Source organism: Pan paniscus, chromosome 12, assembly GCF_029289425.2.
Source record: "Pan paniscus chromosome 12, NHGRI_mPanPan1-v2.0_pri, whole genome shotgun sequence".
Taxonomy (NCBI): Eukaryota; Metazoa; Chordata; class Mammalia; order Primates; family Hominidae; genus Pan; species Pan paniscus.
The window spans coordinates 38,554,618-38,663,443 of record NC_073261.2 but is presented as its reverse complement, the minus strand read 5'-3'; the positions used below and the strand labels follow the sequence as shown (position 1 = coordinate 38,663,443).

Here is a 108,826-nt window from a genome sequence, read left to right as displayed (position 1 = left end):
AAGATACAGGGAACATTGTGAAAAGGTTTACATATGTGTAATTGGAGTCTTCAAGAAAGAGAGATGGCAGAAGAAGTATTTAAAGAAATACTAACAATTTACAAAAAATTGGTTTAAAAAAACCACAGATTCAAAAATTTCTTTGAACACCAGGCAATTTAAATACAAAACAAAACCACATGTTGATCCATCTAGCGAAACTGCTGACAAACAAAGATCAAAGAGACACTCTTAAAAGAAGCTCTAGGGAAAAAATACACATTGCCTTCAAAGGAGCAATAGAAGGATTGACAGATGCCTTTCTACTAGACAAAGAAGTGACATTGTAAAGTGCAGAAAAAAATAAACTGACAACTTATAATACTATACTCAGTGAAAATGTCTTTCAAAAATGAAAGCAAGAAAAAGACATTAAAAAATAAACCAAAGGAACTTGTTTCCAATCGGCTTACAGTAAAATAAATACTAAAGGGAGCTTTTTAAATGGAGGGAAAATGGCCCAAGATGGAAATTTGAAAATAAAGGGGAGGAGAACTGAAGATTATTATGGGAAAGAGTCAATTTATGAGTAAAGTGGGGGAGGGAAGATGGTCCACTAGACACAGCCAGGTAGAACAGCTCCCACCAAGGGACTGAGTCAACTGGCATGCTCCTAACAGATCTTCAGAGGGAAGGCACTGAGAGTGGATGGAGGGAAGACACAGAAGCTGGGCTGAAGCGGGAGAAAGCTGGGAATCCTGTATAGGGCCAGGAACACCGGGACTTGTTCCTGGCGCCCAATGGCTCTGGGGAAATGAGTGAGTTGAACTGGCAAGGAGGAACCTGTTCTTGCCGTGGGCCTCTGGAACCCTGGCAGGAGAAGATACCTTGACCACCACTGACACTCGAGTTGGCAGGGAGAGCTGCTTAGAGAAGTGGTAGAGGCAGCACACCAGCTGATGTGGAGCCCAGAGGGTTTGATGTGGGAGTGTCTGTAGTGGAGTACAGCTAGGGACGGCCATCCCCCTAGGCTCTCCTTGCTCCCATAGGAGACGTTAGTTCTAGGGGAGCTGTAGAAACTGAACTCTGCAGGGTGGTCTTGCCGATCAGATGGAGCCAGTCCAACTTGAGCACTCCTTGGTATGCTGGCCTCTCCCGGGGCCCCAGCCTGTTCACGCCTGCTTGCAGGGCAGTCTAGGGTGCCCTGGGGGGTATCATACCTTCTGCACTTGTGGACCATGCTTGACCAGTGGAGAGCTACGATGGGGTGGCCTGTATGGCCACACACCAGCCCACACGCTCCCTCCCCATACTGTAGCTTCCCGTGGGCCCACCACATCTCCCAACATAGCTTTGCTGGTGCATGACTGCACAGGCAGATTTTGCTTTCCTTGCCCCACCAGCATGGGGGAGTGCAGTCTCTCACCCCCCGCCCCCGCCGTCACCAACCATCATTGCAGATGGAGCCTTGGTGGGCACAAAGCCAGCCAGCCCCACCTCTGTTAGTGCACCACCCTTACGCTAGCATTGCATAGAGAACAGCGGGTCCTCCCCAGCCCTGAGCAACCACTCCTAATTGTGGAGCATAGAGAAGGCACCCAGACCTGCGCCCACCAGCGTCCCACCCCCAGCGAACACCACCTCCAGTGCGACTGCCCACACAGTCACCAGCACAACCACCCCCCTACCCTGCCCTCCTGCCCTAGCTGCATTGCCTCTGCCACTGTGTGAACACCCACAGAGGGGCAGGCAACCTGGCACCTGCTAGCACTCTGACACAGCTGCCACTATGAGGTCAAATCTCACTGTCACCCCGCTACGAAACACTTTGGCTGACACCACCTATTGCAGTGTAGCGACCAGTGGTCCAGGGCCACCATGGCCCCTTAGCACAGTGAATTCTTAACCCCAAGGAGTCAGAGAACAAAGCCAGGGCCCAATACAAGTCCTCCAGAGTTAGAGCACGCAGTCCAGGAGCTGGGAGCTGAGCATTGACCCTCTAAAATCTTCTGAAAATGAAGCCAGGCCGAGTGTGGTGGCTCATGCCAGTAATCCCAACACTTTGGGAGGCCGAGGCGGGCGGATCACTTGAGGAGAGGAATTTGAAACCAGCCTGGCCCACATGGTGAAACCTGTCTCTACTAAAAAATACAAAAAAAAAAAAAAACCCAAAAAACAGTTAGCTGGGCGTGGTAGCGGGGCGCACTTTAATCCCAGCTACTTGGGAGGCTGAGGCAGGAGAACTGCTTGAACCCGGGAGGTGGAGGTTGCAGTGAGCCAAGATCACACCACTGCACTCCAACCTGGCTGACACAGCAAGACTCCATCTCAAAAACAAAAACAAAAACAAAAACAAAAACAAAAACGAAGCCGGTCAGCTGAATCTACCTTATACAACAATCAAACCCTCAAGGTCATCAAATAGGATAAAAGAAAAAAAATTTAAAGGTCAGCAAACTCAAAGATTGAAGGTAGATAAGCCCACAAAGAAGAGGAAGAACCAGTGCAAAAACCCTGACAACTCAAAAAGCCAGAGTGCTTTCTTTCCTCCAAACAACCACATTGTCTCTTTAGCAAGGGTTCTGAACCAGGCTGAGATGGCTGAAATGTCGGAATATGGATAGGAATGAAGGTCATTGAGCTACAGGAGTTGAAACTCAACTTGAAACCCGATACAAGGAAGCTAAAAATCATGATAAAACAATGCAGGAGCTGACAGAGAAAAGAGCCAGTATAGAAAAGAATGTAATCGACCTAATAAAGATGAAAAACTCACTATGAGAATTTCACAATGCAATCACAAGTATTAATAGCAAGAAGAGACCAAGTGGAGGAAAGCATCTCAGAGTTTGATGACTGGCTTTCTGAAATATGACAGTCAGATAAGAATGAAGAAAAAAGAATAAAAAGAAATGAACAAAACCACCAAAAAATATGAGATTATGTAAATAGACTAAATCTGTGACTCATTGGTGTACCTGAAAGAGATAGGGAGAATGGAACCAACTTAGAAAACATATTTCAGAATGTCATCCATGAGAACTTCCCCAACCTTGCTAGAGAGGCCAGCATTCCAATTAAAAAAATCCAGAGAACCCCAGTAAGACACTTCATAAGAAGATCATCCCCAAGACACTTGATCATCAGATTCTCTAAGGTCAAAATGAAAGAAAAAATTTTAAAGGCAGCTAGAGAGAAAGGTCAGGTCACCTACAAAGGGAATCCTATCAGCCTAACAGCGATCCTCTCAGCAAAAACCCTACAAGCCAGAAGAGATTGGAGGCCAATATTACATTCTTGAAGAAAAGAAATTCCAACTCAGAATTTCATATCTGGCCCAACTACACTTCATAAGTGAAGGAGAAATAAAATCCTTTTCAGACAAGCAAATGCTGACAGAATTTGTTACCATGAGACTTGCCTGAAGAAAGCACTACATACGGAAAGGAAAGACCATTACTGACCACTACAAAAACACACTGAAGTACACAGACCAGTTACACTATAAAGCAACCACATAAACAAGTCTGCAAAATACCCCACTTACATCATGATGACAGGATCAAATTCACACATATCAATACTAACCTTCAATGTAAATGTGCTAAATGCCCCAATTAAAAGACACAGAGGTCAGATGCAGTGGCTCACCCTATAATCCCAGAACTTTGGGAGGCCAAGGCAGGCAGATCACTTAAGGCCAGGAGTGTGAGACCAGCCTGGCCAACATGGTGAAATCCCGTGTCTACTAAAATTACAAAAATTAGCTGGGTGTGGTGGTGCACACCTGTAATCCCAGCTACTTGGGAGGCTGAGGCATAAGAATTGCTTGAAGCCAGGAGGTGGAGGTAACAGTGAACCATGATCACACCACTGTACTCCAGCCTGGGTGGCAAAGCAAGACTCTGTCTCAGAAAAATAAAAAAAGACACAGAGTGGCAAGGTGGATAAAGAACTAAACCTGACTGGGCATGGTGGCTCACACCTGTAATCCCAGCAATTTGGGAGGCTGAGGCGGGCAGATCACTTGAGGTCAAGAGTTTGAGACCAGCCTGGCCAACATGGTGAAACCCTGTCTCTACTAAAAATACAAAAGTTGGCTAGGCGTAGTGGCATGCACCTGTAGTCCCAGCTACTCGGGAGGCTGAGGCAGGAGAATGGCTTGAACCCAGGAGGTAGAGGTTGCAGTGAGCTGAGATTGTGCCACTGCACTCCAGCTTGGGCCACAGAGTGAGACTCTGTATAAAAAAAAAAAACCACAAAACTTTGGGAGGCCGAGGCAGGTGGATCATGAGGTCAGGAGATCGAGACTATCCTGGCTAACACGGTGAAACCCCGTCTCTACTAAAAATACAAAAAATTAGCCGGGCATGGTGGCGGGTGCCTGTAGTCCCAGCTACTCAGGAGGCTAAGGCAGGAGAATGGCATGAACCCGGGAGGTGGAGCTGGCAGTGAGCCAAGATCATGCCACTGCACTCTAGCCTGGGCGACAGAGAGAAACTCCGTCTCAAAAAAAAAAAAAAAAAAGTAAGAAACAAGACCCTTTGAGATGCTGTCTTCAAGAGACCCATCTCACATGCAGCAACACACATAGGCTTAAAATAAAGGGATGGAGAAAAATTTACCAAGCAAATGGAAAACAGAAAAAAGCAGAGGTTGCAATCCTAGTTTCAGACAAAACAGATTTTAAACCAACAAAGACTGAAAAAGACAAAGAAGGGCATTATATAATGGTAAAGGGTTCAATTCAACAAGAAGATCTAACTACCCTAAATATATATGCACCCAACACAGGAGCACCCAGACTCATAAAGCAAGTTCTTAGAGATCTTCAAAGAGACTTTAACACCTTACTGACAATATTAGACAGATCAAGACAGAAAATTAACAAAGATATTCAGGACATGAACTAAGCATGGGATCAAATGGACCTGATAAATATCTACAGGACTCTTCACTGAGAAACAAGAGAATATACATTTTTCTCTTTGTCACGTGGCACATCTTCTAAAATTGATCACACAATCAGAAGTAAAACACTCCTCAGCAAATGCAAAATAATTGAAATCATAACAATTCTCAGACCATAGTGCAATCAAATTAGAAATCAAGATTAAGAAATTTACTCAAAACTATACAATTACATGGAAATTGAATACCCTGCTCCTGAATGACATTTGGGTAAGTAATGAAATTAAGGCAAAAATCAGAAGTTCTTTGAAACTAATGAGAACTAAAATACAACATACCAGAATCTCTGGGACACAGCTAAGTCAGGGTTAAAAGGAAAATTTATAGCATTAAATGTCCACATCAAAAAGTTAGAAAGCTCTCAAGTCAACAGCCTCACATCACAACTAAAAGAACTAGAGAACCAAGAGCAAACAAATTCCAAAGCTAGCAGAAGACAGGAAATAACCAAAACCATAGCTGAACTAAAGGAAACTGAGACAAAAAAAAACCATTCAAAAGATCAGTGAATCCAGGAGCTGGTTTTCTGAAAAGATTTATGACATAGATAGACCACTAGCAAGATTAATGCAGAAGAAAAGAGAGAAGATTCAAATAAACAGAATCAGAAACGACAAGAGGGATATTACCACAGACCCCACAGAAATACAAACAACCATCAGAGAGTATTATGAACACCCGTATGCACATAAACTAGAAAAACAAGAAGAAAGGATAAATTCCTATGAACATACACCCTCCCAAGACTGAACCAGGAAGAAATTGAATCCCCAAACAGACCAATAACAAGCTCTGAAACTGAGTCAGGAATAAATAGCCTAACAACAACAAAAAAGCCAAGGACAAGATAGATTCACAGCTGAATTCTACCAGATATACAAAAGGAGCTGGTACCATCCCTGCTTACACTATTCTAAGAAATTGAGGAGGAGAAACTCCTCCCTAACTCATTCTATGAGGCTTAGATCATCCTCATACCAAAACCTGGCAGAGACACAACAAAAAAAGAAAACTTCAGGTCAATATGCTTGATGAACATCAATGCAAAAATTCTCAACAAAATACTGGCAAACTGAATCCAGCAGCACATCAAAAAGCTTATCCACCATGATCAAGTAGGCTTTATTCCTGGGATGCAAGGTTAGTTCAACATATGCAAATCAGTAAATGTGATTTATCACATAAACAGAACTAAAGACAAAAACCACATGATTATCTCAATAGATGCTGTAAAGACTTTTGATAAAATTCAATCATCCTTCATATTAAAAAATCTCAATAAACTAGGTATTGAGGGAGCGTACCTCAAAATAATAAGAGCCATCTATGACAAACCCACAGACAACATGATACTGAATGGGCAAAAGCTGGAAGCATTCCCCTTGAAAACTGGCACAAGACAAGGATGCCCTCTCCCACCACTCCTATTCAACATAGTATTGGAAGTTCTGGCCAGGACAATCAGGCAAGAGAAAGAAATAAAGGGCATCCAGATAGGAAAAGAGGAAGTCAAACTATCCCTGTTTGCAGATGACATGATTCTACATCTAGAATATAGTCTCAACTCAAAACCTGTTTTTTTTTATAGACAGAGTCTCACTCTGTTGCCCAGGCTGGAGTGCAGTGGCACAATCTCGGCTCACTGCAAGCTCCGCCTCCCAGGTTCACACCATTCTCCTGCCCCAGCCTCCCGAGTAGCTGGGGCTACAGGTGCCCACCAACACGCCCGGATAATTTTTTGTATTTTTAGTAGAGATGGGGTTTTACCATGTTAGCCAGGATGGTCTCGATCTCCTGACCTCGTGATCCACCCGCCTTGGCCTCCCGAAGTGCTGGGATTACAGGCATGAGCCACTGCGCCCGGCCCAAAACATTCTTAAGCTGATGAACAACTTTAGCAAAGTCTCAGAACACAAAATCAACGTACGAAAATCACTAACATTTCTGTACACCAACAACAGTCAAGCCAAGAGTCAAATCAGGAATGCAATCCCATTCACAATTCCCACCACAAAAATAAAATACATAAGAATACAGCTAACCGGGAAGGTGAAAGATCTCTACAAGGAGAGCTACAAAACCTTGCTCAAAGAAATCAGAGATGACACAAACAATTGGAAAAACATTCCATGCTCATGGATAGGAAGAACCAATATTGTTAAAATGGCCATACTGCCCAAAACAATATATAGATTCAATGCTGTTCCTATCATTTTTCACAGAACTAGAAAAAAACTATTTAAAAATTCATATTAAACCAAAAAATAGCCCAAATAACCAAAGCAATCCTAAGCAAAAGGAACAAAGCTGGAGGCATCACAATACATGACTTCAAACTATACTACGGTAACCAAAATAGCATGGTACTGGTACAAAAACAGACACAGAGACAAATGGAACAGAATAGAGAACCCAGAAATAAATAGAAAACCCATTCCATACATAGGAACAGGCAAAGATTTCATGAGGAAGACACCAACAGCAATTGCAACAAAAGCAGAAATCGACAAATTGGATCCAATTAAACTAAAGAGCTTCTGCACAGCAAAGGAAGCTATCAACAGAGTAAACAGACAACCTATAGAATGGGAGAAAACTTTTGCAAACTATGCATCTGACAAAGGTCAAATATCCAGCATCTATAAGGAACTTAAGCAAATTTATAAGAAAAATACAAACAACCCCATTACAAAGTGGGCAAAGGACATGAACAGACACTATTTTAGAAAGGACATACATGTGGCCAACAAGCATATGAAAAAAAGCTCAACATCACTGATCATTAGATAAATGCAAATCAAAGCCACAATGAGATACTATTTCACACCAGTCAGCTTGGCTACTATTAAAAAATCAAAAAATAACAGATGGGGGTGAGGTTGGGGAGGAAAGGAACGCTTATATACTGTTGGTGGGAGTGTAAATTAGTTCAACCATGTGGAAGACAGTGTGGTGATTCCTAAACACAGGTTTAGCTATAGAACAAACCTGCACATGTACCCCTTAACCTAAAATAAAAGTTAAATTAAAAAAAATTTAGGAGTAAATATAAGGAAAACTTATTGTTTTGTAGAGTACTAATATCTTTGGGAATTTTAAATATGCATAATATTGAATGTATGTAATCTTAAAATATATAACTATATGCCTGTAATCCCAGCACTTTGGGACACCAAAGTGAGTGGTTCACTGGATCACCGGAGATCGAGATCAGTTTGGCCAACATGGCAAATCCCTATCTGTACTAAAAATACAAAAATTAGCCGGGCGTGGTGGCGTGCGGTTGTAGTCCTAGCTACTTTGGGAGACTGAGGTGAGAGGATCGCTTGAACTTGGGAAGTGGAGGTTGCAGTGAGCTGAGATCTCACCATTGCACTTCAGCCTGGGGGACAGAGTGAGACTGTATCTCAAAAAAAAAAAAAAAAAAGGAATATATATATAATTACAACACAAAAGGTGGCAGTAGTTAAAGTAGCGAAGATCTTTGTGTTGTCTGGCAAAGTAGAGTACTAATTTATATTATACTGTAACCAGTCAGGAATAGGAATGCATGTTGTAATTCTAGGGTAATCACTTAAAGAATTATAAAGATTGACTGGATACGGTGGCTCACTCCTGTAATCCCAGCACTTTCGGAGGTGGAGGTGGGAGGATCACTTGAGTCCCCAAGTTGAAGACCAGCCTGAACCACATAGTGAGACCCCTGTCTCTATATTTTTAATAAATAAAATTAAGGAAAAAAATTATAAAGATTGTATAACTACCAAGCTAGTAGTAGAGTGGAACAATGGAATAATAAAAAAATGTAATTTTACCAAAGCAGGCAAGAAAGGAGAAAAAAAAGGACAAAAGAGCAGGTGGGATAAGACAAAAAGAATAGTTAGCTGTAGTTTTGCTGTTGTTGTTGTTTGAGATAGGGTCTCACTGTGTCACCCAGGCTGGAGTGTAGTGGCATGATCACGGTTCACTGTAGCCTCAACCTCCCAATGCTCAGGTGATCTTCCTGCCTCAGCACCCCCCGCCCCAAGTAGCTGTAACTACAGGCATGCATCAACATGCCCAGCTAATTTTTGTATTTTTACTAGAGACGTGGTTTCACCATGTTGCCCAGGCTGTTCTCGAACTCCTGGGCTCAAGCAATCCATCTGCCATGGCCTCCCAAAGTTTTAGGATTACAGATGTGAGCCATTGCACCCAGCCATATGTAGATTTAAAACCCTAATGTATCACTAATTACATTAAACATACATGGAGTAAGTACTCCTCTTAAAAGTCAAAACTTGTCAGACTGGATAAAAGACAAGACATATCTTAATGGTAAGGTGTATTTGCAAAAAGATGTACATGTAAACAACAGCAAAAAGAAAGCTGATGCAAGCCAGACATGGTGGCTCATGCCTGTAATCCCAGCACTTTGGGAGGCTGAGGTGGGTGGATCACCTGAGGTCAGGAGTTCAAGACCAGCCTGGCCCACATGGTGAAACTCCATCTTTACCAAAAATACAAAAATTACCCGAGCATTGTGGCACACACCCTGTAATCCCAGCTACTCGGGAGGGTAAGGCAGGAGAATGGCTTGAATCCAGGAGGTGGAGGTTGCAGTGAGCTGAGACCACACCACTGCACTCCAGCCTGGGCAACAGAGGGAGACCCTGTCTCAAAAAAAAAAAAAAAAAAAAAAAAAAAGAAAGAAAAGAAAGAAAGCTGATACAATCATAATAATATCTGTCAAAGTTTTGTGTGTTTTTTTTTTCTTTTTAGGTAACAAAGTCTCACTCTGTCTCCTAGGCTGCAGTGCAGTGGCCCAGTCATAGTTCTCTGCAGCCTTGAATTCCTGGGCTCAAGCCATCCTCCCGCCTCGGCCTCTTGAGTAGCTGGGACTACAGGTGTGCACCACCATGCTCGGCTAATTTTTTTTTATCTTTCGTAGAGACGGGGTCTTGCTATGTTGCCCAGGCTGGTCTTCAACTCCTGGACTCAAGCTGATTTTCCCACCTTGGCCTCCCAAAGTGCTGGGAATACAGGCGTGAGCCACTGCACCTGGCCCAAAGTCGATGTTCTAAATGACTCTTCAAAATTTTTTAAATAGACTTTATTTTTAGAGCAGTTTTAGGTTTATAGTAAAATAGAGTTGAAAGTGCAAAGATTTTCCACAGACTTCTTTTCTCCAGCAACCTCCACTATCAACATCCCACACCAGAGTGGTATATTTGTTGCAATTGTTGAACCTACATTGACACATAATTATTATCCAAAGCCCATAGTTTACATGAGTTCACCCTTGGTGTTATACATTTTATGGGTCTGGACAAATGTATAATGACATGTATCTACCATTATAGTATCTATCATACAGAATAGTTTCACTCTCCTATTCATCCCTCCCTTTCCCCTAATCCCTGGGATTCACTGATCTTTTTAGTGTCTCCATGGCTTTGTCTTTCCCAGCATGCCCTACAGTTGGAATTATATACTATGTTGCCTTTTCAGACTGGGTTCTTTCACTTAATAGTATACATTAAAGTTTGCTCCATGTCTCTTCATGGCTTGATAGCTAATTCCCTTTTTTTTTTTTTTTTTTTTTCTGAGACAGGATCTCACTCCTGTTGCCCAGGCTAGAGCACAGTGGTGCAATCATAGCCCAATGAAGCCTGGACTTCCTGGGCTCAGGTGATTCTCCCACCTCAGCCTCCTGAGTAGCTGGGACTTCAGGCATGTGCCACCATTCCTGGCGAATTTTTTGTATTTTTATTAGAGATGAGGTTTTGCCTTGTTCCTCAGGCTGGTCTCAAACTCCCGGGCTCAAACAATGTGCTTGCCTTGGCCTCCTAAAGTCCTAGGATTACAGGTGTGATCCACTGTGCCTGGCTCATTTCCTCTTAATGGTGGGTAATATTCCATTATTCGGATATACCATAGTTTATCTATTCACCTACTAAAGTACATCTTGGTCTCTTCCAAGTCTGGGGAATTATTAATACAGCACACTGCTCTGGCAGCATCTTTAGGCACTCATTACCAAGCGTGATGTTCCAGAAGAGGATCGTGTACAAGGGAGCGATTACATGTTTAGTCTCATAACTCCCTCCAACTTGGCACAAGTCAGAACATTAAAAAAACTAGAGATGGGGTCTTACTGTGTTGCCCAGGTTGGTCTCAGACTCCTGAGCTCAAGCGATCCTCCTGCCTCCACTTCCCAAAGTGCTGGGATTACAGATGTGAGCCACCATGCCTGGCCTTTAGAACATTTAAAAAATGTGTTTATGTTCATCTTCAGTGTCTCTTTTTAATTCACTCTAATTTTCTACAATGAACATACATTACCTGTGTATTTTTAAGTTAAAAATGGGCTGGGCGAGGTAGCTCACGCCTGTAATTCCAGCACTTTGGGAGGCCGAGGTGGGAGGATCATTTGAGGTTAGGAGTTCGAGACCAGCCTAACCAACATGGTGAAACCCCATCTCTGCTAAAAATACAAAAATTAGCCAGGCATGGTGGCACATGCCTGTAGCCCCAGCTACTTGGGAGGCTGAGGCACAAGAATCGCTTTTACCCGGGAGGCAGAGGTTGCAGTGAGCCGAGATCACTCCAGCCTGGGTGACAGAGCGAGACTCCATCTCAAATAAATAAAAAAACAAAAACACAGTATTTGTGGCACCTCCTACAAGAAGTCTTCCTTGACCCTCTCCCTACCTTTCCATGGTAGCTTTGTTCTCTTCTCTTAGTTTCTGTCAAATGCATGCTCACCACTAGCAGAGCACTTACCATAAGGTATTTTATTCACCTACTTAAATACCTGCCTTCTTCTTAGGCTGTGATTTCCTTAGGGCAGGTGCTATGTCTTTCAAAATTGGGTACCTAAGGGCCTAAAGGGGGCCTCGGGCAGGAGCTTTGATCTTTTCATCTCCTTTAAGTTTTCTGACTTTGACACCCAATTTGGTCAACAACCAAGCCCGTAAGACCTATTCTCAGAGAACACAAAGAAAGCTTCTTCTCTTCAGTTAACTTACATGCCTTAATAAGCCCTGAATACACAACACCATGAATATGAGAAAACCAGGGCTCCAAAGGGACTTGATTGGCACAGTCATCTCAGGAATGCTGTAGGTCAAGGCAGGTCTTCAGGCAGGTCTACTTAGGTAGGAGGTATATTTCTCTGAAATGAAATGTAAAGAGGGTTGGCAGGGATTAGGACTGGAACTAGACCTCGAGACTAGGAGGCAGGAAGGCTATGAAGGCATGAATGCTTCAGAAGACAGATGGATAGAGGCGGGACAGAGCATCACACAAGTGCTGAACTTACACAAATTCAACTAGATATGTTTGGCAGAGAGGAAGGGTGGATGAGGGGAAAAGCAAAAGTGGGAAGGGTGGAGAAATGAGATCTAAGAGAAATAACCATTTAATGGGCAAGTGGCTCATGCCTGTAGTCCCAGCACCTTGGGAGGCTTAGGCGGATGGATCACTTGAGTCCAGGAGTTCAAGACCAGCCTGGGCAAAATGGCAAAACTCCATCTCTATGAATAATACAAAAAATTAGCTGGGCATAGTGGTGTGCACCTGTAGTTCCAGCTGCTCAGGAGGCTGAGGTGGGAGGAGCACTTGAGCCCAGGAAGTGGAGGTGGCAATGAGCTGAGATTGCACTACTGCACTCCAGCCTGAATGACAGAGTGAGACTCTGTCTCAAAAAGTAAGTAAATAGGCCAGGCATAGTGGCTCATGCCTGTAATCCCTGCACTTTGGGAGGCTGAGGCGGGCGGATCACGAGGTCAGGAGATCAAGACCATCCTGGCTAACATGGTGAAACTCTGTCTCTACTAAAAATACAAAAAATAAAAAAATAGCCGGGTGTAGTGGCGGGCGCCTGTAGTCCCAGCTACTCAGGAGGCTGGGGCAGGAGAACGGCGTGAACCTGGGAGGCGGAGCTTGCAGTGAGCCGAGATCGCGCCACTGCACTCTAGCCTGGGCGACAGAGCGAGACTCCGTCTCAAACCAAACCAAACCAAACCAAACCAAAACAAAACAAAAAAATTAGCCAGGAGTGGTGGCACACATCCGTGATCCCAGCTACTCGGGAGGGTGAGGCAGGAGAATCATTTGAACCCGAGAAGCGGAGGTTGCAGTGAGCCGATATCGTGTCACTGCACTCAGGCTGGGTGACAGAGCAAGACTCTGTCTCAAAAAAAAAAAAAAAAAAAAAAAGCAAAAAAGTAAGTAAATAAAATAGATTTTTTTAAAAAAGAAATAAGTATGTAAATAATGCAGGTTTCTATATCCTTATTAATGTACAGGTTATTCTACTCAACATTCCACTCAGGGTTGCCTCTGATAAGCTTGAGAAGGAAGAATTAACATCAATTTTACCTTTAGTGTGGTGGGGATTCAGCCTTGACTGCACTGGGATGAACAGGTGGGCTTTAAAAAAAAAAATGCAGGTGCCTAGAACCCACTGCCAGAAATTCTGATATAATCAGTTAGTTAGAGGTATGGCGTGAGCACCAGGATTGTAAAGGCTTCCCAGGTAATTCTGATATGCAGCTAGAGTTGGGAATCTCTGCAGCTGGTCTTGGGTTCTAACTCACTGTTCCTAGTGTGACTTCATACTGTGCTGAGTGTGATTCTAGTGTTTAAAGATACATATTTGTCACTCAAAATGACCCCCAAACTTAAGCCTGTAACTTCATCTGGTGTTCATCTGAGGAAACAGCAATCTGTTTCAACATGGACCATGTTTGACTTATTAAGAGCTTATATATCTGTATACTGTTTTTGTGGTATTTGAGGGATTTTTCAAAGGTGATTTTTAAATCCATTTATTACTCCTTAGCCCTTCCTCCTACCTCCATATAGATACTACTTTTATTAGAGTCTTGTGACATCTCCCAGAACTTCTTTTTTGGGGGAGGCGGGTGTGGAGATGGCATCTCAGTCTGTTGCCCAGACTGGAATGCAGTGGTGTGATCTTGGCTCACTGTGATCTCCGCCTCCCGGGTTCCAGCGATTCTCCTGTTTCAGCCTCTCGAGTAGCTGGGATTACAAGTGTGTGCCACCACAATCAGCTAATTTTTGTATTTTTAGTAGAGACAGGATGTCACCATGTTGGGCCCAGCTGGTCTTGAACTCATGACCTTAAGTCATCCACCTTCCTTGGCCTCCCAAAGTGCTTGGATTACAGGCATGAGCCACCATGCCCAGCCCCCAGAACGTCTTTATACAAGTCCAGCTAATGAAAATATTTTTTATTTTTTCTGCCTCTTTGCACAAATATTAACATATTTTTGCACCTTTTTTTTTTAAATGTAAGAATATTTAGGCATCTTAGCACCCAGATTGTAAACATTAAATACCAGTTTTCACTTAAAGGAACCATGAATTCTTGGAGAAACTGCTCATTCCAGATTTGGATAGGAAATACACAAGATGATTCAGGAATAACTTGTCTCCTAAGAAAGGAAGAAAGCTCTCAAAGACCGGTAGAATCATATGTAAAGATTTCAGGTTTCAAACTGTAGAGGCTCATCATGGGCAGCAACAGCATAACATGGACACTGACAGATTGAAAACCATCAATTATGTTTAGTTTTTAATTTTTTGTTTGTTTGTTTTGAGACAGAGTCTCACTCTGTTGCCCAGGCTGGAGTGCAATGGGGTGATCTTTGTTCACTGCAGCCTCTACCTCCTGGGTTCAGTTCAAGCGATACTCGTGCCTCAGCCTCCTGAGTAGATAGGACTATAGGCGCATGCCACCATGCTTGGCTAATTTTTGTATTTTTTGTAGAGACGAGGTTTCACCATGTTGCCCAGGTTGGTCTTGAACTCCTGAGCTCAAGAGATCTGCTGGCATGGGCCTCCCAAAGTGCTGGGATTACAGGCGTGAGCCACTGCGTCCGGCACTCATCAAATATGTCTAAGTCCTTAATTTCGTAATGATATTCAAAAATATGTCATCTTTGGAGGGGTCTAGAGGACATCATTAGTTTCAAAACTGGAAAATAAGAGGGTGAATCAAGCATTTCTATACAAACTATAGCACTGAGTCATCAAGTATTATGTGGTGAGTTTCTCTTTATAGAAATACTCCAGCTAATGAAGAAGGAATGACAGAATATCACTGCTCTGGACCCTCATGAATTAATGGACAAAGGGCTGAGCCAGTGGCATCGCAACAGAGAGGCAGCATGATGCAATAGACCTCTTGAAGTACACAACACCACTTATGAAGTCATCTTACTACCCCCCAAAAAGGAAAAACAGAGAACCCACGTTGGATTACATCTGTAGATACAACTACCAGTTCACGGGAAAGATAGAGAACAGAGGAATATTTTAAATGACTCTACAAAAATGCGTAAACAAAATCCAGACTATGAGAAACAAATAATTACAAAGAGGAAAAAAGCAACGGAGAAGAATCCCATAGATTAAAAGAGATTTAAGAGATACTAACCTGTTGCAGTGTATGCACCTGTGAAGAAAAAAAGTTGACACAGCAGGCCTGAGACTGCTATTCTTGGAAAGGTCCCCTTGTAAGGTTAGCCATTGGCTGGCATATGGAAACTTGGAGTTCATGAAGTTTCCTACCAACCCCTACATGATAAGAGTGGCTCATTGTGCCTAAACCGTTGTGCAATATGGTTTATGGTGAATACCTGCTTTCCTTCTGGACACTAAATCATTAACGAGATTCCCTGGTAGACAATACTTCACACGCTTGTCATGATTTGATGCTAAAGGAATTAAGTAAATCTACTGTGACTCCTCTGGGAGAGGACTCTTGGAAGCTTAAGTCTGGCTTACTCTGGGCTTTACCCCATGCACCTTTTCTCTTTGCTGATTTTGTTTTGTATCCTTTCCTTGTAATAAATCATAGTCATGAGTATAGGTCCTGTGAGTGCTTTTAATGACCACCTGAAACTAGGGGTGATCTTGGGGACCCTGGACACAGCACCTTAGCTGGAATTTGAGTCAAACAAATGAAATCATGGAAATTTGAACTAAATATTAATGATACCAAGGAATTGTAATTAATTTTCAAGTGTGATAACAGTATTATGATTGTGTTTAAGAGATATGTATATTGAAATTATTGTGGGTAAAATAATATGGCTGAGGGGCCAGGTGTTGTGGCTTATGCCTGTAATCCCAGTACTTTGGGAGGCCAAGGTGGGCATATTGCTTGAGATCAGGAATTTGAGAACAGCCTTGGAAACATGGCAAAACACTGTCTCTACAAAAAATACAAAAATGAGCCAAGCATGGTGGCCTGTGCCTGTGGTCCCAACTACTTGGGAGGCTGAGTTGGGAGGATCAGTCGAGTCCAGGTGGCCAAGGCTGCAGTGAGTCATAACTGCACCACTGCCCTAGGTGGTCCAGCCTAGGCAACAGAATGAGACCCTCTCTCTCTCTCTCTCAAAAAAAAAAAAAAAAAAAGAAAATATATATATATATATATTTGCATCATATATATCAAAACACATCATATATATTACATATAGATGATGTTAGAGGTTTGCTTCAAAATAATCTGAAGAGAAGGGTTGGATGTGGGTAAGGTTATAGATGGAAAAAGATTGGCCATGAGTTAATGGCAGTTGAAGCTGGGAGGTGTGTCTATGGGGCTTCATTGTGCTATTTTGGGTTCTTTTGTACATGTTTGGAATTTTCCATAATAAAAAATTTTAAAAAGATAATGTATCTTGGAAATCTTTCAGTTCCAGCTCACAGAAAGCCTCCTCATTTTTTTCACTGCCATAGAGCATTCCATTGCATAGGGTGGTTTCAGTCCTTCAGTCCTATGTGGGTTTGCCTTAGTTCTGTCTTTAGAATCTTACTCTCATTTCACGTGCGACTCCAGTTGGAACTGATTTTCAGCTGAGCTCCTGGAGGCTTGGCCTAAATTGCTAAAATAAACATTAATCTAAAAGGCCTATAGTGTCAGCCATTCCTGACCAGGTAGAAAATATGGTGATTCCTAGATGGCATCCTACTTGAGGCAAAATGAGCTGGGACAAGCTGTGGTGTAGAGGGAGATTGTTGTTGTCACAAGAGACCCGAGAGAGTCAGAGCCGTCCAGAAGCATTGGTCTGGAGTGGACTGAATGTGAATGTGAGTCAGCAGCACTATCCTGCCAGGGGCTCCAGGCCTTTGAGAAACTGGAGGAGGTGAATTGCCCAGCCAGGGGACAACAAGGCTGTCTTTCCATGGTGTTCTGATTCTGTGGCTGGTCATACTTTGTTCTATCTTAGGATAATTGTCCCTAAGGCTTTGAGGAATATGTCAGTCCAGACTCTTCTGTGGCAAGCCACAGAAACCAACTCTAACCATTTTAAAGAAAAATTTTAGGGATATATTGTTGTTGGAAGGATATGGGATAGCTCACAAAATTAAAGAAAAAGCTAAACAACCAAGCCTCCAAAAGTACAAGAACCAGAGCAGCTTTGGAATATAGGAAGATAAATCTCTCAAGAGTGAATCACCTCAATTTTCTTTCCTGGGGCTACACTATCAAAGTTTACATTCCCTGGAGAGATGGACTGTTGACCTAGCTTGGATTGTGAGTCTATTTCTAGCTAGTGGAGGGCAGGGCCCTTGGTCAATAGTCCCCTCATGACTACACAGAGTGGGTGGGGAGGGGAGTGTTCCTAAGGGAAATTGGGGTTCCTTTATCAGCTAAATAGGGAGATGGATGCTAGGCAGAAAGAAACAACAGATGTCTACTACTGAGAAGAGGAAGAATTCTGGGGCGGGGCCTTAGCATGGGCAGCTATGGAGCTGGGGTTCCAGAAAGACTAGGTGGGCCTTGGAGGGTAACCTGGGCCCTTGACTTTTTTTGGTTGGTGAAGCCTGAGAAGCAAAGGCTACATTAGAGAAATAGAGGACATTTGACTGGCCGGCCTTTTCTGTTCAACAGAGATAAAACTCCTCAGACATTAAAAAATATACTTGAAACTAATAAGACAGAACAACATGAAAGGTTTCTGGACAGGAGGATGTGCAGTAACTCACAATACCTCAAGGCAAGAGAAGAGCTCTGCTACCTGCTCCTGCCAAAGAAGGTTCCATACCTTGTCCTAGTTACAAAGGACTATGTTTTTTGCTTTGTTTTATTTTTTTGTCCTTCCCATTTCACCTGCACCACCAACTCACTATTTCAGAGGCTTGTGTTGCCCATTGATAATTACTGCATTGTGATGCTGAATTGTGAAAATACAGCATAGTACCACTTCTGATCATAAAACCAGATATATTAGAGAAACATTCGGTGAATGTTAAGGAAGTTACTAAATATTGGAGTAATTTATCCAGAAAGCCACAGAATTTTCTTCTTGGATATCTTTAAATACACAATAAAATAAATTCTAGCTAAATAGCAAATTCAAGATGACTTTTCTGGGTGCCTCCTGTATATTTTTATAATATATACAGGAAAATATACTTATATTTTATTATATTTTTATTTATTTTATATATATAATATGAAATATATTATATTTTCCTAAGGTCCTTTATTCTCTTAAGAGCCAAAATGTAAAAATAGAAAGTATAATGTGCCTTTCATTTATAATTTTGATGCCACTTTGGGCACTTTGCATAATTTCTTGTTTTTGCATTCTGAAGCTTGGTTGCCAAGATCTGGAGAATGGATGGCTGTTATTATTAGTCATCAGTTTTCAGAAAGATCGAAAATCTTTGGCAGAGTGGTTATGAGAAGGCAAGGAGACAGCATTTTAAAATTCCAATCTTGCTTTATTTGCAATCATCCTGAGTCACTGTGGCAAGATCTTGGCTTTTTTAGAAAGCTCAACTTCTTTATCCGTTTCCTCCTTATCTCTTCTCTTCCTATGACATCTACATTTATTTTAATAAGGTCAGAGCACTAATGTTATCAAGAACATGTGTTTAATCCTTAGCTTTGAATGTTTATAGGAACGTTTAACCCCCCTTCACCAGTCTACAGTTACAGAATTTCCATTTAGTGAATCAAAAAGTAATGCAGTTGGTAAAAATAGTTTAAATCAGTGCTGATATAGAGCTAGAAAAATTATTCAAAGTGGATATGTTATTGCTTATGAGCCAGTCGTGTCATGTTCATGAGTATAACAGAAGGAATACAGGGCTGGGAATCAGAAAATGGAGAAGTTGAGAGATAATCTTGACAGTCCTTTCTGACACAAAGGTCACATGGCTCTACATTTCCACCTATTTGCATTCCTAAGACCTGCATATCCATTCTTTGTTGGCAGCATGGTGAATCTGGGAATCAGAAAATGGAGAAGTTGAGAGATAATCTTGACAGTCCTTTCTGACACAAAGGTCACATGGCTCTACATTTCCACCTATTTGCATTCCTAAGACCTGCATATCCATTCTTTGTTGGCAGCATGGTGACTGGTTAATACTGCCAATTCTAAAGCCCAGTAAGTCAGGGCTGCACCCTGCCAGGGTATGGCCCACATTCCATTCAGGAAGATAAGGGACTTGATGACTTGGGAGTTCCAGGCTTTCTGAGTCACTGCTGTGTCCTCAGTCCTTATGCACCATCTGGCATATGGTAGGTACTCCTTAAATATTTGACAATATAAATGACAAATGAAGAAATGAATGACTGGAACGAAGAGTTTTTGCCTGGACTTGTTCTGGAATTGAGAATATGGGGCCTCCACTCTTCTCCTAGTGCTGAGCTAAAGGATTTCCAGGAAAAAAAGGAGTTCAGTAAAGGCCAGTACTATCCCACGCTTTAATGCCTTCCTCTACCAACCACATTCTGAGTGAGACGATCAATAAAGGGCCCAGCTGCAGTGGATGGTGGTCGGCTTGCTAAGTTTGCCCCTTATGTCTATCTACAGGAACAAGGGCTTCCCCTCTTGCTGCTGTACTTTAGGTAAGATGTTTATATTCTATCCTTTCCCAGCCGTCTGCAGCTTCCTGAAATCCTTCTTTCACTTTGAAAGCAGCTTCCTTGCAGCTCCTGAATCCCAAAAGCAGGAAACGTGTGCTTATAATAAGCTCTTCTTGATTGGCTTGGAAATTGTGTTTTCAGTAGAGTGACAGTAACCTGACCCTTGAGAGAGGCCAGTAGTGACTCTGATGTGTTTTTCTGAAATGCCTAAGGCAGCTGCGGCTGTGGCCTGCTGCTCATGGGTGGGGTTCAGAGGATCAGATGACTTTATTTACCAGTTTATTCCGGGAGAACTGGCAGAAGCTGGAAAAGTGAGGTCAGAGAGAGGCTGTAAAGTGGAGCCTCCCCCACCTTCTTCCCTTGCTACCTCTCTCTTTGGGGTTGGGGGTAGGGAGAACTGCCATTTGATAGGAAAAATTCTTTGTTCCGAAAAGAAGGCAGAAAGAAAGGCAGTTTCTATACACAGTTCTGGCCTCCCACATTCCTCAGAATTGTTTTTTGTTTGTTTGTTTGTTTGTTTTTTGAGGCAGAGTTTCACTCTTATTGCCCAAGCCGGAGTGCAATGGCATGATCTCGGCTCACGGCGACTTCCACCTCCTGGGTTCAAGCGATTCTCCTGTCTCAGCCTCCCGAGTAGCTGGGATTACAGGTGCATGCCACCATGCCTGGCTAATTTTTGTATTTTTAGTAGAGATGGGGTTTCATCTTATTGGTCAGGCTGGTCTCAAACTCCTGACCTCAGGTGATCCACCGCTTGGCCTCCCAAAGTGCTGGGATTACAGGCGTGAGCCACCATGCCTGGCCAGAATTAAGTCAAAAGGCGACACACATCATGCACTTGAATGAGCTGTGGAGCTATAAGCAGCTCAGCAAGGAAGACAGACATAAATCCCAACTAAGACTCTTTGAGGATGGGAGAATAGAAGAATCTTCTCTCTGAAATGAAACTTTTGAAGCACAGCAACACACTGGCATGCCAGATGTGAGTGATGGAGGAGAACTGGACCTGGAGGAGGGTCTCCTCTGGAATTAGGGTTCTCCAGATAAATGGAACAGAATGTGCATGTATGTGTGTATGCAGGTGGGGGAGGGTGTGTGTGTCAGAGAGAAGGATAGGTTTTAAGGGATTGTCACACATAATTGTTGGGGCTGGTAAGACTGAAATCTGGAGGGCAGGCTGGAAATTTAAGGAATGGTTGATGTTGCAGTGTCAAGTCCAAAGGCAGTGTGGAGGCAGAATTCCATCTTCCTAGGGGGGGCCTCAGTGTTTTCCCTTAAGGCCTTCAACTGATTGGATGAGGCCCACCCCGTAATGGAGGGTAATCTCATTTACTCAACCTCTAATGTTAATCTCATCTAAAATATATGTACCTTCACAGTAACACATAGACTGGTGCTTGACAAAAAGCTGGGTACAGTGGCCTAGCTGAGTGGACATATAAAATTAACCCTCATACCTCCTCAGATGTACTGTAGAGTTGGACCCAATCTGCCAGGCTCCGGGTCACTCAGAGTGACTTTCTTCTCAGGCTGCTTGCCCTTCTCTGTCATCTGACTTCCGTGGAGGTAAGGCCCTAACTAAACACTTAACTCAGGCACAGCCAAGGTGGTATGTAAAGTAGACCAACCTTAGTTGTCATGACATTTTGTAGTTTTGTCTCTAAAGTCCTTGTTTCCAAAGTGTTTCTTCATGCTTGAAACAATACAAGTTTTAATTCTTAAAATCTCAATAGAAAGCCAACATGGAACTGGAGAATAAGTTACTGGCTGCCAGTCAATAGCACAGAGGCAACCACACCGTCTAATCACTCCAGACTCTAACGAGTGAATGAAAAGACTCATGGAAGGTTTGGGGATGTCAATGTATGCTGGGAAAGGCAGGTGGGACAAAAGGCGAGGGGCAACCTGTATCAAACTCTGGGTCCATATAGGGGCACAGAATATTTTCACCATAGTGATTTGGTTAGACCTACCTTTAGGCTCTCAACCTCAGGTTCATAAAGACTGTCATTTGGTATCTCATAATTTGATCTACCAAATATTCTCCAAATTTTATTTCTTTCTCCTCTTCCCATTCTGAAATCCTAACCTTTCCAGGCCCCTGTCACTAAACGGTGCTTGGTGACTGACGCCCAAACTAATTTTGATACTACTTGTTCACTTTACAAGATAAACTAGCTCAGGCATCTTAGTCCATTGTGAAATGTTAACCTTTCTAATTCTGCCTATTAAACACTATATAAAGAAGATTAGAGCAGTGAGCCACCTAATTCTACTGTCTGATCAAAAATGACCTCATTATGAACTGTGGAAGGCCACGGTGATGTAAATGCCAGAGAGGTGGAGGGGACATGTCTGTACACTTTGGGAAATGGACAATATTCATCACCTATGTAGCTGCACCTTTCGGTCTTTGTAGATGCAATCTTACCAGCTTTGAATGAAAAACCAGTCATATCCAAAGCCAGCAAATATTTCTGAGCATCTACACTAGAAAAGACATTGTATAGACGAAGATCCTGTAAAACACATAACACCACATGTTCAATTCAATGAATGTTTCTTGGATGTCATTTTGTTAAAAAATTTTGTTATAATATGGGTCTGTCTTGGAACTAAACCAAGAGTTGAACTGCTGAATGCAATGAACCACACATTTACTGTGCCCCATGACATGGAGCCCAAGAGTCTCATCACAATGAAAGTTTGTTCTAATCCAACTTGTAATTGTACAGTAAATACTCTTATGAATCTGACCAGTGTGGAAGTATTTGTACCAATTAAGAAACATAGTACATTGTCAGTATCCAAAATCACTTCTGTGGCATTTATTTTATTTTATTTTTTTGAGACAGAATCTTGCTCTGTCACCCAGGCTGGAGTGCAGTGGCACGATTCCAGTTCACTGCAACCTCCACCTCCAGGGTTCAAGCGATTCTCCTACCTCAGCCTCCCAAGTAGGTGGGACTACAGGTGCCTGCCACCACACCCAACTAATTTTTGTATTTTTAGTGAAATACGGGGTTTCACCATATCGGCCAGGCTGGTCTCAAACTCTTGGCCACAAGTGATCCTCCCACCTTGACCTCCCAAAGTGCTGGGATTATAGGCGTGAGCCACTGTGCCCAGTCTTTTGTGGCATTTAAATGGACATATGTAATGTGCTAGGTGTTGTGTTAAATATCCAAGGAGGAGCCTTTAAGAAAAGGGTGTAGTCTTGTTTGCAACTCCTTCGTCTTGGAATTTATTTTTCATGGTAATTTGGAAATTTTAGTTTTCAGCACCTTTCTGATTTCCGTGGTCTCTTAAACTAAATAGAAAATTCTGCGAAGAGTAACATAACTCTGTGATTGCTTGAGACCCTTAGCAGGCTGACAGGGTCCTGGCATTCAAACTCCATGAGACAGTGAAGTGCAAGCACGGTGAACACTCAGCACCGAGGTTAGTGTGCAAAGCCCAAAGCGAGGGTTTCTGTTTTCTTAGGCTAGTAGTTCTCTAACTTTGAGCATATCATATTTTAAAAAGCTGATGCTCAGACTACCCCAGACCAATAAAATTAGATGCTCTGAAGATGGGAAACAGGCATTGGTAGTTTTTAAACTTTCCCCAGTGATTCCAATGTGAAGTCAAGTTTGAGAACCAAACTGTTACTTCTCAAGCTTTAATATCATAAAAATCACCTGAAGATCTTACTAAAATGCAGATTCTAATGAAGTAGGGATGGGGCCCGGGTGTCTGCATTTCTAAAAGCTCCCAAGAGGTGTTTAACTTACTAGTCCACAGATCACACTGGATTAGCAAAGTCCCAGAAAATCTGGGTAGGATTCCAAGACCTCCAATCAGGGGTAAAGTCAGGATGAAGGGTGTCTACATGCAGGAGATTCTGTGCTTTTGCTCCCCGACTTCTGTTTCGGCCTCTTCCTGTGTGCTTTCCTGTATTGCAGAGGCAAGGAGCCTAAAAACATTTCCCCTTGCATGTAGGGCTCTGAATCTCATTCTCATTCCACTAATCCTAAGCACGTATGTGACATTTGAATTCAGAACTGAGTTAAGTGGGAAAGGCTGCAAAATTAGAAGTGCTAGCACTGGCTGGAATGGGAGGAGGGCTGTGTGACAGCCTCCCAATGGAGCAGAGCCCCTGGCCACCTATTTGATTAATTCAAATTTGGGAGTTGTTTCTGAATGCTCCATCTAGACTCTATGTCTTTAAACCTTCCAACAATGCTGTAAGCTTTTAAATACCCTGAATTAAATACTTTCTGCATAAGCTAGTGATACGGTTTGGATGTTTCCTCCAAATCTCATGTCGAAATGTAATCTCCCAGTGTTGGAGGTGGGCCTAGTGGGAGTTGTTTGGGTCATGTGGATGGATCCCTCATCCCTTTAGTGATGAGTTAGCTCTCATTCTATTAGTTCACATGACAGCTGGTTGTTTAAAAGAGCCTGGCACCTCCCTGCTCTCTTGCTCCCTCTTGCCATGTGATGTGCTGGCTCCCCTTTTGTTTTCCACCATGATTGTAAGCTTCCTGAGGCCTCAGCAGAAGCTGAGTAGATAGATGCTGGCACCATGCTCGTATGGCCTGCAGAACCGTGAGTCAAATAAACTTCTTTTCTTTATAAATTACCCAGTCTCGAATATTCATTTATACAGCTAGTTAATACAGGACTAATATAGCTAGTTAGAGTGGATTCTGTTTTCTGAAGCTTCTTGACCAATACACCAGGTGTCATAACAAGAGATAGCAAACCAGTAACATTGAATAAGTCAAAAGTAACATCTGGAATAAAGGTAAAACTGAGGTCAAAATAGAAGTAGCTTACAAGGAGAAAAGTAGTAGAGGAATTCTTATGGACATGCATGACAATATCTAGGGGTTGTTTGTTTGTTTGTTTGTTTTCAGATGGAGTTTCACTCTTGTTGACCAGGTTGGAGTGCAATGGCACGATCTCAGCTCACCGCAAACCACCTGCTGGGTTCAAGTGATTCTCCTGCCTCAGCCTCCTGAGTAGCTAGGATTACAGGCATGTGCCACCATGCTCGGCTAATTTTGTATTTTTAGTAGAGATGGGGTTTCTCCATGTTGGTCAGGCTGGTCTCGAACTCCTGACCTCAGGTGATCTGCCCGGCTTGGCCTCCCAAAGTGCTGGGATTACAGGTGTGAGCCACTGTGGCTAGAGTTTTTTAAAGAATGTGGAACTCTCCCTATATGAGAAAGTCCTCATCTTTTATTTTGCTTAGTTTTATTTTATATTAGACTGTCTTTTACTAAGACCTTGGGGCTGGCATCCAACCCCTAAGAACTACTGAAGTTATTAAATATGTCTTTGGGGGATCCTGAAAGAACACCTTTCTGGAAGGGTTGGGAGACCCAGGGCTGATACTGAAGAATGAAGAGTTGAGAGGTGAAGAAGGGAAGCTTCCTGAGTGGTATTATTTTCCTAGAATCTCATATAAATGGGGGTCTCCTGAGTTTGGAGTCAAGCCTTATCTTTTAGGCAAGCTACCTTCTTTTTTATAACTCTGTGGTCCCTTAGGTTGGGATTCAAGGGACCAGAGTTATCAGGATATGAAGTTTGGAGAGGGAAAAGGCTTTGGAAAACCCACAGGATCACCAAGCTTTTGGCTATGGGCTGAATAAACAATATATCTCACACATACATATGACAATCAATCTAATGAATCTAGAAATAGCATGATTAATAAAATGCAAATATGTTTTAAATCATTGGGGGAACTTATTAATTTTTCATTATGAGTTTTATTAGTCAACAAATACTAGAAGAACAATTACTAGGCCGGGTGCAGTGGCTTACGCCTGTAATCCCAGCAAAGGTGGGTGGATCACTTGAGGTCAGGAGTCTGAGACCAGCCTGGCCAATATGGTGAAACCCCATGTCTACTAAAAATACAAAAATTAGCTGAGCATGGTGGTGCATACCTGTAATCCCAGCTACTCAGGAGCCTGAGGCAGGAGAATCGCTTGAACCCAGGAGGTAGAGGTTGCAGTGAGCCAAGATCGCGCCATTGCACTCCAGTCTGGATGACAGAGTGAGACAACAACAACAACAAACCAATTACTAACAAGTAGATATTGGCAAGTTTTTTTTTTTACATAAATGAATAAAGCGTCCTCATAACAAAGTATTGGGTATGATTGTCCAGTCCTTCTTGAAGTTGGGTTTGCATGTTTCAGCTGTGATATAAGGTGTAGGAAGGAGAGCTTGTTCACAGCTGGGCAAGCAGGAACTAGACCAAAGGGTCTGAGCAAAGGTGCAACCTCATGGCCCACATGCCCCCACGTCACATGGAGATCCTTTGGTCTAGTGTCCAGTTTGGAGGACCTGGGCTTTGTTCTTATTAAGAAGGCTCCATTGAGTCTCTGACTCAGGATTATGAGAGGAGAAAATAAATTCTCACTTGGAAGCAGTCCATGGTAGCAGCATAAAGGTAAAAAACAGAAAGTCCTGGACTAGGATATAGTCATTGACTTATACAACAATCATTTGGTATTTATTATGTGCCAAGCAGAGTGCTAGGTTCCAGAGATGTTTGACATCATCCTTTGGCCCTCAAAAAGCTCACAGGTGAGTGGGAAGGGAGACATATAAATATATTGGTGATCAAATTTAATGGCAGAAATATCATGATGGGGTGTTATCAATTGGGACCATGTTGGAAGTGACAGTGGCCTATAAATCAAAAGGAAGATTCAATAATTTATCCACTATCTTTTACACAAACTTTATGTCAGGCTAACCTCCACCTCCCAGGTTCAAATGATTCTCGTGCCTCAGCTACTCAAGTAGCTGGGATTACAGGTGTGTGCCACCATGCCCTGCTAATTTTTGTATTTTTAGTAGAGACAGGGTTCACTATGTTGGCCAGACTGGTCTCAAACTCCTGGCCTCAAGTGACCCGCCTAACTCGGCCTCCCAAAGTGCTGGTATTACAGGCATGAGCCATGGTGCCTGGCCAGAAGTCTTATCTTTATAGACCTAAGTATCACAGGTAAGATAACCTTACCCCAGTGAGGATGGAGGAAAGAATGACTGTGTCCAACAATACCTTGTGATTAGTCCAGTCCAGATCTAGGTTCTCCAAAGGTGGTTGGGTGGCAGCCCTCCTGCCCTCCCCAGCTGCTGCTCCTCTCAGGGGCCCTCATTCTCAGGTGCTGTCAATAGCAGAGGTATGAGTCATGCTCATGGGATGCCTGTGTCTGTTCCCACCCTGGTCCCTGCCAGATCAAACATACTAGCCACAGATGCAGTTGGCCATGAGTCTTGCTTACCTTGGAACCTTGGCCCAGTCTCCGCAGCAAATCCATTGTTAAGGTACAGGCTGTGCGTGGACACACTCGCTGGACCCCATGCTGAGGGCTTATTCCCTCCTCGGCCTCACTGTCCCTGAATTCCCACACTCCTAGCACTCCTACCAGACATCACCCAGGAGAGCCTCTTGGCGCAGGTGAATCACTTTTCCTCAATCACCCTAACTCATTCCAAGCATTTATTTGGTGGCAGCTCTTAACCAAGCTTAACTCAGCACTCTTTATAGCAGAAAGCAGAGCTGTGTGGTTCACAAACTTCTTGGCCTTGGAGGGGTGGAGTATTGAAGACCAACAATGTGTATAGTTGAGTGTTTTTATTAACACGAGCTGACCAGTTCATCTCCTCTTTCCTCTCACCCACAAGTTTCATTCCTGAATCAATGACTATGTCCAATCCAAGGGTAAAATGGGGTGCCCAGAAGAGCAGGTGGTATGATCATTTGAGGACCTGCTGAAGATCTCTCTCTATTTATCTATCTATCTACCTCTCTCTCTCAGAGATCTTGCCTTTGCCACCAGAATTCTCACTAATGCCCCCTACCTGGGGCAGCCGGTGTCACCATTTTTACTCTTCTTTAAAACTTGACACCCCAATAGCCTGGCATGTCAGGATGTGCCCATGCTGCTGCTAGAGGAGGCTGGCTGATCTCGCATTCACATTCCTATTCATTTCAAGAATGATAGTAGATGCATTCTGAGATCCTGTAAGACACTTCCAATAGTCTTCTACTCAGCTCCAGCATCAGATGGATGGAAGAGGAAAACTAGTGGGATGAGGCAGTGAGTGTGTATTGTAGGGCATTTCAGGATGAAGAGCACTAAAGAGTGCTCATGCTTTTACAGTTTCTCTCATTTTTTGACCACATCTCCTTACTACTCTCTCATCTCTCCCTCTTCTGCATGCTTTCAGGGTAAAGACATATAGACAGTAGTGTCCAAGGAGCTTCGTGGCTGTCTCTGGGGAGTCATCCCTTGCTCTTGGTGAGGCCTAATGCTGGGTGACTGAGCTGCTTCTTGGCTCTAAAGCAGGGTGTGGGAAACTGGGGTGAGATTCTGGTTGGGTAGCTGTTCTTAGTGGCAGCCTTCTTTTCTTGTTGATACTTATAAGGTTCAGGACACGCTACTACAAAATGTGGCACCTTGGCATTTGAGAAAACAGTAAAAGCAAGAAGCCCACTCTTACTTTCCCCTCGCCTCTTATCCTCTGAAGCAGATCAGGAAACTAAGCTGAGCTTCTCCTGAAGCAGGTCCTAACATCCCCATGTGAGAGGTGCCCATCCTACACTTGGAGAAAAGGAATGTTACACAGGAGAGCCAAGAAGAATCTGAACAAACTAACCTTGCTAAGTTTTCCCTCAGTTTGTTACTATCAGCTCATACACTTTGATTCTCTAATCATACTTCTGCATGGCTGTTCATAAAAATACAGTTGTCTTCATTTCTTTGCATCTTCATTTCTGAAGGCTCTCATACAAAACTTATATGAAATACACTTGTATGCTTTTCTCTTGTTAATCTGTCTTTTGTCATAGGAGGATCAGTCATGAACCTTGTGATGGGTGAGGAAAAGCTGTTACCTTCTCTCCCCTACAGCAGCATGTCCTCTCAGATGATGGCGCAGGGGTTCTCACCAGTCTGATACCATGAGTTTGATTCCAACAGTGGGTGCCTCTTGAATGGTTTACCTGTCCCCACCTTAGCCCCATGGGATCTTTTTACAACATAAACTTGATCATGTCCTTCCCTCTCTTAAGATCTCCAGTGGCTTCTCTTCACTAAGAACAAAATCCAAACTCCTTACCAAGACCCACAAGACCTTCCATGGACCAGTTGCTGCCTGCCCTGACAAATTCACCTCCTACCCTTCTTCTCCTTCTCGTTCTGCTCTAGCCACACTCCACACTGAGCATTTTTTTGGTTCCACCAACATCTTACATTTCTTCCCATTGCATGGCCTTGGCACTTGCTACTTCTTCTGTTTGCAATGCCTTCCCCTACAGAACTTTGGATATCTGTCTCCTTCCCTTCCTTCAGGGCTCAGCTCAAATGTCACTTCCTCAGAGTAGCCTTCTGATGACCCAAACTAAAGCCCCCCCACCCCAATGTATTCTCCACTTTTATCACAAGAGTTTTCCAGGCTTTACTGACTCATATTTGCTCTGGATGCTGTCCCAAGATTCAAAGGGCAGCGTTAGGTCTGCCTGATGGTTAGACATGGTGTCCTGATTGGCAGGCCCCATGACAAGACAGGTTTAGTGAAAGGACAGGACAAGATCATTCTGAAATCCACTCCCATTTCTCCTTCTGATACTCCTTGGACTGGGAGAAAAAGAGAGGCTATCTTTCGGTAGAGTGACCAACTGTCCCAGATTCCCAAGGTTTTATAGGATATGGGGTTTTCAAATAAAAAACTGGGAAAGTCTCAGGAAAACTAGGACAAGTTGGTTACCCTATGATCTGAGATCTCTTGAGGAAGTTCAACAGTGAAAAACCAATTGAATCACCTTTGACCATTCAATTTAATTCTCTTTAGCTTTGTCTAAGTCATAGAAGTTGGATACCAAAGAAAAACAAATACTTTTTGCAATACCTTGGATGACATTATGTAGGAGGATTTGTTAGAAGAATACCTTGCAAGACACACACACACACACACACACACACACACACACACACACACCCTAAAAGCAAAAGTGACGCACATACTGAACATTTAATATGGTTTTGACTCCAAATCCTTTGTACAGCACCTGTTGTCTGAGCTTGATAAAGATTTGATAAACTGTTGAGCTGAGTTTAGCTGAGTATATTATCAGATCACTTTTAAAGCTTCAGGGCCAGAAAATCTGAAGAAATTGGGCTGTTCCAGAAATTCCTCACAGCAGGAAACAGAAAGACTTCATAATCTAAGTATAGGTGGTTACCATTACCTCTGTTGACCAAATTGATCGGCCAATAGGGAGGATGGTCTGCCACCTGATGGTAACTCATAACATTGCTCCCTGGTAAAGCACAATTCCTGTGTTGGGTGAATTAATTGGGCATAGAATTATAAGAGCTGGAGGCGCCTTAGATTTTGACTGTATTTTTAACCACTAAAATAAATAAACTTCACAAATAATATTTTAAAATTGTTTGTGAATTATTGTACATGAGAAATCTCACAATAGGGTGAGGTAAAGGGAAAAGAGAACTAAAATCTGCAGAATATTCATGGGAACTAGACGTCTACATAGATTTCTCCCACAACCTTGTAACATGGATAGTATTATATAAATTTTACAGATGCTAACATGGATACTCAGAGAGGTTAAGGTGTTTCTCCGAGATTAAACAAGAAAATAAAGGGCACAGTTGATTCGACCTCAGTTCTTTCTGGCTCCAAAGTATGATCTCAGGCTGTTACACTGCATTTTGTCACATATTTAACAGATCACTTTATAACAAATAACTTTATTGCAGTATAGTTTACATGCAATATACCTGTATGTTTTAAACTTGCTATGTTGAGATAATTATACATTCACAGGAAGTTGCAAAAATGGTTACATCTTATATAACTAGAGTGTAATACCAAAACCTGACATTGATATTGTCACAGGATATATGTATAGTTCTATGCTATTTTATCACACGGGTAAATCCATGTAACCATCACTGTGATCAAGATACAGAACTGGGGCTGGGAGCTGTGGCTTACATCCATAATCTCAGCACTTCAGGAAGCTGAGGTGGGTGGATCGCTTAAATTCAAGAGTTCGAGACCACCCTGGGCAACATGGCGAAACCCCCTCTCGACAAAAAATACAAAAATTAGTGCCTGTACTATGCGCCTGTAGTCCCAGCTACCTGGAAGGCTGAGGTGGTAGGATCCCCTGAGCCCAGGAGGTCGAGGTTGTCATGAGCCAAGATTACACCACTGTACCCCAGCCTGGGCAACAGAGCAAGACCCTGTCTCATAAATAAATAAATCTGTGATCCATTTTGAGTTAATTTTTGTATAAAGTGTGAGGTTTAAGTGGTTTTTAAAATTATTTATTTATTTATTTATTTTTGAGACAGAGTTTCGCCCTGTTGCCCAGGCTAGAGTGCAGTGGCGCAGTCACTGCTCAATGCAGCCTTGATCTTGACCTCCTGACCTCAAATGATCGGCCCACCTCAGCTTCCCAAAGTGCTGGAATTATAGGCATGAGCCACCGCACCCAACCTTTTGTTTTGTTTAGTTTTGCCTGTACTTATCAATGGCAAGCTGAATAATGTCTATGTCCTAATATCTGGAACCCGCGAATGTTACCTTATATGGCAAAGGGGCCTTTGCTGGTGTGATTAACTTTAAGGTTCTTGAGATGGAGAAGTGATCCTGGATTATCCATGTGGGCTGGGTGTCATCATAAGGACACTTGTGAGAGGGAACCAGGAGATCAGAGTGAGTAGAAGATGTGACTGCAGAACCAAGATGTTGGAGTGATGCAGAGAAAGAGCCATGAGCCAAGAAATGTAGGCAACCTCTACCAGTCTGTGACCAAGAGAGGACTAAAAATTGGTTCTTCTAACTCAATTCTTTATTTTCCATTATCTATTATACCATGCACTTTTATACCATTATACTATACAACCATTAAATCGTATCTTAATAAACTGTAAGCAATTATACAATTTCTGGGTTGTACTGGGATTTTATTTTATTTATTTATTATTATTTTTTGATATGGAGTCTCACTCTGTTGCCCAGGCTGGAGTGCAGTGGCATGATCTCGGCTCATTGCAACCTTTGCCTCCTGTGTTCAAGCGATTCTCATGCCCCAGCCTCCTGAGCAGCTGGGATCACAGGTATGTACCACCACAGCTGGGTAATTTTCGTATTAATATTAAATATTTTTAGTGGAGACGGGGTTTCACCATGTTGGCCAGGCTGGTCTTGAGCTTACGGTCTCAAGCGATCCGCCTGCCTTCGCTTCCCAATGTGCGGGGATTACAGGCGTGAGCCATCACGCTGTACTGGGATTTTTAACATGATGATTTTATCTATTCGTCATCTATCCATCCATGCATGCATCCATCCAGTAACCTCATACTGGTGCCAGTGTAAAGCCCTGAGGATACAGAAGTAAAAAATAATAGATGCAGGCTCTGCACGCAAGGAGCTTGCCCTCTAGTGGGCAAAAATCGGCATAGCAATTATTTCTTTTTCCACCTCGTACCCTGGTGCAGCAATTACATACATATATACATATATATTTGTCTGCCTTAGAAGATGGCTTAGCCAGATGAAGATGAAGACTGGGAGGATGAGGGGTTATAGTGAGGACATTCTGTGCGGAGGCACTGGTTCTTGCAAAGGCATGAAGACATAATAAAACATGGTACGTACAGAAACTTTGAGTGGCTGGCTATAATTGGAGTTTAGGTGGTAAAAGGGGGCTGGTGGAGGAGGATGATGCTGAGGGAAAAAGAGGTCAGCTCATGGAAAAGCCCCTGCATGCCTTGTTAAGAAGCTTGGACTTTAACCTTAAAACAGTGAGATGCATTGTAAGATTTAAACAAGGATAACATGATCAGATTTTTTTTTTTTAAATCGCTCTGATGGCTGAAGAAGGACATTGAAATTGGAGGAAAGGAGAAAAATTATGAAGATGTTGTAATAATCTAGAATTGATGGCTGGGTGCAGTGGCTCACGCCTGTAATCCCAGCACTTTGGGAGGCCGAGGTGGGTGGATCCCTTGAGGTCATGAGTTCAAGACCAGCCTGACCAACATGGTGAAACCCTGTCTCTACTAAAAATACAAAAATTAGGCAGGCATGGGGGTGGTGCATGTCTGTAATCCCAGCTACTTGGGAGGCTGAGGCAGGAGAATCGCTTGAACCCAGGAGGCAGAGGTTGCAGTGAGCCGAGATTGTGTCACTGCACTCCAGCCTGGGCGACAGAGTGAGACTTCACCTCAAAAAAAAAAAGAAAAAAGAAAAACGAATTGATAAATGCCTGCACTGAGCAGCTGGAGTTGGACATAAATACAAGGGCTGGTTCTGAGGGTTATAAAGGAGGTAGATTGTGTAGGTAGAATGTGATTAATGGAATATAGTGAAAGAGAGGACTATTCCTAGAACCCTGGCTTGGCATTTGTACATTCATTCACTGCAAACAGTTTTTGCTTGTTCGTTACCTAAATCTATCATCTTCAAAGAAATACAGATATTTCCAAGGAATTGATGTAGTTTGGGATAGACTTTAACTAGAATAACATCATAAATCAGCTTTCATTTGTTTACTGTAAAATACCAGCTGAGGCAGGAGGATCCCTTCCACCCAGGAGTTTGAGGCCAGTCTGGGCAACACAGTGAGACCTTGTCTCAAAAAAAAAAGTCTTTTTAATTAAAAAAAAGGATTATCTTGCTCAAAATGTCCGTACTGCTGAGTTTGTGAAATCCTCTAATAGCTTCCTGCAGCTTTGAAGAGATAGGTACATGGGAATCTTGAAGTTGGCATTGTAGGGAAAATTTCATACTTCAGTGGAAAACTTTGCCTTATCTGAACTGTGCAGGACAGCCTTCCAGGTTATCTGATTCCATGAAAGCTATTTTTCAGTTTTGTAAATTATGAACAAATAACAGCAATATGAAATAATTTTTATCTAAAGACGTGCAACATCTGCTTTGTATGGCAGAGGTTCAGTTGAATTCCTTGTCTTATTGTGGAGTGATATGGTTTGGCTCTCTGTCCCCACCCAAATCTCATCTCAAATTGTAATCCCCACAGGTCAAGGGAAGGACCTGATGGGAGGTGATTGGATCATGGGGGAGGTTCCCCCATGCTGTTCTCATGAGAGTGAGTGAGTTCTCACAAGAGCTGATGATGTTAAAGTGTGGCACTTTCTTGGTCTTTCTCTCTCCTGACACCTTATGAGGAAGGTACTTGCTTCTCCTTTGCCTTCCATGTGAATGTAAGTTTCCTGAGGCCTCCCCAGCCATGTGGAACAGTGAGTCAATTAAATCTCTTTTCTTTATAAGTTGCCTAGTCTCAGGTAGTATTTTTATAGCAGTGTGGAAACAGACTAATACAGGGAGCAAGCTTGCTCTGTTTCCCCAATTGGCACATTCATTTCAACATTTCTTTACTCCATATAATTTGTGATTTTTTAGAACTTCTTTAAACTAGTTGAAACACCTCACCAGATTCCTTATTAATGAGTTCAATAAAGTATTAACATGTGTTTATTTTTTATCTGTATGAGAGTTATATTTTGTCTTAAAGAAATTCTCTTTCAATAGCATTATCCACCATTGAGGTAGTGAGGGAACATAATCATTTCCACTGGAAGGTGCCTGGGCCATGGCAACTGAGGCACGGGACTGAATGTGAGCTTTAAAATCGGCTGCATTTGTCTCTGTGGCCCCCTGCTGTATTCCTGGAAGCTGGAGCTGCACCCAGCATGTAGTAAGTGCTCCACAAATGTTTGTTGAATGAATAGATGAGGGAACTGAATGAAAACCTTCTGCTTAGGCTGTGTAGATTGAGGAGGAAAAGAGAGAGAGAGAGAGAAGACATTGTTCTCTATGGGAACAAGGAAGGGGAGATTTCCTTAAGGAGAGGTAACAATGGACTTTATAACGGGCAGACACTTGCGTTCAGCTTCCAAGGGTCAGCATACCTGGGGCCCTTCCCCTGCTGGTGGCTGTATCATTTGTTATCTAGAGCATATCACATGAGCCAGCCTGGGCAGTTGAGCATATTTAGAAGAACAGATAGTTTTTAGAAGAAAAATGAGGATTACAGAATTGTCTTGAGATAATTATCCTTGGCTACAAGGATCAATAACAACAATGAGGTGGGACAGACAGTTGCTGGGCACACACACACAAAATACTTCTGTGAAAGTTTGCAATGGCCCTTTTGCAAAGTTGTGCTTTTTTCAGGGTTATTTTGTGAGAGTTCTTGTTATCTGGCATTTGCATGTGAGAACCCTCCTTTCGCGGCCTTCCCTGGCTCCATTTCTCAGGGTTTTTAACACAAGTGACTCTATTTTGATTCTGACAACTTTTACAGTGACAGAAAATAACTGGAATCGAACTGCTATTGAAGATGGCAGCAGGAGCAATAAAGGACATAGAGTACAGCCTTTTTTTTTTGAGCTGGAGTCTCGCTCTATTGCCCAGGCTGGAGTGCAGTGGCAAGATCTCAGCTCACTGCAACCTCTGCCTCCCGGGTTCAAGCAATTCTCCTGCCTCAGCCTCTTGAGTAGCTGGGAGTACAGACATTTGCCACCATGCCTGGCTAATAGTAGAGCCTCATTTTAACCAGGGTTTAAGTTCTAATTTCAGTGCAGATAATGAAATTCAACTATCAGGAAAATTAATATTGAAAATTCCCCTGAAAATAGCATGCTGGAGAGTCCTGTTGAGCCTCTCCTTAGGTCCACAGCAGCCAGTTTTTCTTCCAGGTACTAACACACTGCCAGCACCAAGTGAAGTTGTTGGCTCATGCATTAGGGATCAGGTTGAACATGAGACTCACATTTGGGGCCTCAAAATGTTCAAACTGAGTCTCATGGGAATTGAAGCTGGCTGAGAGCATTAAAAGGAATGATGGTGGCATCTCCTACACTCTATCATTTTTTTTCTTTCTTGCAGTGAATAGCCATTGTTACACTTGTATTAGTCTTTTAAGTTTTTTAAAGTTTACTGTATACATTTTTATTCCTGGGTAATATTCAGCAGAATGGGCTGTGGGAACCCCATCTGGAGTCCTGCAGAATTTGCAGAATTATGTCACAGGTAAGGAGTCAGTGATGAATTCTTCTGACTGGGGAAAGCAGGATCCCCTATAGCTCAGAGATGGGACTTAGGGTACACTCTGCCTTTACATCTCACCCTATGCTTTATCCTCTGTAAATATGGGTTAAATGGAATGATCTATCAGAAACAGTTGTGTAAAATGTTAATGTTGGAAGAGACCGTAGAGATAATTTACTTCAACTTTCATTCCCCCATACCCTACTCCCCACCACCCTTGAACTCTATGTTTGTATGAGTTCAACTCTCATTTAATAGGAGGAAGGTGAGGTTTAGAGAGATGAAGGGCTTTCACTAAGGTCACAAAGCCAGTCAGTAGCTGTGCTGAAAATAAAAACATCTAGGTCCTCTCTCTTTCTCAGACTTCATTTGTTATTCCTTTTACAACCTAAACCACCCTGAAGTACCTCCACCATGTTCTGTGCTCTAACTAAACATATTATAATAATCAACTGAGATGGTTAATAAAAAGTTCCTCGACCACTTGGCTTCCTTATTCTCCCTGATATTTTCCAAAAGTTAAAAACAGACTGTCCTGAGGCAATAGCATTTACAAAGGCTCTATCCTTTGACCAAAACTTTACTGAGGCTCCTAGAGTCCTTTTTGACTAGGTTTGACCTTGGGCTTTTTCCTCTGTGCTTATAGAATCCAGTTTAAGCAAGAAACTTTCCAAGTCAGTTTAGCAAAACTATGCACCCTTGGTATCTGACCACCCTCAATATCTTATCACCCTAGCCTGCCTTCAGCAATAATCCTATCAAGTCAGTTTAGCCAGAAACCCTTATCCTTGATGTTTCCCCTTAGTAATTTTCTATCCACTGGCTCCCACCCTGCTCCTTTTTTTTTGAGACAGGGTCTTACTGTCACCCAGGCTGGAGTGCAGTGGCTTGATCATAGCTCACTGCAGCCTCAACCTCCTGGGCTCAAGTGATCCTCTCACCTCAGCCTCCTGAGAAGCTGGGACTACAGGTATGCTCCATCATGCTGGGCTAATTTTTTATTTTTTTGTAGAGACACCATCTCACTGTGTTGCCCAGGATAGTCTTGAACTCCTGGGTTCAAGGGATCCTCCTGCTTTGGCCTTCCAAAGTGCTGGGATTACAAGCATGAGCCACTATGCTCGGGCCCTGCTCCTTGATTATAAATCCCTGCTTGTCCTTTTTGGAGTTGGAATTGAGTCCAGTCTCCCTCTCCCACTGCAAGACCCATTTGCAGTGGTCCCTATACCTATCACCATGGCTCCTCTTGAAAAAGTCTGCCTTACCATTCTTCACAAGTGGCATGAGTAATTTTTTTCCTTAACAGCATTAAATGTTTAGACACTTAGCCTTATTGCTAATAAACGTTTGGTCATTAAAAAAATGTACAAAGTCATGGTGGGAAGTTGACATAAAAATTGAAGGCTGAGAGAGCCTGAACTTTCTAAACAACATAAGAAAAACATCCTGAGAGAGCTAGCAATTTGTTTTGCTTTTATCCTCCCTGAAATAATAAAAACAATTTTCATTTCCTGAATCTTCCTTTTCCATGAGTAGTACTATATGTCAGTCCATATCTAAATGGCAATCAAGACTTGCCCTGCTTTTCTAGTGAAGAGAACAAAGATAGCTGACCTCAGGTCTGTTCCTCTCTAACTTGCACCTGCCTTTGTGTGATGTTGCCCTAGGCCCAGTGGCCTTAGCAACTCCTTCCCTATAAGCTCTCACTGGGCGTGACGTTGGGGAGACCAGCAAGAAAATAGTTGCTGTAAAAGATATCAGAAACACTGTATAGAGCACCCGATAGATTCAATGGTGTGCTTTCTAAATGGCAAACTGTTCCAGAAATGCAGAAGAAGAAGTATGTTGGATGGAGTTATCTCGGTCCATTTTTTAAAATCATAGTTTCTTGGTAGGATTATTAAATGTGAAACTGCTTGTGAGCTAGAAAGAGCGAGAAATTCCAGGCTGACTGAGGTAGCATGAGGCTGAAGGTGGGGAGTTGGAGGATGAAAGAAAGGAGGTGTTAAGGGCTGGTACCCTGAGTTCATTCATTCTGCAAATGCTGGGATCCAGGTGAGTTTTCTGCTTATATTTTAGAATGGCAAAGTATAGGCAATAAACAAACAAACAAAAGATTACATAATGTCAGCCAGGCATGGTGGCTCACACCTGTAGTCCCAGCATTTTGGGAGGCTGAGGTGGGTGGATCGCTTGAGTTCAGAAGTTTGAGACCAGCCTGGGCATCATGGTAAAGCTCCATCTCTACAAAGAAAATACAAAAATTAGCCAGGCATGGTGGTATGCACCTGTAGTGCCAACTACTAGGGAGGCTGAGGTGGAGGATCACTTGAGCCCAGGAGGTAGAGGCTGCAATGAGCCATGATTGTGCCACTACACTCCAGCCTTGGCAACAGAGTGAAACCATGTGTCAAAAATAAATAAATAAGTAAATAAATAAAAACATAATGTTGATTTAAAGCAAGAAGGTGAGGCACAAAATGTCATTTTAAAGAGCTTACCTGAGGCATGAGGAGGACAGCTGCCCAGAAGACTCAGACCCAAGTAACCTTGAATGTGAGCTCCATCCAACCTTTGTTAACAGGCAGGTTTTTATAGACCTAAAGGAGGGATAAGGAATGGACTGATAGGAAGTTGTTTGTCAAGGATTCTCATTGGTTTACAGAAATAATGTTGATTGGTGATTGCCTATGTGTTGTTCTTTGTATGACAAGTTCCAGGAATATGAAGATAATGGGTGAGGGTTACATTATGAAACTACAGGAAAGGAAAGATAAAACAAAATGCTTTTAAACAATTGCCTCTGGGAATGGGTGCAGGAGAAGATGGGAAGACTGAAGTCCCATACTCTCTGGGCCTGATACATTTTATATACCTCACATTCCTCAGAGAGCTCTAAGCTATTTTTCTTTCTTGATAACAAGATGATGATAGAGCACAATAGGATAATTTGATGGGAGTGAGGGGGAGATGGGAGGGCTGAGGATTGGGGCAGTGGTACTTTATTAGTAAATCAGGGAAGACCTCTGTGGCTAAACCTGAATAAGGTAAGGGAGCCAGCCTTGTGAAGGTTTTAAGGGCCCAGAGAAAGCTTCCCTTTCACCCTCCGAAGGGTCACTGAAAATCAACAGACACAAGACAGATTAATGGGAGAAAAGGAGTACAAATGTATTTGATCATCATTTTACATGACATGTGAGCCTTCAGAATGAAGACTCAAAAATACAGAGAAAACTGCCCATTTTTATGCTTAGGTTCAAGAACTATGGATAGCCATGTAGAAATATGATCATATATAAAGGTTATGATCTAATGCTAACAGACTGAGTGGGGAAACCCAGCAAGGCCTGTCTGCTTAGATGACTCTTGGCCTCTCTGTGGAGCATTCCTTCCTTCTGGGTATGGGGCAGGAACCTCTCTGGAATGGTTATCCCTAAAATGGTAGGTCAGGTAATTTCTTTATGGCCAATTTTTCACACAGAAAGGTGGGGGAAAGTTGGAGTAATATTTTTAGGCTTTGTGGCTTGGTTTCGGGGAAAGGGATTCTGGTTTCTATGACCTGCCTTGGGGAAGAGGGATTCTAGTTTCTGTGACTATCCTGGGGGAGAATGAGCAGCCAGAGATTGGAGGGCAGGAGAAGGTCAGAGAAAACTTTTCTTCTGCAACCTTTATCTTGGTGTATCATTTTCTCAGACTCAACAAGGTCCATGGATGTGTGGTCCAGTCTTAGAAAGTGCCCCTCTGACTTTTCTACAGAATGTATATACTCAAGTGGCAGAATAGTCTGTTTTCTTCCTCCCACCTCCTCCTTGAGGTGGGATGCACATCCATTCCCTCTTTCCAGGGCTTGGTAACTGGTAAGTTAGGCTGATGCTCAAGACTGAACAGAGATGGAGACCTTTGGCAACAGTGCAGGCATCAGGGCTAGAGCTGATTCCTCTGCCAGCGTGGAAAGGAATGATCTTTTTTGTGAATGTCTGCTCCTCACCCCTACCTCACCAAACTGGCAAAGCTTGGTTTCCTTCATCTTTCTCCTCTTCTGCCCATATAGATCTGAAGTTTCCTCCAGCTCCATCCAGAGAAAACAAATGGATGGAACTAAATGACAACACTGACAAAGAGGTGAGCTCCAGAGAGTGCTTTGGCAAACAAGGAACAACCAATGTGGGTGGGGGTACTGGGAGCTAGAGAGTTCCTTGGGGGTAAGATAGGTCTGGAGAAGGTGATCACTTGGGAGTTCTGGGAATGGATGAAACAGATGAAACAAGCTGCACAAGATAGATGAGGTGTTATAGTGGGGAGCTAGTCAGGCATGAGCGGGGCAAGAGAGGGCTCCCCACAACCCCCACCAAAAATGTCAGGGGCTCATCAGGTGATGTTCAGGCGGTGCTAACTGTTTCTCTAAAATAATTGGTTGCAGCCCATGCCAGGGAAAGGCAGTCTCCCAACAGACAGAAAAAAACTGAAACTGATGATCAGCAGCTTCATGATAAGATATCAGGAGTTGGGCGACTGGGCTCAAGCATGCACATTGAGGCAAAATGGTGTAGTTGAACTGGTATATGACCTCCTAGGGACATCTGACTGGTAAGGGAAGAATTCCTCAAGTGAGCATGCCTACAACTCCAGTAACACACTGTGCATACTCCCCTCCCAAGCACTAGCAGGCCACCATACATGCAGACAGACCACCCCAAGGGAAGAATCAGGGGAGAACGAACGCAAGACCCTGGAATTATGCAAACATATAAAACCCTAAGTCAAAAGGTCAAATCACGCACTGATATTTCAAGTCACCCACTTGGCCCTCTTCCAAGTGGACTTTCCTTCCCTTTGTAACTTCTCTAAAGCTTTTAAACAAACTTTCATTCCTGTTCCAAAACTTGCCTTGATCTCTCCTGCCTTCCATCTCCTCAGTCAAATTCTTCCTTCTGAGGAGGCAAGAACTGAGGTTGCTGTAAACCTGTATGAATTTGCCACTGCTAACGTACTTTGGTGCTATGTCACTCGGATAAGTTCCCTAGTAGTACAAGACCTATACACCTTGCCTGCTTCAGCTGGAGGCATTCAACCCGTCTACATGGTTTCCTCCTCCTTTTTGCTCTCTTGCTTACTAACCAACCCCACAAACAATTCCTCTCAGCTACAGTGGCTCTACTCCCCCCAGCTGATCTCTCAGCTTACCCTGATGGGTAGCTCACAGGAGTGGGAAGGACCTTGGGGTCCACACTGAGTAGAACTAATGGCCCTCCTGGGCAGGAGGCTCATGAAAGTGGTAGGGCTAAAGTCTAAAACTGTGCAATATCTGGGTTTTCCTCTGCTTTTTCAACTAAAATCAGCTTTTCCCCAAGAACCTGCACTGCCTATTCTTCTATTTTCTCTGTGTGTTCTGAAATGGCCTTGAACACCCAGCCAGACAGTCTGCCTTGGGGGCAAGTCTGGCTCTTTGCTTTCACTTCACATGCCACATGACTTCTTAAACACACACTCCCTGTTATTCATGTGTCCGTGGCTCTTGCTGAATTTTCATGGCAGAAAAGACACAGGCTCCTTTGCAGATAGCCCCTGAGATTTATACTTGTTTTTATCCTACCAGCTCAGATGACCTCCAACCCTTCCCCTCTCTGCTGGCACATTGCTGGGACAGACACTAATTGGAACTGTAGCTCTGCCAGCTCCTTATAACTTACTATATGCTTTTTGTTCCTGTTACACCCCAGGGCCAAGTTTTCCAGTGGCTTTTGAAGCAATTTGTCTGCCTGCATAGGACCTCACTCTGGCCCTTTAAGGATCCCACCTACTTGCCTACTTGCTTTTTTTTTTTTTTTTTTTTTTTTAGTAAGCACCCATTGGGAGGAGGATAAATTCTTCCTTTGCCATTTGTGAGTTCTTACCCCAAGCCCCAAGTCCCCTGGAGTTTACTCCTTTATGTCAAGAGGGCAAATAAATGTTGCCCCCTTGAATCCAAGGGCTGCTGTTTTTGTGAGGATATGAAGGCTTTCCATGAGTATTCCTCTTGCTTCCTCCCACTTTCTCCTGTAGCTTCCATTTCTCTAATCACTTCCATGCCCTTCTTAACATACATCAAGACCTTCAAGGTCATATTTGCAGGGAGGGAAGTCTAGCCCCTTGGGGCAGTTAACTGAAAAACAGGCTTCTCATCTACTTAAAGAACATGGAAATGGGAATATAAGAAAATAGATAATCATTTTGTTGCTAAATGCTGAAGTGAGAGTCACTATAGGGTTATGGAGACAAGGATATAGGCTGGCCCAAGGCAGCAGGTGCAACAGACCCATTGGACAGAGATGAAGTTTAGCCCTAGGCTAACAGATTACCATTAGAACAGAGATGAAGGCAAGGTTCGGGGTACACAGTAAGACCAGTTCATTCCAGAACCTCAGGAATGAACAGAGGGCCCACTCTTCACTCCAGTATCTCTTCTGTTTTCAAGTGGGTAATTGTGATGAGATGGACCAAGGGTACATGGTAATACTGGTTTATTCTGGAACCCTAAGGACAATGGAGGATGCCTCATTCAGAATAATAGGAAAGTGGAGGAAAAATTTTACCCCCCTTTTTCTCCTCTGTTTGCCTTTTGCAGATGGGTAATAGCATCTCCAAATTAAAGATCATGCTCCTTGGAGGCGCCCCCTAAAACTGGGAAAAGTCTGATTACCCCAAACCTTAAAACAAAAAACTAGTTTTCCTTTGTAATACTATTTGGCTTAAGAATGAACTGGGAGGAAATTGCAAAAGTCAGCCTTAGAACTCAGTACCCCTGTGCAGGAGGTCCTCATATTAGCCTCCTCAGTCTTTTATAACTGAGAGCAGAATAAGGAGGACAAGGCTAAGAAAAAGGAGAAACACAGAGAAAGGAGGTGGGCTCAAGTACTGGCTGCTCTGCAAGCCCACCAACTCCCTCCAGGTTGCCCTAAGGGCACTCCTCCAGGTAACTGCCATTGGTGTGGGAAGCCAGGCCACTGGAAGGCAAAGTGCCCTAATGGGATAAATGGGAAAAAGCCTCTAATGGCTTGCCTCTCTGCTACAAGCTTGGCCACTGGAAATGAGACCGCCCTGACGGGCCAAATGGCCCTTGGGACAGAATCCCAACCCCTGACAACCTTGAGCTGAAGGTGCTCTCTGCTCTAGTTGCCTTTGAAATCACACATCATCATCAACAGGACAAAACTGAGGGCAACTCTGCAGGTGGCAAGTAAAATTATAAATTTCCCTTTTGGGTTCAAGAGCTGCCTACTCTGTGCTAATATCTTTCTCTGAGAAACTCTCTTCCAAATCCTGTCAGGCAATAGGGGCAAATGGCACCCCCCTCCAAAAGAAAAGATTCACACCCCTTTATATTAGTTAAGGGACCAATTACTATTCTCCCACCAGTCCCTGGCAATGTCCTCTCACCTCTTTGGGGCAAAAATATACTTTCCAAAATGGGTGCTCACTCAATATTTATCCAGCCTCTGAATTCATCTTTCTCTCTGATAGCCCTATCTCTCCCCTCAAAATTAAGTAATTCTTTAACCAATAACTTTAACCTGTACAGTCCTACCTCAGGGGTTTAGAAATAGCCCACATTTATTCAGACAAGTTCTAGTGAAAATCTAACTGAGCAAACTTTTGAGTGGGGGATAACTTCTGCAGTAGGTAGATAACCCCCTTATCTGCTCCCCCTCCACAGGACTCACATAGCAACATGCAGTACAAACCTTAACTTTCTAAAAGAAGGAAAATGACTTTTGTCTAATTCAAAGGTTATAAAGGTAAAGTGGTATTTCTGGTAAGGAAGGCTATAAAGAAGAGATTTTGTAGGACAAAAAAAATCTTGTATGGTAAATTCTTGTCCTAAAGTAAAATGACTGGTGGTTTAAAAAGAGGGATGTTTAGGACAAGTAAAAAAGTCCAAGCATGTTGTAGGTGGTCTGTGTAAGTTGTTAAAAAAGATTTGTGAAAGGGAATTTATGAAAGAACTACTACACAATTTTAAAGGTTACTATGCCTTCTAAATGCTTCACAAACTGCCACTATGGCTCTTAACAGTACAAATTCCCTGCTTTAAAGCTAGGTAAGGCCTGGGAACATACAGAGTTAGCCATGCCCCCTAGCTATGCTGAAAACAGTCAGACCTTATCTGGACTTCTGTCTGGTGTCCTAGGCTCCAAACCTAGCACATAATTAAAATCACTTACTTACCAGGTTTTTCACCAAAAGTAAAAATTGCTAAGACTTAACAGTGTAACATGTACTTGAGGCTATTGGAAACATAGTTTTACATGGAAGGTGTGTAAGGAAGGTAGAATGTGCTTTTGGGAAAAAGTTATAAGAACTCATGGGAATATGGATTTGTTTGCCTACTTTAGATGGTTAAAGGATTGTTTTAGAAGGCAGTTTATAATCAGCTATGGGAATCTAACAGGTGCTCTTAAATGCAGGTTTCTGATAACTTTGGATATTGTGACATTAGAATAGAGGTAAAAACTTTCAGGACCCTCATGGAGAGCTAAAATGTTTGTGAATATCAAGCAGAATAGGAGTTAACTACATGGACTGAACTAATAAAAAACTAGAACAATCCTCTTATTACTTTTTGCTTAAAACATGGCTGCTCCTTTGTTTTTCAAAGCCTAGAAAGCTTTTCTTTTGAGCCATTTACAATTTTTAACAAATGAGCAAAGTATACCCCTGTAAACAAAATTTGCAGCATATTTCTCTCTTCCAAATTCCCAAGAATTTGGAAACAATTTGTGAGTATTCTTAACTTATGGCAAGATAGTAATTTGCATAAGTGCAATAAGAATCTGTTTTCTTTTGCAATGACAAAATTGAAGCCACTGGTTATTTTACCAAGGCTTTAACTGTAATGGTGTGCTTTCCTTCAAGGAATCAAATTTGACTTATACAGACAATAAAAGCCCCCCCTAGGAAAACATACCTTATCTACACGGTCCCTGTACAGGGTTCCTGACCTGTGGCAAGTAAAGAATACCAGTTTCTGACAGGCCCAGGAGCCCCAGGTTACCTGGGGACCTCAAGAGGAAAGGAATTTATTCAATTCATACAGGTATTTGATGGCACCAACCCATGGCTGGGCTTAAGGCTTTAAAAACGTCTTATCTGAGATTCCTTATGGAACAAAGTTCCATCAAAGCCAATTTTAAAAAGGAGCCTATATGGGAAATAATTATTCTTGCTGTGCTTTATGCAAATAATTAGGCCAAGTATAAGAAGACTAAAGTTTATTTTGCAAACAAATCTGTCCTGTCATGATTTGTTTTTAATAAAAATGAGGACTGGAAAGAAAAATTCTATTTATTTCTTTTTTTTTTTTGAGATGGAGTCTCTCACTCTATTGCCCAGGCTGGAGTGCAGAAGCATGATCTCGACTCCCTGCAACCTCTTTCACCTGGGTTCAAGCGATTCTCCTGCCATGGCCTTCTGAGTAGCTGGGATTACAGGCACCCACCACCATGCCCAGCTAATTTTTGTATTTTTAGTAGAGATGGGGTTTCACCATGTTGGCCAGGCTGGTCTCAAACTCCTGAACTCAAGTGATCTGCCCACCTTGGCCTCCCAAAGTGCTGGGATTACAGGCATGAGCCACCATGTCTGGAAAATTATGTTTCAAGAACTATGGTACACCTGTTCTTAGATTCTAGTCCCATCAGCTGTTTTTGAATTTTTCTCTGCAATTTAGACTAACCCTCATTCTTGTGAACCAGCTAGTGATCTCTGGCTGCAGCTCAGAAGAAACAAAAGGCATGGGTAACGTACAAATCTGGATCAATATTCTAATTCTGGGCACATACTGGAACTGGCTAGCAACCCAATAAACCCAAGTCTTGGCAGGCATGACTATGGCCACCAGTTACATGGGTGTGCCAGCAGGCTTGGGGTTTTTTGGAGCTGTCCTCACCTCCTTATTTCATTTTAACATTCTACTAAATCTAATAACTCAATTTGTCTATTTTCATCTTCAGGTCATCAAGCTCCAGATAATCCTGAGAGAGGGATACCATCCTCTCAATATTCAAGAGTCACCCTCTTACAGGGGACCCCTAGATGTCCATCAGGGATACATGATGGAGATAAAATTCTGCCCCTGCCTCCCTTGGACCTGGCTGGATAGTGCTTTCATCAACCCATGGAGCCACTCTCCTTCCCTGACAGCTAGCAACAGGCCAAGACCCACAGAACAACCACCACTGCCCCACCATCAGCAGGAGGGATTTACAGAAGACTGATCATCCATTTTTCCCAAAGAATTGGGGTCTTGGAATCTTGAGGGGAGAAATGCTACAGTGGGTAGCTAGTCGGTCACGAACAGGGCAGGAGAGCACTTGCCCAAACCCCTACAAGGAATGTCAGGTGACCATCAGGTGATGGTCAGGCAGCTGTTAATTGCCTCTCTAAAATAATAATTGGTTGCTGCCAGTGCCAGGGAAAGGAAGTCTCCCAACAGATAGAAAAAACCTGAAACTGGTAATCAACAGCTTCCCAATAAGATCTCAGGAGTTGCACGAGTGGGCTCAAGCATGTGCATTAAGAGACAAAATGGCGGAGCTGAACTGGTATCTGGCCTCCTAGGGACATTCAACTGGTAAGGGAAGAACGCCTCAAGTGAGCATGTGTACAACTCCAGTAAACACACCATGCATGCTCCCCTTGCAAGGGCTAGCAGGCAACTGCACATACAGACAGCCCACCCCAAAGGAAGAATGAGGGGAGAATAAAATGCAAGCCCTGGAAGTTTGTCAACATATAAAACCCTAAGTCAAAAGGTCAAACCACTCGTCTTTCAAGTCACCTGCTTGGCCCTCTTCCAAGTGGACTTTCCTTCCTTTTGTTCTTTCTCTAAAGCTTTTAAACAAACTTTTATTCCTGTTCTAAAACTTGCATTGGTCTTTCCTATTGTCTAATGCCTCCTTGGTTGAATTCTTTCTTCTGAGGAGGCAAGAATTGAGGTTGCTGCAGACCTGTATGGATTCGCTACTGCTAACAGAACCTCCCATGTAATCTCACCTGAAGATTCTTTAAGGCAGTTTCTCAATATCAGCACTATTGACCTTTGGTTGGGAAAATTCTTTGTGTATGTGGCTGTCTGTGCACTAAAGGATGTTTAGCAGTATCCTTGGCCCCGACCTATTAGACGCCAGTAGCATTCTCCCAATTGTGACAATAAAAAATGTGTCCAGACATTGTCAAATATCCCCATGAGGGGAGGGGCAAAAATCATTCCAAGTTGACAATCACTGGTGTAAAGATATCAAAAGTCAGGTGATCCTTAAGCAAGGAATGGTTTTATACAGCAGTAAGGGGTTGTTCTATACACATTTTTCTCAGTACCACATGGTGTTGCTCAACTAGCAGTAAGATTTGGTTTTGGTAAATGGACTGCACTATGCTGTTGTCCAGCATTACATGCATAGCAAGGTAGTAACACTGATGTATTAACAATGACTTGTTTTGATCACTAGACCACTGTGAATAAGGTCCAATCCTCTTCCAAGGCCCTAGTCAAGATTGCCAGTAGACAATAAACCTGCCCTTGTGAAAAGGGGATGGAGCAAGGCAGGTCAAAAGTTGAGGCTCCAAAGGGTCATTCTAACGGTGTGAGAGTGGAGGGTGTGAGGTTGGGTTGCTAGGTCTAAATGAGTGAAGCTGTTGAATGAAAGTAGGGAGAGCCAAACTCTATTCTGAGATATATCTGAGCCAGCATCTTTAGTCTCTGGCAGGATCCTCAAATCCATTCCAACATCTAGTTTGTAGCTCTGTACAGTCTTCCATGGAAATCATCTTCAAAATGTACAAACTTTGAAGAAAATAAGAGTGAGAAAGGAGAGGAAATGGAAATGAGGAAGTGGAAAAAGCAAGAGTTTTTCCTGCTTCACTGAAGCCTGGGCAGGAACACAATGATGGCTATGTATCTTCCTGGTGGTGCCTACATCCCAGCTGATATGGTTTGCTCTGTGTCCCCATCCAAATCTCATCTTGTAGCTCCCATAATTCCCATGTATTGTGGGAGGGACCTGGTGGGAGATAATTGAATTATGGGGGTGGGTATTTCCTGTGCTGTCCTTGTGATAGTAAGTCTCATGAGATCTGATGGTTTTAAAAATGGGAGTTTCCCTGCACAAGCTCTCTCTCTTTGCCTGCTGCTGCCATTCATGTAAGATGTGACTTGCTTCTCCTTGTCTTCTGCCATGATTGTGAGGCTTCCCTAGCCATGTGGAAATATAAGTCCATTAAAGCTCTTTCTTTTGTAAATTGCCCAATCTCAGGTATCCCTTTATCAGCAGCATGAAAACGGACTAATACACCAGCATTAAGTGAATTGCCATGGTGCCCATTGCCTCTGTTTCCTCTAAGGCTGGACCACACTGGGACTATCATGGGAGTGAATACTTAAAGCCCATGCAGGTGCAAGCCTTATCTTTCACCACTATAAATAGAGTAGAACGGTGGGCTCTGCCTCTAGGATCCTTCATTCTGGCACTGATAACTCTTTTCCAGGAGTTCCTTGGAATCTCAGCCCAATTTCATTAGGTTTCTTGAAAGAGGGAAGAATAAACCCCATGTGGTTCTTTCTAGTGCAATCTAGTTAAAAAAAAAAAAAAGACTTTTTAGTGCTCGCTTTGGCAGCACATATACTAAAACTGGCAAGATACAGAGATTAGTATGGCCCTTATAATTTAAAAAAGGCTTTTTAGTGGGTTATTAAGTTATAAAGTAGATTGATCTTACTTTTATCAGACCCTGAATCTGGTCCATCATCCAAAACCTGTGTACTTCCCTTCATTTAGTACTTCCTCATTTATAGTTTTTTCCCCCTCTTAACCATTTCGTCTTAAGATTTGCTGCTACTACATGTGGCTTTAAAGAGAAAAGGCATTACCTGTGTGGTTTATACAAAGTTCATGGCTATATTGGGGGTGGGGTGGGGCAATTAATAAATCCCCACCTAGGTGATTCTATTAGGTCAGTGTTTGGTCCTAGAATCACTGAAGGTTCGTATCCCAGCTTCGCTTACAAGCAGTGTGACCTTGAGTAAGTGAGGACTTTTTTTTTTTTTAAGATGGAGTCTTACCCTGTCACCCAGGCTGGAGTGCAATGGCGTGATCTTGGCTCACTGCAACCTCCGCCTCCTGGGTTCAACTGATTCTCCTGCCTCAGCCTCTCAAGTAGCTGGGATTACAGGCACCTGCCACCATGCCCAGCTAGTTTTTATATTTTCAGTAGAGACGGGGTTCACCATGTTGGCCAGGCTGGACTTGAACTCCTGACCTCATGATCTGCCTGCCTTGGCCTCCCAAAGTGAGGACTTCTTTTATGCCAATGAGGATAACAGTATCCACTTTTTTTTTTTTTGAGATAGAGTCTCACTACGTCTTGCCCAGGCTGACAGTGGTGCCATCTCAGCTCACTGCAGCCTCTACCTCCCGGGTTCAAGTGATTCTCCTGTCTCAGCCTCCTGAGTAGCTGGGACTACAGGTGTGTGCCACCACACCCAGCTAATTTTATATTTTTAGTAGAGACGGGGTTTCACCATGTTGGCCAGGCTGGTCTCGAACTCTTGACCTCAGGTGATCCACCTGCCTTGGCCTCCCAAAGTGCTAAGATTACAGGTGAGAGCTGCTGTGCCTGGCCAGGAGTTAACAGTATCCACTTCTTGAAGTTAGGATTAAATGTGATAAAGTCTGCAAAGCACTTAGCATTGTACCGGCACTATTATCAATAATTATGCAAATGAAGTGTCATCAGAATGCGAAACTCATATTATTTCAAAGATCAGCATAGTCTTCAGCCCTAAGAACCGGGATTTCAGAATGTCCATGAGAATCACTAGGCATGAATAACAACCTAAGGAAAGGATTAAAAGGGGTGCAGAAATGGAAAGACAAGTACAACATGGAGAAAAGAGAGAAGGAAAGAGAATGCAAAGAGGCACAGACAGACTTTGTCACCCCAAAACAGTAATTGAACAATGCACTGTCCATGTTATGAGCAACAGTCTCTGCCATCAAGGGACATGTCGTTTGAGTGAGACAGTCAAATGAATAGAGTGAGATGGTTATGACAGAGAGGTTACAGGTAATTGTGAGCACCGAAGAGCAGCCAACTCAACTAAGAGTGGGGTTTAGAGTTGCAGAGTAACAAGTAACAGAATGAAGTCTTGAAGAATATCTGAGAGTTAGAAGGGTACAGAGTGTACAAAAACACGGAGGTAAGAGCATGGACGCAGGGACTAAAATTCTGGATGGCCGAAGGTGGAGTGTAGGGTTAAAGCATGACATCTATTTGTTATTTAAAATGTCTTAGATATTTGTTGAGGACCATCTACAGGTCAAGCAGTTTTAGGAATGGAGGATTTTGTAGAAAGACACCCAAAGTCCGTCTTCTCAGAATGTTCTGTTCTACAGAGGATATATGATAAACAAGTACAAAATGAAGGACACGAATGATGGACGGAAGTTCTGTGATAGAAATACAACCATGCGCAAAGTGATAGAGGAGGGGTGGGCAGGAAACCCAATTTAGATGAGGTGGTCACTTAGAATTCTTTGGGAAGGTGGTATTTCAGCTGAGTCAGAAGGGTGGATGGAGCAAGCAGTGCACAGACGGCCAGGCTGGCAGGTAGAGCATTTAAAACAGTTCAAAGGTCCTCAGGCCAGGGGTAATGGGGTAAAGCAGAGACTAGGTAACATTTGCTTCATGAATCTTTTGGTGTGGGTGCTGAGGAGCATGAATAAGGTGAAAGACTCCTCCTAAGGAGATACATTAAAGGTGACACATTTGCCTAGAGTAGCCTTCAACTTGGCAGACCAACAGTAGTGGGAGTCCAGACATACTGTTCTGCATGTTAGCCAGAACCTTTTGCTATGTTCTGAATTTGGCCTAAATTGAAGGATTCAAATATCATCTCAAACAACTTTTCCTCCTACAGACTAAGGTGAAGATTCAAGAGCTCACGGCCTCAGAGGGCAAAGCATAGTTAAGAAAATCTAGGTGATAACCGGCAGTAACAGTGGCCCATACCAGTGACTTGCGCTCACGGAAGAGTTCTGAAGGCCTGGAATGCGTTTGAAGATGAGTTCATGAGCAGACAGAAAGGATTCCACTAACAGCCCAGAAACACAAAGGTCATGTGTTTTTAGGGACCTCCAAGTGGTCGGTAAGGTTGGGGTCAGCATTAGTTTCTTTGCCTGTAAAATGCGGGCAATAAGAATTCCTCGTCCCTTAACTATTCTCAACAGCAAGAAACCTTAAAGGTAGAGAAGAAAAGATAAATCGGTTTTCACAGAAAGTCCTTGTTAGTCACGAAGGATTGCAGGATCGCTGCAGGGCACACTCATAGGTGCAGAACCAGTCTCCAAATGGGCGGAGCAAGGTGCAGCTCCACCTGCTTCACCACTAGGTGCAGAAGAATGTCCACGGCAGGGGGTTCTCAACTTGTGACCTTGGGTCTGCGGGGGTCTAGATGGACTTCAGCTGGCTCCGTGTCGCATGTGAGTTTCCTGGGCTGTAGTAACCCCAAAAGGGCCGCGTCGTCTACAGAGGTGCCACTACTTGGAATTCTTGTCCATGGCCACGTTCTCACTGCTGGGAGAAACAACAGGGTCAGGTCTAACACTCCTTTCTCGGATGCATGGGCGAACAGAAATATCCCTGGGTTTCACCTAGCCGTGGCCTAAGTACACTTCCCCAGGGTAAGGAGTCACCACACCGATATTCCCGCGGCTAATGGTGCTTCACAGAGCGAAGTGCCGGAGCCCGTCGCCGGCGATTGCGCATTCCGTCGCGCAGAGCATTATGGGATTGGTAGTTCAGACTGAGGCGCGGATAGGGGTTCTCGAAGCCACAGAACTACATTTCCCAGCAAGATCCGCGCAGCAGGGCACGCAGACTGTGTGCGTAAGCGACCAGATTTCCGGGGGAGCCGGGGGCGGGACTTCAGCGGAGGCCGGAGCGAGGCGTCGGGATGCAGCGCCCCGGGCCCTTCAGCACCCTCTACGGGCGGGTCTTGGCCCCGCTGCCCGGGAGGGCCGGGGGCGCGGCCTCCGGCGGAGGAGGGAACAGCTGGGACCTCCCGGGTTCCCACGTGCGGCTGCCGGGGCGTGCACAGTGTGGGACCCGTGGCGGTGCTGGCAACACAAGCACCAGCTGCGGGGACTCCAACAGCATCTGCCCGGCCCCCTCCACGATGTCCAAGGCCGAGGAGGCCAAGAAGCTGGCGGGCCGCGCGGCTGTGGAGAACCACGTGAGGGTGAGCACTTCGAAACGTGGGGCGCGGGGCGCATGTCCTTGGCGTGATGGGCTACTGTTGCGCGTTCTGGGTGCTGCCGGGGCGCGCCTAGCTCCTGGCAGGGCGGGAGCTGAGTGAGAGGGTAGAGGGTGTGCACTTTACCCAAGTTTAGACCCCTCTTCCCTGCTCCTTAAAGACCTTTTAGATGTGGAATCGGTTGGGGGCGAATCTTCTAATACTTGAGCTTTCTAAAGACTCCTTGTCCAGCTGGAACAGTTTGCAAAGTGGAGCCTGGTGCTGTCTGATGTTTGGAATGGGGGCTAGAGGCACTTGCCTTGTGGCCTCCTTATCAATAAATGGAAAATGGTGGGCTTTGGGGCTGCGGAGAGGTTTTCATTTCTCTTTACTGACCCGGAAGCCGGCGGAGAGTTAGTTTGCTAGTGCTTTGAAATTTCAGTCGATGGAGGTTCTGGGCTTGGTGCGCGCCGGCCCCTGAGTGTACTCTTGGAGGGAAGGGAAGACCCGGGGCTTCAAACTTCCTTCTTTCCATAGGGCGGGGTGGACTAAGTCTGGAGGATGCTGGTTTATTTTTTAAGGCGGGGCTGCACAGATGTTTAGCTGTTATTCAGTCATGTCGTGGTCCCTACTTGTTTGTTAAGTGGCAGGTGTGGTGCTGTTAGTGGAGTTTTTTTAATCCAAGTGGTTTTGCTGTCACCAATCAAGTATCTTAATTATAATAAGGAAGCCAAGTGGAGTATGTCTGCCCTGTGGTGTAGTTTCCTTGGTCTTATTGGCTTTTTATCTCTCATTTCTACTTATTAGAAAGTGGTATTAGAGTCCCTTTTCTTCTCCGATAATAGTTCTTTACATTTGTTAATGCTTTACAAAATTATTTTGCTTAGATGATGTTGGATGAGCTTCACCACAGCCTGTTTGAGTGGGAGTGGACAATGTGGTAACCAGTGGCTCAGCCAGTTCTGTAGAAGGGATGTTCCAGTGTGACCTTCTACCCTTTCCACTGCTACCCTGTTCTGGTGTAGCCTGTTGTAAGTCTGATTGGCAATAGGATTTTCTATGGGGATTAACAGAGATAATGTAAAATGTGTTAATTTGACCCTACCTTTGGGATTCAGTGCCTCAGTTGTAAAATTGAGACAAGAAGCTGAAATTTCAAAATATCTGCATACAGTGAATAGCTAATAGATAAATGTAATCCACATGAGAATGCAATTAGAAAAGCCCCATATCTAAGTTGTCCTGTTAATGAATTTACATTAATATTTGGTGGCACATCTCCCTGACCTTTGTGTTATAGTTATGTATTTGATTAAATAAAAATCTGCAAGCCCTGACCTTAGGCTAGAGCCCCAAAACACTGGATTCTGACCACATCATTTCATGAAGTTAGGTAATTTTGGGGAGATCTACAGTGACCTTTTGGGGGCACCTGTTAAAATCATATATGCCCTTCAGGGTTTGGCTTAAAGGCCATTTCCTCCTTTCAGTTTTTCCTTAGCATCCTAAGGAGAGGAAGATTTCTTTTCCGTGATTCTGTAGCACTTCATGCCTCTTATGTGCTTTATGTTGTATCTCATGTTTTGGTCATCTGTGTGTTCGTTTCTTCCAGCCCCTTAAAGGGTAAGCTCCTGGAGGGTAGTTAACCTTCATTTAGCATTGGTCACAGTGGGTCCTGCCCAGTACATGTTTGTTCAATTGTGTGCAGTGTGGACACAAATATGAAAGTGTTGGGGTTATTGGAGGTTCTTTGTGTAGAATCTCTGGGGAGTAGGGCTTCCTGTTCTCTAGTCCATTGGAGTTCCAATATGGTGACCACTTCTGTGTCTGAGTGGATGGAAAACATGGAGAGTTCTCAGGTGAATCCTTTGTATAGCCACCTTGGGCCCAGCTCTGTCTGTTTCTGTGGGTGTAGCCACCCAGGATGGGTCGACATGCAGAACTAGGCTCTTCTGAATGTCTGTAGCCTCATCCCTTTGTTCTCTTTGGAGCCTGGGCTTTGTTTTTTTACTGGCTTGGTTAAGGAAGCTGATGGGCAGTGGTTCTAGTTGGTTAGCAGAAGTAGTATTTCCAAAGTTACTCCATTCGACAAGCTGAGTGAAGTTCTGATGTTGCACATACATGTGGTTTAATATTGCCCATTAGAATGGGGCCACTCCTCTAGCAGGGCCTGCTTGGCAGTCTTCTGCTGTTGGGCCACCTCATAGGCAGCCTTTGGTCACCTCTGGTTGGCTTTGGCAAGGGCACTGATTTCCTGGGCCAGTCATTTGATTCCAAGGCAGCAGGGATCACATGGGTGAAGAGCTTTAGGTCTGGCAGGGCCTTGCAATTCCTGGTCTCTTTCAAAAGGCAAAGAACGAGCCTTATACAGAGCTTGTCTGATTCATCCGAATTCACCTCTGTGCCACCTGCCTGCTGGGGACTGTGAGTGACATGAATGTATGGCTAAGCTTGGTAACCAGGAATTTGGTGATTGAATTACTGTAAAGCTAGAGTTCCTAGCTTCAGGTCATATGTGAAGGTCAGGTTAAGTCTATCTAGTGTGATATTTTAAACACACACACACAATGTTTTTATCCATGGCTCTTGGTTCATAACACTCATAGCCCTTGCTACAGTCTTTTGTTATATTTGGGGTGCTTTAGGGCCCAAAGCAGGCCTCAGAAAACAGAATCTCCCTCTCTTACCTTCTCCTTCCCTCCTTCCACTTGCTCCTTTCTCTCCCCAATGTTTTTCTGTCTTGGAGCTGGCTGTAAAGAAATTCTGTGACCTATGTTGTCTGTTTGTACATCATAAGATCCCCATTTCAGAAGGGTTCCTGTTCCATACCCTGGAGGAAGGAATGCTGCAGGTGAAGAAGAATCTGAACAGACAGCCGTTGCAGGGTTTCCCCAGTCAGTCTGCTAGTATTGGATCATTCCCTTTTTGTTCAGTCACATTTCTAGGCCCTTGCAATTCCTGGTCTTTTCCAAGAGCCAATCATACCTATTCAATAAAGTCTCAAAAAAAAAAAAAAACAAAAAAGAAAAAGAAAAGCTCAAGAGGACAGGGTTTGGAAGCTTCTGGAGAGCAGAACATGTGAAGGTCCCTGGAGGATGGTGTGCCTAGAGAGAGCATGGAAGCTCTGTGCTCCTTCTTACATGCCTTTACCTATGCATCTCTTCATCCATATCCTTCATCATAGCCTTTATAAGCTGGTAAACATGTTTCCCTGAGTTCTGTGAGCCACTCTAGCAAGTTAATCAAACCCAAAGAGAGTGTTGTAGAAACTCCAACTTGAAGCTGTCAAGTCAGAAGTTCTGGAGGCCTGGACTTGCATTTGGTAGGAAGGAGGAGGCAATCTTGGGAGCTGAGCCCTCAACCAGTGGAACCTTATGGTATCTCCAGGTAGAGAGTGTTGAAATTGAATTGGAGGATACCCAGCTGGTGTCTGCTGCAGAGTAGATTGCTTGCTTGGGATACGGGGAGAAATCCCCATATATTTGATCACAGAAGTCTTCTGTGTTGATGATTGTTGTGGTGTGAGAGCAGAGGAAAAAGTTTGAGTTTTTCCACACTCAGACATAGGCCTTGATAAGACATTTTCTCATTCCTTGAAGATTTTTATATGTGAGATATTTAGCCATTTTGAATGTTTCTGTACTGCGATGTATCATTTACTTGTCTTGAAGTCCTTGCCTTTGGGGATTGTCCAGGTAGCTAAACAACTTTACTAGACACATTGCCTTCTTGAGAGCATTGGCATAGGTGAAATCCTGACCTAGTGCGAGCCCTGTTCTGACAGCCCAAGCCCCTGATGTATTCAGTGCCTTTGGAACTGTGAGCTAGTAAAAGCAGTTTCCACCAGGTCAATAACACAAAAGTTGTTGGATAAAGTCTTCTGTAGGTAGGAGAGGCTATAGTAGCATTTTTAGTATACATGTATGTGGTTGTGGGGACATTAGTATTTGATTTTTTTTTTTTTTTTTGGTAACTCTACTTGTTGGTCATTCTTTCTAATCTTTTCTAGTTATAGATGTAGTCAGGCTTTGAGAAGGACCATATCTAATGTGAGGCCTAGGGGCTGACTTTAAGTATTCCTATGGCCTTTGTCCTGTGGGGAATGAAGGATTTTAGTTGTGGCCCTGCTTGTCCTGAGGGCCCTTCAGGACTTGTCTTCTTCCTAAAAAGAAGGTTTTACTATGGGCTTTCCTTTGTCAAATAAATTAATTGTTAATCAGTTGTTGGAAATCTTAAGAAATTTGAAATAGATTGATGTTTCAGCAAATTGAACTTCCTGAAGTTGCTTATTCGTTTGAAATGGCTCATCCTGTAATCCCAGCACTTTGGGAGGCAGAGGTGAGATGATCACTTGAGGCCAGGAGTTCAAGACTAGCCTGGTTGACAGAGTGAGACTGTGTCTTTTAAAATAATTAAAAAATTAGCTGGGCATGGTGGCATGTTCCTGTAGTACTAGCTATGTGGGAAGCCGAGGCAGTAGGATTGTATGAGCCCAGGAGTTTGAAGATGAGTTTGTGTGTGTGTGTGTGGGGCATTGATAGTTTATATATATTATAAATATATATACAAGATATATTGTATATCTTGTATATATATTTAAAACAGGTAAAATCACACATATATAAAACAAATATATGTCAAAGATTTTATTTAACTCACTAAATTAATGAGGGAACTGGAAAGGTTATTAGAACCTGTTCATAGGTGTCTTAGTCCATTTTGTGCTGCTATAATAGAATACCTGAGAATGAGTAATTTATAATGAACAGAAATGTTTTGGCTTATACTTCTGGAGGCTACGAAGTCCAATATCAAGGCGTTGGCATCTGGTGAGAGACACAGATGTTGAAGTGCTATGGGTGGGCACCAATCCTACCCATGAGGGTGGAGCCCTCTGACCTAATCACCTCTTAAAGGTCCCACTTCTTAATATTGTTATAATGGCAATTAAATTTCAACATGAGTTTTGGTGGAGATGTTCAAAGCATAACAGGAGAAGTCAACCGTAAGCTCATATGTAGTAAAAAAATCTTAAAATGAATTTAGAAGATCTGTTAATAATTGTATCTCACAGAACACTATTAATTTGCATTTCAATGAACAAAACTTACTTGCTTTGTTAACAGTTTTCTGCAAGTTAAAGTGTATCTCTATACAGTCGTCATATATCTTAAAGACAAAGGCACATACCTGCTTAGAGTCAGACAATACAAGCAGGTTCCAGCATCCCATTGGAAGGATATCCAGTAGTCTCTTTTGCTCATTTCAAAGTCTTAAGTTTTTCCTTACAATATTGAACTCATCTATAAAGTGGGAATAGTGGCTCTGTAGGTCATAAGTGATTGTTGTGAGATTTGGCTTTATATTAACATTTATAAGTCTTCTTGGTAGGTGCTTAATAAATGGTAGCTGCCGCTTTGGTGTTCACTTGGCTTTGCCTTGCAACGGCAGGAGATAGATGTCAGGAAGTTGCTTAGGCACTGAGCTGCATATTAGTTCCTGACTGTTAGTACCCTGGCCTCGTTTTGCCCTTTGTGGTCTGGTAGACTCAGCTGAGCTTTTACTCTTTGGTCTGCTTGTAGGTACCTTCTTTGTTTCTTCTTGTTTGGTCTGCTTGTAGGTACCTTTGTTTCTTCTTGTTTGGTCTGCTTGTAGGTAGGCTCAGTATTGTGATGTCTGCCTGTGCTTTGTACTCAGGAAGTGCTCTGCATTTATTATGATCCTTTCTATTGCAGATGAAGACTATTTTTCATGTTCTTAACTAAGCCTTTGCCCTCTTCCCATTTTCTTTGAGGCAGGCTCATGCAAAATGAGCACCCCTTGGTGTCACCTAGGCAGATGCTGACATACTTTATTATTTTGAGGTTACTTCAGGCCCTCCCTTTATCTGCTGACTTTGGGAGAGCTCTAGATGGTGGGCCTGATGTGTCTTGTGGTGCTACCAACTTCAAGGTGCCTATGGAAGACACTGAAGCCAGAAGCCTTAGCTTTCCTCCCTTACCCAGGCTCCAGGCTCTATTGTTTTTTCTTAGGTGTTTTTCTAATTGCCTCCCTGGGGTTGGCCAGGAATCTTTTTCTTTTCTTTCTTTCTTTCTTTTTTTTTTAAACACACTGTTGCTGGCTTGAAATGTCAGGAATCTTTAAGTGTTTATATGCAGGCCATTTCTGTGAGGGTGACGCAAGATGCTATTCAGTTGCAAGTAATTGCACCAATTATTTGGTAGAATGTAGGGAGGAAGTGGTGGTGTTGACAGTGTCAGAAATGAAGAGAGGAGGGCCTTGTTGAACATTTGTCCACCATGGATTGGCTAAAGTACAGCATTGAGGTTCAGTGTTTATGTTCCTATAAAATAGGCACAGTACCTGTCTTGTACCTGTGTTGGTGGATTGCTGTTCATAATAATTTTATAGCTTTAGGAAGTAGGCTGACAAAGGAGTAAAATATGATATTAATAAGTTTTGTTTTTTCTTCCCCGTTTTTTGGCAGAATAACCAAGTGCTGGGAATTGGAAGTGGTTCTACAATTGTCCATGCTGTGCAGCGAATAGGTATGCTCTCTCACTGTCTACTGGATGTTTTGTGTGTGATGATGGGGTAGGGAGGTAGAGGAGAGGGAGGAAGTGGCACACAGGTTTGGCATTGCCCTTTTGGCTTCAGCAGTACAGAGCTGGAGAGAGGGACTACCTGAGGTCAGTTGAGTGTTTCTGCTCTTTTGTGGAGAGAGGGAATCTTGGGCCTCTTCATCCAACTTTGAAGGATGCCCTTGCCTTTGTTTACTCTGCTCAGCTGGAGGGGAGGAGCTGACTTAGCTTGAGGTCCCAATATAATTTTAATCATGTTGATGGCATTCTACCATTGAGTTCTTTGCGTGAGCTCAGACTTCCTCAGGCAGATAATTGAGGCCATAGTGGGTTTGCCCTGTCCATGACCCTGGAGTGGATGTGGGACTCCTGCCATTGATGGCTGGTTCCTGCAGGTGCTCATTTCACACTGATTAGGGTGTCTCTATGCTTAGGAAAGACTCAGGAATTATCAGCCCCTATGGCTGCTCAACAGGTTTTACTGCCCTGCTCTTTGTTTGTAAGAACAAAGCCCAGACGAGAGGCCTGCCTGAATGCTGAATTCTTCTAGGTGCCAAGGGGCAGAGCCCAGGAGGTAAAGTCCAGGAACACTTTGTTATCAAGGAGTGGTTTTAGTGCTGGTGTGATGGCTTCTGGAAGCCTTCTCACTGGCCAAATAGGAGCTTTTGTGTTATATACCTTTCAATCTTAACCAAGTATCTGGAGAATACTTTCAGGGCACAGGAGTTACTATGGATTTTATAATAGTGGCACCCAAACCTCCCAAGATGCACTCAGTGATTAAAAAGACTTGAAATTTTAATACGAATTTTTTCCTGAAGTCTTTTTTTTTTTTTTTTTTAATCAAACTTTCCTGAAAGGTACAAATCCAAATTGAAAAAATAAATCTCCTTTAGCCACTCTCTGGGGCCTACAAATAAGTATATTTTTTACTAAAATGCAAAAGTAAAGTTCTGGCTTTTTCCTAGAAGAGGCAATATAGGGGAGTTAAGACTGTGTGGCTACATGGCCTGGGATCATGTCCCAGCTGTGTCCCTTATTAGCGGTATAACTACCGAGTTACATTACCTCTCTGAACCTCAGTTGCCTTATCTGCAAAATGCGGAAAATAATTTAACTTACCTTTTGGGTTGTTAGGATTAAGAGTTCATATATACAAAGTTCTTAGAATATTGTCAGGCACATAACAATGGCAAACACTGACACTGCTTTCTGTGGTCAGTACTTACCTCTCCAGGCTTTCTTGTGTCCCTATCTTCTGATGTGTGAGGTACAGTCACCAACTTTCCCACCAAGGAGGGGGACACAGGATGAAAGGCAGCTGTCTTTGGGAAATAGACCTTCCCTTGTCTGTTGGTTTCGAGCAAACACATATGACAAGAAAAATAAAGTAAGGAGAGTGAAAAACTGCCAATATGGCTTTTGTTTCCACAGCTGAAAGGGTGAAGCAAGAGAATCTGAACCTCGTCTGTATTCCCACTTCCTTCCAGGTATGTCCTGCTTTCCATCTGCATCGTGACAGCTTCTGCTGTATCTTCTGGTTCCCCGGGGTTGTGGACCTATGGCCTTGTCTTGTACCTCAAGGTTGTTCTAGGTCAGAGAGTCCAGGAATAGGAGAGTTTATTGACCAAGGATTCCTTCTTGGAATTGTAGTTTTAGGTGCATTTGTTTAATCACTTGGTGAATATTTCAGTGCATGTTGAGTTTAGGCACTACAGAGAATGCAGAGATGGCCAGGTAGTCTCTCTCCTCAAGGAATATTACTCCTATTTATAGGTGAAAAAAATCAGGCTAGGCCAGGTGTGGTGGCTCATGCCTGTAATCCCAAGTACTTTGGGAGGCCAAGGTAGGCAGATCACTTGAGCACAGGAGTTCAAGACCAGCCTGGGCATTATGGTGAAAGCCTGCCTCTACAAAAAATACAAAAATTAGCTGGGTGTGGTGGCTTGTACCTGTAGTTCCAACTATGTGGGAGGCTGAGGCGGGAGGATCTCCCTTGAGCCCAGGAGGTCCAAGCTGCAGTGAGCTGTGATTGTGCCAGTGCACTCCAGCCTGGGCAACAGAGTGAGACCCTGTCTCAAGAAAAAAAAAATCAGGCTAAAAGGAATTAAGCAATGTGTTGGTAATGCAAGTACATCATAAAATAGTAGGAGCTGATGGAGGAAAGCAGTGGAGCCAGTTAAATATAGGGAGAGATAAGGGAAGAGAGGTTTTGGGAAGTGGAAGGGAAGACAGTTGCTCAGATGGAGCCAATTGTCATCCCTCATCTGGCCATTGCAGGGAGGAGTATGTGTATAATCTCTCGCTGGATTAGTCAAGATGATACTATGCACTGGGGTAGGAGATGAGATTTATGAGTGACTGATGCTCCTGGGACTTTATGGACTTAGGCTTGGATAGCTGGGTTTCTTAGGAAACCCTCCCAATCCTGGAGACACAGAATGCTGGCAGCCTGCAACCAGCTCTGGTGAAGGGAGAGAGGTTAAGGTTCCTTCTAAACCAGACTGGCCTCAGCTTAACAGTAGGGTGTAAGGCAGAGATTCCAGGTAGACAGGTTAGGGAGTTGGATAGTGCATACTGTTGGAGCTTCCTTGATGTTAAATCTCTTGGAGACCTTAAACAAGGTGGATGGCCACCCAGGGGACTGAAGGCAATATCTTAAGTGTTTTATATTGCTTTTTTTTTTTTTTTTAAATCCTGCTTTCTTGAGGCGATGCTTTTAAAGCCTCAGTGGCTTGTGATGGATTTTCTTAGTCTTTTGAAAAGCTAAGTATCTAATTTTTCCAACTGACTTGATCATCAAGTATTTTTATTTCTTAGTTAATAAATTACATTGGTGTTTATTTTTAAAGTTATATATGCACGTGGACTGAAGAAACAAATAATTCAAGTCTTTTTATTTAAAAGAAAAAAAAGCACACTACCCTCACTTTCCCCTAGATGACCACTACCTAGAAAGCACACTCTTATTACCTCCCACCCCTGACCTCCACTATTTCTTGCTCTTTACATGGACATACTTTTAGCTCTTTTAGGTGATTGGATATTTGCTCCAGTATTTTGAAACTACATGCTTTTCTTGCTGTTTTTAAATTTTTCTGAACTAGGTTGACCCAAAAGGTTAAAATAACAGCCACTATAGATTTAAGTCAAAGTTAATTTTATTCTGAGCCAAGTTTGAGGACTGTAGATCGGGGACACAGACTCAGAGCAAACTGGGAGCGTGTCCCTTTCTGTTGTAATTCAGTAGGTCAGAATTAGAGGAAAGAGTATGTTGGATAAAACAGACAATAGAGGACCACCCTTACATACATTCTGTGGCTGTAGTTCAAATTGATGAGCTAACATAATTTTTGCTGGAGTTTTATTCTTTTGGTAACATTTTTGCAGTATTGATAATATTTGTAATGTAGGAATATTAGAAAGATAATCAACAATATGATGAGCAACTTAGAGGTCCACTGAAGTAAAGAAATACTTATCATAGAAAAGAATCTTGAACATAGATTTTGATAGTCTGTGACTAATTAGATAAATTTCCTCCCTTTGTATTTGTACTTTATGATATCTTTACATTTATAACTGTAATTAGCTGATGATTTATAATGTCTAATTGCTTGTCCATTTTCTGCTGGGAGTGCAATTTGAGGAGGGTTGAGTTCCAATTTTCTAATTTTTATTATCAAAAGTATTACTTCATCATAAAAGTAACTTTCCTGTTAACCCAGTATTGTACCAAATGGCAGTATAATTTAAATCAAATGTTGTCTGGTTGCAAGTAAGATCTAAAACAGCTACAGTCTCATTTTTCCTCCCTTTCTAATGTAAGCAACCTTTTCCTATTGTGTTAGTCCATTTTCATGCTGCTGATAAAGACATACCTGAGACTGGGCAATTTACAAAAGAATGAGGTTTAATTGGACTTACAGTTCCACGTGGCTGGGGAAGCCTCACAATCATGGCAGAAAGCAAGGAGGAACAAGTCTCGTTTTACGTGGGTGGCAGCAGACAGAGAATGAGGAAGACACAAAAGCGACCTTGATAAAACCATCAGATCTCGTGAGACTTGCTCACTACTATGAGAACAGCGTGGAGGAAACCACGCTCATGATTCAATTATCTCCCACCAGGTCACTCCCACAACACATGGGAATTATGGGAGTACAATTCAAGATGAGCTTTGGGTGGGGACAGAATGCTGGCAGCCTGCAGCCAGCTCTGGAGCCTGCCAAATCTCATGTCATTGCATTTCAAAACCAATCATGCCTTCCCAATAGTCCCCAAAGTCTTAGCTCATTTCAGCATTAACTCAAAAGTCCACAGTCCAAAGTCTCATCTGAGACAAGGCAAGTCACTTCAGCTTGTAAGCCTATAAAATCAAAAGCAAGCTAGTTATTTCCCAGATACACTGGGGGTACAGGTATTGGGTGAATACACTCATTCCAGGTGGGAAAAATTGGCCAGAACGCAGGGGCTACAGGTCCCACGCAAGTCTGAAATCCAGGATGGGCAGTCAAATCTTAAAGCGCCAAAATGATCTCCTTTGTCTCCATGTCTCACATCCAGGTCATGCTGATGCTAGAGGTGGGTGCCCATGGTCTTGGGCAGCTCCCTTCCTGTGACTTTGCAGGGCACAGCCTTCCTCCTGGCTGCTTTCATGGGCTGGCATTGAGTGTCTGCAGCTTTTCCAGGTGCATGGTGCAAGTTGTCAGTGGATCTACCATTCTGGGGTCTGGAGGACAGTGGCCCTTTTCTCACAGCTCCACTAGGCAGTGCCCCAGTAGAGACTCTGTGCAGGGGCTCCAACCCCACATTTTCCATCCGCACTGCCCTAGCAGAAGTTCTCCATGAGAGCCCCACTCCTGCAGCAAACTTCTGCCTGGGCATCCAGGTGTTTCCATACATCTTCTGAAATCTAGGCAGAGGTTCCCAAACCTCAATTCTTGACTTCTGTGCTCCTGCAGGCTCAACACCACATGGAAGCTGCCAAGGCTTGGGGCTTGCACCATCTGAAGCTACAGCCCGAGCTCTACATTGGCCCCTTTCAGCCAGGGGTGGAGTGGCTAGGACGTAGGGCATCAAGTCCCTAGGCTGCACACAGCTCGGGGACCCTGGGCCTGGCCCACAAAACCACTTTTTTCTCCTAGGCCTCCAGGTGTGTGATGGGAGGGGCTTCCATGAAGACCTCTGACATGCCCTGGTGACATTTTCCCCACTGTCTTGGGGATTAACATTTGGCTCTTCCTTACTTATTCAGATGTCTGCAGTCAGCTTGAATTTCTCCTCAGAAAATAGGATTTTCTTTTCTATCAGATTCAGGCTGCAAATTTTTCAAACTTTTATACTCTGTTTCCCTTTTAAAACTGAATGCTTTTAACAGCACCCAAGTCACCTCTCAAATGCTTTGCTGCTTAGAAATTTCTTCTGCCAGATATCTTAAATCATCTCTCTCAAGGTCAAAGTTCCACAAATCTCTGGGGCAGGGGCAAAATGCTGCTAGTGTCTTTGCTAAAACAATGAGTCACCTTTGCTCCATTTCCCAACAAGTTTTTCATCTCCATCTGGACCTTATTTTCCATATCGCTATCAGCATTTTGGGCAAGGCCATTCAACAAGTCTCCAAACTTAACCACATTTTTCTGTCTTCTGAGCCCTCCAAACTGTTCCAACCTCTGCCTGTTACCCAGTTCTAAAGTCACTTCCATATTTTCGGATATCTTCTCAGCAGCGCCTCACTCTGCTGGTACCAATATACTGTGTTAGTCTGTTTTCATGCAGCTGATAAAGACATACCTGAGACTGGGCAATTTACAAAAGAAAGAGGTTTAATTGGACTTGCAGTTCCACGTGGCTGGGGAAGCCTCACAATCATGGCGGAAGGCAGGGAGGAGCAAGTCCCATCTTACATGGATGGCAGCAAGCAGAGAATGAAGAAGACGCAAAAGCAGAAACCCCTGATAAAACCATCAGATCTCATGAGACTTATTCACTACCACGAGAAGAGTATGGAGGAAACTGCCCTCATGATTCAATTGTCTCCCACCAGGTTCCTCCCACAACACATGGGAATTATGGGAGTGCAATTCAAGATGAGATTTGGGTGGGGACACAGAGCCAAACCATATCACCTCTGTACCATATATTATATTGAGCAGGGTATAGAAATTAAGGGTCATCTCTCTCACCACTCCCGTTCAACATAGTACTGGAAGTTCTGGCTGGGGCCATCAGGCAAGAGAAAGAAAGGGTATTCACATAGGAAGAGAGAAAGTCAAACTGTCTCTGTTTGCAGATGACATGATTCTGTATCTAGAAAACCCCATCATCTCAGCCCAAAAGCTCCTTAAGCTGATAAGCAACTTTAGCAAAGTCTCAGGATACAAAATCAATGTGCAAAAATCACAAGCATTCCTATACACCAACAATAGACAAGCAGAGAGCCAAATCATGAATGAACTCTCATTCACAATTGCTACAAAGATAATAAAATACCTAGGAATACAGCTAACAAGGAAAGTGAAGGATCTCTTCAAGGAGGACTACAAACCACTGCTTAAGGAAATGAGAGGACACAAATGGGAAAACATTCCATGCCCATGGATAGGAAGAATCAATATCATGAAAACGGCCAAATTACTGCCCAAAGTAATTTATAAATTCAATGCTATTCCCATTAAACTACCATTGACATTCTTCACATAATTAGAAAAAGCTACCCTAAAATTCATATGGAACCAAAAAAGAGCCTGTGTAGCCAAGACAATCCTAAGCAAAAAGAACAAAGCTGGAGGCATCACGCTACTGGACTTCAAACTATAGTAACCAAAACAATAACTAAAACAGCATGGTACTGGTACAACAGACACACAGACCAATGGAACGGAGTAGAGATCTCAGAAATAAGACTGCACATCTACAACCATCTGATCTTTGACAAACCTGACAAAAGCGATGGGGAAAGGAATCCCTATTTAATAAATGGTGCCAGGAGAACTGGCTAACCATATGCAAAAATTGAAACTGGACCTTTTCCTTACACCTTATATGAAAATTAACTCAAGATGGATTAAAGAACTTAAATGTAAAACCCTAGAAAATGAAAAACACTATAAAAACCCTAGAAGAAAATACCATTCAGGACATAGGCACAGGCAATGATTTCATGACAAAAACATCAAAAACAATTGCAACAAAAACCAATATTGACAAATGGGATCTAATTAAAGAGCTTCTGCGCAGCAAAAGAAACTATCATCAGAGTGAACAGACAGTCTACAGAATGGGAGAAAATTTTTGCAATCTATCCATCTGACAAAGTTCTAATATCTAGAATCTACAAGGAACTTAAACAAATTTATAAGAAAAAAACAAACAGTCCTGTTAAAAGATGGGCAAAGGACATGAACAGACACTTCTCAAAAGAAGACATTTATGTGACTAGCAAACATGAAGAAAAGCTCAACATCACTAATCATTAGAGAAATGCAAATCAAAAAGCGCAATGAGATACCATCTCACACTGGTCAGAATGGCGATTATTAAAAAGTCAAGAAACAACAGATGCTGAGGAGGCTGTGGAGACAGGAATGCTTTTACATTGTTGGTAGGAATGTAAATTAGTTCAACCATTGTGGAAGATGGTGCGGCGATTTCTCAAAGACCTAGAGCCAGAAATATCATTTGACTCAGCAATCCCATTGCTGAGTATATACCCAAAAGAATATAAATCATTCTATTCTAAAGATACATGCACATGTATGTTCATTGCAGCACTATTCATAATATCGAAGACATGGAATCAACCCAAATGCCACCAATGATAGACTGGATGAAGAAAATATGGTACATATGCACCATAGAATACTATGCAGCCATAAAAAGGAATGATATCATGTTCTTGGCAGGGACATGGATAGAGCTGAAAGCCATTATCCTCAGCAAACTAACACAGGAACGGAAAACCAAACATTGCATGTTCTCACTTATAAGTTGGAGCTGAACAGTGAGAACACATGGAGGCAGGGAGGGGAACAACACATACTGGGGCCTGTCTGGGGGGTGTTGGGGGAGGGAGAGCATCAGGGTAAATAGCTAATGCATGCAGGGCTTAATATCTAGGTGATGGGTTGATAGATGCAGCAAACCACCATGGCACACATTTACCTATGTAACAAACCTGCACATGTATCCTGGAATTTTAAATTAAAAAAAAAAAAAGAAATTAAGGGTCATATTTATATGATTTCAGGATTCCAAACATTTTGGGGACAGCACCAACTTCCTGAATTTGTTTATGATGTAGAACTGAAATTGGACTCCAAGTATTATTTAATATGGCCTTTCAACTCCCCATTGGGAAAAATGGGTATTACTTAAAAAAATCTCTATTCCTACTAACACTATGTTATATGTCTAGTTATTATCTATGTGGGGTGCTAATGCTGTAAGAGTACAGTGAATTAAGCTACATATTCTTGGTAGTAATTTTCCAGGAAGAAGAGGGTTCATATGTTTGTGCATAAATGTATACCTTGTGTTTCTGCATCCAAAATGGTAGGGCACATTTTAGAGGCCACTTCAGTTTCCATTTGGATTAGCATGGTCAATAAACCTTGTTGAGTTTGGACGCATGCAATTTTCCATCACTGGGTTTTGGCATGGCTCCTTGTTAGTTGAGTAGTTGATTTACCTTCTTAACAATAGTGTCATTATCTTTTTGTGTAGCTTCCCAACCCATACCTTCCTTCTGAAAGAATATTTCTTTTAATCTATTTAGACTGGTAAATATTGACTTTTCTTGTGATTTTTTTTTTTTTTTTTTTGTCGTTGTTAAATACACTTTTAGCTTGTCCTAACATCTCAAGTCCTGCCTTTATTGGACCTAAGGTTCTTTTTGCTTTAGTTGGCTAGTGCTGTTTTATCCACCAAACATGTTGTTGCCATTGAGCATTTATAATGGAAGTGCAATTTGAGTACCGGTTACAAACCCAATAATGTTGGGTGCTCCAAGTTAAGGTGAGAGGAGCAGCAGTTACCCCTAGATACAGTTTAGTTTGAGTACACTGTAAGGCTTCTCACATTCTCCCTGGTAACATTCCCAAGTATCCTCTGGTGGTACTCTTGTCCACCAAGTAGCTCTCATTATTTGATTTCCAGTTTCATTAGAATTGTGTAGACCAGTCACAAAAACAAGGTCCCTGACTCCTAGGACAAGAGATGCTATGGCAAGGCACATAAGCTGCAGCTAAATGTCTTCCAGGAGTTTGTATAGTAAGTGTATAGTAAGTGATCATCTGTATTCACAGTAACATAGTGATCTATTTGTAAAGTGTTAAAAATTGCCAGACCAGGCATGGAATTGGGAAGAACTTCCTGGATATCTTTCCCTAAGTGGGGGCCTCTTGATAGTTTATTATGCCTGAAAAACTGGTGCCATGGGCTATCGGAACATTGGACTGATTCTAAGAAATTGATGTCAGGGTTCCAGTATCTTCTTGATATTGAAAAAATGTTTGTCCTACTTTCACATCAGTTAGATTAGCAGTTTCCCTTAAGAGGAATGGGGATCAAACAAATGAGGGAGTGTTAGTAGAAATTCAGTCATCATGCAGGAAAATACAAAAACAAAAGGTATATGCAGAAGAAATTCATTGTCAGTTCAGGCCTGGTCTGGTAATTTGGGCAATGTTGTCTATCAGGTCTTGTCTGCTTTCCATACTCAGAGGTGTCAGGAATCTCAGAAATCTTTAACTGGAGGTCTCCAGTGCACTTATAAGTTCATTTAGTTGTTGGAGCTTTCTTTAAATGAGAAATGTGAATCCAGGAGTCAGCTCCTTCAAGTTTTGCTGCACAGCAATTAGTTAGCAATACCTGATAGAGTCCTTTCCAGTGAGGTTCAAGTGAGTCTTTTAGTGAGGTTCAAGTGAGTTTTTTAGTTGATGTTGTTTCCAAAAAAAAGGTCCCTTGGCTAGACATTATGGTATTTAAGATCTTCGTCTCCAAGGAGTACACCGTAAAAAGAATCTTTTATTAATTTATTTTGGGGAAAGAAGTTTAGTTAAGCCTTGACAGTAACTGAGTATAGCACCTTTCAATAAAGTTGGTTCATATAAATTGCTATCCTGTTTCATAGGTTGACTTGTAATTGTCTCATAAGTGGGTAATTGATGTTATCCAAGAGAAGTTGCTCTTGGGTTAAGCAAAACCAATGGAAGAGCCTTTGGCCCAGTATGAAAAGCTTTTGTTAATTTTGCCAAATGGATTTTTTTTTTTTTTTTTTTTTTTTGAGACGGAGTCTCGCTCTGTCGCCCAGGCTGGAGTGCAGTGGCACGATCTTGGCTCACTGCAAGCTCCACCTCCTGGGTTCATGCCGTACTCCTGCGTCAGCCTCCTGAGTAGCTGGGACTCCAGGTACCGGCCACCATGCCTGGCTAATTTTTTGTATATTTAGTAGAGATGGGGTTTCACCCTGTTGGCCAGGATGGTCTCCATCTCTTGACCTTGTGATCCACCCACCTGGGCCTCCCAAAGTGCTGGGGTTACCGGCGTGAGCCACCGCGCCTGGCCAGCCAGCTGGATCTTTATTATTCCGTTTATTTGTTCCACCAATCCAGAAGACTAAGGATGGTATACACAATGAAAATGTTGGAAAATGGGCCAGATTTTACAAATTGAGTGGACTGTCTTTCTAGTAAAATGAGTTCTTCTATCGCTATGTAATTTGGAAGGAATTCCCCAAGAGGGAATTATTTGCTTCAACGATATTTTCCTCCTGCGTGTGCTATGACTCTTCTGCAAGGAAATGTTTCAACTCAGTGAGAGAACATTCAAATCATAACCAGTATCTATTTGTAATCCTGGGCTGGAGGTAATTGGATAAAATCCACTTGCCAGATATCAGAAGGTCTGGTGGACAAAGGAAAATGCCCTTGATATCCATGAAGAGGCTGTCCTGGATTATGTTTAGGACAAACTGCACATTTAGCATAAGTCTTATGAGCCGATTGTGGGTGACTGTTTCCAGTAATATTGTTTTTCTTAGGCAGTCATTTTCTGAGGTCCCTAGTGAGTGAGCTGATAGAAATGCTGTAATACAGGAAATTGAAATAAATTCCAAAGGCAAAACAAGTCTGTTGTTGAGTCCATACTATAATTTGCAAGTGGGGGAAAGGTGTGTCTCCTTTGTTAGCCATATCTGCTTTTTCTTCTCTGAACCCTTTTCTTGAGCCACTTGGAGTTCCTTTTCAATGGAACTCATTTAAAAAAAATATAGCCACCTGTATAGTTTCATCTGCTATTAGTGTTAGAGCAGCCTTTGGCTGCTGCGTCAACAAAATACTTTTTTCTCTGAAGGGCTGAGTTTGGAGTGTCCAGGAATCTTAATAATAGCCCCCCTTTTTTTTCTGGAAATTCCTTAGTAGGGGCTCTAAGTTCTGCCTCGTCCTGGGGGTCTAAACTACTGAAGGTTCTCCCTTTGGGTCAGGATTTTCTCTAAAAGGTGCTATGAAAACTTCTGTGGGTAGAGGAGGGAGTAAGGAACATCTGATCTGGGCAAGGCAGTTCTTTTGTTTTTTTTTGAGACAGGGTCTTGCTCTGTCACCCAGGCTGGAGTACAGTGGCATGATCACAGCTCACTGCAGCCTCGGCCTCCTGGGCTCAAGCGATCCTCCTGCCTCAGCCTCCTGAGTAGCTGGGACTACAGGTGCGTGCCACCATGCCTAGCTTTTTAAAAATTTTTTGTAGAGACGATGTCTCACTATGTTGTGCAGGCTGGTCTCGAACTCCTGGGCTCAAGTGATCCACCCACCTCAGCCTCCCAAAGTGCTGAGATTACAGATGTGAGCCACTGTGCCCAGCCAAGGCAGTTCTGAAAGGAAAGAATAAGAGGGTTCTGAAGGAGCAGGTGGAGGGGAGGAGGTGAGACAGTGGAAGCATGAGACGATTTTTTCAGTGAAGAAAGTTTCCAGGATCTTTTGGTTCACCTCCTGTATGGAAGCAATTTTATCATTACTTCTTTTAGAAGCTTTTAAAAACCATTGTAGTAACTATCCTATTCGTTGTGTTTAATTTTTAAGCCACTCCTCCCAGTTGTGCACGTAAATAATTCAATTTTGGGGTCTTGAATGAGCCCCATTTTGGCCAAGTTAAGCTAATTTAATTTTTAGTGATGTTGGTTCAATGAGTCAAAAAATTTATAAGATGAGGTGCTATAATTTTTAGTCACAAGCCTAGCTGGTGTCTTGGAAGATGGTAACTCTCCTTCAATAGCTTCAACTTCAGATGTCTTGTTTTAAATGTCTCTCCTCCCTTCTCCCTTGTCTGCACCAGATTAAGAATGTGTTCAGGGTCAAAAATGTGTTGCTTATGAGCTTCACTCCTCGGGCTCTTACCCCTGAGGTGGTCTGCTCACCCCTGAGCTGGTCTGCTCTCTTAGGTGTTTCAGGAGAAACTCGCCTGCTGAAGCAGTGAGGTGCCCTGAACGCTAGGCGACCAGCCTATTATGAGAGTTCCCTGGAGGAGCTATTACAACTTAAGTGTTTTCCTGTTGATGGTGAAGCCCTTTGGAACCACTACATGTCATGAGGAATCTCCTCTGACCCTTCCGCAAGATTCTTTGTCACTTAAAAATACCTGAGGTTCGGGCTGGTGGGCGCAAGCATCCTTTATATTTGGAGCAATTTTTATCTCTGTTGCTCTTATACAGAATGTAAAGGATTGGTGCAGACAAAGGAGCTTTTGAAAAGAAAAACACTCAGCTAGTCAAAGAAACCACCGCAAGGTGGTCAAGCTATAGCTTGGTTTTATACGTTTTAGGGAAACATAAGACATCTGTCAGTACATGTAACATGTACTTTGGATCAGTCTAGAAAGGTGGGACAACTTGAAGCTCCAGGGCAGAGTTGGGACTTCAGGTCATAGCTGCATTCAAAGATTTTCTGACTGGCAATTGGTTGAAATAATTATTATCTACAGACCTGGAATCAATAGAAGGGAATGTTTGGGTGAAGATAAGGGGTTATGGAGACCAAGGTTCTTATTTATGCAGATGAAGCTTTTAGGTAGCAGGTGTCAGAATAGATTGTAAATGTTTCTTATCAGACTTAAAAAGTGCCAGAGTCTTAATTAATTCTCCCCTGGGTCAAGGAAAAGACCTGGAAAGGGAAGGGGATTCTTTACAGAATGTAGATTTTTTTCCCTACAAGAGACAGCTTTACTGGGCTAAATATGTCAAAGAAATACATTTTAGGGTAAAATACAGTTTCTTTCAGGACCTGCTGTCATGTGATTCTATACTAGGATCAGGTTGGAATTTGGTGTCTTATTGCTACAAATAGTTTGTTTTGTTCATCTTAAGATCTGTTTTAGCTGGGAGTGGTGGCTCATGCCAGTAATCTTAACACTTTGGGAGGCTGAGGTGTGAGGATTGCTTGAGCTCAGTTTGAGACCAGCCTGAGCAACATAGTGAGACCCTATTTCTAAAAAAAGATTAAGAACAAAAATCTGTTTTAATGTTAATGCTTGTCAGTAGTGCCTGAATTCCAAAGGGAAGATGGTATAATGAGGCATATCCGACTCCCCTTTCCCATCATGACCTGAACTTGATTTTCAGGTTTTCTTTGGAATGCACCTGGCTGAGAGTAGAGGTCCATCAGTCAGTTGGGAGGCATAGAATTTTGTTTTTGGTTTACAATGAATATAGGGTAAAAAGTTAACCAGTATGCAGGTGTCTCAGGATCTGGAGAGAAATGATTGATTTTCTCCTGCATTTGTGCTTCATCTGATAGGCAAGAAGGTTACAATCAGCACATGTTAGTGAAATGTTTGGCAAATTCCAGCCTTGCAAGTGAGAGTTCATCTTTAATTCATAGGCCTAGTTTCTTTTACCTGTGTGTTCAACCTGCAGCTATCTTGAGCTGCTTTTAAAATTCTTTCAGATTTTCTTTTTCTGACAACTTTAGGTAATTGTAATTCTGAATGGATAAATGGAAGATGAACATTTGCTTATTCTTTACCTTGCTCTCACAGTTCACCCTCCCTCTCCTCTCCTAATTGTCCCAGTACAGTTACTTTTTAGTTAGGTTTTACTTGGTTTTTACAGAATTGTAACTGTGCAAGAACCACACAGTGTGTTATGTATGATTACTTTTCCTTGCCTGCCCAATATTTTGTTTTCCCCAAAGTGGTGAAATCTGTTTTTTCCAGCACAGTGGGTATCCCACTTCATCAATTTCATCTGCTTTGTGAAGGCTGTTTGGGTCATCCGGGATGATCAACTGTAAGCCGCTATACTTGGCTGCACTCTTGGGGGTCTCCCTTCACAGTCAGGAAATTTCCTTCTCTTTTCTCTTGTTTTGGGTTGCCCTTGCTTCTTCTTCTTCTTTTTTTTTTTTTAGACGGTGTCTTGCTGTTGTCACCCAGGCTGGAGTGCAATGGCATGATCTCACCTCACTGCAACCTCCGCCTCCCGCGTTCAAGTGATTCTCCTGCCTCAGCCTCCCAAGTAGCTGGGAGTACAGGTGCCCGCCACCACACCCAGCTGATTTTTTTGTATTTTTAGTAGAGACGAGGTTTCACTATGTTGGCCATGACATTTTGGATGTCTGAATATATATATATATATATATATATATTTTTTTTTTTTTTTTTTCAAGCTACGAGTAGGACTTTTTTTTTTTTTTTTTTTTTTTGAGACAGTGTCTTCTCACTGTCACCCACACTGGAGTGCAGTGGTGCAATCTCAGTTCACTGCAGCCTTGACCCCTTGGCCTCTAGCCATCCTCCCACCTCAGCCTCCTGAATAGCTGGAATACAAATGTGTGCCTCCACACCTGGCTAAGAAAATATCTTTATGCGACTTTTCCTCAGTCATCATTTGACTCTACAGAGCACTATGTTAAATACTTTCTCAGGAATTTTGTAGGCATTTCTCTGTTGTCTTCTGGTTTTTAATTTGCTGTTGAGGAGGTAGATACCCTTCTGATTTGTGATCCTTTGTATGAAATCTATTTTTAATTCTCTAAGGACTCACATACCGTTTTATTATCATGTTTTTCTCCAGCATTCTGAAAACACCATGATGTGTCTCTTGGTATGGATCTATTTTCATCCAGTGTGCTGGGCACTTGCTGGGACAGCTCATCATGTGTATTCACACTCTGCAATTTTGGGAATATTTTCCCTATTGTTTATTTCATTTTTCTTCCCTCTGTTTTTTCTGGTTCATCTTTCTGGGACCCTTCTTGTGACTTTGGTGCTTGTGGACAGTCTCATTTTGTCCCTTTGCTTCATTTTTAGCTTTGCCTTTTTCTGACCCTTTTATTGAGCTTTCTTTGTTCTCATGTGTTCAGTTTCTAATAGCTCTTTTTTGTTTGTTTTCTGAAAATTTTTCGTAGTAGGATCTTATTCTTGTTTTATGGTTAATTTTTTTTTTTTCAATTTCTTCACTGAGGATGTTAATGATTTTTTGTTTAAGGGACTTCTTCTTGTACAGGTTTCCTCAGTTGTTTTTTCCAGTTCATGGGAGGTACACTTCACAGTAAAATTCACTCCTTTTAAGTATAATTTTTAGTTTTGACAAGCACAGTCATGTAACAACCAACACAATGAAAATATTGTTGGATTGTTTGGTCTATTAAATTATGTCTGTTTTCTATCTGCTCATTTTTTGTTTTTGTTTTTTTGTTGTTTGTTTTTGTTTGTTTGTTTGTTTTTTAGATGGAGTTTTACTCTGTCACCCAGGATGGAGTGCAGTGGCGCGATCTGGGCTCACTGCAACCTCCGCCTCCTGGGTTCAAGTGATTCTCTTGTCTCAGCCTCCAAGTAGCTGGGATTACAGGCACCTGCCACCACACCCGGCTAATTTTTTTGTATTTCTAGTAGAGACAGGGTTTCACCATGTTGGCCAGGCTTGTCTCGAACTCCTGGCCTCAAGTGATCTGCCCGCCTTGGCTTCCCAAAATGCTGGGATTACAGGTGTGAGCCACTGTGCCTGGCCCCTGTCTGCTCCTTTGAAGAGTGCTGGGCTACCTGATTGTCAGCCAGCTCTCAAGATGAGGATTGTCTGTCAGGCCATTACCTTGGGGAACTCCTGATGTCAGATCATTTGTCTTTCCCCTGGCTGGTCAGATGTCCTAGAGAAGGCTGCCCCATTTCTTTTTGGGAGGGGTATGCATGGCTACCCATGGCCTGGGAGTCAAGTAGGTAAAGAGGACTAGAAGATGTCTGTCAGTATTCTGGATGTAAACTTGCTTTTAATTCTCTTGTTTTCAACACAATACCTGTGGTAGATGAGAGAAAGTGCAGCATCTCCTGAACCTGGGCATGAACATGTGACTTGTTTGTCAGCCACCGAGTTCTGGGATAGCTGCTGTTCAGCAGTAGCTCACTGATAGGGTACCCTTGTCCTCAAATGTGCTTGGCCACTCAATCCTAAGACCAGCGTTTGACCTTCTCTAGAGAATCAGCATGCTGTTTTGGGAGTACAGAGGGAGGATTAGAGGTATAACAAGTTTTAAATTAGCCTTTCAACCAATCTTCTCTTTTTTTTACTCCTACTGTAACCACACAATAGGTTTGTCACTTAATGCGAACAGCAAGTCAATACGCAGACACACTGGTTTGTAGCAGAGAAAGGTTTAACCATAGGGGCACCAATCAAGGAGACAAGAGGAATCCTCAAATCTGTCTCCCTGAGTAGTTGGGGGCTGGGGATTTTAAGGGTTTTGGAATGGGTTGAAGTGTGGAGATGATTGGAAAGAGTGCAGGGTGAAGTCAAGGGACAGGAGAGGAAGAAACAGTATTCTCATGCTGATTTTGTTCCTCTTCGGGGGGAAGGGAGGCTTCAAACTGGTTGATGTCAACTATTCAGCTGGAATTCAGGATCTGAAAAAATCATAAGCAGTTCTTAAAAGCCTTATGATTCTAATTAATGTCAGAGATCCCATCTATAAGAACAATGGGGGATGCAATTAATTCTTAAAAGCCCATGACTCTAATGTCAGAAATTCTATCTATAGGAACAGTGAGGATACAAGTGATCAGTATCTAGAGCTACATGACTTTTGGTTACAAGGAAGTGGGCCAAAGTGCAGCCTGATTAATGCTTAATTATAACTATATTTTTGTTCAGAATTCTTGTTAACCCTGTGAGGTTGGCTTCACATCCTGGAGTTGAAAATATCACTGCTTCCTGAAACTTTTGGGACGTTCTGTGGTATTTTAGTTACTTCTTAGCTTTCTTTAGTACTGGCCTAGGTTTTTTGTTTCTTATTCCTGCATTTACCGTTGTCCATCAGTGTTCCAGCTTTTAAAATTCGTTGCTATTTTCTCCTCTTTCATGAGGTTTATTCCTTTAAGAAAAAATCCTTTATTGTAGTTTCAGAGAGGTTTTGAGAAGGAGCTGTGAAAGGAAAATAAATCTTGGGCCCCCAAATCACTAAGCCAAGGGAAAAGTCAAGCTGGGAACTATGTCAGGCAAATCTGCCTCCTATTTTCTTTCTAAATAAGATAGCTACAAAATTAAAAAGCTCCATACCTCCCTCAAAATTTGCCTACAAGGAACTTCCTTGTGGACAAAAGACAGAACTCAAAGTCATCCCTCTGAGGCTCACCTGATACAAATCCATATCTGATTGCTTCCTCTACCCTATTGTTTATGTACAAATGTAGATACTGAGCTAGACTAAATTGTGTATTCAGTGGATAGCCGCTTGAGGACTCAAAAGAATGCAGTCTTTTGTCTATTATCTACTTATGACCCGGAAGACCCCTTCCCCGCCTCAAGTTGTCCTGCCTTATCAGACTGAACCTAGGTACATCTGATACATATTGATTGATGTCTCATGTCTCCCTAAAATGTGCAAAAGCAAGCTGTACCCCAACCACCTTGGGGCACTTATCAGGACCTCCTGAGTCTCTGTCACAGGCACATCCTTAACCTTGGCAAAATAAACTTTCTAAATTGATTGTGACCTGTCTCAGATACAGGTTTACAGAGCTGAGCTAAATGCAGGTGTTCAAACTGCCATCTTTACCTGGAAGTTTGATCCTGTGTTTTTAAAATAGCACTCCTCACCCAACTGAGTTTTATGGTGATAATTGATAACAGTGTATCCAGACTGGAAAATGCTGGCCCATTCCGGTTAACTGTGTGGAGGAGTCATTGAGAGTTCACAGGGCCTTTTAAAATTCACTTGTTCAGGTTACTTTTTTTCCCACTCAAATGTAAACTTATTTTTGTGTTAAGTTTAGCCAGATACAGTCTCTGGAAATGGTTGAAAGGAAGTCAAAATATTTTTTGGGGGCCAAGAGAAAAACTCCCCCTTTGCCCTCTGAAGATTCACTGAAAATTACTGACAAAAGGCATACAAATGTGTTTGATCATTGTTTTATGTGGCACAAGTGCCTTCAGAATGCAGATCCAAAGATCAGAGGAAACTCTCCATTTTTATGCTTAGGTTCAGCAAAGTATGGACAGCCATGTAGGGATACGATTGGACAAAAAGGATATGATTTAATGCTAGTAGATACAGACTGAGTTGAGAAACCCAGCAAGACCCTCGGTTTAGATCCTTCCTGGTCTCTCTGCAGCACTCCCTCCTTGGTATGGGGCAGAACGGTCTTTGGAATGGGGGTCTTATGACCTACAGTCAGACAAAGTAGGCAAGATAATTTCTTTATGTCCAGTTTTGGCATAGAAAGATTAGGGAGGGAGGAGGTTAGAGTAATATTGTTAAATTTTGTGAACCCCCAAAATGTGAGATAGCTCCCAGGTAATTTAGAAAGTTTATATTGCCAAAGTTGAGGACATGTGCCTGTGACACACCTCAGGAGGTCCTGACGATATGTGCCCAAGGTGGTCAGAGCACAGTTTGGTTTTATACCTTTTAGGGAGACATGAGACATCAGTCAACATATGCAAGATGAACATTGGTTTGGTCTGGAAAGGCGGGACAACTTGAAGCAAAGGCGGGAAGACTTGAAGCAGGGAGGGAGCTTCCAGGTCATAGGTAAATAAGAGACAAATGGTTGCATTCTTTTGAGTTTCTGATTAGCCTCTCCAAAAGAGGCAATCAGATATGCATTTATCTCAGTGAGCAGAGGGGTGACTTTGAATAGAATGAGAGGCAGGTTTGCCCTAAGCAGTTCCCAGCTTGAGCGATTTTGGGGCCCCAAGATTTATTTTCCTTTTACATTTCCCCCCTTTCTTTTAAAAAATCTTTTGGAGAAAGCATTTTAGAAGAAAATGAGTCTCTGGCTTCAGGTTTCTTCAGATCTCTCATGGCTAGGATTGTTTATTCCTAGACAGGTAGTTCCTGAGTTATTAGGAAAGTTCATTTTTAGCAGGTCGTGAAGTCTCATGTCCTGTGAAGAGAAAATAGGGGGAGGAAGGGAGAAAAGCAACAACAAACAAAAGAACAATCCTGGAAAATTGATATAGGCCACATTACTCTAAAGTCCATACATTAGTAGACAGGTATGAAAGTGGCTTATGTATGTAAATAGGTTGCTGTTGTTTTCTTCTGAAGTTTAAGTTGTCTAGCTTCAGTTTGCAGGGCTTTATGAAAGCACAGTTTAGTTTTTGGTGACTCCAAATTCGGAACAGTGGGGAAAAAAGAAGGAAAAAAACCCCTGAAAACATTATTTTGCAGGGTTGTAGCCAAGAAAAATTAGAATTTGGTTCAAATTTTAGAAAATAATAAAATTGAAAAACATAGGCAAGACTAGAATGTAACAACAGGTGTGCTATAGTTTTTGAAACAATTTTTCTCTAGTTTCCCATTTTTACTAAAGACAAATCATGGTAGGACTGATGTGCTTTATTATACTTGGCCTTATTATTTGTATACAGTGCAGCAAGAATAATAATTACTTTTTTTACATAGGCTTTTTAATTGGCTTTGATGGAACTTTGTTCCATAGAAGGAATCTCAGATAAGACTCCTTTTTTAAAGCCGAGCCCAGCCATTATGGATTTGTACCATCAAATACTATGAGTTGGGTGAATTCCTTTCCTCTTGAGGTTCCAAGATAAACTTGGGCCTCCTAGGCCTGTCAGAAAGTGACATTCTTTACTTACCACAGCTCAGGAATCCTGTACAGGGACTGCATAGACAAAGGTGTAAGGTCAGTTTTTCCAAGGGGCTCCATAAGTCAGTTTGATTTCTTTGTGGAAGACACACCATTCAAGTTAAAGCCTTGGTAAAATAACCAGTTTCTTTAATTGTGCCCCATTACAAATGAAAACAGATTCTTATTGCACTTATGCAAATAACTGTATTGTCATAAGGTAAGAATAGTCACAAATACTCCCCAAGTTTTATAGAAATCAGGTAGAGAAAAACAAATATGCCCCAAATTTGGTTCATAAGAGTATACTTTACTAAATTGTTAAAAGCTATAAATAGCTTAAAAGAAGTTTTTTTGACTCTGAAAAATAAAAGAAAGGATCAGCAACGTCTTAAGCAAAACGTTAAAAAGATTACTTCAGACTTCTATTAGTTTAGTCCCTGCAGTTAATTACTGTTCTGCTTGATATTCATGAATATTTCAGCTCTCTGAGTCCTGAAAGTTTTTCCTTTATTCTGATGTTACAATCTCTAAAGTTGTGAGAAACTTGTATTCAAGAGCACCTGTTAAGAGTTTTATAGCTGATTATAAAGCCGCCTTCTAAAGAGGACCAAACAAGACAACAATTGTCATGGATGACAAAAAGTTTTAGGGCAGCTATAGTCAAGACACAGTTGACAAGGAGATTTGTTACCTCTGTGGCACATAGTAATTTAACATAACAATTATAATTATTACCGATAACATACATTAAGTCATATCAGAATTATAGGAGTTTCCCATAATTTTGGAACACATACCAATAACATTTATACAAATACAGCCCAGAGAAAAGCAAACACCATTTCATATTTGACAATGCTTCCTGTATAATTTTTATACCAAATAAGCCAAATTATGTCATTGTTTTAGATTTTAGGGAACCTGGTATCTTAAAGGATTAATTAGGTCAGAAAAAGACATAATTTGTAATTTGATTTTGGAAATATTGTCAAATATCAAAGGTTTAAAACACTTGATATCACAAAAGAGGATCACAGGTCATTGTAAAATAAGTCATTCATTTAACCAAAGTGATAACCTAAGGATTTTAAAAAAAAAAAGTCAAAAACCTTCATTTTTTGAGAGAGGAGACTTAATTTGCCAAACAATAAGCCCTAATAAAAACATGAAGCTAATTAAATTTGTTTTCCAAAATGTATAAACAATTTATAAAATTTTAATCTTGAACATAAGATATAACTTCCATAAGTCTTTTATAGACTTTATAACCTTTATTAAGGAGTCGGTTAATGCCTCAAGATAACCTTGTTAATCTGACCCAGGTGCCCATATGCTGGTCTTGCATCAGTGTGCTTTTGACATTAATGTTTGATTTATAGTGAAACTGAACTTATTTTATCTCTCAAAATTGGCCCTTACAATCTCACACACCCACCTGTTCCACAGTAGTCCCTTGGCATTGAGGAGTTGAATAGCTTTAATTTCTGGCCTGTGTCTCAGGAATGCAGTTTATTTTGATTGGCATCTTCTATGGGGCCTGATGATGAGGCTTTAATTACTGTCAGTATTTAAGATTTTACAGGACTTGGTATCCTTCTCAGACCCAAGAGTCAAAGCCCTGCAACTTAATGTTACAAGAACTTCAAAAGCACATACAAAAAGATACGTGGATGTAATAACCTTAATTTAAAAAAAAATTTGTCTCAGTTTTTTTTCGTAAGCAAACCAAAACTTAATGCCATAGGAATTATTTCCATAAAACGTAAAATCTGTTAGGCCAGTTACCAAAAGGCAAAAGGAAAGACCTTCTGCAGTGTACAGAATATTATGTTGGAAGAAAACATTTCCTTTAGACCTTTAAGAAATTATTGTTAGCATCAGGCCACAACAAATGGAACTTGAGGGGAAAAAAACTTACATGAGCTGAAAATGAGTTGGAGAACATTATTACTTTGCTCCTTTTAAAAGGGGAGAGAAAACTGAAAATGGTGAGATGTAATAAATGTCAAACTTCTAAAACAAAATTAAATAATTTAAATTATTTTAAAATACATTATTAAATATATTTTAAATATATATTATTTAAATATATAGAAATATATTTAATAGTTATGAGATACCATCTCACACTGGTTAGAATGGCTATCATTAAAAAGTCAGGAAACAACAGATGCTGGAGAGGATGTGGAGAAATAGGAATGCTTTTACACTGTTGGTGAGAGTGTAAATTAGTTCAACCATTGTGGAAGACAGTGTGGCAATTCCTCAAGGATCTAGAACCAGAAATACCATTTCACCCAGCAATCCCATTACTGGGTATATACCCAAAGGATTATAAATCATTGTACTATAAAGACACATGCACACGTATGTTTATTGCAGCACTATTCACAATAGCAAAGACTTGGAACCAGCCCAAATGCCCATCAATAATAGACTGGATAAAGAAAATGTGGCACATATACACCTTGGAATACTATGCAATCATAAAAAAGGATGAGTTCATGTCCTTTGCAGGGACATGGATGAAGCTGGAAACCATCATTCTTAGCAAACTAACACAAGAACAGAAAACCAAACACTGCATGTTCTCACTCATAAGTGGGAGTTGAATAATGAGAACACATGGACACAGGGAGGGGAACATCACACACTGGGGCCTGTCAGGGGGTGAGGGGCTAGGGGAGGAATAGCATTAGGAGAAATACCTAATGTAGATGATGGGTGGATGGGTACAGCAAACCACCGTGGCATGTATATACCTATGTAACAAAACTGCACATTCTGCACATGTATTCCAGAACTTAAAGTATAATTTAAAAAAAAGAAAATAAATTTAATAATTATACTTTAATACTTATAAATATATTAATTATATTACTAATATAATCATATTTTATTAATATAATTAGTATAATATAAAATACAACATATTAGTATATTGTTTTATTATTATAATTAATATATGTTAATATAAAACATAATAGATATATTTTAGATATATATTATATATACACACACACATACACACACACACACACCCCCACATGCACACATGTTTTTTGCAGCACTATTCACAATAGCAAAGACTTGGAACCAGTCCAAATGCCCATCAGTGATAGACTGGATAAAGAAAATGTGGTGCATATACACCATGGAATGCAGCCATAAAAAAGGATGAGTTCATATATATTATATAATTATAATTATGTATTGAAACATATATTAATAACAAATATATCTTTAAATACATATATTTATTTAAAAACATAATTAAAATCTCTAATAATTTATTAAGAGTAGATCCCTTAAGAAATCAATCCCTTACTGTTCTAATAAATTCTTTAGTATATAAATGGTTTTTTAAAATATCAAACCCAATCTCCAGAAAGACCATTATAATTTGTGTTTAATTATAGATGGCTTGATCTATAAAAGTTTTTTTTTTTTTAATCCTTTTATTGTGTCTTAGACTCTTCATGACATGCTTGGACTTTCTGGTTTGTCCTGAACATACCTCTTTCTTAAACAACCAGTCATTTTATTCTAGGCCCAAATTAACCATACAAGATTTTTTCTCATACAAAATTATTTCTCTTTAAGCTTTTTCACCAAAAAAACCCTTTTTTTTATAGCTTTCTTTACATCTCTCTTATTTTGTGGTTCCTTTTACAACTTGTTTTATACATAACCTTTAAAAAAGCTTTGAACCAAACAAAAATTGTTCACCTTTTTAAGGACACTTATTTTTGAAAGAATATTTTCCTACAATATATTTTTATTGGAAAATACCCAAATAATAAAATATCTATAATTTAACTTTAGATTCTAAATTATGACAAGTTTGTCTACAAGTATTTATCCCATTACATTTACTTATTTTAATTGTTTAGATTATTTATGAAAAGTTTGATAGTCATTATTTAAAGTTATGAAACTTTCCATTGCAAAATTCTGAGACAGTGAAGACGATAGGACCTAACGGACTCCATCTTGCTTCTAACCTTTACGCTGTCCTTGTTCATTCCTGGTCTTTGGGAGGAACTTAGTTTGTAGTTTAGCTTTGAAACAAAGACGTAACAGTCCTTTGTCTCATTTGCCATTATACATGCCATGGTCAGATCCTCTCACAGTACAAGGTGATCTCTGGTGCCCCCACAGCCAAAGAGGTCAGGTCACCCAATACAGGAAAACAGAGCTTTAGACCTAAGAAGAATCTGCCCATGACTCTTGAAACTCTGCAAAGAAAACAGAACAACCCCAACTGTGATGAGTGGCACCTTTGTTCTGAATTCTTTAAAGGGGTTCAACTCATTATAAACCTCTAGACTTTTTTTGGTACTGCAGATGGCAAAGGGGGAAGAAGGAGGTATAGGGTGGAAGAGAAGTAAATGAAAGAACATTTGTTTGTTTTTTTAAGACAGGAAGCAAACAGAAACCAAGTGCATAGTTTTTTGTTTGTTTGTTTATTTTTCCCTCTTTTGCAGCTGCGAGGAATTTTAGCGAAATTAGAAAGGGTTTGTTACCCATAATTTGGAATTCTTGCTTGGATTTGATCAAGTCAGGTAGAGTTGGTCAAATCTGTTGGGAGAAAGACTGCAAAAAACAACAATAATAAAAACCCTAACAATATGATCACCGAGTGCTCTAATGGTAAGGAGAGATTAAGACCAACTAGTTGTTAAGCTTTAGACAAGAGAAAACCCCAATTCAACTACTTACCTAGGGATGGGTCTCAGGCTAAAGACTGCTTTCTACCGCTCTAGAAGCAGGAGGAAAAAAACAACAAAAAATGTTGAACTCATATTCCCTGCTGGGAGTGACCTCAAACTCCATAAAGGAGTTACCTGCCTTCCATCGTCATGGAAACAGGAAATCTTGCATTCCTTGTTGGAAGCAAGTAAAACTCCAAAAAACAAAAAGGTTGGGGGAGTTGTACAGCAAAATAAACTTTAGATTTTGACCAGATTTGGGGAGATCAGGGATTCTCTGGAGGGTGTACTCCCAGACCTCAGCAAATTGTCCTGTTGGTTTGAGCCATAAAATTAGCTCATGCTGGTTGGTACTAAGCACTGATAGATTTGTCAAAGGTCAGGGGTACCTCTACTCAGAATCCCTCTGTGGTTACCAAAATGTCAACCCTGAAAATCTGAGACAGGTTTCAGGTAATTTAGAAAGTTTATTTTGCCAAAGTTGAGGACACGTGCCTGTGACACACCTCAGGAGGTCCTGACGACATGTGCCCAAGGTGGTCAGAGCACAGTTTGGTTTTGTACATTTTAGGGAGACATGAGGTGTTAATCAATATATGCAAGATGAACATTGGTTTGGTCTGGAAAGGTGGGACAACTCAAGCAAAGGCGGGAAGACTTGAAGCTGGAAGGGAGCTTCCAGGTCATAAGTATATAAGAGACAAATGGTTGCATTCTTTTGAGCATCTGATTAGCCTTTCCAAAGGAGGCAATTAGATATGCATTTATCACAGTGAGCAGAGGGGTGACTTTGAATAGAATGGGAGACAGGTTTGCCCTAAGCAGTTCCCACCTTGAGTGATTTTGGGGCCTCAAGTTTTATTTTCCTTTCACAGTTTTATGTCTGGCTTTGGGGAAAAGGGAAAAGGAAAGTGGTGGTTGTTTCTGTGACCTGCTTTGGGGAGGAGGGATTCTAGTTTCTATGGCTATCCTCAGGAGCATGAGAGGCCAGAGTCAGGAGGGCAGAATAATTGAAAGAAACTTTTGCCTCTGAATATGTTTCTTTCTTTTTTCTTTGTTTTGTTTTGTTTTTTTGAGACAGAATCTCACTCTGTCACCCAGGCTGGAGTGCAGTGGTGTGATCTCGGCTCACTTCAACCTCCACCTCCCAGGTTCAAGTGATTCTAATGCCTCAGCTTCCCTAGTAGATGGGATTACAAGCATATGGCAACACACCTGGCTAATTTTTTTGTATTTTTACTGGAGATGGGGTTTCACCATGTTGGCAAGGCTGGTCTCGAACTCCCGACCTCAGGTGATCTGCCCACCTCGGCCTTCCAAAGTGCTGGGATTACAGGAGTGAACCACTGTGCCTGGCAGCTCCTGAGGATGTTTCTGAGGCTTTTATTTTGGGGTATCCTGAGCCCTAACAGTTTCATGCCCTACTTTTTAAACAAGTAAACCTGTAGGGATTTAAATGATTTTGGTGGATTTGCTCTTTAAAATTAAAGGCCTTTAACTTTAAAGGTAGAAGGTAAAGAAGAAGGTAAAGTACCTGAAAGCCAGAACTGGTTTAAACCAAAAACAGCATTTATTGCTCACTCTGCCTTCGGTTCTACCTTGATTAGGTAGTAGAAGGGAAAATGTTTATGCTTCTACTATGTAAGCACCATAAAACCTGAAAACCACATTTTGTGAAATAATAAAACTACATTTTCAGGTTTTATTGTAAAATGAAGGGAAAACAGAAGTACCAGTAGCCTGCCAAGTGCCACTGTCCCTAATCATGAGACGTTTAGAGGTACCAGCTGTGGGGTTTGCTTCTTGCCTTTCTTCAGAATCACAAGCTAATCATTAGCTTTCCTGCTCCTTGCACTTTCCAGAGCTCTGGCCAGAAGAGGCAGGCAGGGGTGTTTACTCTACACGCTCCGGAGACCCTTTTGCTTCCCTGTTAGAAGCTTCTGGTGTCTAGCAGATGCAGATCTCAGTGGAGCACCAGAGGCTGCATATGCTCACTGAGCCAGTAGTGGGTCAAAACCCTTATGCTGTTTGTTGAACTCCATGCATCAGTTTGCCAAGGCTGCCATAACAAGGTTCCACAGACTGAATAGCTTAAAAAAAAAAACAGAAATGTGTTGTCTCAGAGTTCTGGAGGCTAGAAGTCTGAGATGAAGGTGTTGGCAGAATTGGTTCTCTGAGACTGTGAAGGAGAATCTGTCCTGTGCCTTCCTCCTAACTCTCTCGGTGGGTTGCTGATATCCTTTGGTGTTCCTTGGCTTGTAGGCCCATCCCCCGATCTCTGCCTGCATGTTCACATGTTGTTCTCCCTGTGGGCCTGTTTGTTTCTGTGTCAAAATTTCCGCTTTTAATAGGGACATCAGTCATACTGATTTAGAGCTTACTCTAATGGCCTCATTTGAATTTGATTACCTCTCTAAAGACACTGTCTCCATAAAACATCACATTCTGAAGTACTGAGGCTTAGAACTCCAATAGATCTTTTTTGGGGGGAACACAATTCAACCTAACATTCAGGAAGGATGAGGCTCACACCATTTGTAATCAGGACTTCTCTGTAGAGCTTCTGGACCACTCCTGCGGGGAGGCAAGTCACAGGTTGGGAGAAGGGAGAGTTGGAGAACTTGCTGATGGGAACAGGCTTAAAGTGTTCTCTCCTAGTGGGATCTTGAAGTCATTGTACAGGGGCCCAGACTTCAGTTGACCGTTTTAACAAACCGGCAGAATTCCTGAGCCTCGTGTTGTGAATTGGGGCACAGAACTGTTTTAAAGGGAGTACAGATGCTCCCCTTGTGTTGTTGCTTATTGTCTGTTGGGGAAGATGGGAGAGTCTCAGGGCTTGCAGAAGTTGAGGGTGGAGTATGGGGGTATGCAGGGGAATCACAGTGGGCCTCCCAGCTGCAGAAACAGACAGTGCTCACCGACCAGGCCCTTCTCATGTGCCAGGCTTTGGTCAGGTACTGGGGTGGGCGGCTGGTGGTTGTGGTGAGGAGGCATAGCTCAGTTGGTTCTAGTGATCATTTAAGGCAAGCTTGTCCAACTCGTGGCCCAAGATGGCTTTAAATGTGGTCCAACACAAATTCATAAACTTTCTTAAAACATTGAGTTTTTTTGTAATTTTTTTTTTTTTAAGCTCACCAGCTATTGGTAGTGTTAGTGCATTTTATGTGTGGCCCAAGACAATTATTCTTCCAGTGTGACCCAGGGAAACCAAAAGGCTGGACACCCCTGATTTAAGGTATATTCATTTGTATAAGAATAGAGAGGCCCTTGTGCATGGAGAGTGTGTGTTACTATCTTCAGTTTCTGGTGTGGTGCCTGGCACTCCACAAATATTCAAAGAATTAATGCTACATTCATGTATGCAATATTTTGTAAGTATATGGTAGAGAAGAAGTAGAGATAATGTGCCTTTTAGGGGAAGGAGAGCCAACTCCTTGTCCAGGACATGACAGCTATTTTTAAAACGTCCTTATCAGTTAGCAGTGTGGGGTTTTTTTTGTTTGTTTTTGAGAAAAGAGTCTTGCTCTCTCGCCCAGGCTGGAGTGCAGTGACACTATCTCGGCTCACTGCCACCCTCCACCTCCTGGTCTCAGATGATCCTCCTGCCTCAGCCTCCTGAGTAGCTAGGGTTACAGGTACCATGATGCCTAGCTAATTTTTGTATTTTTAGTAGAGATGGGGTTTCACCATGTTGGTCAGACTGGTCTTGAACTCCTGGCCTCAAGTGATCCACCCACCTTGGCCTCCCAAAGTGCTGGGATTATGGGCATGAGCCACCGCGCATGGCTGTTAGCGATGCGTTAATGATTGGTTTAATACCTCTTGTGTGTGTGTGTGTGTGTGTGTGTGTGCGCACGCGTGCATGTGTGTGCATGCGAGAGAGAGAGAGGAGCATGCCAGTCTGCAGCCTTACCCCTGCCCTCCCTCTGCAGCGTTCTCTGTAAACTAATCTCAGAAGTGTCATATCATCACCTCCGCTTTGTGCCATTGGTCACTCACACAGACTAACTCTGGGACAATGGGAAGGGATGATCCAAAGAGATGAATGTCAGGAGGTGAGGATTATTGGGGCCCTCTTTGAGGCCACTTTCCAATGTTTTTGTAGTCTCAGATCTGAAGTTAGGATGGTTTCTCTAAAACTACTTTTACTTTTTTAAACTTTAAAGTTCAGGGGTACATGTGCAGGTTTGTTATGTAGGTAAACTCATGTCATGGGGGTTTGCTGTACAGATTATTTTGTCACCCAGGTGTTAAGCCTAGTACCCATTAGTTATTTTCCCTGATCGTCTCCTTCCTCCCACCCTCCACCCTCTATCCTTCAGTCAGCCCCAGTGTGTATTGTTGCCCTCTGTTAGCTCCCACTTACAAGTGAGAACATGTGGTATTTGGTTTTCTGTTCCTGCGCTAGTTTGCTAAGGATAATGGCCTCTGGCTCCATCCATGTTCCTGAAAAGGACGTGATCTCTCTCTCTTTTTGTTTTTAACGGCTGCATAGTTCTGATAGTACTTCTGGAGAAATCTAAGAATTAAGAAATAATCTAGCAATACTATTTTTGCTGTTTTCCTTTTCAGCATATATTTCTCTTTAATAAGTTCAAAATCATAAGGTTTTTTTTGAACTTGCTTATTCAGCCAGCATTTTATTTTAGCTTTTTATTATGGCAAATTTCAAAGTTTAGAAAGGAGAGAGAACAATAAGATGAACTTCCATGTACTCAGCATCCAGTTTCAATAATTATCAGTTCACAGCCAATCCTATTTCATCCATACCTAAATATCCCCCTGACTCTTGTTATTTAGAAACAAATTCCAGGCATAATATCATTTCATTGTATATATTTCATATGTCTCTCTGGAAAATGGGGAGTCTTTTAAACATCACAACAATATTAAAAAGAGCAATAATTTCTAATAACATCAATAATTTTTAATAACATCAAATCTGGGGTTCAAAGTTTTTTTATTGTCTTATCCTTTAAAAGTATATTTTTTAGTTTGTTTGAATCAGGATCCAACATTACAATTTTCAAGATCTTTATGTTTTAGCCTTAGAGTCTTACGATTTTAGATTAGAAGGTTGGCCTCGGTCATTTCATCTGTCCCTACCTTTTTATAGATGAGAAAAATTGCCAAGGGTCACAGGGCTGGCTCATTTAAGATTAGAACCTGGACCTTCTGATTCTTAATCTCAGGTGCTTTTTGTTTTTAGCAGAAAACGTTGTGAAGGCTTGTCTTTACAAAAAAGTTTTCCATCCTTTGGTTTCTGTGCATTATAAGCAATGACATGAACATAAACCCACATCACTGGGACTTGGGCATTCAAACATGAAGGTTTGAGGTACCTTTATTCCAGCTACGAATCCTGCTCAGAGCCAAAATTTGATGGCTGTAACCACTGTTCTCCCTTTTGTCACCTTTTTAAGAAGGTTAGCTCTGAAGCTTGACTATAACGTCAGTGGTGCTGACTTTCTCACAAACATCCTAAATCTCTCCCAGTCTAGTGTGCTAAATTTGCTGACTTCCTCACTTAGTCTTTCTGAATTCTGGCATTTTTAAGTGTATATATTCTTTTCCTCATATTTACTTAACAGTGTGGGCTGGAAACCACTCCGTGTCCATTCATAATGATCTTCCTCAGTCTGTTTTTATACCATTGGATTGTTTTAAAACCTTTGTAGTAAGTTGTGGATTTGGTTCTATGTTAGGAATTTTTTGTCACACTTGTTTTGCCAGAAGCTTTAGGATGCCGTGGCATTCTCTTTCATCACAAGTCACTGACGAGGAGCTCTTAGCTTCGCATTGGAACAGGGTCTTTGCTGTGCTGTTTGCCTTTTCCCAGCTCCCAGGTTGAATCAGCAGTTAGTTTTGCCATTCATGGGGCTAGATCTCCTACCTCATGGTGGGCCATGCTGGGCTTTGGGAGAGGGCCTGGGTAGGACTTGGGACACTTAAATCCGGAAGAATTCTGAGAATCCTTGCCATGAACTCAAGTAAATGATCATGGTTGCTCTTCCCTGTCCTCTGCAGGCCCGCCAGCTCATCCTGCAGTATGGCTTGACCCTCAGTGATCTGGATCGACACCCAGAGGTAAGATTGCCACTCAGAGGCAGACCACTGCGTATTTCTTTCCGCTTTTTTATGGCTGTCACTTGTTCATGGGCTCCAGATATCTTGTAAAATCTAGGGAAGATGTCAGTTAGTTGTACCAAGTTTTCTCCTGGGACCTTGAGTATTAATTTTGGCTGAGGTCACAAGTGCCGAGGTGGTTCCTTTCCACCACATTCCTTGTGGTTTAACCCCGAGGGCTCAGTGTGAATGTAGTGAAGGGAAGTGGGCAAGCCCAGGGCTATATCCAGGGCTTCCTGAGGTCTTTGTGCAGAGGTATAAGAGTGAGCCAGCTCATGGAGCTTGCCACTAAGTGGAAATAAGGAAGAATCATCTGAGGCAGCCATGGACATTTGAAAATATTAAAACTAAGTTTTGTGGTAAACACTAACACAGGGGCAGTCCAGAGGAGACTGACGTTGGTGAGGGTGAGCAACATCACAAACCCTACCTGGCATTTTCTGAGCCATTATTATGTACCAGCTTTTGTGCTAAGTGCTGTACCTGTATTAAACTGTTTTATCTCCAGTATTCTTGAAGATAGGATACCATAATTTTCCCATTTTATAGATGTGAAAAAGGCACAGAGAGGGTAAGTCATATGGCTAATGCCACAGGTCTTAAGTGGCAGAATCAGAATTTGAACTCAGGCACATCTCTTCTAGACTAATGCTAGTTTGAGTTTTTTGGGAAGAGGTAAAGTTTGAATTGGGCTATAAAGGCCAGGTGGCAGGGGCAGGAGAGAACATTCCAGAGAGTGGTAGATGGGAACCACAGGAACAGCTCCATGTGGGCAAATGGACACTGCTCGGACTGGCTGGGGTGATAGGACAGAGTGAGTGTACTGCGTTGGTGCATAGTGGGGAGAGGGAAAGCAAAGCTGGATAGGAAAAGTGGGGTGGTTTTATGGCACCTGGAAAACCAGGCAGGTTGAGACTTGATGGTGATCTGGTAGCCCATGTTTCTGTCATACACACGGGCCTCACAGGGGTTAGTAAGAACTATGGGAAGGACTTGGGGATTTCTGTGGGCAGAGCCAGGGGCACAGGCTGATCATGTGTTCAGCAGCTGTGAAGAGAGTGGTTTGGGCTGAAGGTGGGCCTGGAGCCCAGACAGAAAAGGTTGCCACTTTCCATGCCCCTGAGAATTGCCACAGTGCAGCCTGGCTCTGGGGTTAATGCAGGCCTGGGGAGAGCAGTGCCTACTGTAACTTCAGACAAAGGCTGGAATCTGTAAAAGGCTGGAAGCAAGCATGACCCATATGAAACTGTATTTTTTATACCTGTGCCATGCCAGCCATGCCAAGCAACTTAGTAACTGCACCATGAATAGAATTTGTACCCTGCATACTGCTTGCTGTTTTTAAAAATATACTTGGGGTTCCTACAGTGTCCATGCAGAGTACCATGAGTGATGAGAAATGTGTAACTTTCTTGATTTTGATTTTTGAAAGCTAGATGAACCCATTTGCCCCTCAGCTGCTTTTGGGGCTTGTGGTGGAGCTTCCTAATAGAGGGAGCAGGCAAGCCCAGACAAGTGGGGTCTTAGTGGCAATGCCCCAGTCATTTCCAGTTTGGGAACTCATCAACTTTCTTATGTATCTCTTCATTTGATCTTCATGTCCACTTAAAATTGCCTGTGAGGTTGCTCACAGTTAGTACAGAGACTTCTGAATCAGTTTTTTTTTTTGCATTTTTCCCACCCCCATTGGAATTTAGTAGCACAGATATTACTGTATTGGCCCTTTGGTGGGACAAAACTCATTGTAATGTCTAAGATTTTTTATTCCCCCACCAAAAACTAATTTTTGCCTCTTGGGGGAGGTGATAGCACCCACACTGAGAACACGTGCTCTAAATAACGCCAGCTTGTCCACAGAGAAGCCCATCAATGAGAAAAGGGAACATAGTCTTGTGGGTAAGAACTGCATCCCGGTTAGAGTCCCAAGTCCTGTGCTGTTTCCCTTTGATCCTAGTGGAGCAGCTTAACCTCTTGTAGCTCAATTTCTTGATTTGTTAAATGGGAGTACTAGAATTAGCTAATAGGGCTGCTGAGTATCTGATGAGCTATTGCATGCTCAGGCAATTAGCAGAGGCTCCCCTCGAGTGGTTTTTGTATCTTTACCTTTCCCCCAATACAGATCGACCTTGCCATCGATGGTGCTGATGAAGTAGATGCTGATCTCAATCTCATCAAGGGTGGCGGGTGAGTGTTGTGGGGGCTTCTGTGCTAAAGAGTATCTGCCAGTTAATCCTTAGCAAAGCAAGATGGATACAGAATAAACAAATTGCCACTGTGACATATGCAAGTTTGTCTTTCTCCTAGGATATTGATAGCATATGGCCTAGACCCAACTCAGCATTTCTGGTCATTAACAGCAATTTACTGACAAGGAACCTGGGCCTCTTTAGTGAGATCATTCATCGTAATGGATTCTCTGTGGATTTGTGTTCTTTTGTTGATTCAGACTTTAAAAACTTAAGGCCAAATAAAAATAATACTGGGCTAGATTGTTAGGTCTGTGGGTACCAGTGTGTGACTTTTGCTTTAAAGCTGTGCTTACTTCTGTGAGCAGTTAGGGATATTATTTGTTCCTTTGGAAAACATTAATTGGGTATTTCTTAAGTGCTGATTTGGGGAGTGGTGGGAATGGTGAGTTGAAAAAGGTGAAATCCTGTTCTGCTGGTTCTTATAATCAAGCAGACTATTGAGTGATGCAGCATTTGTTTAAAATCACACTTTACTGTTTATTAGATTTTCTTACGTGTTACTTAATCCTGTCAACTGCAGATGTGAGATAGTTTAGCTGCTAAACCCTAGAGGTAGACCTGGACCCAAATCTGCTGATTCAGTGCTCTGGGCTCTCTCCACTTCATCACCCTCATTGGCAAGTAGTCGACTGGGCAGGTTGTTCAAAGCGTGCTCTCCTCAGCTTCTAGACCCTCCCATTCATGCCATGTCCAGATGACGTCTCCCTGAACACAATGCTCCCTCTCAGACGCACTTGGATGGAATTATGCCTGGCCTGAATGGGAACCTTGTCTGCTTTCTAGGTTTCTCCCAGACAAGGGTAATGTTTCTAGAGTCCATTTACTAGGAGCAGCATGATGGGACTGGGGATGTCCCTTTAAAAATTAAAAGTTAAGTTTCTCTTTAAGTGCCAGGATTGAGTGGATTTGGGATTCCTGTATTTAACCTTAGTTCCCAAACTGAGATTTTTGTCTTACTCCTGTGTTCCTTTGCTTCTTTCCTGCAGAGGCTGCCTGACCCAGGAGAAGATTGTGGCTGGCTATGCTAGTCACTTCATCGTGATCGCTGATTTCAGGTACAGTTTCTGGTGTCTGAACTGCCAACTGTGGAGGTACATTGGACCCCCAAGCCTCATCCCCATTTTTGTGAAAGAGGAAATGGAGAGCTGCAGGGACTCTCTGACTTTCTGAGACTGTTGGCTAGGACTTAGTACAGTGTCTAGGAGACCTTATGTTCTGCTTCTAGGCTGAAGGTAGATGTTGCTAATCACAGCACTGTTATCCACAGCCAGGATCTCTGGCATTGTTTCATGTGTTCAGTGGAACGGGGAAACAGCTTGTCACCCTGTTAGCAGAGCATGCTCTCATGTGTCATGTCACTCACTGGATCCTCACAGGGAGCCTCAGAGGAGGCAGGGTGTGCCCTGCCCACGGGCAGTGACTCAGCATGCCCTGCTTCTTCTCGGGTCAGGGTTTGCCGCAGGTGACTGGTGTCGTTGATAGTCTTTGACCAGGCTCTCAGATGCTCCTTCAAGGAATGTAGTCAAAAGCACTTGTGCTGAGCATGTTAATTTCAAATATGTGTATGTGTATATTTACTTGTGAAATATAGCCACAGGACGAGCATAAATATTAAACACCTACATACCCACAAGCCAGCAATATCAGATTTTAACATTTTTGTCATATTTATTTCAAATAGCTCTTTTCCTATATAGTGAAACAGCTAATTCATTTGAAGCCCCATGTATATTGCCCTTGATCACTTTCCTTGCCTTCCCACCATCTCATTAACCCCATTCCTGAATTTGGTGTTTGCCTGTACTGTTGAGCTTATTTACTTTTATTGTACTTTCTGACTCCTTCTTTCCAGGAAAGATTCGAAGAATCTCGGGGATCAGTGGCACAAGGGAATCCCCATCGAGGTCATCCCAATGGCCTATGTCCCAGTGAGCCGAGCTGTGAGCCAGAAGTTTGGGGGCGTGGTTGAACTTCGAATGGCTGTCAACAAGGCTGTGAGTGGCCTGGTTGGGCCGGGGGTGTGCTGGGTGCACTCAGGTTTTCAGTGTGGTGTCCTCCCTTCTGTTGCAGTTAGGTCATGTGTGCTTCCACCAGGCAATTGGCTTTTATTTATTTTTAATTGATGTATTTGTTTATTTTCGGAGAGTTGGCCTGTTAGTTTCTGCATTCAAACTCGTGTAGACAAGACCACACTTAATACAGTGCGTCTCCTTTGTACAGATAGGGGAGTGATTCTTTCTCTGTGCCTCAGGTTCTGACATCCCACAGGTGATCTGACCTTTGTGCCTGAGGCCTGGAACACCCTGATTGGCAGCTGTGAAACCCTGGCTTTGGGAACCTGCTTGGAGCAGAAAGTTTTTTAGGTTCCATGGTGTAACTTCTTTTCTCCCTCTTCTTTCCTCTCATTCTGTGGTTAAATGTGACAAGAAGTAGAATTTCTTGGGGTGTGTGAACTCTTCCCCAGGAATACTCTCCAGATGGTCCAAATTTTTCGTGTTTGAAGAGTTAGCTTCTAAAGTGGATTGCGCAGAACTTTTCCCTCTTTTTATACTTAAATAAACAAATAAGCAAAGACAGCAATCCAGAAGCTAACCACAGTTACATATGTAACTACGTAAACATTTTGGAGGATATCGAAAAGATCTGTCACCCTACCCTGATACATTTTTATTTTGATATATTTTGTCCCCAGTGTTTCTGTGACTTTTAAAAAAACACCGTAGTTCTGTTCCTAGTGGTTGTACAGTGCTCTGACTGACGTTCAGATTGTCGGCACATGAAAGAAATGCAGCATGAAATGGAGAAGTCGTTCAACCTTGACCCTGTCAGAGTTCTTATTTGAAAGCCACATTGCTGCTAGTGTTCTTATTGTCTTTTGGACTCTGTTTCTTGCCCTTTTTCTTATTAGCCAAGTAGTAACTGAAGGAAGCAGATAAGAACAATGAATTTTGGACTAAAGGAAGTAAGAACAATGAACCAGAAATCAGATAGGAATGTGGTGATAATTGTGACTTGGTCACATAGTGATAGTGGGAGCTCATGTGAGTAAAAATAGCTTGATACATTTGTTAAGAGGCTTGTATTCTCTCTCTCTCAAAAAAAAAAAAAAAGACTACAATCTAAGTCTTTCTGATTTCAAAGCTCCTGCTTATTACCACTTCACAGCACACCTAGAAAGCATAAGGTGGGAGCAGGTTAAAATGCATACTGGTCTTTGGTTATCCCCTCTACTTTCCTGTCCTTCTTTGCCTACCTGTATCTGCATCCTTGGTCACTGTGGAAAATTATCTTCTAGGGTCCTGTGGTGACAGATAATGGGAATTTTATCTTGGACTGGAAGTTTGACCGGGTACACAAATGGAGTGAAGTGAACACAGCTATCAAAATGATCCCAGGTAACATGAGTGGTGTTCACCAGTCATATACACACCCATGCCCTTCATAACTGGCCCCTACATCTGGCCACAGAAGGCACAATGGACATGGGCTTTGTAAGGCTTGGTTGGAAAGAAGAATTCCCTTTATACCATGTTTGGGTTTTTAACTTTACCTCCTTTGCCATATTCCCTTCCCCCAACAATTGTTGCTTACCTAGCAGCTTTGTTGCTTGTGCATTTCACAGCCTGTTTGAGTTGGGATAGTCCTGAAGCTGATGGAAGTTCAGAGGGGACTTGCCTTGAAATAAGGCCATCATCTTTGGGTAGAACCTTTCCTTCCAGGAGCTGGACTGCAGCCTTTTTTTGTGGGCTCTCTTCTTAAGTAGGGGGGAAAATGACTCAGTTAATCCACATTCATTGGATGTATGCCAAAGGCAAGATGTTGTGCTGTATGTTACAGGGGATACTTCGATCTGGAGGACTTGTAATCTGTCCTCAAGGAGAATTGATGTAAACCTGGGGAAATCTGTGTGTGTGTGTAGAAGCCATGCCTACAAATAAGATAGAATGTGCTCATTTCTACTAGAGCAATACCAAGAGTCTAGAGTGCACAAAAAGTTTCTTTTTGGGAGAATGTGAGGATGTTCTATGGTGTAGAGGTGGTTTTTCATCCATGCCTTGGCATAACATAAGTTAAACACGGTGTTAAGCGTCTAAAAATATTTCCTTTGATTCCCACTTTGATGAGGTAGTTACAGAGGAGGGCACTGGCTGAGAAAGGTTAAGCCATTTGCCCAAAGACAGAACCAAGATGGGCACCCTAAGTTGTCTGCCACTAGACCCTGAATGTTTAATGCTTACTTGCTGAAGCACCAGGTGAGGAGAGGCTGTGTGAAATGAACATTTAGAGCCTTGGGGAGCCTCTAATGCAGCTGTGCCAGGGAATGATGGAATAAGAGCCAGGATGGCCCTGCGTGAAGGATGGGTGGGCAGTGTAGAGATGAGTTATGAGGCTGGAGTCCTGGTTGAGGCTGGAGTCCTGGTCCAGGCTAGAGGAGGTATCAAGGGCTCATACAGGGAGATTAAAAGGAGGAGGCAGTCTTGAGAGGTATCAGCTTCTTAGGATATTGCGAGACTAAGAGGCTAACGGAATATTCCCTACCATGGAGTATTCTTGGGCCAGAACTGGCTGACAGGACCTTTCAGGCCAGTTTAATGGAGCAGACTATTCTGGATAAGGATCCTAACCCAGCTGTGCTCTGGCGTGTTACCTTTTAGCAGTTAGTTAACATCTCTGTGCCTGAGTTTCTTCCTATGTAGAAGGGGCTAGTTAATTCTAGTGCCTACCTTATAAGGTTGTTGGGTGGATTAAATGAGTTAAAACCGTGCCCATTGCAGAAGGGAAAGTGTTTGTTGAATGAATAAATCCCTTGAAAGAAAGGTACTATTGTTACTATTAATTAAATATACTAAGATTCTAAGATACACCTGTGCTAGTTGGGATTTAAAATAGTGTGAATATAAGCTGTGTAATGAAAAGCTAGTTCTTCCAGTTCTACTTTATTTATTAATTTTTTGAGATAGGGTCTCGCTCTGTCACCCAGAATGGAGTGTAGTGGTGTGATCATGGTTTACTGCAGCATTGACTTCCTGGGCTCAAACAATTCTCCCATTTCAGCGTCGCCAGTAGGTGGGACTACAGACGCACACCACCAGGACCGGCTAAATTTTGAATTTTTTATAGAAACGGGGTTTCACGATGTTGTCCAGGCTGGTCTTGAACTGGGCTCAGTGTCTCCCTTGGCCTCCCAAAGTGCCAGGATCACAGGTGTGAACCGCTGTGCCTGGCCCCAATTCTACTTTAGTTTGTAATTTTATTTTAGTTTGTTATTGATAGTCTTTTACCACGTTAAGTCAAAAACATGAGTTGGCTTATACTCATTTTCTTGGTTAGTGTTCTCTCTTTAGTGGAAGAACTAAACAGCCAAGAAGGTAGGAGGAAGAGAAGATTTGCAAATCACTGTTAGTAAAATGGGAGAACTGGCCCTTCGCGATAATGCAAACAAACCCAGGGCCCCAGGAGGAAAGGGCTCACCAATGTGGCTGCCGTATAGGTGGAGTTCTTGCAGTGCCCACTAGGTGTCACTCTTGCTCCTGGTTAGACCTTTCTTGGCTTCTTAAGATTCTGAAATGTCCTTTGTAAGGAAATTTCCCTCATATGTGATTCTTCAAAAAAAAGTATGTAGAAGCTGCATCCTAAAGACGTTCAGAGTTTTGTTAGGAACTTAAAGTGAGGAAAATGAGAAAAGAGGCTAGCTATTAAATCATATAATGTGATATCTACAGGACAATCAGAGTGGTTTGCTGTATCTTTTCTCATTTTTTCTTTTCCTGATTGAGTCCATTAGATTCACGGCTGGACCAGTATCAGGAGAATAGAAGTAGGGCGAGTTTCCCTGTTTATCTCTGTTACCATGTGCATTCGTACACAGTATGTGAGGACGCTTAGAGAACAACTCCCTTTGATGTTTTGTTGTGTTCCACCCAGAGCAGAGTGACTGAATTGAAGGGCCAGGACTACTGGAGTTCTTTCCCCTAGGTTCACATTTAGCATCCTCTGCTCTTTCCACTATATTTTATCGGGGAGTTGGGGGAGGTCAGTCACACCCAGCATCTCAGTAATTGAAAGAGAAGTTGCTCTAAAGTCTTACCTTAGACTGCTGCCCATTCATCTCTGCTCTTTCTTTAAAGCCTTTTCTGAACCTGATTTAACTGTTTTTTTGGATCAGTGGAAGCTTTCTCCTTATATTGCAGACATTTTGAAAACGGGTCTTGAGTGGTTACTTTGCTCATCTTTGGAAGGATCCAGTTGCATAGGCACAGTTTGGTGCCAGGGACCTTTATTTGTGTTCAGCAACTCTTTGCTCTGCCTGTTGGCTTTTCGTCACTCGATCACTACTCCATTTCATTTGTTTATTGGGAGCTGTCTTTGGGAGTTTTTTTTTAATTTTTAAAATTATTTCAATAGTTGTTGGGAAACAGGTGATATTTGGCTATATGGATAAGTTCTTTAGTGGTGATTTCTGAGATTTTGTTGCACCCATTACCCAAGCAGCGTACACTGTACCCAATGGGTAGTCTTTTCTCCCTCGTCCCACTCCCACCCTTTCCCCTGAGTCCCCAGAGTCTGTTGTATCATTCTTACACCTTTGCATCCTCATAGCTTAGCTCCCAGTTATAAGTGAGAACATACGATGTTTGGGTTTCCATCTCTGAGTTACTTCACTTAGAATTATGGTCTCCAACTCCATCCAGGTTGCTGTGAATGCCATTATTTCATTCCTTTTTATGGCTGAGTAGTATTCCATGGTGTGTGTGTGTATGTGTATATATATCACATTTTCTTTATCCACTCATTGGTTGATAGGCATTTAGGCTGGTTCCATATTGTTGAAATTGCAAGTTGTGCTGCTATCAACATGTGTGTACAAATGTCCTTTTCATATAATGACTTCTTTTCCTCTGGGTAGATACCCAGTAGTGGTTTTGCTGGATCAAATGGTAGTTCTACTTTTGAGTTTTTTAAGGAATCTTCACACTGTTTTCCACAGTGGTTGTACTAGTTTACATTCCCACCAGCAGTGTGAAAGTATTCCCTTGTCACTGCATCCATGCCAACATCTATTATTTTTTGATTCTTGCGGGAGTAAGATGGTATCGCATTGTGGTTTTGATTTGCATTTCCCTGAACATTAGTGATGTTGAGCATTTTTTCATATGTTTGTTGGCCATTTGTATATCTTCTTTTGAGAAGTGTCTATTCATGTCCTTGGCCCACTTTTTGATGGGATTTTTTTTCTTGCTAATTTGAGTTCCTTATATATTCTAGACATTAGTCCTTTTTCAGATGTATAGATTGTGGAGATTTTCTCCCACTCTGTGGGTTGACTGTTTACTCTGCTGACTGTTCCTTTTGTTGTGCAGAAGCTCTCTATTTTAATTAAGTTCCACCTACTTATCTTTGTTTTTGTTCCATTTGCTTTTGGGTTCTTCGTCATGAAATCTTTGCCTAAGCCAGTGTCTAGAAGGGATTTTTCAGTGTTGTCCTTTAGAGTTTTTATAGTTTCAAGTCTTCAATTTAAGTCTTTGATCCATCTTGATTTGATTTTTTGTATAAGAGATGAGAATCCAGTTTCATTCTTCTATATGTGGCTTGCCAGTTATCCCAGCACCATTTGTTGAATAGGGTGTCCTTTCCCCCTTGATATTTTTGTTTGCTTTGTTGAAGATCAGTTGGCTGTAAGTATTTGGCTTTATTTCTGGCTTCTCTATTCTATTCCATTGGTCTATATGCCTGTTTTTATACCAGTACCATGCTGTTTGGTGACCATGACCTTATAGTGTAGTTTGAAGTCAGGTAATGTAATGCCTCCAGATTTGTTCTTTTTGCTTAGTCTTGCTTTGGCTATGTGGGCTCTTTGTTTTTCCATATGAATTTTAGGATTTTTTTTCTAGTTCTGTGAAGAATGATGGCGGTATTTCGATGGGAATGGCATTGCATTTGTAGAATGCTTTTGGCAGTATATGGTCATTTTCACAGTACTGATTCTACCCATCCATGAGCATGCGATGTGTCCATTTGTGTTGTCTGTGGTTTTTTTCAGCAGTATTTTGTAGTTTTCCTTGTAGAGATCTTTCACCTCCTTGGTTGGGTATACTCCTAAGTATTTTATTTTTTTTGCAGTTGTCATAAAAGGGGTTGAGTTCTTGATTTGATTCTCTACGTGGTTGCTGTTGGTGTATAGCAGTGCCACTGATTTGTGCACATTGATTTTGTATCCTGAAACTTTACGGAATTCATTTATCAGATCTAAGAGCTTTTTGGATGAGTCCTGAGGGTTTTCTAGGTATATGATCATATTATTAGTGAACAGCAACCATTTGACTTCCTCTTTACTGATTTGGATGCCCTTTATCTTGTCTGATTGCTCTGGCTAGGGCTTCAATAGTATGTTGGATACTGGGTATGTGAAATGGGGTATCCTTGTCTTGTTCCAGTTCTCAGGGGGAATGCTTTCAACTTTTCCCCTTTCAGTATAATACTGGCTGTAGGTTTGTCATAGGTGGCTTTTATTACCTTTAGGTATGTCCCTTCTATGTTGATTTTGCTGAGGGTTTTAATAATAAAGCAATGCTGGATTTTGATAGATGCTTTTTCTGCATCTATTGAGATGATTGTATGATTTTTGTTTTAGATTGTTTATGTGGTGTGTCACATTTGTTGACTTGCATATGTTAAACCATCCCTGCATCCCTGGTATGAAACCCACTCGATCATGGTGTATTGTCTTTTTGATACGCTGTTGGATTTGGCTAGCTAGTATTTTGTTGAGTATTTTTGCATTTATGTTCATCAGGGATATTGGTCTGTAGTTTTCTTTTTTTGTTATGATCTTTCCTGGTTTTGGTATTAGGGTAATACTGGCTTCATAGAATGATTGAGAGAGGATTCCCCTTTTTTCCCATCTTTTGGAATAGTTTTAGTAGGATTGCTACCAATTCTTTGAATGTCTGATAGAATTCAGCTGTGAATCCATTTGGTTCTGGACTTTTTTTGTTGGCAGTTTTTTAAATTACTGTTTCAGTGTCGCTGCTTGTTATTGATTTGTTCATAGTTTCTGTTTCTTCCTGCTTTAATCTAAGAGGCTTGTATATTTCCAGATTTTCTAGTTCATGCACATACAGGTGTTCATAGTAGCCTTGAATGATCTTTTGTATTTCTGTGGTATTGGTTGCAGTGTCTCCCACTTCATTTGTAATTGAGCTTATTTGGATCTTCTCTCTTCTTTTCTTGGTTAATCTCACTAATGGTCTATCGATTTTATCTTTTCAAAGAACCAGGTTTTTGTTTCATTTATCTTTTTTGTATTTTTTGTTTCAATTTCATTTAGTTCTGCTCTTATCTTAGTTATTTCTTTTCTTCTGTTGGGTTTGAGTGTGGTTTGTTCTTGTTTCTCTAGTTCCTTGAAGTGTAACCTCAGATTATCTGTACTCTTTCAGAGTTTTTGGTTTAGGCATTTAAGGCTATGAGCTTTCCTCTTAGCACTGCTTTTGCTGTATCCCAGAGGTTTTGATAGGTTGTATCACTATTATTATTCAGTTCAAATAATTTTTAAATTTCCATCTTGATTTCATTGTTGACCCAGAGATCATTCAGGAGCAGATTATTTAATTTCCATGTATTTGTATAGTTTTGAGGGTTCCTTTTGGAGTTGATTTCCAATTTTATTCCACTGTGATCTGTGAGAGTACTTGATATAATTTAGATTTTTAAAAATTTATTGAGACTTGTTTTGTAGCCTGTCATGTTGGAGAATGTTCCAGGCTGAAGAAAATAATATATATTCTGTACTTGTTAGGTGGAAAGTTCTATAGATATCTATTAAGTCCATTTGCTCCAGAGTATAGTTTAATTCCATTGTTTCTTTGTTGACTTTCTGTCTTGATGACCTGTCTAGTGCTGTCAGTGGAGTACTCAAGTCCCCCACTATTATTGTATTGCCATCTATCTCATTTCTTAGGTCTAGTAGTAACAGTTTTATAAATTTGCGAGCTTTAGTGTTAGGTGCATATATATTTAGAATTGTGATATTTTCCTGTTGGACTAATCCTTGTATCATTATATAATGTTCCTCTTTGTCTTTTCTAACTTGTTGCTTTAAAGTCTGTTTTGTCTCATAGAAGAATAGCTACTCCTGCTTGCTTTTGGTTTCTATTTGTGTGGAGTATCTTTTCCCACCCCTTTACAGTAAGTTTATGTGAATCCTTATGTGTTAGGTGAGTCTCTTGAAGACAACAGATACATGGTTGGTGGATTTTTATGCATTCTGCCATTGTGTATCTTTTTATTTTTTTGAGACAGAGTTTCACTCTTGTTGCCCAGGCTGGAGTGCAATGGCATGTTCTTGGCTCACTGCAACCTTCTCCTCTCAGGTTCAAGCAATTCTCCTGCCTCACCCTCCTGAGTAGCTGGGATTACAGGTGCCCGCCACCATGCCTAGCTAATTTTTTTGTGTTTTTAGTAGAGACGGGGTTTCACCATATTGGCCAGGCTGGTCTCAAACTCCTGACCTCAGGTGATCTGCCTGCCTTGGCCGCCCACCAAGCCTGGCCCATTGTGTACCTTTTAAGTAGAGCATTTAGGCAGTTTACATTCAGCGTTAATATTGAGATATGAGGTATTATTTTATTCATCATGGTAGTTGTCTCCTGGATACCTTTTTTTTTGCACTGTGATATTGTTTCATAGGTCCTGTGAAATTTATGCTTTAAGGAGGTTCTATTTAGGTGTATTGTGAGTTTTGTATCAAGATTTAGAACTCATTTTAGCATTTCTTGTAGGACTGGCTTGGTAGTGGCGAATTCTCTCAGCATTTGTTTGTCTGAAAATGACTGTATCTCTTCCTTATTTATGAAGCTTAGTTTTGCTGGATACAAAATTCTTGGCTGATAATTAATTTGTTTAAGGAGGCTAAAGATAAGACCCCAATCCCTTCTGGCTTGTAGGGCTTCTGCTGAGAAATCTGCTGTTAATTTGATAGGCTTTCTTTTATAGGTTACCTAATGCTTTTGCCTGGCAGCTTTCAAGATTCTTTCCTTTGTCTTACTTTAGATGACCTGATGACTATATGCCTAGGTGGTGATCTTTTTGCAATGAATTTCCTGAGTGTTCTTCAAGCTTTTTTATTTGGATGTCTAGATTTCCAGCAATACCAGGAAAGTTTTCCTCAATTATTCCCTCAAGTAAGCTTTCCAAACTTTTCGATTTCTCTCCTCTCCTTCCTCAGGAACATCAGTTATTCTTATGTTTGATTGTTTAACGTAATCCCAAATTTCTTGGAGGCTTTGTTCATTTTTTTGATGCTTTTTTTCTTTATCTTTCTTGGATTAGGTTAATTTGAAAGCCTTGTCTTCGAGCTCTGAAGTTCTTTTTTTCTACTCGTTCTAATCTGTTGTTGAAATTTCCCAGTGTATTTTGCATTTCTCAAATGTGTCTTTCATTTCCAGAAATTTGATTATCTTTTCTTTATGATATCTGTTTCTCTAGAGTCCTTTTAAATTTTCTTTAAGTTGGTTTTCACCTTTCTCTGGTACCTCCTTGAGTAGCTTAATAATCAACCTTCTGATCTGAATTCTTTATCTGGCAACTCAGAGATTTCTTCTTGGTTTGGCTCCGTTACTGGAGAGCTAGTGTGATCTTTGGGAGGTGCTGTAGAACCTCGTTTTGTCATATTACCAGAATTTGTTTTCTAGTTCCTTCTCATTTGAGTAGACTGTTTCATTGGAAAGATCTGGAACCCAAGGGCTGCTGTTCAGATTCTTTTGTCCAATGGGGTGATCCCTTGATGGGGTGTTCTTCGCCTTCCCCTAAGGATGAGGATTCTTGAGAGCTGGACTGCAGTGGTTATGCCCTTCTGGGGGTAGCCACCCAGTGCGGCTACCGGGCTCCAGGCTGGTATTGGGGAATGTCTGCAGAAAGTCCTGTGATGTGATCTGTCTTTAGGTCCCCGAGCTGTGGATACCAGCACCTGCTTCGGTGGAGGTGGCAGGAGAGTGAAGTGGACTCTGTGGGAGTCCCTGGTTGTATTTTTGTTTAGTGCACTGGTTTTCTTGAATGCTGGTTTATGCTAGCAGTGAAGTTGCCATGTGGACAGACTCAGGATCTCTGGTTAGCCAGGATGTTGCAGGCGGTGGAATTAGCTGTTGTTTTTCCCTTTTTGGAGCAGGGTTGTTCTGTTACGAGTTTCTGTAGTGGCTTGAGTTGGTTGGCCTTCAGTGAGGAGGTGGTGCTTTCAAGAAAGCATCAGCTGCAGTAGTATAGGGGGGATACAAGCTTGTCTACGTTGGCCAGGATAAGTATTTTGGTTTCTTAGGTAATGGGCAGGGCCATAGAGCTCCCAAGAGTTTATGTCTTTTGTCTTTGGCTACCAGGGCGGGTAGAGAAAAACCATCAGGTTAGGGCAGAGTTAGGTGTGTCTGAGTCAGACTTTCCTTGGGCAGGGCTTGCTGTGGCCACTGTGTGGGGTGGGGGGGTGGTTCTCAGGTCAATGGAGTTATGTTCCCAGGGGGATTATGGCTGCCTCTTCTGCATCATACAGGCTGCCAGGGAAGTAGGAGAAAGCCGGCAGTGACTCCCACCCAGCTGCCACACAGCCAGCAAGGCCAGTTTCACTCCCGCCATGCCCCACCATGGTGAGCAGGGCTGAGATCTTGCCCCAGACTACAGGCCTCCCTACTGAGAAAGCAAGCAGGCCTCCCAGGCCTCGCCCCTCCCTGCCTGCCTGCACCTTTGGCTGTGGGTTCTTCATTTGTATCTGCACTTCCCATTTGTCCCCCACTGGATTCTGCTCAGGAAAATTTGTGCTCAGTTGAAATTATTACGAAGTTCAGCTAGAAGCTTCCTTTACCCTGTGGCCCCTCCCCAGTTCTGCTGGCTGCCTTTTTTTCCCCAAGGACCCCTGTGAGATAAAGCCAGGGATGGCTTCCCTGGGCTCAAGCTGGGGACTGGAAGTGTCTACAGGGCTCTTCCTGCTGCTACTTCTACTTTTATAGTTTGCTCAGCTCTCTAAATCCATTTCAGCTCTATGTAAGATTAAATCCGTCTCCTGTGATCTGGATTTTTCAGGTTCCCCGGTGGGGATGTATGTTCAGAGGCAAACTTTTCCCCCTCTCACACTTTAGGAACTCACAGTTTTTTGGCTGTCTTACGGAGTTTGCAGCAGCAAGCCACTTCTTTCAAAGGGTCTGTGAATTCTTTTGGTTTTCCTGGTATGTTCCTGTGGTGATTCTTGGAGCAAAAGTTCACAATGTGTGTCTCCACACACTGTTCTGTCTGTCCAAGTGGGTGCTGCACATTAATCCTGTCTTCTATGGCCATTTTCCTGCAAGTTTTCATTGTATTTATCCTTTTGAATTTGTGTAGTTTTAAATTATGAGTTAAACAGTGGCAAGTCCTCTTTGCCACTTTTCCAACCAACTAGTTACCCTATCTGGAGGCAGCCAGTGTTACCAAAATTGTGTGGCCTTTGAGATAGACTTTCATAAACACACAAATTGAAACTCCTCCCGCCCCACCCCTTTTTACACTAGCGGTAGCCTGCTTTATACATGTTCTGTTTCCTGCCTTGCCTATCTTGGAGATTATTACACATTGGCTTATAAAAGAGCTTCCTTGTTCCTTTTCTTTCTGAATACCTGCATGTATTCCACTTTACCTATGTAACATTATTACTTAACTGGATCACCGCTAGTGGTCATTTATGTTTGCAGATTTTTGCTAGCAGGGAATCACTGGATGAAAGGATTAATGTATCTGTGATTTTTGTTAGATGGTATCAGATTGCCGTCTGTAGCTTGTATTCACTTAGCCTTCTACCAGCAGTGTGTGCAGGTATCTGTTTCCCTGCATACCTGGTCCATTATACCTTTTCTCTTACAGTTAAAGTGTTATGTCATTGAAGTATGTGTGAGTATATGTAAATATTCTTGGTAAAGGTTGTGTGTAGTTGTTAATTTTCACTGCTGAATCATATTCCATCATCTGTATGTGTGTGAAAAAAAGTTTATATCTATTCTACTCTTTTAGTTTTTTCTCTTTCTTTCTTTTTTTAGAGGCAGGATCTTGCTCTGTCACCCAGGCTGTAGTACAGTGGCATAATCATGGCTCACTGCAACCTCTGCTCCTGGGCTCAGGTGATCCTCCCACCTCAGCCTCCTGAGTAGCTGGGACTACAGGCATGTGCCAGCATGCTTGGCTAATTTTTGTACTTTTTGTAGAGCTGCCATCTCTATGTTATGTTTCACAGGCTGGTCTCGAACTCCTGGGCTCTGTCAGCTCCATCTGGAGCTCCATTGAACTCCTGGGCTTCATTCCCAAAGTGCTGGGATTATAGGCATGAGCCACCATACCCAGCCTCTATTCTACTCGTGATGGACATTTGGGTATTATCAGTTTTTAGCTAATAGGAAAAGTGCCACTATCAACATCTTACACATGTCTTTTGATGACCAAATGTATGCCTAACAGTTGTATATCTAGGAGTAGAATTGCTGAGTGGTTAGGTGTGAATCCATCAGCTTGGAAGATGAACATTTCCAAAGTGCTTTTGCCAGCTCAGCTTTCACCATCAATGCGTATGAGTGTCTTTGCATCCCAGCAGAATTTCATTACACTGACTTCAGTGTGTGTGTAGTGATATCTTGTAATATTAATTTGTATTTCCTTTCAGTGAATGAATTTGAACATCTTTTAAAATGTTTATTGGCCATTTTGGATAGCTTCTTTTGTGAGGTACTTCTTCAAGTCTTTTGCCCATTTTTCTATGGGGATCCTGTGTTTTTCTTGATGATTTATAAATTGTTTATATTTTTTATATGAGTCCTTTGTCAGGTATATGCTTTGCAAATATCTCCTCCCATTCCGAGGAAATCTTTCAAGGCTGGTGGTGTGATTGAAAATAACTGGTAGTGGGGCTCCTTGGTCGGAGTAGTCATGGAGGGTCTCTAGAGGATTACTTGCCATCTGATATGTCTGAAGGACAGAGCTGAGCCAGCCCCTTGAAGTGCTTGACAGTGACTAGCTCAGGCAGAGGGAACAGCATGAACAAAGGCCTCAGGGCAGGACAAAGCTTAGCATGTTTGGGTACAGAAAGAAGGCCAAAGTGGGAGGGGAGAAAGAGGTGGCAAGAAGAAATGAAGATAATCAGAATCTCTTTTCATTGCTCTGTGGGAGAAAAAGGCTTTAGATTTGTCATTCGTCCAATGCTGTGTATGACAGTTGCTTCTAGTGACCCTGCAGTCTTTGAGTCCCTTTTTGCTTTGGGAGGCTGAAACAATGTTTCTTTCTGTCCTTTGTCCTGCAGGTGTGGTGGACACAGGCCTATTCATCAACATGGCTGAGAGAGTCTACTTTGGGATGCAGGATGGCTCAGTGAACATGAGGGAGAAGCCTTTCTGTTGACCCTGCAAGGAGCAGAGTGTGTTCACCTTGAGTCTCCAGCCCACAGCCAAGGTGGACGTACCTCTCCAGGAGCCTTTGCCTTAATGTATCTCTGCCTGGACAACTTGTGGTGGGGGGTGGGGGGAAGAGTGGGAGGGGGAGTTAAATCCAGTCTTATGAAGTATTGTTATTAAATGTCTTTTTAAAAAGAGAAATATAAACATATATTTTTACTATTAAAATATTCAGTTTTTTAAATGAAGTAGAACTTGAGTTCATGTTTTATATGAAATATTTACCAAAAAAAAAAAAAAGAGGTGAACTGTATTTAAAACCTTTGACTTGAGTCTGCTGGTAAAGCTTCTGAATATTGAGTTTGCTGAGAAATAAAAATCAAAACTTCTTTCAGCTGGTAAAGTGAGGGGCCCACCAGCAGTGATCTCCTGATGCCTTACTGGAAACTTTGTTTACTTGTCTGCTACCCTCTGATTTGTTTTTAGTTAGTTTTTATTGTGAGCACACATAGTACCTAGTTACATCTTAAGATCAGGTTTATAAAACTGTGGAGTGGAGCGGTATGGTATGGAATGACTTGGAATGTAAGCTGTCAGGGAGAAAATGTGGTTACACTTTTGCTAAGATCTGGGGGTTTCTCCATATTCCTGCTGTTGGAAGCAGTTGACCAGAAATGCTTGCCAGTACTGCCAAAGCACTGCTGTGAAATGTGAAGTACTTTGTTTTTTTATTTTTAATGATTTTCTTTTTGTTATTAATATTTTTCTCTGTTCCTTTGTTATTACTTGCATGGTTTGGCATCAGAAGTCCTTACCTCTTTATATTGTTTGCAGGTTTAAATAAAACAGTGTGGTGCCATTTTGACTCTTTTGTCTTTATTGTAGAATTTAAATTTAAATGGCCACAGAAGGAAAGCCAAGATGGGAGAGGAATCAGTTTTGCCCACCCAGCGTACATCAGATCTGTGATAAGGGGTGGAATTCACTCAAGAAATCTTGAACCAAAGAATAGGTAAATACTTTCATTATTTCTGGGAGAGCTATCTTCCAGATATGTCAGTTATCTAAGGAAATATGCCATAGCCCTTTGTCAGGCAAGGTATTAATTTTCTTCGTGCATGAAGGATAACACAGATGGACAAAAGTCACAAATTATCTCCACGTTATATATTAGTCAAACCTTCTTTAGTCATGGAAGCTGATATGCAGCAAATCATATTGCTGCATTTCCTCATTAGCATCCGCAACCTGAATTTCCTCATTAGCACCCCCAACTCTGTAATCTGCAGACAGTCTGCTTAATAAACAGTTAGCTCTCCAGAAAAGAGCCTCATAACAGGGAAAGGAAAGGCCTGACCAGCTCAGTGAGCATTCTAGACAAGGCTCAAAGGAATCCATCCTGCTGTTAAAGGGTCTTGATGCTGAGAACCCTGATTTCCCCTTGCTAACTTTGCACAATACTTGGAA

The 108,826-nt window shown here is 42.1% G+C and overlaps 1 protein-coding gene across 1 annotated transcript; it reads left to right on the top strand.

The window, feature by feature from the left end:
* The first annotated feature begins 38,885 nt into the window (after positions 1 to 38,885).
* RPIA (ribose 5-phosphate isomerase A) lies at positions 38,886 to 108,224 on the top strand. The gene is made up of 10 exons (XM_003805850.5): positions 38,886 to 40,087; positions 45,955 to 52,238; positions 58,720 to 58,780; positions 60,248 to 60,303; positions 89,623 to 89,682; positions 91,841 to 91,905; positions 92,957 to 93,025; positions 93,823 to 93,964; positions 95,266 to 95,365; positions 107,269 to 108,224. Exons 2-10 carry the CDS (start codon positions 51,954 to 51,956, stop codon positions 107,364 to 107,366), a joined length of 936 nt encoding a protein of 311 aa, XP_003805898.1. The 5' UTR covers positions 38,886 to 40,087; positions 45,955 to 51,953; the 3' UTR covers positions 107,367 to 108,224.
* Positions 108,225 to 108,826: the final 602 nt, after the last annotated feature.

What these genes read in the sequence shown, in the direction of transcription:
- RPIA (XM_003805850.5), top strand. Translation starts at nt 51,954, where the DNA reads ATGCAGCGCCCCGGGCCCTTCAGCACCCTCTACGGGCGGGTCTTGGCC. An exon ending in ATCGTGATCGCTGATTTCAG is followed by an intron (nt 93,026 to 93,822) that starts GTACAGTTTCTG and finishes CCTTCTTTCCAG; the next exon opens with GAAAGATTCGAAGAATCTCG. An exon ending in AGCTATCAAAATGATCCCAG is followed by an intron (nt 95,366 to 107,268) that starts GTAACATGAGTG and finishes TTTGTCCTGCAG; the next exon opens with GTGTGGTGGACACAGGCCTA.